Here is a 114618-nt window from a genome sequence, read left to right as displayed (position 1 = left end):
TGTTAATTGTACTGTTCAGTTACAATTATTTAATACTACTGGCCAATTGGGCTGAAGTCCTACTATAGCCCCTGCTGTTCAACTCAATACCTCATAAACACGTATATTATGCACCCACCTCTGGGTTACTATCCGGGATAATATACTTCACTGTGTTTGACTCATCACCCACGTCTGGGTCTTCACCCTGTATAATACCTCAACAGGCTTTAATTATACGGCCAGAATAATACCTCAAAAGGCTTTAATTATAATGCACCAGGTCTGTAACTTCCCCCCCCAGGGAAGGGTTAATTGAATGGGAAAATATTAATACACACACATTGTATCACGCTCAAAGAAAAGGAAATAAAACCAAAGTGTGGGCCCACAATTACCAAAACAAAAGCCCTATGCTAATGCCGGCATGTACTGTTTATGGGGTACCCCTATGCACTGTGGTTAGCAAACACCAGCTTCGCCCGTAGGCTGCGACACACTGTGTAATGTACGATAGGATCCTGGGCGCCGAAGCCCTAATGTTTACTCTACCAAAATGGCGGCCGCGCCGCTCCACCACCGTCCTGGTGGCAAGATGGCGTCGAACACTCGCGCCGCAGGTGCTAGCAGGCGGAGCTATAGCAGAGAGGCAGTGCTGGCTGAGCTGGTGCTGGGCGAACTCTGCTGGTGGTAAAGAACTCCCCGTGTCCTGCAGGCAGCCTGGAGCAGGTGTGCTGCTGCTCTCCGGTGCAGACAGCTGTTGACGCCCGGGCAGACTGCTTGGATGTCCCGTACGTCTCTGGCACGCAGACTATACCGTCACTGTAACTAGGTATAACACGAGCAATGCTACTGTGATCCTTAGCCGCACGCTACCTATACCGCTCACTGTAACTAGGTATAACTCGACTCTTAGTGCCTGACTCTGCACTTAATGTTCATAATATCATAACACTGGTACTGCTAGGATATCGTATCCACTAGCCAGTACTTCCTATCACCCGTCACTGTTCCACGGGGCACTCCGGCATAAAGTCAGCAACGGGGCTATCCAGAGCCCCCCCGTTAGACGTGACTTCTCGTTGTCAAGTTCACTGCCGAAGAGAGCGACTTCCGCTGCACTCCTCCCTTTATCATCTCTCAGCTCTCTCCGCCACTCTCTGCCTGCTACTGCCCCCTGCTGGTCCCGCCTGCCAGTCACACGGGGAGACGCACTGTAAAATATGAATCAATACTGTCATTTATGATCCGTATTCACATGCTCTTTGGACGGGGATGTTTGTGTGATTGTTCGTGTGAATCAATGACACTAGTTAGAATGTCTTTGTGTACAAAAAGGGATATAAACACAGTCAGCAGTTCTGAATAATATACCATATTTTCCAGACTGCTACATACAGAATGGGAATTAATTGATCGCGCTTTTATGGCGAAGAATAGGAGAAAGTCAGTGAGTAGCAAAGTCAGTTGGAATGAATAATTCCTAAGCTGGGTATACTAGACCAAACGCCGCCTGGCGTGGGATGGCACTATAGGGGGCAAACGATGGTACCGCTGAAGACAGGGGGGTATCCTCCCAGAGATGTAAGCTCTGGAGGAAGGAAGAATGTTCGGATACTCAGTCTGTTCACTTGAAGAAAGGGGGTTCTCGTACGGAATCCTGTCCTTATAATCCAAATGCTCAGCAGCAAAGCAATAGCTGTAATCCAATTGCTCGATAGCAATGACGATAGCCAGCTAGCTTCGGTCCTCGAAGCTAGCCCGAGGTAAGATCTTCAAGGTGGTTAAATCCAAACGACAGTGGGTATTAACGAAGCTCTTCTCCACGGTAGTACGTTCCACAATCACTATAATCCAACCAATACTGGTTCTGCAATCGCCGCAGTAGGTTCCCAGTCTGTGATGATGCCTACAAGTCGCCAGGGTGAAATGACAGACAGACACAATACAAAAAAAAAAAAAAAAAAAAAATCGTGTTTTTTTTTTTTTTTTTTTTTTTATATAAATACAGTTCGAGAGTTGAAGAGCATATTTAGTATAACAGCAAACAGATATAATAACTCTAATTGTAAGAATTCTGTGTTTAAAAAAGGCTGGTTTGAAACAGTTTGTCCTCTCTCCACAGAGGAGAGGTGGGGGCTGGGTACATTTTAGCATCTGAATAGAGCTGCGCGTTGGGATTCAGATTCACTGAGCCAGGTAAAGGCATTCACACAGAGAGAGTCATTAACGTTAACAATGGACGCATTCAGGTGAGGGTAGTTGTCCACGCCCCCCCCCCCCCCCCCCCCCCCCAAACTAGCTGAAATGTGAACATCTTTAAGAGGCATTTTCTCCCCTTGAGTAATCTAGACAACAGACTGCTTTACAAGATTTAAATGAATATATGATATTCAAAACATTCTCAGATTTCAAAGTATGACACATCATTTGAAAGCTTACATTCTGTACTTTCACAATCTGGAAAAATCTGGAAAATGAAAATATAGACATGTGGGCTAAAGCACTGGTCGCGGTCACATTATGCACATGTCCAGTAGTTCCACGACTAGGCCCTCCTCGTGTACTGGCACTAATTACTAAGTCCACGCACACTTGCTAAGGTTTTACACTAGTTACTAAACAAACAAACTGCTTGGTAATGCTACATACCGAACGAACTGCTGTAACACGATTCACACTAAATGACGACTCTTTACTTCACATTAAGCTAAGTCGAACTTGACGTTACTGCATTAACTCTGACACTTTTACTATTCACTTCGCACGTTAGGTTCACAACACTCTGTTTAGACGAACTGCTTCACACTACATTAGAATCACACTACTGCTGCTGCGCCTTCCACGATATATATACTTAAGTGGCTTTCTAGTGCCAAGCCTCAGCTCTCGTCTCGAATCAATGCGCCGGCACCAGGCATGTTCCAACATGCCCAGACTCGCCTTTGAACCTGACTTCAGGGGCGCGTTGCCTGGCGCCGAGAACGTCAAGGGCATTATCCAATGAGGAAAGTGAATATTACTAGGATTCAAACGGAGGCTTAAAGGGATATAGCTTATATATATAAATAATATACAAGTTATATAAAACAATAAAACGTAGATTCTCAGCTTTAATCTGGCCCTTCACAACAATTACGTTAGATTAGATTCAACTTTATATATCAGAGAACAACAAAATCTTATGCGCAGCCTATTGGTCTACACTAGGCTGCGTAAAAAAGTCCTCAACTCTTTCAAAATAGCTATTTACTATGTTATAAATATGATTTCTTAGCAGAAAGATCACAGGACCCCATTCAGTGAATGGTTAAATAGTGTAGGATACAGGTTAAAGTTGCCTAGCTAAATATCCTCTTTTAAACAACTTTGAAATGGTTACAACCACAATCACCAACATATATACTTGTTATACTTCCTACTGGCTTCGCGTCTCGCTCTGCCTATTGCACAGCTGGAAAAAAAAACAATCATGCACCTTACATCTACCATAGCCACACCCACCTCCGGTCATATATATGCCTGGGTAGTGACCATACTACTCCCTTCCTTTTCACGCAAAAAGGCCGCTCATAGGCACCTGCAGCAGTGAAAACAGGATTTAGTTTATTTTAGTTAGAGATGGAAGGAAACAGTCTATCTTGGATAGGCCCTCGGCTCGGATAGTGGGGCATATGCTGCGGCTATGTCCCCATATCATAAGCTTCGAGGGCGCAACCTCTATTCCGCCGCCCTCTGGGAAAACGTTTTTTTTCTGGGCACACAGCGTCTCAAGTCTGTTCAAACGTGATTTGTCCCCTAACCGGGACCTCCAATTAGCCCTGGTTAGGCTATTGGGTGTCTTTTAAACCTCTCGAGCGTAAAGCCCTTCCCATAGTCGAGCGGACCGTACACGGAGCAGACTCCCGCGGGCTCAAAGCTGACCCAAAGGGTACTCAAAGCAGACCCATAGTCGAGATCCGCTCGACTATGAAAGCTCAAAGAGTCCAGTGGACCTCCGCAGAGTCCAGTCCGTGTACAGTCCGCTCGACTATGGGAGCACCTTTACAGTGGGCTCTGGTTGTTGCAATCAATAAGCCTTTAATTTGCCTGACACTGAGTAAATAAGAACTGCCCAGAGTGGTGGATCTGGTTGCACTGAAATTAAAATGCAAATTGCAAATGAAGAGGACCAACAGACCCCGCCTCTTCAAAATGAGATCACCCCTCACGTCTGTCTAACAACTCATAATTGTCTGTCTAACTTCACTAATTGCAGAACCAGGAGGTGGTGAAGACAGAGGAGGGGATGAAGACCCAGGAGGAGATGAAGACTGTGGGATATTGTGAATATCCTGAAGAATGTTCTCAGTCAACCGAGGTTCAGTTAATAACAAGGTTTATTAACTAGACAGATAGAAATATACATATTAGTTAGAGAGAATGGCTGAGGGGCTCGCCCCAGGTGATCAGCTGAATGACCCAGTATAGAGACCACGAATGCTGTCGGGAGGAGCCCTTTATAGTGAAAAAGGGGGAGGAGGGGGGACCCATTTGATAGGTCAAATGGGTGGGGGGGGGGACACAGGATAGGAGACAAAGGGGAGGGGAATGTCATTACATGAGAGTTGGGGAATTTATATATTATTCCACAAGACCCAGGAGGAGATGAAGACCCAGGAGGAGATGAAGACCCTGGAGGAAATGGAGTCATAATTTAAGCAAGATAACAAAAACAAACTTCAACCGACAGACTTACAGTAATTTGTTTATTGTTTATCTTGACATTACAAAGATTACTGAATTCCGAAGAGGAGGAGGAGTGGATTTCCCCCCTAGGAGCACAGCAAACCTTAAACGGCACATTGAGAAAAAGCAAACGTCCTGTTTTTGTTTTCATAATAAAGACAATTCAAGCAACGTTTTTCCTCATGTTTTTGAAAATATACTGTAGAGATGAAAGCTGCAGCTGCTACTAGTGTGGACTGAATGGGCGGCAGCAAAGCGTTATGGAAATGCCAGTATTCCGATTGCCGTCTGTGGTTCAATCATTTTTACAAATAATAGCTCGCAGCAACGTATTGAAAAAAGAACTAACGAAATGGGCCGTTCAATATCTCCTTTATGTTCGAAATGTCAAACAGATCTGGGTACCTACTATCACTACTTTTGAGAATGTAAGTGTTTATCCAGGACGATTTGATAAACTTCTACTTTCAGCCCGGAAATGCATTCTGATAAACTGGATTAAGGATAAGCCTCCATCTATACAAATGTGGTACAGAGAGATCTTCGGTGTGCTACCCCATGAAAGACTCTGTGCAATGCATAGAGGCAACGACGCTTCCTTTCAGGAGGTGTGGGTCCCACTATTAGACTATTTTCCTGCTGAAATTTCTCGGATCCTTCTAAAAGCCCAATGCCCCATTGTATGGACAGACCTAGGATAGAAAAAATATATATATGTATGTCTACATGTGAATGGGCTCGAGGCAAGTGCAATACTACAGTGCCTGTCTTGGTTTGCTTTCCTTTTTGCTTGTTTTTTGTTTTGTTTTTGCTTTCTTATGGTGTGGATGATGGCATAGATGAACTGGAGGACCCCCCCCCCCCCCCTTGTCCCAATGTGTGTTTTTGTAATGTAAGTAACTGTACATGAAAAATCTATAAAAAGAAATTCAAAAAAGAAATATAAACTATAAATTAGTTCATTTTTGAAACCATGAACTTTAGTTCAAATATTTGAATTATGAACTATGAACTGAACTAGTTCATTTAAAAAATTGTGAACTGTGAACTGAACTAGTTGATGTAGAAAGTGAACTTTCCCAACACTGCTGATCAGTCGTGATAGCATTGACCACAGCATGGGTATTTGGATAGATGACGTTCGACAGTGGCCCCTCAGTTACTGATGAAGGTAGGCTACTGTATGGATCGCGATCTTAACGTTATTCAAATTGTACATATCAATTAGTGGTATGGTTGTCAATAGCCAAAGAAAATACCACTTAATCAGCTGCATTTCACGTGATGAAGTAACGTTTGTGTAGCTAGCTAATATGCTAACGTGACTAGCTAGCTAGTAAACAAAGGGTTGCATGTAAATCACAGACCAGTTACATTAGTAAAACATTTTACTAATACAAATGTTTTTTTTCTTCTAGGTATTCAAGATTATTTCCTTAATCGCCTGGTTTGTGATGAGCAAGAAAATGGAAACTACAGGTCTCTCATAGAGGGTCAAAATTATCTGAGGTCTGGATGGGTTGGCCAAATACTGGACACTCTGCCAGATAATGTTGAACACATCCTTCTAAAAGGACCTGTCCGGTACTCGCAGACCATAAACAACCATCACAATGTTGTACTAACTCTGCAGAGGAAGGATGGCAAAATTGTTGGTGTTAACTGTGACTGTATGGCCAACAGAGGGAAATGCTGCAGTCATACAGCAGGACTACTTTACAAGGTAAAAGCTGCTGTGACCCAAGGCTTCACAGGAACAGCCTGCACTGACAAAGTGTGTACCTGGAACCAATCCACTTGGAAAAATGTGGTGCCAGACACAGTTGAGAACATTCAAGGGCCAGATCATGGATCTTGGAAAAGTATGAAAGTTAAAGTTAAATGATACCTGGATCCATTTTACATCATGTGTTGACTGCACAGCCACATAAGAAAGCAAAGATGAATGAACTACCCAAAGATCAGGTCTAACAATTGTAACACAAGGTAGAGCGTGGTATGTTTTTGGAGACTGACTTTGTATGTCTTGAGCGGAACCTTTTTGATAATAAACACCATCAACTAGAGAAGTCGTTTGTTTCTTTCTTCTACAGCCAATCATCTTTATCAACGTTTTTGATCTGAATAACCTTTTTCTCCTTTTAAAGTGACCTCAATACTCTATTATAAACTACATTATATACAGAGACACACCAGGGATTGTGTAGAATATAGCAGACCACTGTGACTGATTGTCTTTGATAGATAAATAGTATGCAGCATTCTCAGTCTTCTGTGCAAACACCTTTTTACAATAACACTGATAACTGACAACTAAAAATGTCAATCATCTTGATCTTACACTCAATGTTAGAAATCTAACATTTAACTTGAGTTAGAATTCCTAGTATAGTAAAATATACTAGGTAAATACATAGTAGTAGTAAAATTGGACAGGAATAACTGAAATTCTACTTATAGTGACGGAAGGCTGATATTATCTTTGAAACACCCAGAAGTCACCTATACATGTTAGATTCACTTTATTGTCATTACACAGCACAAGACAGTGCAACGAGATTGTGTACGTTCAACCAGGATGTGACAATCAACAGTCAGTTGCAATATAAGACACATAAATAAAACTGTACAGTAAAGTGCAATGGTTAGCACCATAGTATCTAGTGTTCTATAGATATCTATGGTTAGCACAATGTGCAATGGTGAGAATACAAAATAATAATTAAAATAAAGTCTACATGCTATGGCTATACACGGGTATACAGTTCCTTACTGAGTTAGAGTATTCAGTGTCAACTCAGAGACATTGATCTCTGCTTTATTAGCATGAATTAAGAGTTCCCAAAGATACAGATTAACTTTAAAAAGTCTAATCAGAATATACATTTATTAGATTTTATTTATGAGAGTTTCTCAGGGTGCTCAGATTTGTGACATGCATGTTTTGAGATACATTTGAACGTCCTAACTAAATTGAGACCAAGGACCACAATGGAAATAAGTCTTGACTTTTTTGTGTAGCATCCTTGATGTTTTTCTGGAATCTTGTTGTTGAAGTTAGAGGTTCTATGTAGGATTGTTAGTAACTGCACTAGAGGGCGCTCTAGGCGGAGCCACTCAAGACACCACCAGGTGGCGAGTATAAATAGAGATGTCTTTTCCTACTCTACCTCTTTCCCCCCAGCAATGTACAGTTTCTACGTCAAATGTATATACTCCCTTTTCTTGACTCCTTCTGTATCACAAACAGTACTGTATTTGCAAATCTGGTATGTCATAAATGTATAGATGTAGCAGTACTGACTATCTGTATGTCATGTATGTCATATATGTCTATATGAATTGAAAATGGGGGACCCTGATGGAAACAAGACAAACGTCTTTCTCAGGTCTGCATCCCCTTAACAATTGTATGTATTGAGCCGTACTGTATTGTACCCATTCTGCAATCTGTTAAATAAAGTTTTCATTCATTCATTCATTCATTCATTCATTCATTCATTCATTCATTCATTCATTCATTCTCAGTGAGAGGAGACCTCATGTGCTGCTGCTCATACCATGTGAATGAATAAACCACGCCGCTTAAAGGCTAAAGATAGAAACCATGCCTCTTGACCACATTATTGTCGCCCTATAGCCGGATTCTGTCAACAGGTTATGGGCCCAGATCACGCCGGGGCGGAATAATAAGGGTAGCAAGCTTAGCTAAAGTATAGGCTAGGTTAGCACCGAGAGCACCGCGTGGCTAGACGCTAGGCCAACAAGAGCTAAAGCTACGCCTACCATCAACCAAGAGGATGGCGACCAAGGGAAGGAGCAAATGGCTCTCATTCAATGGAAAAGCAGAGGACTATGAGCTCTGGGAAGAGCGCATGTTATGCTGCATGCACAGTGCGGGCAGTGGCGGCCGGTGGGTGCTTCGCCACTAGGGGCGCTATACCAAACATTTTGCAAACATGTACAGTACCAATTCGACTCACGCTCACGGCAATGAATCGGCTCTTATGAACGAGTCGCTCAGCTGTTACTACAACAACACACAACCAGTCAAATAAAGTATAGTCTAGACTCTAATTCACAACTTGAAACACAATATATAAATAGAAAAGTTAGAAACAAAACTCGCCCCGTCTCCAAACACAGGCAGATCTCTCCCTCTCTCCTTCTCTCTCTCACACACAGCGCGACGTGGAATCGATTCGTTACACAATCAGACCTATTATATACCAAGAATAACTTCAGTATGAGTACAGGGCTGTACACATATTTTGCATATTGTTAAACAAGCCAAGGCTAGCTATTAAACTATCGATATGAATCGAAAAACTGGGACTCTGATGTAAACAAGACAAACGTCTTTCTCTGGTCTGCATCCCCTTAACAATTGTGTGTATTGAGCCGTACTGTATTGTACCCATTCTGCAATCTGTTAATAAAGTTCTCATTCATTCATTCATTCATTCAAACATAGACGATATTGAACAAGCCATAATCCACGTATTTTCAATCCAAGAGAGCTGCAGTAGTTAAATCAATGAGCCATCGACACAGTCAGTGTGGTAACGTTATTATTGCATCCAAGATTGATACACGGCTGGCTAGGCAGTTGGTCATAGTCTTGTGTTATAAAATAAATAAACAATCAGCAATGTCTCGCTTCATGAATGGCCAGCAGTAGCCTAACAGTACTGCTCCTAAAAAAAGAGCGAGAGAGAGAGAGACTCACTGTTTAGTTGACACGTCCAGGGCTTGATGTATTCCAGACCACTGTCCACTGTGTCCAGACTGCATCCGCCATATAGCTTGTTAGCCAAGTGTTAGCTTGTTAGCAGCACCACACAACAGTCACAAGTACTTCATTCCTTTGTCCATTTCCGCTCGAACAGACTGCAAACTACCTGGCGTTCTATCGCCATGCTCTAAGACAAACTCTAACCTTAACCAACTTTGAAAGAGTGCCTAAGCTTAACAGTCTAAAGAACTTGCAGTCACGGCACGCTCTAAGACAAACAACCTAGGACCAACCTAGGAACCAACCTAGCCGGAATAAGCTAGAATTGGAACATTAGAAATTGGATTCGGCCAATCAGAGATCGTCTCTGTGAAATTCTGCTACGGAAAAAAATACTGGCGTCGGCCAATCAGAGAGCGTCTCCGCGAAATGCGGCTACAGAAATTCTTGACGCTACTGGCTAGACCGCTTCAAATCGCGCCCGGATTCCAACATAATAGTCATATTTCAACGCACAACGCGTTATGCACTGATTGGCTGTGACGGATACAGCGATCAAACTGTGACGCGCACTCAGAGCGCTATCGTGTCTAGCCCGGGCCGAGAAATACGAAAAAATAAAAAAAAATTAAAAAAACGTGATGTCACTTCCTGCTCAGGAAAACGAGTGTTTTTTTATTTGAGATAATAACGTTATATTGTGCATTGGAAATACAAACATACTTAAAATGAGTAAATATTATTCATTTTAAACATGTTTATATTATTTATAGGGCTATAAAACAAAAAACTAAAAAGTTTTATTTTCTTCTTCTGTAATTTAACAGCAGCTGGCAGCAGGTGGGTCGGCGCCCTTGCGCCCCTAGTGGCAGAGCCGCCACTGAGTGCGGGACTGAAGGCGACGATCTTGACAGCCCCCACGGGAGACCTGACGGCGGAAGAGCAAGCCCTGGATGACCAGCGTAACGCAGACGCGTACTGTGAGTTAGCGCCACTGCTCGACGACACCAGGTTGGGGCTGATATTCCGCGACACTAAAGACAAAGGCCGAGAAAGCCTGGAGGTGTTGAGAGAGCATTACATCGGGCGAGGAAGACCCCGAGTCGTGGCCCTCTACATAACACTAACGGGACTGAGGAAGGGGCACACCGAGACGGTGACCGAATACGTCATCAGAGCTGAGCAGTCCATGACGGCATTGAAGAGTGCAGGAGAAGCACCAAGTGATGGGCTAATGATGGCGATGGTGATGAGAGGACTACCGGAGCTGTACAAACCGTTCACACTCCTGGTAACACACGGTTCAGCGGACATGACGCTGGGAAAGTTCAAGGCCAAGTTAAGAAACTTCGAGGCCTCAGAAGATACCCACCCAGCCGCCGCGGAGGCGGGAGAGAGGGTGCTAAAGGCCCGAGCGACGCCAAGGGAGAGGACCAGGACCACGGCGGAACTGGCGTGTTGGTGATGCGGAGAGAAAGGCCATCGGAGAGGCGACTGCACAAAGACTGTCTGGTGTAGATTCTCCACGGGGCACACAGACAGAGCGTGCATGAAGAAACACGACCAGAGCGCGCAATACGCGCATGGACAAGATGACGGCCATGGACGAGACGGCGGCCATGGACGAGACGGCGGCTACGGACGAGATGACGGCTGTGGACAAGATGGCGGCAGCGGACACGATGGCAGCGACGGTCGACGTGAGACGGATCGAGACGACGCCCGGAGAATAATGGGACAAGAAGACTTCGCTTTCGGGGCGTGGACAGCGTGCATCGCCAGGCCGGCACAGCTGCAGCGGGCCCAGAGGAGGGGACTGATCGTGGACCCTGATGGAAACAAGACAAACGTCTTTCTCAGGTCTGCATCCCCTTAACAATTGAATGTATTGAGCCGTACTGTATTGTACCCATTCTGCAATCTGTTAAATAAAGTTTTCATTCATTCATTCATTCACACAGGTGCGTCGTCCCATGTCATCAACGACAGGAGTCGGTTCAAGAACTTTGACAACACTTTCCACCCGGAGAGGCACAGCATGGAGCTGTCAGACGGGAAGCGCACCTACAGGTTGGCGCAAGAGAGAGGAGACGCACAGGTATGCCTCACGGACAGTGGGGGGCGCTGGCGTACGGTGACGTTAAAGAACGCTCTCTACATACCATCGTTCCCACAAGGACTATTCTCTGTAATAGCTGCTACTGCAAGCGGTGCCAAGGTATTCTTCGATAAAGGTACAATTTTCTTGTAGAACCTGACGGTACACGGTTTGACATAAAGATGTACCAGAGAATATGTTATCTGCAAACAGAGTGTAATGACAATGACAAGTGTAATGATAATAATGATATGTGTAGTGTGACGGCCAGTCACGATATTCAGACATGGCACGAGATTATGGGTCATTGTAATTACAAGGATTTACTGAAACTGCAAGCAGTGACAGAAGGCATGCACATTGAAGGTGAAAAGCGTAGACCTGACAAAAAATTTGCAGTGTGTGTCACCAGACCCCAATGAAAAGCACCCCAGTCTACAGCTAGGAAGTGCAAGCGCACAGGTGTACTTTCCAAAGAGCTCAGCTGAACTACCACAACAGATTCCCCAGGACCACAGACAGACAAGGAGAGAATGTTTAGCAAAAACAAGCAATACTTTATTACATAATGGTATTTAAGAAAAACAGGCAATACTTTAATACATAAGATACAAATTCATAAACCTACCTAAACACTATTAGACTAGATTAAAATACCCACGCCTCTTAAGCCTAAGGTAGTTTAAAAGGAGGAAGTGCTCCATGCCCCGTAAACCCACCCCCAGACTGTTACTCCCACCCACGCCACCTATCCCCGCCCCTGAGACACTACACACGTGAAGGAAAAAGAGTCTGCCCTGCACACGGGTCTATGACAATCAAACGTCAACTTAGAATCACACTATACCACACGGTTCACTGCAAAATGATTTAGGGAGAATATGGTAAATTAAGGGGGTTTGGATAGGATAGTGGGTGTTGTTCACCGCTAGGGGTTGTGACCAGGCCTAGAATACTCCTCCCATATCCTAACCTAGGTCTGGGGCAGTGGAAGCGCTGAGTTACAAACAATACAAGAAAAGGTTAATGATAACCAGGGCCCGAAACTGAGGGCCGGAAGGACGCCACCTCCTTCCGCTCCCGTAGCCCCTCTCGGCTTCGGGCTAAAAACTGTTCGGTCTGTACTGGGGTGTTTTAGGCCCTCCAAGCACCAGGCGTGCAATAATGTCCTTCCGCCTGTAATGAAAGGCACAGTCAGTAAGCGCAAGGTTCCCCCCGTTCACGGGTTCGTCACAATGCACAATGGATTAGATATCCTCCATATGATTTAGAAAAGAGAGAAAAGGTAGTTCACAGAGGATGGAGAATCCACAATACTAGGTTCCAGTCTTCGACAGTATTACTGGCTTTACTGTATGCCGTTCCGATAATCTTCAGCTTCACGCAGTAACAGACAGTAACTTACCTAAGAGCCTATGGCATTATGCGGTGCAAGAAGCCGCTTACACCAGAAACAGGTGCTTTAATAAGCACTCGGGCACCACCCCGTATACAGCACTGACAGGAAAGAAGTGTAATCTAGCTAGAATGCACCGATTTGGATCAGTGTGTTATGCGTACCTGCAGGACAGGGGAAAGCCCGAGTCCAGATGTGTAAAAGGACTCTTTGTAGGGCACAACAAGGGAAGCCCCGCTTTCCTAGTTTATCATCCCGGTAAAGGGAGAGTGCAGAAACACATGCTAGTCAAGTTTGTCACAAAGACAACATGTGAGAGCGAGACACAGACAGAGGAGCCAGAGCTGGACTCCAGAGTAAGGTGTGTAGAAACAGAGACACATCAGCCCAGTGTACTTAGCATGGTCGTGCAGGCAGACAGTCAGCCACCCGCAGAGGGCGATGACGAGGAGCACCCGAGGGTGACGTCAAGTGCCCCAAGCAGTGGGAGGTATCCCTCAAGGGAACACAAACCCCCAAGGTATCTGACAGACTATGGCCGGAAAGGGAGTGACGAGGAGGACAGTACACTTACCACCGTTGATTACTGCTACAGGGTAGTCAGTGGGGTACCCCCAACCTTTAAAGAGGCAACAGTGTCCCACGAATCAAGTAAATGGGAGAGAGCAAGGGATGAGCAGATGAGGTCCCTAGAGGACAACCACACCTTTGCTCCAGCCAATTTACCAGTGGGAGGGAAATGGGTGTATTCAATCCAGGAGGGTATTGAAGGCCACGACATATACAAATGTATGGTTCGTAGCCAACTGCTTAAATGCAGGAGGAGGATACTCCAGGGCCCTCATTCATCAACGTGGACGTAGAACTTGACCTACTTCCACACGTAAGCACGGAATGTAGAACTAGCGTACGCACAGGGAAGTCGGCATTCATCACACGTGCGTACGCAGGCTCTATGGTCCTCCGTGTTGATGAATACCACTTTGTTCTACCGTAAATGCTCGTGCATGATTATCCATATGGTCATGAAAATGAGGAAACACCCCCCATGGGATGTGAAATAATGGACGGACCCGAGCGGAACCCTGAGAAACTCCACGAAGATTGTTCACTGCTGTCGAACCAAGAAGACACTATCGCGTATTGTGGGATAAATAAAAGGCGGACTCGTAAACGGTGATGTCAGATATCAACGGCTCCCTAAGACCATTGCTGCAATTCTGCCTGGACAGCTCAAAATACTAATAAAGACCGTTCGTTGACCACTGTTTGGCGTTGGTTGTGTGTCATTATAACCGTGCTGTAATATGAATGCCTTTATTAGTTGTGTTCGATTGGCTATATGATTTTTAGATGCATCTATTTTGTTGTCGGCTAATAAAGACCGCGCTGGAATATGACTGCCTTTTCCCGTGTTGTTTGATTAATACCCCAGGGATTAAAGTTCTCCTCAATTTTATTCCAAATCGCGATGGATCTCCCGTCAATCTTCTACCTGCTGCATATGATTTCTAGAGGCATACTACAATCTATTTTGATGTCAGTATTGGGTAGCCTATATAAACAATATAATACGAGAGCATATACAAGAACAATGAATCTCACTGCATGTATGATAGCCTGCCTTTCAATACATGAACTTGAATTCCATCATGTCTGTGTGCGGGTCACTGCGGGAACTCACAAGGCTGTTGTCACAATGTAAATAAGAACGTGCACTGAAAAGTTACAGTATGTAGTTGGTTGATCATTTGTATGACAGTCAGTAAACCCTTGCAAAAAGTATCCGTTTCATTTAATGAATTGAAAACATTCAGCATCGCCTTCCTCCCGGCATCCAGCAATAACATGTATCAGGCAAATGCGCATCGCAACATTGACTGAGTGGAATCCCTTTCTATTCACATAACTGCATTTGTGATGGAGCTTTGACAGCTACAGTAACAGTCTATTGGTCGATCCATCTCCAATATCACGATGGACCGTGCCGCGGTGGCAAAGACGTACCCGAGGGTGGAGAGGATCTTGAATGAATTCCATCATCATATATATATGTTGTGTGTCTGTCCACTATGTTTGTTACTTTGTTATCCCCCCCCCCTATCTATGTAAAGCGACCTTGGGTCTCTTGAAAGGCGCTATATAAAATGAAGCTATTATTATTATTACTATTATTATTATTATCATCACATCTGTACGGGAGCTCACAAATAGACTGTTAGTCTCAGTGAAGTTTCAACGGAGGTCATCTATTCTAACCAACAAATTGAAGTAGAAAGCATTTCGTGACCAATCTTATTTGGAAACATGACACACATAATAATTTGCTTTTTATTTGAAACAATATCTAATCGCGTTTGGAGGTTGGTGTTTTGTGTCTGCCCCCCCGTGCCAAACAAGCAGGCCAACCTCTTGTTCGCGTGTGAGCCCGTTATAATTACACTACTGTCGCTATTTTGCAATGAACTATAATGAATTACGGGTCATACAGAAGTTGAACACTAATGCACGGAAGCTTATTTCCGCCTTGGAACTAATGCAGGACTGAGGAGTGCTTATGCGTAGTAACGATCTTCTACCACTGGGAGCTAGGTACGCCAGGTCTGACCTGTGCGTAGATGTACGCACGAAGTCAAGTTCAAGTTGAAGTTGATGAATCCCACTCTTTGCTTAGAAATGATCGTACGCACAAGGTAAGCACAGATCTGTGCGTAGAACACGTTGATGAATGAGGGCCCAGGTTTAAATACGGGAGGAGTAGAATCCAGGGCCCTCATTCATCAATGCGTGCGTAGAACATGTTCTATTTCCACACGTAAGCACAGAATGTAGAACCAGTGTACGCACAGGGAAGTCGGGATTCATCACACGTGCGTACGCAGGCTCTACGCACACCTGTCATGATGAATCCCACCTTGGCTCTGCGCCGAGGCTCGTGCACACTTTCACGTATTTGCATACCAGAAGCGCCCCGATTAACCATATACGGTAATGGAATACACCCATGAAATGTGGAAAAATGGACTAAGCCGAGGGAAGCGTGTCATGAGACAGGCTGACAGACGTGTACACTTACGGTGATGTCGGATATGATATCTATTAACCATTGCTGCCTGGGCAGCGCAAACACTAATAAATACCGCGCTGGAATATGACTGCCTTTTCCTGTGTTGTTTGATTAATACCCAGGGATTGAAGTTCTCCTCAATTTTATTCCAAATCGCGATGGATCTCCCGTCAATTTTCTACCTGCTGCATATGATTTCTAGAGGCATACTACAATCTATTTTGATGTCAGTATTGGGTAGCCTATATAAACAATAATACGAGAGCATATACAAGAACAATGAATCTCACTGCATGTATGATGTAGCCTGCCTTTCAATACATGAACTTGAATTCCATCATGTTTGTGTGCGGGACTCACAAGGCTGTTGTCACAATGGGTGGTACCGGTACAGTAATAATAACAGTCCACACAATATCACGCGATCCATGCCATAGCCTATGTTCTATTAGGACATGATCTGTGACGACAAATGTTCTAGAATGTTTGATTAAGATATCATACTCTGACAGCATGCCTATGATCAACAAAAACGCGAACTTGAATCCCATCATATACATAGTCTGTCCACTATCTGGTGTCATTGCAATGCGTTTTCTATTCTTTCTTATACAGTAAAAAGGGGGAAGAACACTATATTCATATGACTTGTATTCTGCTTACAGCTTCGAAATTCCACTTGTTTCGTTTAACGTAAAGCCTTTTAAATATAATCAAAACGTTCCCGTGTTTCTGTGGTCTGTGCGCAAAATAATAACGAGTTGAGCTTTATGATTTATGATGAATTGAAAATGGGGGACCCTGATGTAAACAAGACGAAAGTCTTTCTCTGGTCTGCATCCCCTTAACAATTGTATGTACTGAGCTGTACTGTACTGTACCCATTCTGCAATCTGTTAATAAACTTTTCAATCAATCAATCAATCAAGCTACGCGGAGCGCAGTCAGTCAGTAGCCTACACCCCGTATATTCCGATAACGCTATATAAACCATGCTGCATTCATTCTGAGAGAAAGATCTATTATTCCAAATGCTATTTATAGGGTTTTGACCATAATTACACTACTGTTGCTATTTTACAATGAACTATAATGAATTACGGTTCATACAGAAGTTCTGTATGAACCGTAATTCATTATAGTTCATTGTAAAATAGCAACAGTAGTGTAATTATGGTCAACACCCTATAAATAGCATTTGGAATAATAGATCTTTCTCTCAGAATGAATGCAGCATGGTTTATATAGCGTTATCGGAATATACGGGGTGTAGGCTACTGACTGACTGCGCTCCGCCAGTGTTATTATGCACAGAAGCTCATTTCCTTGTTGTAATAATATATTCTACCACTGGGCGTCAGGTAAGTGTGCTCTGACCTGTGCGTAGACGTAAGCACGGAGTCAAGTTCAAATTGAAATTGATGAATCCCACTCTTTGCTTAGAAATGATCGTACGCACAGGGTAAGCACAGATCTGTGCGTAGAACACGTTGATGAATGAGGGCCCAGGTTTAAATACCTGAGTAGAATCCATGTTTAAATACTGAAATGGATCCTATGTTTAATTCCATGTTTAAATACTGAAATGGGTCCCATGTTTAAATACAGAGGTGGATGACTTACCATGTTCTAAATGATTTAATTATGTGGAAAAGATCCTGAGATGTTTTGACTGATGTAAGAGATGTATATGAAAGCTGTGGGTAGCCTCATTTGTTAGACAACCTGTACTCGCCCTGACCTATGTTTTGTAGTGAGTAGAAATTGTCACAGTATTGTGCTGACCCCACAAAGAAGCATTGAACTACGTCAAAAACATGTTTTTCGTTACCCCAGAGGTGCAGCAGACGAACAGCTGTGTTTCAGAAAGGGCAGCAAGGGTTTACAGCTTAAAGCCCACAGTGATACTATCAGCCTGTGAAGCCGAGTATATGTTTCTAGCTATGACAATGCAGAAATGTGTTTATCTAGAACAACTGCTTGAAGTGATGGAGATAACATTATGAATATATTGTCTATTATGTAGTAGGTAGTTGGAATGTATCCTCTATACCGAATATTGTGTTTTTGAAGATGAGGGGCGTTTTGTTAACATCATTTAAAAATGGTGAACACCTATGTATATATGAAGACTTGTTTATGAGGGCAACCAGGGAACCATTGTGATTGCTAGGAACCCAGTGTGCCGACATAGATGTAAACATGTCGATATAAAATATCATCTCATCAGATCTGTCATCAGAGAAGAAAGAATGACACTGATTTATTGTCCAACGGACGACATGGTAGCAGACACTATGAGGAAACCTGTTCCAAATTGAAATTGAAGAGATTTGCAGAGGTCATGTTTAACGTGTAAAATATTGACTGCCATACTCTATTGTACTCTATGTTTTGGATTATATTATTTCCTTTGTAAAATGTTTTTCGGAGAAGTTATCCAGTATGCTAATACAACCCTAAGTGGGAGTGTTGAAGTTAGAGGTTCTATGTAGGATTGTTAGTAACTGTCTAACTGCATATATAACTGTTTCCAATAGAGGGGGCTCTAGGCGGAGCCACTCAAGACACCACCAAGTGGCGAGTATAAATAGAGATGTCTCCTCCTACTCTACCTCTTTCCCCCCAGCCTCTCAGTGAGTGCTGCTGCTCATACCATGTGAATGAATAAACCACGCCGCTTAAAGGCTAAAGATAGAAACCATGCCTCTTGACCACATTATTGTCGCCCTATAGCCGGATTCTGTCAACACTTGTATTTTTTTTAAATGTCTAATAAAATCAATTAAAGGTTAGATTCCTCTCATATATATATTTTTTATCTACTTTTTCTCCCCATTTTCAATTTTTCTCCCAATTTCGTATTATCCAATTCTACCCTCCCCGGTCTCGAACGTTGTTAGACCATGCCTCCCACTGGTCGGCTGCAATGTGGACGAAGCCTTGCATCACGTGTCCCCTCCGGTACACGAGGAGGCAGCCGTCGCATCTTTTCACCTGCACAGCGCGATCTCTCAGTGGCGAGGAGTAACACGTGGGAGGCTCACGCTGCCCCCGATACTTCCTGATTCTGCTGTACAGGTGCACCAACCGACCTGTAGGAGTCGCTGTCCACAACGTCCGATCCCCACCCACGGCTTTCTCACCCCCTAATACTGCCAATTGTATTAGTATGAACGACCAGCCAAGCCGGAAGCAACGCCGAGAGCTGGGCTCGAACCCAGCATATCCTGCGTTAGTGGCGAGCGCCTTGCCTACTGTGCCACTTAGCCGCCCAGATTCCTCTCATATTTTGAGTGTGAGGCTAAGTTGATCTTTTCACATCCTTTTTTCATTCATATTTTCCTAGGGTGCCAATAGTTCTCAAGGGCACTGTATATAAATGACTACAATGGGAATGCTTCTGGGCAAAGAACTCTCAATATAAATGTTGGGTTCTAGTAGCTACGAGTTTCAGTGCCTTTGCACCCAAATCCTCTCACATGTTTCAAATGGGTCTATTTGAATTGTAGTAGAGGTATCAGAGGAGAGAGCCAGTCAGTTCTTTGAAATACTAGTTGTTTTTCTTTGACAAAAACTATTATAGAGTAGGGCTAGACCAATATAGGAATTTGATATTAGGATCAAAGTCCTATAATGGATATTTGGGATCTTAAATTTGCGATACTCAGCGATGCTGATATACTTTATTTTCTTAGACTATATGAATATCCCTTGTTTTTTCATATAGAAAAGTTGGTCAAGATTGAACTTAAAGCACATATATAGCAAAACATTAAATTGGTTATTTCTTTAACTAGCACTTTGTCCTGTGGTCTTAAATGTATATACAGTATGTGACCATTGCACTTTCTGTCCTGTGCTGTCTGTCTTTTTGCACTCATGCTGTATATGCATGTGGTGAATTGAAATTAGCTCTTTTTAGACATGTACTGGAAACCAATTTCACAATCCAATAAAAGACACTTGAAACTTACCATTAAGTAAACAAGAAAACTATTTTTGTCTCACAAATAGATATATCCTTATGCTCAAAATAAGAACAATGTCAGATATATCAGCATGTTCTATTTGATATCCATTGATTGATTGATTGAACATTTTAATTAACAGATTGCAGAATGGGTACAGTACAGTACAGCTCAATACACACAATTGTTAAGGGGATGCAGACCAGAGAAAGACTTTCGTCTTGTTTACATCAGGGTGCCCCATTTTCAATTCAGAATGAATTGAATAGTACATAGTACATTGATTGCCTATGTCAACTGATAGATATAACATATTCATGCCCACCACTACTCGTAATATATATCTGGTGATGTTTTTAAGATTCTTTTTTAACCCTCATGTTGTGTTAGGAATTGGCACCACTGACCGTTGTTAGCGGGTCAATGTTGACCCGGGGTCTAACTCAGTCCTGACCACTAAAAAGAAAGGAGTATCACTCAATATAGTTAATACTACATCCTAACTAACATTATGCATTCATAACCATATAATCCCATTGTAATTTGATTTTATGGCCCCCGAGACACATCATGTCCCTTATTTTTAAGATGAAAATGAGGTTGTTCAATCATAATATACTAAATGTGAAACCCATAGATAATGTTTTCTGACTATAATAGAACAATATTAGAATATAACTAAAAAAAAGTTGAGTATATTTATTATTTTATTTATTTATATTTAGTATTTTTATAGTATAGTTTTACCTTGCCGGGTCAAGAATGACCCTAACACCACAGTTGTACCTTTTTTTCTGCAGATACTTTCAGAGTTTTCACAATGGTGAAACATAGTTTTGCTGTGCTTATATGTGTTGTGGAGGATATCATAAAGCCTTGTTCTAATAAAATCAACTATATGGTAGTTGGTATGGTAGTTGGTAGGTATTACATATTATAACCTTGAAACGGGTCGCTGGAGACCCTAACACCATATAAGGGTTAAACATGTGGATTTATACATGAATATTTCACATAAAAGAGCAATGTGAATGGGGCGGCTACGTGGCATAGTGGGCAAGGCACTCGCCACGAATGCGGAGACGCTGGGCGCTCCACATTGCTTTCAGTTTAGCTGGTCGTTCATACTAATACACATTGGCCGTATTAGGGGGTGGGAAACTGATGGGTGGTGATCGGGCGTTGTGGACAGCGACTCCTACAGGTCGGTTGGTGCGCCTGCGCAGTAGAATCAGGAAGTGTCGGGGGCAGCGTGAGCCTCCCACGCGTTACTCCTCGCCACTGAGAGATCGAGCTGCGCAGGTGAAAAGATGCGACTGCTGTTACCTCAAGTACCGGAGGGGACTTGTGCTATGTATGACTTAGTCCACATTGCAGCCGGCTTGTGGGAGGCAAGAAACAGCGTTCGTGACAGGGGAGGGTTGAATTGGATGATACGAAATTGGGATGGGAGAACATTTTGAAAATGGGAGAAAAAGTGGAAAAAAATAAAAGAGCAATGTGAATGAGAATGTTTGCAGGAATAAACAACACAGCTGGTTTAATCTTTCTTCTTTATAGACTGTAATTGTTAAAAGTCATCATGACATACATTGTGAATTGATAGTCAAATTATGGTATTAAAATGTAGTAACCAATAAAGACAGGTCACTTCAGAGAGTCATAATTTTTCTAGAGCTACACATACAAGAGAGAATTTCCAAGCAGCAAATGCAGTAGTTACCTGAAAAACTCATTAATAATAGAATATTAACACTTTGATTGCCTAAGGCTAAATTCATGATATACCATAGGTTGCCAGCTCTATTTGTCTATGGATAAGTTCCCCTTCTTTGCAGGGCTATAACTTTTTAAATTCTATTGCTAAATTGCCATTATTAGGGCCCATTCAATGTCCTATATGTATTGTTCAGGGTGTATGAACGTTAAACTTTTTCATTCACATATTCATACTAAAATATGATCTAAAGTATAAGTATGTTTTCATCTCTTTCTGCAGCTTTCTCCAGAACGTGATTTATAGCCCCAAATGCATTATATTGATGATCAAATACAGTTTGATAGCAATCGGCGCGATATAAAAAAATCCAACTGGACGGACTTCTGGAAGTTACTACACATCATCTGATGTTGACCGGATGGGCGAGGGGGCGTTTATAATTCCGTGGGCAGCGTTATACCATTCATCTAATGTGGGTCAAATGTTCATCAGATCAGTTAGTATAGAAGACATTGAAAAATAACGCTGAATCTTACCGTATCTTCCTCGCGCCGTTGGGCGATGAGCGTGGAGTATACATTTTCCTATTATGGGATGTTGGAATACCCGTTCCATTTCCAGGTTGTATAATGGTATATACGTCCAAATCATGTTGTTTATCGAGTTATTGGCAACGGATCGCTATGTATTGTGACGAGCTAGAGTGCCGGGACATATACCGAGTGCCCGGAAGTAATATGGGTAAACAGCACATCGTCCAAGTAACTTCCTGTTTGGCGATTGCGCCGATCGGCCACCAGATGGCGCTCTTGAACCGCTAGAGGGTTCAGTGGGGCTTTTTGGTGGGTCTCAGGCCAGCGGATGGGAAATATGAATCCGATCACAGATTTTTGAAATATTGATATCAAAGACGAGTTACGGCGTCTTCGGCAATTTGAGCAATTTGAGCAATTCCGAGGGTGTCCCCCCTCGGAAGGACGCCTAAACTCGTCTTCTGGCAGTTAAAGTAGTGTCAAATATTGTATCCATCAATTCTAATGCAAAATCTGATGATATTTCTGAGGGCATCGATTCAAACACAACATATCCAGGAATGTACTGACGTTTTACAAAGGCCTTGCCCGAGAGGAACAACGGAGTTACTGTTAATATAAAGTTACACAGTTAATGTATAGTGAAGTATTGGTGACCATGGGGCCCTTAAACAGTTCCCTTACACCTTGGGCCGGACCTGGGTTAACAAGGGTTAGGGTCTTTCTTGTTTATATGCTGCCAAACAGTAGGTCTGGCTGCGAGGTCATTTGCTCCTGTCAGATAACAGGTAGTGCAGTCGATCCAGTGTAGCTACTCTAAGCGTTCCTATCGTAACTTCAGGAGGTTTGGGTCTCAGAACACCGTGACAGATAGACTAATCATAATACAGTATTTTCTGAAGTGACGTGTCAGTAATTGCCAGCTACGTAAATAAATGACAACGTTTGATATAAATAGTTTTTGGTACACTAGCATTGATGCCGTATGCATGTGGGCAATGGGTAACATCACAGATAGGCCTACTACCAATGTCATCATATCAGCATCTGATCCAGAGTGAATTGAAGTTAATTGATGGCAGGCTCTGGCCACACAGGGGGAGGTTTGCGCTCAGCTTCAGGCTGCTCTGTTGGGACAGTAGTGAGGAACTAAGCACTGATGAGTGATTGAAACGTTATAGTCTCTTCTGTAGTGGCCCAGTCCAGTCACTGGGATTTCTTAACACTGTCGTTACTGACGGGTGTCCCCCAGGGCTCGGTCCTAGGACCCCTTCTCTTCTCTCTCTACACTAAATCACTGGGTAACATTATCACGTCTCATGGCTTCTCGTATCATTGTTATGCCGATGATACTCAACTCTTCCTCTCCTTCCCTCCCTCAGATATCCACGTCTCTGAGCGGATCTCGGCCTGTCTGTCCGACATCTCCGCCTGGATGACGACCAGCCACCTCAAACTGAACCTAAGCTAAACAGAATTGCTCCACCTGCCGGCCAAATCCTCCCCCCTGACCGACCTTTCCATCACAGTCGAGAATGCAGCTGTGACCGTGTCCCCGACCACCAAGAACCTTGGTGTCGTCCTCGACGACCAGTTGAACTTCTCTGCTCACATCGCAGCGACAACCAGAACCTGCAGATTCCTCCTGAGCAACGTCAGAAGGATGCGCCCCTTCCTGACAAAAGAAGCCACCCAACTCCTCGTCCAATCAACAGTCATCTCCCGCCTCGACTACTGCAACGCACTGCTCGCTGGCCTCCCGGCCACCGCCACCAAGCCTCTTCAACTCGTTCAAAATGCAGCGGCCCGCCTGATCTCAAACCTACCGAAGTCGGCCCATGTCACCCCACTTCTTAGGGACCTAGCATACCGCGCGGCAAAGGGAACCGCTCCCGCCTACCTCCGGTCAATGGTCTCTAACTACACACCCTCAAGACCCCTACGCTCTGCATCTTCTGGCCGCCTCAGACCTACTCCTATCCAAGCTCCGGGAGGGTCATCAAAGAGAAGCCGCCTATTCTCAGTCCTTGCCCCACAATGGTGGAATGAACTACCCACCCCAGTTAGGACAGCCGAATCCCGTCCAATCTTTTGCCGTCGACTAAAGACGCACTTCTTCAACCATTATCTGAAATAATAATAAAAAAAAAAAACTAACCCTAACTAACCTTACTGTCATGCACTTGTCCTAATAAACGAACCTACACTGTAACACGCAACACTTTGATGAGCATTGTTACTCAGCTGATAGAGTTGTACCCTTCCTGATGACTTGTCGTACAGAACTTGTAAGTCGCTTTGGATAAAAGCGTCAGCTAAATGACTAAATGTAAATGAGTGTTTTAGTTGAGATACCGGAAGCCAAGGTCCTCTCACACACTACTTTCATCTGAGCCTGTTCTTAACTCAACAACCAGCAGTCACCCAGTTGAATGAGAATGTGTCCCCAACTATGGTCTAAGTCAAGCACACACACACACACACACAATATAAGCTGCAGTTAGATGGCACACATACCTGACCTAACTGACTTTCATCATCAGGGGCTGCTGTGATGATGCTGTGACGTCCCTTTGACATTTCCAGCGCTGTGTTGTGTGACCTTTCTACCTTTTACACATCACAGGGCCTTTTTAAAGTGCCCTCCGCATGCAGGAATTGACCAGAGAGAGAGGGGGGGGGGGTGAGGGTGGTAGCCTACAGGTCAAAAAGAAAAGGCCGCAGCTCCTCTGAATCAGAAACCCCAAGACAGCCTGAGCAACACGACTCTTTATACTGGGTGAAGATGGATAAATGACGCTAGAACCTATTTAGCTTTTTTGTGGGGTGGTGTGGGGGGCTCCAAAGCTGCAAGACAATATTTAACAATTCCTTTATCTGTGAGGAAGGAAGTGTGTGTGTTGCTGGGTGGTTCTACCGGAGGCCGGCATGGAGAGGAAGGTGTGCAGCAGCAACAGTGTGGTGCAGGCGCGGAGAGTGGTGGAACAGCTGCGGGTGGAGGCCGGCATGGAGAGGATCAAGGTCTGTGCGTTGGAGCCATAAGGGCCACATAGGCTGAAAAAGCATGAAAACCTGCACTAAGGTCAGATGCATTTAACCGCATGCATGCGTGACATAATATGTAGCCTGTGTGTGTTGACTAGACTAGCTGCATGCAAGTAGAAGTCTGCACGGTGCTGAGCCGAAAGAGCTTCAAATAGACAAATAAATAAACAGCTCAGCTCTCAACACTGCCGGGCTCCAATGTCCACTTATTCATTGCACCAACTTAGTGATCGTGACGTTTTTGAGCAACACCTGCTCTTCCTCAGGACTACATGACTTTGCCCGAAACGGTGTTGCTCGAAACGTTTCTATTATTATTTGACTATCTGCATGTAACCATGTGACATAACATTATGCACAACAGGCCCCCTGAAAGCCTCAACAGTTACATTTTGGGGCGGGGGGTCTCTGGAAAAAGTATTCTGAATTATTTGTCCCAAACTAAAATCTTATTTTGACAGAATACCCAGTCACTTGTAGGTGTAGATTATTTTGGTTAGATTAGTTCACTTATTGTGAACGATGCTATTGCTAATGTGTGTGCAATGTGTGTCTTACCTGTCTGTAACCACATCTTACCTGTGTATAACCACACCTTATCTGCATATAACCACGTCTTACCTGTGTATAACCACATCTTACATGCATATAACCACGTCTTACCTGCGTGTAACCACATCTTACATAACCATGTCTTACCTGCTTATAACCACGTCTTACCTGCCTGTAACCACATCTTACTTGTATGTAACCACGTCTTACCTGCGTGTAACCACACCTTATCTGCTTATAACCACATCCTACTTGTATGTAATCACGTCTTACCTGCATGTAACCATGTCTTACTTGTATATAGCCACGTCTTACCTGCCTGTAACCACGTCTTACCTGCATGTAACCTAATCTCATGCATATGTACCTGCGTTATCGTAGAGAATAAAACCATACAGCTAGTTGAAACTTTTAACATTTCAAGAGGTCCAGATCCTGTCCATTTGTTCCAATTCATGTGTGTGTGTGTGTGTGTATAGCTATAATATATATCTCTCTTGGATCCCTTGATCATTATCGCTTTAAACAATTTTTTTTTTTATTATTTCCTTTCGTCTTCAAATGGCGGTGCCTTTGAATCAGTCTCATGATAGGTCCCTTGCTGTCCCAACAGCTCTCCCTGGCAGCAGCAGAGTTGGTCCAGTACTGCCAGGAGCACAGTGACCCACTCCTCACCAGCATCGCCGCCTCCTCCAACCCTTTCAAGGACAAGAAGACCTGCATGGTGCTTTGAGTCTCACAATGGGAGACCGATGACGACCAGTGTTGTGAAAGGGTTAACCTTCTGTAGTGTGGTAGTGAAAGGGTTAACCCTTTGTAGTGTGGTAGTGATAACTCTTTGGTAACTCTTTGTAGTGAAAGAGTTAACCTCCTGTAGTGTGGTAGTGAAAGGGTTAATAGAAACCCAGGTGGGGTCAGACCCCGGCTGGGAGTGAAGCATAGGCTATTATGCTACTGTAGAATGTGGGGAAACGGCACATTTCCCAGGATATATGTACGTTCCCCGTCAGTTCGGTAAATGTGAGATGAAAACGCACCCCAGCCGCGCAAGTTTTAATAATCCTGTTTAATGGCCCGCGGCTGGAGAATGTGAATTCCACCAAATGTTCACTGTATCTCAGCAAGTGATCTCTAGTTGAGGTTAGGGTTAGACATGACGTCTCCAGTGAGGTGAAGGTTTGGGTTAAGGTAAGGGTTAGGTAAAGGTTAGGTGTGACGTCTCCAGTGAGGTGAAGTGTAGGGTTAAGGTAAGGGTTAAGGTACCATATCATACCAGCGGTAATTTTCCTATGCTTTTTTGTTGTTGTTCTTAGCTCTATTTATTAAAACATTTTCAAATGTTATCATGTACTTTAGATACTATTGCTACCATATATGTATGTATGTGTGTTTCATTACATGTATACATACATACCAATTATTCGCCTGTTCTATTCTCCATCCATCTATCATCCATAGCAACACTATATCACAGACATCCCGTTGGGGGATCCCTTTTGAACAGCCCATCTGAGGTTTGTCTCCTCCACACCGCCTGTGGTGGTTTTTTTCCCTATTGCTTGGTTTTTAGTGAGTCGTTCCTTATCTTCATTGGGGAAAGTCTGGGAGTGTCACATATTTGGATTTCATGGTGTGTTTTGTTCTTGATCTATTGTGATGTTTCTTCTTGACTTGTACAGCCCATGGGGGCAATTCCTTGTGATCTCGGGCTATACAAATACATTTGATTTATGATTTAGGTAAGGGTTAGCCATGACGTCTCCAGTGAGGTAAAGTGTAGTGTTAACCTCTTAAGCCTGGAGCCCTATTTTCTGAAAATCCGCCTAAAATACATACCTAAGTAAATGGAATATTGCTCCACTTCTACAAGGGCTATTTGCATATGCTTGGTATCTAGGGACATCTATGGACCTCAGTGAATGTATTCCCAGTGTCAGAAATATTGTGTCTATTACTAGGCTTGCTTAAATTGTGATGAGGAGAATATGAATTATGATTTTTCTTTGCATCTTTGACAGTGAATAACACCATGCTAATAATGACCAAACATTAAATGAATAAAGGGAAGATGATTAAACAGAAGGTTCTGTAGATACAGTACTGAATTCTCCCATCCGAAACAATGCAATTTGAAATATTATTATAGAATATAGAATAGCAGGCTTATAAATTACTTTATTATAGCCAGTTCGCACATTTATATATATACATATATTATCTTTCAAATGGCCGAGTTCAATTTGGATTTAGCATCACCAGGCGTGCATAAGAACAGATAATGAAATCTACTGTAATCTATCTACTGTACTTTTTTATTTTCACCAGGGTGCAACCGTTTTGAAACTAATTTCCGATCTAGTTGTTGCTGCATGCTAACAATAGGGAAACTAACTGCGTTTCAATATTTGTCAATAACGTTACGTTTTGTGGTATATTATCCCGAATAATAAGAGTTATTAAAAAAAATGCATACAGAACTATGAACCTTGAACCCCATAGATCCTTTCAGGAAGTGTAGTTTTGAAAAACAAAATGGCCACAAAAAAACTACAATTCCCTTGATTCAAGGTTTTCCAAAATGGTCACCTCTCACGAAATAAAACAGACATTTCGAAAAGGAAAATCTATCTAATAACACTTTAACCTATTCCTATTTCCTAAACTAACGTATTGATGATAATATACATTATAAATGCTGTTGTGACATGGTTATGGTGTTTATACTTGAATACGTTTGACAAAAAAAACGATACTTTTGTAGAACATTCTGGGGATATTGATTTATGACATGTCATTTGCAGTCCGCCGACTGACCGCACTGGCGGAAGAGGTTAAGGTAAGGGTGGTTTATGAACAGAAATATGTGGCGAATTCAATCAGATTAGGGTATAAACCATCAAGTGTATTAGAGACTTATTAACCGATTACTGATATAGAAAATCTCACATTTATGGACCAAACAGGAAATGTGCAAATAACTATATATATAACTATATAACTATAACATTAAATACACTGGAGAAAACAAAACCTCAACAAGTAATGAAATATTGTATTGAGTCTTCAACATCTTATGGGGGGGGGGGGGGGGGGGTCTCCCAATGGAGTGAAGCAATTTCACTTGTTTTCAGACGACTGTTTCTACAAGTAATAATAACTTGAAATAAATCACTCCAATCATTATCAAGATAATGTGGCTTTTTTGGGGGGGGAAATCCTTGAACTAAGCAGAGCTGCATCCAAACAAGTTATCTCACCAATCAAAAATTGGTTTCACCCAAACACAATTTATCTTATATAATCTTGTTAAAACGAAGAGATTAGCTGGGGGGAAATGGGTTTTACTCCATAGAGCACTAGATGTATCAATTTATAATAGGGGTTTCATGTTAGTATTTCCTGGATGACAGTGTGGCCAGCTGGGCAATAGTGACCATGATCGGTTCCCAGGATTATTTGCATCACACAGGCGGCTCAGATTCTGAGGAAGTACAGAGAATGTGTGATGCATTCACATTAGAGTTCTCAAAAAGCAACAAAGGTCGTCAACATACAAGTGACTACCATAAAGATTAGACTGCATCGACATGTATACAAGAGCCGGCCATTTCCTGCGAGTTCCTGTTTGACACCAATGATAGCAGATAAAAGAGATGATGTTGGTATACTGTGTTAAGCCATTTTGCTCTTCATCCCACTTCTCAGACCGCATGGCTCCACAGCGCAGGACACCAGTCACGGTTCCTTTAGAGGTGATACTGATATCGATCACAATGGTGGAGCGAACTCCTCACCACAGTCAAGACAGTTGAAACCCGACCAATTTTTTGCTGAGCTAGGATAGCTTGCAGGGCCTCCCGAGGGCCAGAAGCAGTGGCCACAGCTTCGCCACCACCTGCTCTATCTGACTACACAATCCAGGAGGCTCCATCCACCTCACCTTCCCAGGATCCAAAGTGCACTCTTATCTGTACCATGGGGCCACCAGAGGACAGAGACTAGCAAGAAAGGCGAACATTGAACCAAATCATTATAACCTGGGTGGTTCCAGAGCTGAAGCTAAAGACACAGTAGTGAAGATCTAATTGATTGAAAACGTTAACAGATTGCAGAATGGGTACAATACAGTACAGCTCAATACACACAATTGTTAAGGGGATGCAGACCAGAGAAAGACTTTCGTCTTGTTTACATCAGGGTCCCCCATTTTCAATTCATCAGGACATATATGACATACAGATAGACAGTACTGCTACATCTATACATTTATGACATACCAGATTTGCAAATACAGTACTGTTTGTGATACAAAAAGAGTCCAGAAAAGGGAGTATATACATTTGACGTAAAAACTGTACATTGAAGGAGGTTGGGTGGGGTGGGTTGGGTAGGAGGGGTTTGGGGGGGAACACTGTACAACTGTACAAGCAAAACTGTACATTGGAATATTGACAACCATACTAGGTAATTGACTGTACATTGGAGGGGGTTGGGGGGGGAGAAACACTGTACAAACAAGCAAAACTGTACATTGGAATATTGACAACCATACTAGGTAATTTACTGTACATTGGAGGGGGTTGGGTTAGGACATTTACAGGGGCCAGTTTCGAATTGCAGTCTCCCGTAGGTGTTCTTTGAGAGTGGTTTTGAAAGTGGGTAGTGATTCACATTCCTTTACAGCTTTAAGTAGGGCGTTCCACATTGATGGGGCATAATTGCTAAATGTGTTTAGTCCCTTGTTTGAGCCGAATCTGGGTTTAACATGCTTTGTGGAGCTCCCTCTGGTGTTGTGATCGTGGTATTCACTGACCTTTGGGAAGTATTTTGACATGGGTACCTTGGTCGTGTAGTGTATCTTGTAGACCAGGCCCATTGCAAGTTGCTGTACTCTGTCGTCTACTCTAAGCCATCCTAGGTTGTCAAAGTGGGCAAGGGTGAGGTGGGTTCTAGGAGTAAGGTCAAGCAGTAGTCTGACCAGTTTGTTTTGAGATGTTTGTAATTTTCTGTAATAATCTCCAATCTATATATATATATATAAAGAAAAGGCCTCTTAATTTTGGAATGGAAAACAAGGACATTGTTATATATATAATATCCTTGTTCAAAATGGGTTTACAAGTATATAATGTATGTAATCTTTTTAAATCAATGAATTCATGTTTTTCCCCGTAATCCTACGTTGTCTTACTCCTTTCCCTCCACAATAAGAGAACTGGGTGGTTTTGATTCAGTGACCTGGGTAACTTTCTGATGCGAGGCCTGGATTCGGCAAAGGTGCTTTGTCCAACCATTCCAAAACCCCACTTTGCCATGATGTACACCTTAGAACTACTCCAGGTTAAAAGACACCAGATTACTAGCTACCCGGCCAGTCACTAACCACCACCCGCTGATGATGAAAGCCAGCTGTTCAGAAGGCAGACGGTTCCAATAGTGCTTTGTCGGCTGGAACATATTTGTTTTGTTACTAAACTGTAAAGTGTTTCCCTAATATTTAGTATCGACAATAACCTAAATGTTTACTTCAAGATCAATAAATGCATAAAACATACAGCTACAAATCTAATTTATTTGTAAGGCCCGACAACACACATTAATGTCCCCATGGGCCGGACACGTCTTCTTTAACACATTAATTGCCAATGACGAGTATACTCGCTATAGCCCGCCAATCGTTGGACGCCAACAACGAGTATACTCGTTATTATGATAGTTATTTATTTTATTCGCTATTTCCATTCATAATTCATCCTGCTGTGCTGTGTGCAATGTGTGGCACTCTACCGCCGCCTAACGCCTTGCAGCCGCTATTGCACTCCATTTGAAACAATGTGGTTTGTTTTCTGGGCCGAGCTGCGGCGTGGGGTCTAAACACTCCGGCAAGACAAGCGCTTATAGGGATGGCATCGACGAGGGTCCCCGCCCCCCCGTTCATGTGCAATGCTGGATAACGTTGGACACACGATCGCGATCAGTATTTGGAATGGCGATCAGATAATTGGATTATTCTTTTTGCAGTACATCATAGACAAGGTAAGGACTATATGTTATCAATCTTGCGTTGATCCGATAATTTCTTCCCCGCGATCGCAGCGTGTCTTTAATGTACTGTGTAATGTATGCCGTTGGTGGCGATCGAAGCATAGAAAAACGACCCCCCCCCCCCCCCCCCCCCCTTTCGTGCATGCATGATGAAACATAATACCGATAATATAGCGTTGATTTCAGATTGATCCAGGTGAGAAATGGCACGATTTATAATGAAATGCACTGTTTCGCAGGGCGGTCAGGTGGCATAGCGGAGATCATGAATCAAATTGTCACTTGCAATACTTGGTTGCAACCCATAGACATCACCAGACGATGGGTTTTGTCCCTGGTGATGCTCTGCCATGCCTCTACTGTAACAGTCTTCAGTTCTTGCTTGTTCTTGGGGCATTTTCCCTTCAGTTTTGTCTCCAGCGAGTGAAATGCATGCTCAATTGGATTCAGGTCAGGTGATTGACTTGTCCATTGCTAGGGATGTCCCGATCCGATCACGTGATCGGGGCCAATCACGTGATTTTCCGAAGATCGGTATTTTTTTTTTCAACAAACATGACCATGTTCACGTCTTAAACTCATACTGAGGCCTTAGTTTTGGTTTTAAATTGCATATCATCATTCATTTATTTATTGTCACCAGTGATGCCACTAACACGTTACTAAGTAACGTGTTACTGTAATCGGATTACTTTTCCCCGAAAATAGTAATCTAACGCGTTAATCTTTACAAGCCAGTAATATGATTGCAGTTACTTGTCCAAGTGGCTGTGCGTTACTATTTCGTTACTATCTCATCATAATGCAGGCGGAATGCAGCATTTTCTTTCGCTTTCGACAGTCAAAAATACGTTTGGAGCTGTTTTCCTTGTATTGGGGAGTGACGTCACAGCACGCAACCTCAAGTGTTGTACCATGCTGGTGGGCGCGGCTGTTATTGTTATTATCAGGCTGACCTAAACATAGCGAGCTAGCAGGGAGACGCTCACGCTGGTAACGCTTTCTTGCACTGGAAGTTCAATCACTAGTCTACTACTTAACGTTTGTGTCAGCTAAGCCGGGTGAAAAAAACATTCACTATGCGGAGGAAACAAAATACTGTTTACCGCATCTGGAATATACAGCACAGCACGATCAAACGCCAAACGGATAGAAAAAAAACCAAAGCCGAAGCATCGACTTCTAAAGGACACCAGCCAAACAGCAAAAGCTGGATTTCTTTACTGGATTTAAACTTTACTACCCACACTTGAAGTGCTGATGCACTCTGAAGGACACCCTGCAGGACACGACTGCAGGCCTTCCAGATGCCATAGTGCAGGTATGTTCCACCTTTGAGTTAAACATCTTTTGCATTGCACTGTTCATGAACATGGAACACCATACTGCAGTATGTAGGTTGTCAGTAGCACACAATAATAAATAATAATAGCATAGGAGGAGCAGTACCGTTTAATAGACTGTTTTTTAAGAGCATGAGCTTCAGATACTGGATAGACCTTCAAACATAAATAACATTTTCTTGAAGTATAACACTCCAACCCATCAAGTGCTCCTGTGGAACGGCTTTTTAGTCTGGGAGGGTTGGTGCTCACGCCTAGAAGGAACAGACTTTCTGACAAGAGGTTTGAGAAGATTCTGTTACTGAGATATAATCACTGGTTTACTCACCCCTCTCCCCTGTTTCGCTAGGAACATTAGAACCATATCTGAATAGGGCAGGCCTCAAAGGTAGGCTACATATCAGCCTACATGTGGTGTTATTGACCATTTATCTTTTGTGAAATCTATAGATCTATAGATAGGCCTACCTGCCCTATTAGTACATTTTACTCAAACTGAGTACATTTTACTAAATATTTTTTTGTCATTCTTATGTTGTGGCAGCAGCAGGGGGGACGACTTCGTAACCTAGTTACTTTCAAAGTAACTAAGTTACTCTGAATGAATGAATGAATGAATGAATGAAAACTTTATTTAACAGATTGCAGAATGGGTACAATACAGTACGGCTCAATACATACAATTGTTAAGGGGATGCAGACCTGAGAAAGACGTTTGTCTTGTTTCCATCAGGGTCCCCCATTTTCAATTCATATAGACATTTATGACATACACAACATACATGACATTTATGGCATAGGGACATATAGGTATTTAGTACTGATACATTTGTGACATAAGCGGTATTCAAATATACAGTACTGTTACCCCTAGATCCTGACAGAGTATATACATATGATGGGGAGGGGACTGTACATTAGGAGGGGGTGGGTGGGTGGGAGGGAAATATACATACGGCGGGGAGGGAATATATACATGCGGTGGGGAGGAGACTGTCTATTAGGAGGTGGTGGGTGGTGGTGGCTGGTGGTGGCTGATAATCAAGTAATCAGTAAAGTAACTAAGATTACTTTTTAAAAGGAGTAATCAGTAATCAGATTACTTTTACAAGTAATCTGTGGCATCACTGATTGTCACACAGAGCAGAAGAATTTTGCCAAAACAAACTAATAGTATCCAGCTGCAGAACGGCAGACCAGCCACACGCTCAGACCCAAACGCATTTCCTTTGATTTAATTATACATCAAATGATTTATGAAGTAAACTTTTCACCTGGATAACGTCAACATTCAGGGTGAATGTAATGTGAGAAATTGGTATTAAAAAAAATTCAATAAAATTGGTTTGTTTTGGCAAAATTCTTCTGCTGTGTGACAATAAATAAATGAATGACGATATGCAATTTAAAACCAAAACGAAGGCCTCAGTATGAGTTTAAGACGTGAACATGGTCATGTTTGTTGGAAAAAAAAAAGTAAAAAAAAATATATATATATATATCTAAATATTTTTTTATTTTTTTTGGATCGGATCGGGAAATATCGGTATCGGTAGATACTCAAAATCACATGATCGGAATCGGATCGGGAGCAAAAAAACGTGATCGGGACATCCCTAGCCATTGCATAACATTACACTTCTTTGCCTTAAAAAACTCTTTGGTTGCTGTGACTGAGCGGCTCCGTCACGGACTCCGAGCAACGCACACACACACACCAACCATTCATTATTTCCCTTCGGATTGTACTGAGAACTGCAAACCCCCCCCTATCATATTATCATACATGCATACCTATAAATATGCAATAAAGCGACACCAACACCTTTTATTCCGACTATGCCATCATTTGTGAGAGTTTGGAGCGAAAAAGGACCCCATCACAGTTGCTTTCACAGTATGCTTCAAGTCATTGTCTATCTGTACTGTGAAGCGCTGTGCAATGAGTTCTGAAGCATTTGGCTGAATATGAGCAGATAATATTGTCCGAATTCATCGTGCTGCTTTGGTCAGCAGTCACGTCAATAAATACACGGAAACCAGTTCCATTGGCATTGGCTACTCTTCTCTTCCCATCATTCTGGTACAAGTTGATCTTTGACTCATCCGTCCATAGGATGTTGTTCCAGAACCGTACAGGCTTTTTGTTTTAGGGGCTCACCAATGGTTTACATCTTGTGGTGATTACTTCTGTATTCACTCTGATGAAGTCTTCTCTTGATTGTTGACTTTGACACAGATACGCCTACCTCCTGGAGTGTTCTTGATCTGGCCAACAGTTGTGAAGGGGTTTTTCTTCACCAGGGAAAGAATTCTTCTGTCATCCACCACAGTTGTTTTCCATGGTCTTCCGGGTCTTTTGGTGTTGCTGATCTCACCAGTGCATTCTTTCTTTTCAACAGTTGATTTGGCCACACCTAATTTTTTTGCTATCTCTCTGATGGATTTTGGCTATTACGATTGCTTGCTTCACTGATAGTGACAGCTCTTTGGACCTCATATTGAGAGTTGACCGCAACAGATTCCAAATGCAAATATCATTACTTCTATACCTTTTATCTGCTCCTTGTAAATTAAATAATGAGATAATACACACCTGGCCATGGAACAGCTGAGCAGCCAATTGTCAAATTACCTTTGGTCCCTTAAAAAGGAGGCGGCACATAGAAATGGTTGCAATTCCTACACCGTTCCCCTGGTTTTGATGTAAATAGCCTCAAATTATAGAGGAAAGTCTGCACTTGTTTAATTCAAATCCAGAGTTCTTACTGGCCAATGCTGCCTGAATTACCCATTTATAGATTCAACATCAGACCAGGGCTGTGCCATTATCTTTTCTTCAAATAGCCATGCCTGTATCTGACTTTAAACTTGTATAAAAAAAAATTATAATAATAATGCTTACCAAAATAAGCAATGACCACCGTTTTAAAATAACATTATGGGGAATTCCACTCCATTTGTAGAAAACTTGCTTCACTACGGAGTAAAATTATCTCACAGCAGAGCCCTAAAGTGTCGCTCATGCTCCGGATTTACGAAGGACTACACAGCAAAAAAGGGCGAGTGTCGAAACAACGCTGGTCAAAGGCTGCCACTCCTACCAAAAACACACACGAGGAGGGTAGGAGGCGAGCATGGACGTCCGGTTACTCCAGTTACCTGGCGAGTGGTATAGTGTGAAGTGTGAAGGTGTGGTCGAGTGTGAAGCTGACCGAGATGATTGAGGTATTAGGAAAGTCCATTGTTGCAGTTCTTCTGAGATCCAAGTGAGGGGAGAGCTAGGCGTCATTATGACATCCGGCTCAACCAAATTCTGCCGTCGGCGGAATGTGCCAACGTTTTTCTGAGCAGAGATCGCTTTGGCAAGCCACACAGAGAGACTTATGCCTCAATCTGGTAAATTAGTTTAATGTCGCTTGGCAGTGGAATTCCCCTTTAGCTTAAACCCCTGCACAAGCGGAATAGACGCTAATCGAGCAGAGGGGGAATATTGACATAGTGTCAACCACAACTTCATCACGTGTGAATCAGACCCAAATGGTGATGAAAAGACCATAAAACCATCTAATTCCAATGTCCATATTAGGTCAAGTCTGTCTCATATCAGCAGCGCAGTGCTTGCACCTATCGCTCGCTGTAACGTCCTCTCACGCCAGTTCAGGAACGTCGTGGCCCTTCATTTCCGGGCCCTCCATACCTCCACACACATGTCCCCTGAGGCTATAGCCAACACTCCAGCCTCCACACTCAGCTGGTAGGAAGAGGGTTAGAGACAGTAAGGTTACAAACAAAGTTATAGTCATCACAAATGTATAAGAATGATCTCAAGTGTCCAAAAAGGTGAGTGTTGGACAGAGCGTGGTACTGACCCCGTTGACCCCAGCCTGGTGGTGTAGTGTGCATAGTGTCCTCGGGGGGGCGCTAGGGAGATGCACCTGCATGACAAATAGATAACAACGAATGTTGTCAACGAAAGCTGTGGACGGAAAGCGGTGAAATAACATCCAAGAGAGAAGAATTGCAGGATTTCGAGCTACATTATCACTAGGTAATTTTCTGTAATAAAACAGGAGTTCGACAAATTCCATGACAAATAGCTCCTTCTCCATAAAGAATATTTGTCAGCATCTATGCCAAACTGTTTAACACTTGAGTGCCAACGACGAGAATTCTCGTTATTTCATGCCAACCATTCAGTGCCAACGACGAGAAATCTCGTTATTAAATCGTAATTTTTTTTATTATCGATTTCCATTCATTTTTCATCAATCTAGCCTCACGTTACCACTGGGACTCTCTCTGAGCTCGAACAGGGAAAATACCGCCCCCTATCGTCTCCCAGATGGTAATGCACCCTTTAGATTGGACTGAATGAAAACGCATGGGGAAAAGAAAATCCGGAATCCACATTTTACTTGTCAGGCATGTAATCCGAGCCGATTGCAGTCTTTGTGGTCCCTCAGAACAGCGTGGAATATGTCTTTCGAGCACCCAGCGTTGGATCAATAAACGCAATCGATATTTGGAATGGCGATCAGAAATTGGAATAATCTTTTTGGAGAACATCTGATCTCAGGTAAGGAATCTATTTTACCAGTCTTGGGATAATCAGAGCTTTTTTCACAGATATATCAACGTGTCCCCTATGTGTGTATGTGTGTGTGTGTGTGTGCTGATCAGGAAATAAGATAATCGATTTTTCAGCCCGCTTCTCTAGCGTGCAGCCCGCTTCTCTAGCGTGCATAAGTACACATACTATCGATAATCTAGCGTTTATTTGAAAACGATTCATAAATAGGCCGAAAAATGACAATTTTTTTTGTGTATTCCAGTAAAGGGTGATTCCTGCAGAATCACTTTTTTTCTGGAAATTTTCAAAAACTAGCGTTTTTCAAAATGGTATAAAACGGAAATTTACAGATGAAAAAACAATCCGTTTCAACAATGTTGACTGGAAGCAAGTCATTGATAAGCGACGGGCGTATTAGACACATAGCCATAATTTAAGATATAGTTTATGCGTTCGCAAATGTGCTCGCCCTCTCATTGAATAGAGCGTTGGCACTCGAAAGCTAAATCGTGCGCCCCCTGCTGGCACTCAAAGTGTTAAGATCTGATCTAAAGTATGTTTTACCAAGCCACTTAATTAGGTCTACCAGCAGCCTAACTCTCCATTAATCACTTGAACATATGAAATTAATATGACAAACAAATATAGATAAGATATAGATAACAATATAAAAAAAAAATGACAAGTTTATAGTTGACAGGAAATACATTTGTGTCCAAACTGTTCCCTAGCAGCATAATTCCAGTGACAGGGTCGGTCTATATACACAACATAAAACTTTTTGTTTTGTTTTTAAACCTTCAGGTACATTTCTTTTTACATAACTCTTTTTCCAAATTCGGTGACTTTTAAAAGGTGTTTCCGTGTCCTACCTTGATGGTCCGATCTGAGGAACAGGTGTAGAGGCTGCCTGGGGACTGGTGGATGCCGGTGACCAGCGAGGTGTGTCCCACGTCGAATTGGGACAGGGCCTTGAAGACGCCCGCCTCTTGCAGGGAGAAGGCATGGAGCATGCCGCGGTTGTCCCCCGCCCACACCTCCCTGCCACTGTAGGTCATGGAGAGCAGATAGGAGCTCAGCTGGGGGGTGGGAGAGAGAGAGAGAGGGGGGGGGGGGTCAATCTAGGTGGACATGAGAGCATGCACGTGCACACTAAGGCAATGTGTGAATGAATTAGTCTTGATGGGTGTATTGATAATAGGGTCTGTGTTGTTAACAAGGTCCTGTCGCGTCATAACTGCTTATTCATCATATGACAAGTTAACAAGTCAAATGACGGTAGTTGTAGACCTGGGAACTGGAAATCGTCAAGGTAATTCTCCAGACTTTTCCAGATCTGTGTAAGAACCCTTTGATGAGAATAACGCACGGTCTGCGTGTCCATCTACCTGGAGTTTCTGCAGAGATTTCCCTGCCCGGCGATCGTAGACAGCCACAGTGTGGTCTTTGCTCCCAGAGATGATGTACTGGTCGTCGGCAGCCAGGCACAGCACGGCATTGCTATGGAGACGAAGGCTCTTCACCAGGGGCTCAGCCGCTGTGGCACAGATACATCATAATCACGAGACAGTACACCCGATGTGATTTTTCGCACATCAATTCATTTCCCAGTCAATTCATTGCATGTCATCTATACATTCATAAAAGGTGTGATGAGACAGAGAGCGGTGGTGTGCATTCTTTGACACCATAGAATTATTAATTGCAACCAGTAAAATCAGAAAAGGGCAGGATGGTAAATGGGGAGGGTTGCAATAATCCCAGATTAAATCAGTAAATCTCACCTGTGTAGTGTGCATCAATAATCAATTAATCAAGCTAGACTTATATGCACAATTTTGTAATTTATTTAGCCTGGCAAGTTACAATTTTAATAACCAATCATAGCTATATCAATTATATTAAAGGAACACTACATAGCTACATAAGTATTTGGATCAGGCTATAATTCGATAAAAAGGAAATGGAAATAATAATAATAAACAGCAAAAAGAAATGCCCTGACCTCTGGTGTCGTAGACGCTGACTTTTTTGTCATACGTCCCTGCCAGCAGCACGTCCGTCTGACAGGACAGACAGAGTACGGCGGCCCGGGCCCTGATCAAGCCCCTCTCCGCCCCGCCCGCCTCCAGGTCCCACAGCCTCACCGTGCTGTCGAAGCTCCCAGAGGCAAGCAGCGAGCCGCGGGACGCCAGGCACCACACCCAGCCCCTGTGAGTACTGAAGTGCCCCTGCCCCCCCAGCGTGCGCAGCAGGGTGCCCCTGGGGCCCCCCCGGAGGTCCCACAGGTTAACGTTCCTGTCCCGGGAGCCCGAGGCGCACACCGCCCCCTCACCCCCCACCAGGAGGACAGAGTTGACCTCTGCAATGTGGCCCGAGGGCAGGGAGATGTGCTCCAGGGCCGGGGGAGGACTCGGGGAACGGGGGGGGTCACCGTGCTCCACCTCCATGTCCACCTCCACCTCACCCTGATCCGCAGCACCTTCTATCTCTTCGATGGCATCCAGCACCCCTCTCATCAAGGCCGCCCCGGCAGCCTCCTCCTCTGGCCTGTCCTCCGACACCGCCCTCGCGGGTGGATCCGCTCCTCTGTCCGGCTGCATCTCTCCATCCTTGCCATCCAACGCCACCTCCCTCACTTCATCCTCGCCGAAGGCCACCTCCTGCGCCGCCACGCCCACCCCCTCTTCTTCGCCCTCCGCTGCACCATTGCCTTCCTTGGCTCCTGGTTCCCTGACGTCCCCTGCCCTCTGGTCCGGACCCTCCCTCTCCCCCTCCTGGGCTTGCCTGGCCACCCAGTCCCCCTGGTCTGCCCAGCAGGTTATCAGCTGCTCCATCTCCAGGCAGGCGGTGGGCCAGTCAAAGTTCTCCCGTGGCCCAGTGGGGAAGCCGGCACGGGAGCCTGTGAGCCGGCGCGCCCGGAGCTGCCACGCCGTGCTGTCCTTACGAACGTTCCCCAGTGCGTGGCACACCTGAACACATGAAGAACAGGTAGGATGGGTCTATAAGAGGATTGTGAACAGGTAAAAAAAGGTAGGATGGGTCTATAAAAGGATTGTGAGCAGGTAAAGAAAGGTAGTATTGGTCTATACCAGGGGTCAGCAACCTTTTTGACATGGAGTGCCTGTTTGAAATATAGTTGTAACTAGTGTGCCTCAACAATATTCCATGCATTGTAATTTTTTTTCTCATAATCAGGTCTTTTTAATGATAATTTTTACATTATTACATCATTATTGTTATTGTTATTATTAACAATATTATTATGATGGTTGTATCAACCCTAAATCTGAGTTGGGGGGGGGGGGAATGCAATGCAGACAAACAGCTGCATACAGTGCGACCATTTCACTCACATTTGCCCATTCATTTTTGGACACATCACACACCATCGGTGTGTGTACTGTACGTGTGCTGTCATAGCTCCACCTACAGGCCTAATGGAGAACACCAGGATGTGAATGGAGGGTGAATGTGAGGTATATCGTGTAAATAAGTTTTGATTGATCGCAAGACTACACTGTAAACAAATAAATAATAATAAGTTACCAGAACTTAAAAATATTGAGTTCAGTTACTGTGCATTAAGGTTTTCAGTTTTCAATCAATAATAAGTTAACAGAAAAATAAGTACACAACCACATTATTTCAACCTAATAAAACTATGTTTATTGTCATTGTTTTAAGAACACAAGTTGACTTGGTAATACTCACATTTTGAGTAAAAAAAAAAGGCTTTTAACATGTGCAATGTTCAATGAAATAGAAAAATAAATAATAAAATGTGTTGATTAATCCCACTGGTCACAATGGTGACCGTAATAATGTTTTTGTTATAAGGCTCTGCAAATGTTACTGAATGATGTAGCAATGTATTTCCAGCTAAATTGAAATAATAAACAAATAAAGGGTCTCAATTAAATATGTGGTAGTAAAAATAACCTGTGGGAGGATTTCAACAAGATAAATGCGACAACAGTGCAAAATATTTCACTATAATATTTCAATATATATATATATTTTTTACTGCTGCCCCCTGTGCCTAGTAGGGTTGCCTACCCCTGGTCCATATGAATATTGTGAACAGGTAAAGAAAGATAGTATGGGTCTCAGTGTTTCCCACAGGATTTTCAGAGACTATGGGGGGTGAACTTCCGACCCTCTAGGGGGGTCCGGGGGCATGCCCCCCCAAACCTTTTTTGTTTGTACATATTAAAGTTAAATGCATCAATCTGGTGCACTTTGAGAGCAAAATAAAGAGGCTAGATCTATGATGAACTTTGTGTTCAAAACACAAAATAGACTAGACTAGTGCTTCCCAATAGTCTCCCAAGGTGTGCTGGTGGTGGAATTTAACAAACACATGGAACGGCTGGGGTGTCTCGAGGAGAGGTTTGGGAACCACTGGACTAGAGCATACTTTTGAGCCATCAAAGAAATGAAGCAAAAGTGGTTACCTGTGTTGAACTGGTTTATTTTTTAGAAAATAAAAAAATATAGTGGATTACTATTACGACTACTACCACTGCCAATACTACTGATACATCCCTATTGGCAAACTTTATATTTAAAAAAAAATTTAAAAATTGGTTCATTATACAACTGTGGGCCGCCACAGTCTAGGTAATTAATGGGAAACACTGGGTCTATAAGAGGATTGTGAACAGGTAAAGAAAGGTAGGATGGGTCTACAGGAGGATCTAAGATCACAAATACCTGGTTGTGGTCATGCAGCACAACCCAATGGGCTGTGTGCAAAATTGCAAATGCTCTACATCTACACGACACTACCTTGAAATTCATTATGTTATATATACATTGATTAGGCTATTCCAAACATGGCTGGTTTTGTTTTTCTAGAATGACCATGACCACTTATTCATGATTGGCCCTTGGATATAGCCATGTGAATGATTGTTTTGGACTTCCCATGGCTGCTTTGACTGTATCTTAGTTGTCAGGCAAAATCCAACTGACAGATGCTTAACAACAGAGGCTGTTGTGTGGCACTGGCCTACAAGGAAGAGACTACCACTTCAGATGGTCAGAATCGAGGGTGACATCGATAATGTCGCTCATCTCAAGCACTGACAGCTGACTCAGACTAACCTGTGGCAGCACAGTGATGACACACTGTGCAGGGAGGTGCGAGGCGATGCGGGCCACCATCTCCCATGGCAACGACAGCAAGCCACTGTCCTCAACAGAGGGGAAGGGGCCTGTTTCTGTAAAGGAGGGCAGTTCGCCTGAGGGAAGACTGGAAGATAGGTGGATCAATGTGAGTAAATAAAATGGTAAATGGACTGCATTTATATAGCGCTTTATAACGTATGCCTCACGCTCACATTCACACAACGACGATGGAGGCAACCAAGCAAGGCGCTAACCTGCTCATCGGGAGCAGTTAGGGGTTAAGTGTCTTGCTCAAGGACACTTTGGGTGAAGTGGGAGAACCGGGAATCTTCCGATTACGAGACGACCGCTCCACCTCCTGAGCCACTAGTTATAAGATGTACAACTGATATGTGGCTGGTGAACTTTTTTTTTTTTATTATCTTTTCCCCCCTCCTTTTTCAGATTTTTCTCCCATCCCACTGTTAGTCGTTATGCCAACAACTCCCAACCCGCTTCCTGGTTGTTGCGCACCCCCCCCCCCCCCCCCCTACTGTTGGTCCGGGAGGCCGGAGACTGTCACATGTTTTCCTCCGACACATGTGCAGCCAGCCAGCAGCCAGCGCAGATTCTCACCGGGAGAGTGTAACGTGCGGAAGGTCACACTACCTTTCTCCAGATCCTACCCTCGCTGTGCAGGCGCCCCGACCGAACTGTAGGGGTCGCTGTCCACAACGCCCAGGACCCACCCACGGCTTCCCTCCCCCTAACTCAGCCAAACGAGTTAGTATAGCGATCAGCCCAAGCCAAGGCAATGCTGACTCTCAGGGAGTCGAGACCGCAGCCTCTTGCATTGGTGACGAGCACAATCTCCGCTACGCCACCTGACCGCAGGCTGGTGAACACTTAATTGAGGCTGAAAGGACAAGTTGTACACAGCTTTACCCTAGCAGGTCAGGTCTGGGGATTTCACTGGTGGGGCTATTCAGTGTGTCAACGGGGGGTCCGTCATGTTCCTTGGCCTCTGTCGTTCCTCTCTCTGCCCCTGCATCCTCTTCCTCCATGTTAACCCGGACCTCTGCCATCTGCTCTCAGGATAGTAAATATTACAATAGGATAGTAAACATTATGAATAATAAGCTAACATATATTAGCGACCAATTGCTTCAACTAGCTAGATTACCTTCATTAATTTACATGCATGAATGAATGAATGAAAACTTTATTTAACAGATCGCACAATGGGTACAAATACAGTATGGCTCAATACACACAATTGTTAAGGGGATGCAGACCAGAGAAAGACGTTTGTCTCGTTTACATCAGGGTCCCCCATTTCAATTAATAGTGATTTATGGCAGACCATGGTAATCTTAAAAAGGAAACGAAAACCGCCTCGAAAAATGAACTGTTAAGTTATTTTCTCATATTTACAATTTTGCTACATGAATTAGCTGATTGATTGATTGATTGAAAAGTTTATTAACAGATTGCAGAATGGGTACAGTACAGTACAGCTCAATACATACAATTGTTAAGGGGATGCAGACCAGAGAAAGACTTTCGACTTGTTTACATCAGGGTCCCCCATTTTCAATTCATCATAACATATATGACATACATGACATACAGATAGACAGTACTGCTACATCTATACATTTATGACATATCAGATTTGTAAATACAGTACTGTTTGTGATACAAAAGTGTCCAGAAAAGGAGTGTATATACATTTGGCATAGAAACTGTACATTGGAGGAGGTTGGTTGGGTGGGGTTGGGTGGGTTGGGTGAGGGCTGTACATTGGAGGTGGGGGGGGGGGGGGGGTTGGGAAGGGGACACACACACATTTTACACTGTACATTGGAATATTGACAAAGCCTTACTTGGTCATTTACTGTACAACTAGGTTAGGACATTTGTAGGGGCCAGTTTCGAATTGCAGTCTCACGTAGGTGTTTTTTGAGAGTGTTTTTGAAGGTGGGTAGTGATTCACATTCCTTTACAGCTTTAGGCAGGGCGTTCCACATTGATGTGGCATAATTGCGAAACGTGTTTAGTCCCTTGTTTGATCCGAATCTGGGTTTTACATGATTTGTGGAGCTCCCTCTGGTGTTGTGATCGTGGTATTCACTGACCTTTGGGAAGTATTTTGACATGTACATGGGTACCTTGGTCGCGTAGTGTATCTTGTAGACCAGGCCCATTGCAAGTTGCTGTACTCTGTCGTCTACTCTAAGCCATCCTAGGTTGTCAAAGTGGGCAGGGGTGAGGTGGGTTCTAGGAGTCAGGTCAAGTAGTAGTCTGACTAGCTTGTTTTGAGATGTTTGTAATTTGTTTTTTAGTGCCTTTGAGGTGCTTTGGTACCATGAGGTGCAAGCATAGTCGTAGTACCCTTGAATGAGTGCTCCTGCTAGAGTCTTCAGGGTATTCTTGTTTACCAGAGCGGAGATCCGGTACAAGAATCGCGTTCGTTGGTTGACTTTTTTTATTACATTGGATGCCATTTTGTCACAGGAAAGATTAGCCTCTAGGATGGAACCCAGGTAGGTAATTTCATCTTTCCTTGTGATAATATTGTCACCCACTGTAACCGAGAAGCCGTCGGTCTTGCTGAGTTTGTTATTTGAACCGAAGAGAATGGACTCTGTTTTGCCCATGTGTAATGATAGTTTGTTGTCGGCGAGCCATATGCAGATTTTGCCTAGTTCCGAGCTGAGGGCTTTTTCAACCTGTAACTTGTTCTTGTCAGAGACCAGCAGGGCTGAGTCGTCCGCAAACAGGAACAAGTTGCAGTCACAAGCTGACGACATGTCATTTGCATAAATTAGGAATAGTAGCGGTCCTAGTATGCTTCCTTGTGGAACACCACAGCTCACTGTGAGGGGGGGGGATAGTGTACCGTTTACTTCCACCATCTGTTCCCTCCCCTCCAGGTAGGATTGTATCCAGCTCACTGATAAACTATCAAAACCAATTGCTTTTAGCTTGTCAATCAGAATGGTGTGATTGACAGTGTCGAAGGCCTTTTGTAGGTCCAGCATGACCATGCCGCAGTATTTGCCCGCGTCCACCTCTTGTTTGATGTGGTCGTTCAAGTAGAGAAGGCATGTGTCAGTGGAGTGGGATGTTCTGAAGCCAGATTGGAATTCGTAGATTAGATTTTTTTCCGCGAGGTACTTTTCGATCTGTTCGTATACTATTTTTTCCATGACTTTCGAGATGGATGTAAGGATAGAAACAGGGCGGTAGTTACCCGGGTCTAATTTGCTGCCCTTTTTGTGCAGGGGTGTTACTCTCGCAATTTTGAAGTCCTTGGGGACGTGTCCCTGTTTTATGGAGAGGTTTATTATGTGTGTGATGACTGGGGTGATGGCTGCTGCTGAGTCTCTGAGGAATTTGGAGGGGATGTTGTCATGGCCAGTGGCCTTGTTTGGTTGGAGGGCGCTCAGTTTTTTGAGTACCTCATCTGTAGTTACTATTTCCAGTTTGAAGTCGTCTTTGTGGACGCCTAGGTTCTTGTAGTATGCTACTATGTGTTCTACCCCATACTGCCCTGAGTGGGAGGGTAGTTTGTTTACCAGTGTTGTGGCTATGTTTGTGAAGAAAGTGTTTAAGTAATTGGCTACATCCAGCTTGTCTGTGATGAGCGTGTTGTCCGTCTTTATGTTTATGTTTGAGAACCTGGTTTTGAGTTTTTTACTGCAGCCTAGTTGATTGTTGAGTAATTTCCAAAGTTCACGTGGTTTATTTTTGTTTTCCTCGGTTTTGTCATTGATGAAATTTTTTTTAGCAGTTTTGATCATGGAGTTTACGTCATTTCTTAGTCTGTTTCTTTCTAGTTTGAGTTCAGTCACGTGGTCTTGGAGTTCACTGCTCGTGCTTTTGGTAAGCTTTGACTGACTTTTACGAAACTCAGAGCATTTTTTGTCTCTGGCTTTCATAGCGGTCAGTATTTCAGTGTGCATCCATGGCTCAGCGCGATTTTTTACCCTGGTGGTTCTTAGGGGGGCCATGTTGTTAACCAGCCACTCTCATTGTCTGGGACCAAATACGGCCACGCCCCACTCCCAGCAAAAAGTGGGAATCTCTAGAATGGGTTTGGGGCGGCGCTGTATACGGAAGTAGCTCTCAAGGTGACGATTAGACAACACTTTTTTTGTTGTCAGTAGATGGCAGCATTGGTTTAAAATTAAAGGCTGAAAATGTTGAGAACTACAACACTGCATTTCCCAAGAGCATTAGCACAGGTCGCAGGTCACTGGGATGGGTCTATATTCTCCGACGTGATCTGAACAGCGTTAAACTATTACTGCAACCTCGGTATAGCGACCGCGAATGGCCAACTAATTATCTTAACAAAAGTGCGCTGGTAGCATTACATATGTTGTCTAAAGGGGGACATATGGTACAATTTAAGATTCTAATGATAATCGGCATATAAAGGACAAGATAAAGCATCGTTAATTTGTAAGAAACCTCAATGAAAACGGCGCAGGGTGCTATTGTTATGAAAATGTGATAGAATCCTATAAAAATGTGGACGCACTTGGCCTACGTTCCGTTAAAGCATTTAGCTAATTAAGTAAAGGTACTTACCTAAAATGCCCTTCTGTTCAGGTCGGCTCTGTGTGACAGTGCATTTAATAGCAGCCCTAGTCCGCCAACGTTATGTCATGTCGTCAGGAAAAATAAACATGGATGAGAGTTAGCAACTAGCCAGCTACCTGGCTAACTAACTTATTATAGCCAAGCCCAGCCTTTGTCTCCCTGACAACACCGGTTCCGTGCCGTCAGATATATAGCAGTAGTATAATATATGTATGGGTGCCGTTGGTTAATCGATTACAGTTGGCGTTGTCTGTTAACGTTTGCTCGCTTGCTTATTTTATGATACAATATATCAACGATGCACCATATGATTCAAGTCCCGCTGATAAAAATATATATATATTTTTTTAAAACGGGTCAGATATGATTCGAATGAAGAACTATGTTCAACTGTTTTTACCTGTACTAGTACATTGATTCACGCAGTAGACCCATTCAAATACACCGTTTCCGGCGCGTGGAAATGTCGTCATCAAGTAGTTCATAGTGTTTTTTTTCCGTAGCCGCATTTCTGGCAGACGCTCTCTGATTGGCCACTGACGCGTTTGCCCAATCGCGTGACGAGTGTGTCTTTGCTCATTACCGCGTCAAACAGCCTGCAAACTACCTGGCATTCGTTCTATCACCATGCTCTAACCTTAACCAACTTCGAAAGAGTGCCTAAGCTTAACCGTCGAAAGAACTTGCCGTAAAGTCTAACCAACTTCGAAAAAGTGCCCCTAAGTTTAACGAGTGTAGAAACAGGCGTCGGCCAATCAGAGAGCGTCTTGCCAGAAATGCGGCTACGGGAAAAAATAACGCAGTTCATAGCAGTAAAGATCTAAAATTCCGAGTGTTGCTCAAAACCAATCCAGAGCTATTATTCTACGTAGCAACCCACGTGTAGCTAGCGGCGCTGCACCGAAATGTCGTCAAAATAAATATAAATTCAGTCGTTTTCAAAAGCATCAGTGCTCCCTGACCCTGCAAACATGTCACAGCAGGATCTCTCTGATAAATTCAATACCTACTTTGCATCCATTGGTGAAGAACTGGCGAATAAAATTAGCCATCCCGGGGGGGTGTCTTTTAAACAGTATTTATCAGGTAACTATATTAACTCTTTTTTCATGAAACCAACTGACCATGATGAACTATTGACATTATCATGAAGATGAAGGACACTCGCACAGCCGGTGCTGATGGAATATGCAGCAAAATCCTAATAGCCATAGCCAATATTATAGTCAGACCACTCGCTCACTGTATTAATTTGTCCTTACTACATGGTGTAGTGCCAAAAAACATCAAAATTGGGAGAATAATACCCATATATAAATCAGGTGACAAAAATAGTATTAATAATTACCGTCCAATATCCGTGTTACCAGCTCTATCCAAAGTCTATGAGAGAGTTGTGTACAATAGATTAAGCGAATACACCACCAAGCTAGATATACTCTCACCAATTCACAATACGGCTTCAGGAAAAAGAGACCTACAAACATGGCAATATTAGACGTCATAGAAAAAATACATGATGCCATTGACCAGGGTGATTGTGGGGTGGGCGTTTTCCTGGATCTATCAAAGGCTTTTGACACCATTGACTTCACCATTCTACTTGGGAAACTACACCATTATGGCATAAGGGGTCTGGCTCTCAACTGGTTCAGTAGCTATTTACATGGTAGGCAACAGTACGTCGATATAAAAAATCACAAATCAATAAAAATGGACATCAAATATGGGGTCCCCCAGGGGTCAATTCTAGGGCCTTTACTATTTATTCTCTATATAAATGACTTTGTCAACTGATCTGTACTACTGCACAAAGTAATATTCGCTGATGACACTAATTTGTTTCTGTCACATAAAAATCCACTCGAGCTACAAGATCTACTCAATACAGAACTACAAAAAGTGGACACCTGGTTCAAATGCAACAAATTATCACTAAATCTCAGCAAAACAAATTTCATCGTCTTCCACTCAAACTGGATGCGCACACATCACATGTGCATAAAAATAAATGGAAAGGAGCTGTCAAGAGTGGTGTCCACAAAATTCCTGGGGGTCATCATCGATGAGTCACTCAACTTCAAATGCCACATAAAATATCTACAAACAAAACTGTCCAAATATGTTGGCTTATTCTGCAAAATACGTCATATTCTTCCCTTGCCTGACCTTCTCACTTTATACAAAACCCTGTTTGAACCCCTCATCAATTACTGTAACGTCATATGGTGCAACACATACCCCAGCCATCTCAAGAAACTAGAAAGCATACAAGAGGGTACTACGAGTGCCGTCATGGTCCGGGTATAGAGCGCCCTCAAAGCCTCTGTTCCATCGCTTTGGTCTCCTGAGGCTCGCTGAATTTAACATTCATCAAAACGCATCAATTATGTATCAAGTTGTCAACAACATGAATCACAGACTGTCTGAGCTTGTCCCAGTCTGCCAACCACTGCACATCCACAAGAAATAAGCATCTTATATCTGGCAAGAGGAGAAGGCTCAATTGTGCTAGCCTAAGCATAGCATGCAGGGGTCCACAGATCTGGAACAAGCTTGACGAAAATCTAAAAATTACTAATACCTTTAAAAAATCACTGAAAGAGGAACTGCTAAAATCATATCTCTAATTAAAATGATAACTTAGGAATAAAATGGTCTGTATTATGTATCTCTATATATCGCTGCTGTCGGGACAAAACCTCATAACTCCAAAAACCCAACTTTTCAGCAGATGAAAAAAACTAACACAGATTTGAGGGTGAATAGAGTTAAGAGGTTTAGACAGATGATCGGTTTAATGCTTTCCCATTGTTTAAACTTTGTAAAACCCACACACACATATGGAGGATGATCTATGGAGTTGATTTATATAATAAAAAAAAATAAAAAAATGGAGTTATAAGGTTTTGTCCCGACAGCAGCGATATGTCAGTTAGTAGGTAGGTGTGTAAACCTACCCACGTTGTATTGTTTTGTTTATATTCCGTTTGTATCTGTGATCAGGCTCCCTCCAAAAGCTTTAAATAGCTTCTTGGGAGACCTGGCACATGCACACAATTTGTGACATTGATATCACATGAGGATACTCGCATGTAAATGTATCGTGTGTGAATACATTTCATTCATTCAGTTGTAGGAGTTAATGACAAAACCTAGCACCATGATGGAATACAAGTAAACCGTAGTTTAATTTACTACAACTCATTGTATTATACAAAACAAACCACACTTCAGTTGATTCCCAGCTTGATAGAAAACCTTTTTATTTCCCCATTCACAGAAGTAAAATAGAAAGGGATACATCCGTTAACATCCCACCTGCACCAGTTGAGAAAAAAAATACCGCTACATCAAATTCACTCGCCAGACTGATTTCAGATTGAAACAAAATTATGAATGAGTTTCACATTCTTCCCTTCTTCCCCAAGGTACGCACCAAGCTCCGTCTCTCCATCTCGTCCTGCCACGTGTTACATTAAATGTGACATAATTCAAATGGTCCGCTATAAAACAACGAAAACAAAAAAAATTCTTTAAATAAAAAGAACATTGCAGGAAAAAAACTTTTAAAGTCTAAAACATTTGTGCACTTGGGCACAAAAAGAAAATATCAAAGAACTGAAATGAAAAGCAAAGAAACATAAATAAAAAAAAATCTAATTAAATAAACAAAAACAAACATCTTTAAACTCAAAATAAAGAAAAAAGTAAAATAAAATGACCTCAACATGTGGAAAACTGTTACATTTTTGAGAATGAGTTTCAACTGTGTAGAGATTAGTTTCGCTACGTTTTGAGAGGCAGTAAGCTTACTTTTCACCAAATCTTCCTGATGTTGAAACCCGTGTCATTCTAGTGTTGTGCAGTGACTGTCCATAGCCCGTTCTCTGGGTACGTCTCTTTAATCATGACCTGAAAGTGGCCACCTGTCCCATCAACGCTTACCTACCGGTTAACCCCTTAAAACATACCATTAGTTTGCACCCTTTAGGGTGTAGCGGTTTACAAGTGTTCTAGGATCCAAGACATTGTTGCATCGACCTCGCATGCAGCAGTGGGTTTGTGCTAAAAAAAAATCCATGTCACATGGTTTAAAAAATCTCAACTAACAAGATTCATAGGTGAGCTGATGCCCAAGAAAAATTTACACTTTTCCTTCACTAGTTTTTGCAGACAATGAGATAAGATCAGCGTTTTTCAATTATCGAAAGGCTAAATCTTAAGATGCTTTTTGAGTGACCTAGGGTCTCGACTGGCAATCACAAACTGAGATGGTAGCTGGCATGCAACGGTTGATACTCCAGGTGGCCAGTTCTCTCAGGTAAAGAGCTAGGCTACGTCTAGGACATTACCTTGGGCAGAGGGCTGGTGCAAAGTTAAATCTAAGCGGCACTTCCGCATATACACCCTTACAGTAAAATACAGACAAGCAAACATCCATACACACATTCAGTTCAACAGAATAGTCCACTATGGACAATGACAAAAAGATACAGCTGATAGACCACGGCTCCCACACATATGCTTATCAATGTCATGGGGAGACGAACAATTAGGATCAAGAGTCAGTGTATTCCCAGGCATATCCTACACAGTATCAACGGGTGTGTATATGGCAAATGGCAACAACAGTCACCAGTTTGATTGTAAGCTGGAAAATGCATACCGTTATTATTCCAGCAGCAAGTTGCATCGCCATTGACAAAGCTTTAATAAAAAAGAAAAAAAAAAAAAAAAAAAGGCTGACCCCTTGAAGGGAAATCTGTTGTAAGAGGATAGTCTTTATATTTATAAAAAAAAAAAAAGCTAACATTACTGAAAAGCATGCAACGTTGTCTCTGACCATTAAGAGATGCCTTAATGGCTGAATTTGAGCCCCCCCCCCCCATAATCCATCTCCACACCTGGCCAATATTTCCTTCTACAAAAAAAGCTCATTATGGAAAAGCACAGAATATCCTCTTAACACCGATATGGACTGGCAGGAACACTGGGATATGGATAGAAAATACTGTTCCCAAGATGGCCCTCCCCTTGAAACCTATGCAATCCATTTTAGGGGGAGCTACCTTAAAGCTAACCCTATACAAGGAGGCCTTAAGTCTTACCTACTCATTTACCATTGCTTAACAATTATCATAATTACGCTGTTTGCTTACCTTAGCAAGCCATTAACAGTCCTAAAATCACTTAACAAAAACGACACCTTAAGATCGGTATATTATTACTGAATGTCTTTTAAGAGTGAGATTCTAAATGTCTTACAAAAAAAGAAAAAGTGCATATATATATATATATATATATATATATATATAATCGATAAGAACAAACTTTGAGCCCTTGCCGATGCCTTAGTGCCCCTTCGTGAAGACCAGTTTGTAAATACTCTAAAAACAAAGCGGTAGCAGCAAACGGATTCTCGTCGTCTACAGTATTAGAGCTCCTGTTAGAGCAAGTGATTCTCCTAACAATGGGATATATAAGTAGAGCCCTGCACTCTATTGACCTATGGTGGATCTAAATACAACGCATAACCCTATTTAACTAAAGGGGGACATATGGGTTGAAGTACGAATGGGTGGGCAGAAGCCAGCGTCTGGTAACCTTCCAATTATGTAAGCTTCCTCCTATCATAACTATATATATTATATATATATATATATATAGAAAGAAAAATCAACTTTCAAATGCGCAACAAGACAGACATTCACTCGATAAACACTCATCGCTTAACAAGAGGTGATCATTTGCCATGCAACAACTCTCATTCCCCTTATCAGAGCTAGTAAAAAGGTAATCGACAAGATTCAGCATTATATAGTTATGATTCCAGGAACGCATTGGTACTGCGGTGCTAAAAACGTAGGGAACAGAATTCATATTTTTTCTTCTCTCCTCACACAAGGGAGAGGGGGAGAGGGAGGGGGGGGGGGGGGGGGGGGGGAAATGAAATAAATGGACAACACAAAGCAACCAAGGGAAGAGGAAGGTAAATTAAAATTCTGCTAAATGGACACGAAAAAAGGGGGAAACCATTGAGTATATAAGAGTATTATGACCCATGTGTATGTGCTGTCTGAATAGTTTGTCATTTTTAGTCAAAAAGGTGCAAATTACTCTTTACATCTCACCGCGTTATTACATAGTAAAAGCATCTCATGCTTTGTGTTTTAAGGTTTACCCTCATCTAGCCTCGAGGTGGCTAGTAAGATTAGCGCTACATCCGTCCCACCCACAGTCTTACAGGTTAGCAATTCATTTCCTATTGTATATGGATGAGTGTGCCTGTGCATAGGACCCCCCTTGCTCAAGGCAGCTACCTGGTCGTCTAAAAACACATGTCTATACACGTGTGCCAGTCTACGTATTATGTGCGTCGTGGTCATTTTAAACTGTGGCTCCCTAGGCTGGTTCGGATCATTCCTTTATATATTTAAATATATATAAACCTATCTCCCTGTCCCCCACCCCCCCAGCCTTCGTCTATCTTAATATAATTATCAAAAACAGGGGCATTGGAGGGGGTTGAAGCCAGCCTTCTACCCATTGCCACCCACCCTCCCCTTTCAAGGATCCCTGCGGTGTCGTTGGCGAAAGTCTTTATCGAGTGTCGGATTTAGCTAGGCGTTTGATCCAAGAGGTATGCATATATCCCTAGTTTACCCACCCACCCACCCACCCACCCTCAGAGACACAGGGCACAGAGGTAAAGGGGGCGGGCCGTCGGCAGAGTGGAGGCGTCAGGCCAGTCGTGTCCCTCCCTCTTCTTTTTCTTCTCCTCTCGCAGTCTCTCTCCCCGCAGTCAGGGCAGTGCAATTACACAGATGGATGAGTTCCCCCAGTAACCCTCCCCATAGATTAACCTGGAGGAAGAGCGAAAACAAAGAAATCACATTATATGGCCTGCTGGGAAATGCAACGATTGTGAAATCTTTATGGAGCATCATTTGATGGCACTACATTCACAAGGATATAAATTATTTTAAGGAAAACTGAACAATTTAAACAGTAATTCAAATTGTTGTACATCAGGGTTGAGTGATGATGGTTCAGTGATGAGATTTACTTTAGGTTCGTGTTAACGTTAGATAATGTACAAAATAAACGTTTTCCGCTGCTATAAACGTCGCACTTTTATTTTGAAAACCCCAGAAAGGAAGTCATTATATTTGCTTTACACATCCCGTTCTGCGTTAGCTCCAGTTAGCTCCGAGCGTCCAGTAGTTAGTAGTATATTATCAATACCAGCCATTGGATTACTGTTTTCTAAATTGGGGAGGCTTTTAATCGTCAAGGTAAGAGGATTTTAAGTCATGGTATCCATAAACTTCAATCGGTTCAGATCCTTTGAAGGAATGAGAATATCAACAAACCTGTAGGGAACGTCAGGGTACTGTCCTGCCTCACTTCCAGTGATGAAGCTAAGCTATGCTAACGGAGCGTCTGTTCCCAAAGCTAAATGCATGCACAGAGACAAAAAAGGTATGCATCTTCTTGTCTAACTCCAGGGAAGATGTTAAATAAGCTAATTTCCCAAAATGTTGGAGTTATCCTTTAAGAACCTCAATATATCGATGGCAGATTACAAATATTTCCTAATTTTAACCACTTATATTCGTGTTTGTTTGATAGTAAGTCCGTTTTTATGGGGGGGAAAAGCAGAAAGGGGCATATTTATCATATCTCTATATGCTAATTTCCCAAAATGTTAGTTATCCTTTAATCTCTTAAGCCCTAGCCATATTTTCAGAAAATTCGCCTAAAAATACATATCTAAGTAAATGGAAGATTGCTCTACTTGTACAAGGTTTGACTGAATAACCATGCTAACATTGACCAGACGTAAAAAAAAAAATAGCCACACTGAGCTCATTCAGCACCTTCTTGAGATCATGTGTACAAAAAAAATCTAAGCAAATTAATAAAGGGCAGATGATTTGCAAGGGTTTTTGTAGATACAGTACAGAATTTTGCCATCCGGACAAATGCAATTTGAAATATGAATATAGAATATCAGGCCTATAAATGACCTTATGGCCAAGTCACATCTATGGCTCGGGCCAAATATTCTTTCCAATGGCAGAGTTCAATCTGGATTTAGTACCACCAGGTGCCCCTGACAGGGCAGCAAAAACCATGAATGGAATCTACTGTAAGTACAGTAACTTTATTATAATGTAAATTGGTCCGCCATTTTTATCAGATTGAAACACGTTTTTTTGCTAGACGTTCACAGAAAGGTAGAGAAACTAACTGTTCTATTTTACGGCAATAACGTTCAGGTCTGTTCCACCCGTGAGATATGAGCCCAAAAAGAATGAGGAAAAAAAAGCTTCATGCTAGAAGTCCGATGAGATCGACAGGGGCTGGCGTGAGCTGGGAAGTGTATTTATTTTATTTTATTATTATTATTTTTTGGAAAGCCCTGGTTTTCTATAAACTCATATTTCACTAGTAACACTTCAAATCATTAAAAAGACGTAGTGCTGAACATACACACTTTGACTGCCGTTTTGACAGGGTTAGGGCTTGTGTCCACCAGGGACCTTTTATGAGTTGTCAGCTCCTTTCTGTCATTCATTTCTATGCTGGAGACGCGACAGGCGCGCTCCTCTTCCCAGCGCTGCGCCTCGCGTTTTATGAGCTCTCGGCGGCAGCGTTTTTGGTCGGAGCGCTCCCAGCTCATAAAAGTTGAAACTACCGTACTTTTCGGACTATAAGCCGCGGCTTTTTCCCCCATTTTTCGACCCTGCGGCTTATATAACGGTGCGGCTTATATGTGAATCGACGTGACCAAACCCGAAAATGTAAAAATCTAAATATTGCTTTTTTGACTGCATTGAAATGTTATTTATCTGTTCCCTTATTTGCTAAACTTAATACAACTTGTAAATGAGTTAATTCTTGATATTTGTCCGACAGTATTGTGTCCCAATGCTAATTACATATGGTAATTAAACATTAAAACACCTGCGGCTTATAGTCCAGTGCGGCTTATATATGTACACATCATTCAATTTAGCTGCTGCGGCTTATAGTCAGGTGCGGCTTATAGTGCGAAAAGTACGGTAGTTCAACTTTTGGAATGGAGCGCGCTCATCAATGTAACTCATCGAGGAAGGGGCGGAGCCGCGGCTGGCGTGAGGCTCAGAAAAACGCTCAGTTTTTTTTATTTTATTTTTTTCAAAGCAGTCCGCCTTGAAAAAAAGGCTTTTAGTGGACACATAGCCATAGGGTCTATACTCTTGGCTACATTTGATAAAGAAAAGCAACATTAATTAATACGTTCTGTATCGATCAATTTATGGCGTGATATCAATCTCTTACAGGTACCGGACCACTCTGGCTTAATGAAAATAGTTAATATATAGCAATTTGTTTTTTGTTGCAATATAATGCAAATCTTCATGCACATTCTGCACAAGGTGCTCCAAGATAACATGGCGTGTCACATTGAGGCCATTGATTGTAATGTTCCAAAAGTCTCAACTTTCACCAAGACCCAGCGCTGCAGTCGACCACACATCTCAGTCTTTAAACATCATCCACATTGAATTCAGGTTTCGAATGTCTGATTAGATCATCACAGTGTGTGGGAGGACGGCGCAGGCAAACTGAATGAATGCTTTACCTAACAGGCCTGTGTCCCGTGTGGAACCAGAGGCAGGGCGGGCTAGACGCCGTAGCAGGCCGACAGGCGCTCCTTCAGCAGAGGGGGGAACTGCTCAGAGAACTGCTGCCAGTTCTCCTCCCCTACCTGGTCCTTGAAGCCATGTAGGATCTGGAGACACACAAGACATACAGATACACACCCATCAGAACGGTCACGATGGAGAGAAGAGATCTGCACATCCATACTCAACACAATGACTGTCATGAGGCACTTGATGGGACTTCTTAAGGAAGGGGTGATTTCTGTGTGGCTCCTTGGACAGAGATGACGTTGGCAGTGAGTGCACAAACACTAATTGCATCAAAGGTTAGATTCCAACTGGGGCCACATGTACCAACAATGTACACATTCAAAGTGAGGCACTTTGGATGAAGGGATATGGCATGTTATGAAAAAGGTATAACCAGCGTTATATACCAAACATATGCAAGGTGCTCTGGCAACAAGCATTTTCTGCGATTGATAACATGGCCAGTGACATTGATCAATTGTAATGATCTAAAAGTCTCAACTTTCAAGATCCAGCGCTGCCGCTTAACACATCTCAGACGCTAAACATTATCCACATTGAATTCAGGTTTCGAATGTCTGATTAGAATAGATCATCACAGTGTGTGGGAGGACAGCGCAGACCTTTAAAACTCTAGTTTGGGGGATTTGGGAGAGTTGTTCATGTTCACGAACATTATTAGACCAGTCCATAAGAATATCATGTATGAATTCCTAAATTAAACATAATTTCCCTTTAATTCCTCTATATACAGGGTCAGCTTGGGAACCTGACTGATAAATGTCTTCATTGTTCTCATTGTTCTCACCTTTTTACGGAGTCAAAAGTCAGACTGATTCATAGGATAATTAATACAATGGAAGGTTCTTCTTACCTTATAAAACATGTCTCTTAGGTCATCCTTGGGATTGACCCAGGAAGCCACAGCATCGCAGAAGAAGATAAAGTCCTGGAGACACGCACAATAAAACACTCACTCAGTCATTTGCTTCATCCTCCTAATACTGGATGACCGTGAAAGCTTGGGCCCTCTGCTTCTCGCCACATCACATCCACACGATTTGTTCAGGTTTCAAGTATCATCATAGGTATGAATGGAGGGGGGAACATTTTATTGGCTCATGAACATCTATAATATTATAAATCGAATATACTGGTATGGAATATCATAAAGATACTCTGCTAAACTAGGATAATGGAGAATTTCAACTATTACACAAGCCACATGGAAAACATAGGGCTGGGCGATTACTGATCTAGGACGATTTTGAAAAATTAGATTCACCTTTTATTTCACAAAAAGTGATGTTTGGTGAAAGTTAGATTTGCACTTTATTAATCCCAATAGGGCAATTCCTTCTTGTTTGATGATCAAGAGGCACGTTTTATGTTTTAAGTGAAGTTTGGTGAAAAAGCAATTATTGCACTATTAATCCCAATAGGGACATTCAGCTGTTTGATCAAGAGTAACCTTTAATATATATAAATGTAAGTGAAGATTGGTGAAAGTTAGGTTTGCACTTCAATCCCAATAGGGAAATTCATCTTGGTTTGATAATTTTTTTTTGTCAAATAAAAACAAAGGTTATTTAACACTTTGATTGCCCAACCCGAGTGTTCTCGGGTTTACCCCCCGCGGGTAGTTTTTTTTTAGCAATCTGAATTCAACAGAGTCTACCGTTGGTAAATCAGCCACCCCAGGCGCTCAGATGTGAAAAAAGCGCCCCCCATCGTCTCCCAGATGGTAATTCACCCTTTTGGATTGGACTCAATGAAAAGGCATGAGAAAAAAAAACCCGACTCCACATTTTACCGTACTTCTCACGCATGTGACCGGAGTCCATCAGCTTCATTCTGGACCCTCAGAGCAGCGGGGATTATGTGTTTTACAGTATATACGCGGTGCATCAATACAAGGATCGATTTTCGGAATGGCGATCTGGAATTGGAATAATCCATTTGGATACCATCTGATCTCAGGTAAGGAATCTATTTTACCAGTATTAGGATAATCAGACCTTTTTTCACGGCGATATAAGCTTTCCCCCTATAATGTGATATGGCTGTTTGACTGTAAAAGCGATCAGGAACTGAGAGAATCGATTTTCAGCACGCGGCACCAGCGTGCACACGTACACATATACTATCGATAATCTAGCGTTTATTTGAAAACGATTCATAAATAGGCCAAAAAATTACAACGTTCTAGAATATTCCAGTACAGGGTGATTATCATGGAATCTCTTCTTTTTTCCGTGAAAACGAGGGCTTTTCAAAATGATATAAAACGGAAAAAAACGATCCGGTTCGACAATGTTGACTGGAAATGGGTCATTGATAATGCGACGGGCAGATTAGACACAGCCATAATTTAAAACATAGATTAGGCGATATTAACGTTAACATTGAAGTGGTGCTGGGCATTCAAGGGGGTAAAAAGGAAAACACGGCCGGCTCTGAAAGTGTTAAGAGAAAAAAAACGATTAAAATCTGAAATCTGATTTTAAAAAGAAAAAGAAAAAGAGATTTTATTTTTAGGCCATACCAGCCCTACTATAACATAATAGAAACCTAAAATAAAGTTCCTTTGTTGAATAAAACCCCTCACCTGCACCACTCCCCCAGGGTTGACTCCGATCATCATGCAAATTCCACGGAATGCAGAGTCCTTCTCCTCATTATCTCGTATATTCCTCAACGACGTACACCTGGGGAGAGAAGGGGTTATAGCACATCAAGCAAAGTTCACACAAGCCACACCGATCAATCAAAGTTCACACAAGCCACACCGATGCCCTTGTTGCCAAAAGCAGTAATCCCACCAATCCCACCAATCCCATCCATGTGCTATACTCTTGACATAATTCACGCGATCTGCGAACGATAATGGGGCCATGGACAGGGAATACAGTACATCTGTGCAATAGATGAGAAGCATTGACAAGGAGAAGCATCACCAGTATTTTCAAATGGCGGCCTCAAAGTTCCATGAACTGGTGGGTTGCATTGCCCTTCATATAGAGTAGAGCTGCCGCGGTATTGCTATTTTCCTTACCGCACAAATCTGTGTAATATTTCATACCGCCGCAATATAACCGTTTTTTAGTAGTCTACTCTTTATAGCATATAGCCTGCCTCTAGTCTAAATGTCTATCTTTAGAGGATGACTTTGCAGCATGAATATTGTTTGGGATTCGGCAAGCACGCATTTGTTATTGAAAGTGAAACACGGTCTCCCCTCTGGTCGTGCACAGTTCACTCTGTGTCGCGGGCAGGGGTGGTAGGCTGGTAGCGACGGGTGGTTACCCCCCCCGACCCTTTCTTCTTCTTCTTATTATAAAGTTACTACTTGATTAACAAAGGCATTCGTTTTGTGGCATTAACGTTATATAGTTACACATTCAATAACATCAGCGTATTTACCAGACCATAGCAAGGCAAGCATTACTCAATTCATATCTCCGTTCCAGACCATAGCAAGGGAAGCATTACTCAATTCATATCTCCGTTCCTTCCTTTGCTCAGAGCGTGTTGAATTGTGCACATTCTGCGGTCTGTTAATAAAGTTTTCAATCAGACAAGTGTATAGAACGAAGGGCTTTTATTATAACATTCGTTGCAGTAAAATCATTATGCCTCGTTTAGTACTCCTGTGGACTGGAGCTCTGGTAGTCCACTCCGGCGGGGAGCTAATTGTTATTAGCCTTGTTGTGATCAATGGCTAACATCCATGAAGTAAAAACCGAATAGGCGCTTGCCGATTGGTGGTAACAGCAGAGGCGGGTGCAAGCGGTGTGACGTAATTGGCAGATTCGACTGTCAATCAAAATGTTTCCCTTGCATTGGTTTGGTTGAGAGTATTATTATAAAAAACAGCGTTGATGCGGTATTCAGTTAAACGCTGCGGTGGGCGTGACGTAACAGCGATACCGCGGTAACCTCGGCAGCTCTAATATAGAGCACAAAAAAGTGCTCCTGTGGATGTAGCTGAAAGGCCGTCTGTGACTTGCGCTTTTTAACTTCATAATCTCTGTAGCAAAGTATAGCGGCAAGATTGGGCTGTAGCACCATGTCACAGATTATTCCTGAGGTGTGCCTCAGGACCAGTGATGGGAATAACGGCGCTATAAGTAACGGCGTTACTAACAGCGTTAGTTTTTTCAGTAACGAGTAATCTGACGGATTACTCTTCTAATCTTAATAACGCTGTTACCATTACTGCAAAAAAAAATGCGGCATGTTACTATGAATGAACCCGTTTCATTCATCAGACAGATCTCTGCGCTGAGAGGCAATATGTTCTTCCTTGTTTAGTGGGCAGTGCGCGAGACAAGCATACATGCTGACGATTGGCTGAGGTTGAGTAAAATGTCATGGTAAGCCAATCAGAGGTAGAGGTGGGCGGGTGCCTCCAGAGTCTGACACAGCCACAACAAGAGCGACTCAGTCAGCGTGAGACCGCGGGTCCGTGTAGTGTACGTTTTGAGCCCAAATAATCCAAAACGAATCCAACGAACACCACGAGCGACTCAGTCAGCGTGAGACCGCGCGTCCATGAGCGTCTTGTTTACTCTTGTTGTGTTGCTTGCAGCACAGGGCACTGGCTGCAGTAGTGGCTCTACTGCTGACAGCCTTAACAGTGCTGCACTTCCTGGTTTAATAGCACAGTCTGGTGCGCAGAGATATATATATATATCTGTATGTCATGCATGTCTTAAAAGTCATGATTAGATTAGTTTAGATGATTTGATTAGATTCTTATCTGTATGTTGTGTGCATCTCCATCACTGAGGCCGATGCAAATCTCGATACGGTGCCAACGATACGATACATTAACGATACATTTGAAGAGCGCGCAAGAGCGAGAGAGCGCGCACGTGTGAGCGTTCTGATTCTCCGTAGCTGAGCAGGATTGCATTTTGTCAACACACAGTTGGAACCTGGCGGAAGCGATATAAGGAAACGAATTGCCAATAAATGTGAAGTTATCTTTGAACCTGTTGTCAAGCGTCTTCAATATACCCCCCCCTCCTCACTAATGGAACTGGTGTTGCAGAGTCACGTTAGTTACACTGCAGTTTAGCGTTAGCTGAACGGCTAACTGGCTAACTGGTTTTGACCGATGCAAAGACGCTACAACAAGATACAACGCGAGTTCAGCCTGAATTGTAGCCGATGCAGACTTATTCCACCGGTGCACAAAACCGATCGAAAAACATGATCCAATTCTTAGCGGAGTTCTCACTCGCTGACTTCTGTCTCAAGCACACAGACCTGCAGCGCACTGCTCCTCCTCCTCCTGCCCCTCCCAAACCCGTGTAAACAGAGGCTATTGCCTCGGGCAGTCTGCTGACTGCTCTAGTCTAGTGGGACCTCCGTGAGCTACCGTTACAAAATGACCCAGTCAACTATTCACTTTTAGTTTAATACATGAGGCATTGTCTAACGTTATCTAGCCGGCTAGCTACTGATATCAACAAATGCTCCAGCAATAGTCTAGTAGTGCATGATACCTCCGTTGGCTAGGTAGCTCACGTTAGCTCACTACGAAATGTCCCAGTAAACTAAATAGTTCACTGAGGCGGTGTCTTAACGTTATCTAGCCGGCTAGCAGTAGCTACAGATAGCTCCTGATATCAATGTCTTATAACATTGATTCGATGCGTATTCGAGCCCCTGGCTTCCATCGCATGAGGGCATGCTGAATGTGATTTGACCAAAGCAGAGTATAGGGTCCAGCTGCAGCGCCGGAGAATCCTTGCTGGAGCTGGAGACTACTCGAGTATACACAGACAGTGGAGCTGTTTGCAGATAGCGAGCATTTTGACTTGTTGCGTGGTGGCGATGTCTCGCAGATAATACAACTACAAGTATGATTATATAATATATATATTTTATAAAAATAAAAAGATTTGGCTGGTAAGAAATATGCTTGGCGGGTAGATTTTTTCCCATCTACCCGACACTGGCCGGTGAGTCAAAAAGTTAATTTCGTGCCCTGTGTGTGTCATAAATGTCATGAATTGAAAATGGGGGACCCTGATGTAAATAAGACGAAAGTCTTAGGTCTGCATCCCCTTAACAAGTGTGTATTGAGCCGTACTGTATTGTACCCATTCTGCAATATGTTAATTAAAATGTTCAATCAATCAGTATATATTTGTTATTTATTTTTGGTATAGTGCTTAACAAGCATAATTTAATGTTGCCCAGTTGTGGCCTGTACATATCAAAAGTTCCAAAACATTTATTGTGTTTGTATTTGTATGATCCACTATATAAACAGTAATAATAATATCTACATACATGGCATTGATTGGAGGCTAGTCTCACTTTGTCCCACAGCAACATTTAGATTTGTTTAAGTTGTTTATGTAAAAAATTAATAATAATCTTGAAAGTAACACAATAGTTACTTTCTGAAGTAACTAGTTACTTTTTCTAATTTGTAACCGAGTAAGTAATTTAGTTACTTTTTGGAAGAAGTAACTAGTAACTGTAACTAGTTACTTTTTAAAAGTAACTTAGGCGGTCAGGTGGCGTAGCGGAGATTGTGCTCGTCACCAATGCAAGAGGCTGCGGTCTCGACTCCCGGAGAGTCAGCATTGCCTTGGCTCGGGCTGATCGCTATACTAACTCGACCTTCCACACGTTACTCTCCCGGTGACAATCTGCGCGGCCAGGCTGGCTGCCGGCTAGCTGCACATGCGTCGGAGGAAAGCATGCGACAGTCTCCGGCCTCTCAGACCAACAGTAGGGGAAAGTGCGCAACAACCAGGAAGGGGGTTGGGAATTGGCATAACGACTAACAGTGGGATGGGAGAAAAATCGGAAAAAGGAGAAAAAGCCCAACACTGCTCAGGACTATGGAGCAGCATGCAGCCGGAGTGTATAGTCTTCCCACATAGCACAAGATGTCTGGATGCTTTGGAACTTTCCACTGCGTTTGGGTGCATCTTTACAGTGATGATTACTCGACTGGGTTGAATTCCTTGTTGCAGCCGTCATGAGGTCAGTGGCTGGCGGTTCAGTGCCTGCTGTGCGTTTTCTTCTGTAATGTTAAATTGCAGTATGCCACACCATTGTGCATCACTCTGACAGTCGATAGGATTTTGTGAGTCTACCTAACGTGTGTGTGTGTTTAATAAGAACTGGGCACCACAAAATGTGAGTTTCATTTTCATCGCCAATGTTAGCAGATTTTCCTTTTCACAACTCTCCTCCAAAATTCATGCCAAAATGCATTTACATCCTCCCTGATCCTATTTTTAAATCAGCCCGGGGACAGGAGGTCCCCTTAAGCTGGAGCCCTGCAGCCGTACTGCAGCCACACTGCCAAGCACCGATGTCATCGACCCACATGCCTTTGTGGGAGATGCTGTTTTCCCACTGCACTCAAACAGGGTATCTGCAGGTTTAGCCCAGTCAGATTTAAGGCTTTAAGACTTTTTAATGCCACTCAGAATTAAATTTAATACCAATTTCACAATAACAAAATGGCAAAAATCATACAACGACACCAATTAGTTTAAGTTTAGGGACACGTTGGTCCAAAGATGTCTATTAAAAAATAACTTGGAAACTTAAAAATCTTGAACTTAAAGGAGTAACTGGATTGGATGAATTTCAACAAAGGGGTGACCAAACATAAATAGCAAATATAGCTATACAAAATATACCAGGGGCCAAGCAGCAAGTGCAACAGCCACATTTCCGTCAGAACACATACTACCATAGGACTGATACCTGTAAGAACACATGATTATCACCAATGGGACTGATACCTGTCAGAACACATAACTATTACCACCCTCCCCAGGGTATCAAAAAAGTCAACCAACAAACTAGATTCTTGTGCCGGATCTCCTCTCTGGTAAACAAGAATACCCTGAAGACTAACAGGAGCACTCATTCAAGGGTACTACGACTATGCTTGCACCTCATGGTACCAAAGCACCTCAAAGGCCCTAAAAACAAGATTACAAACATCACAAAACAAACTGGTCAGACTACTGCTTAACCTCACTCCTAAAACCCACTTTACCCCTGCCCACATTCAAAACCGCTCTTAAAGAGCACCTACGGGAGGCTGCAATTAGAAACTGGGCACCGTAAATGTCCAACGCGCGCCCCCCCCCCCCCCCCCCCCCCAATGTACAGTCTCCTCCCCATCATATGTATATATTTTCTGTTAGGATCTCTGGGTAACAGTACTGTATATTTGCATATGTCACAAATGTAACAGTACAGTTACATTGAATTGAAAATGGGGGACCCTGATGTAAACAAGACGAAAGTCTCTCTGGTCTGCATCCCCTTAACAATTGTGTGTATTGATCTGTTATCTGTTAATAAAGTTTTTCATTTATTCATCCAGTCGTTTTGTTTTTGTGGTTTGGTTGAATGAATGAAAACTTTGTTTAACAGATTGCAGAATGGGTACAATACAGTACGGCTCAATACACACAATTGTTAAGATGATGCAGACCAGAGAAAGACTTTAGTCTTGTTTACATCAGGGTCCCCCATTTTCAATTCATAGTGACATTTATGACACTCAACATACATGACATTTATGGCATAGGGACATACAGGTATATAGTACTGTTACATTTGTGACATATAAGATATGCAAATATACAGTACTGTTACCCATAGATCCTAACATACATATGATGGGAGGATACTGTACATTAGGAGGGGGTGGGTGGGAGGAAAAAATACATAGTGGGTGACTCTCATCGAACATAAACACAAACGTGTCCTTGTTTACATCCGTGAATAGATTATTTTCAAGTTAAGACCTCAGCTTCAAGTGTTGGCGTGGAGCCGCATGTTATCCAGACTTCTGTTGGTGCAGATGTTATAGTCCTACCCGAGATGGCGGGGCCGAAAAGAAATTCGAAATAGTAGTTTGCAGGCGCCGTTTTTGCAGAGGTACGCTTAGCGCTGCTCAGCATGTGCGACTCGACTGCTCTTTTTTTGTTGTTGCAGCAGGCCTCGTAATGGTCTTTGACTGGGACCAACCATGGCGCAAACAGTGGATTGTCGAGCCAGTTCTCGTTGAATTGGCACTTTCCCATATTAACGAGTGCAAATGTTAAACTAAACGTAACGTTATCGCTTCCGCTTCGCCTTGCTAACGTTAGCTAGACTCTACTGAAATTGTTCCCGGCCAACATAAGGACCCGTGTTGGTTCCGCCCCATTCCGGTCTGCGTGATGCTACAACGCGGTCAATAAAAACTCCCGACTTTATCTCCCGTTAACCGTACTTCCCCAGATTTCATAATAAAACATGACATGGCATTTTATCTTTCCTTTCTATGGCATTTTTAAGACCTCTGAAAATGGATTTAAGACATTTTAAGACAAACTAAGGCCTTAATTATTGATAACCAATTTAAGACTTTAAGACTTTTTAAGGATCCGCGGACACCCTGTCAAATCGGACACGTCCAAACTCTGGTAATTATTCTAGTCTGCAGCCGGTGTTTGTCGTCTGGCAACATTTACGCCACGTGGACCAAAGCGGACTCTCACGGACGTGGAAAATATGTATAAGACATCACACACAGAGCTGGTAAAGGGGTCCATGGAGTCTGGATCAGATAACAATATGGAACAAAATGTATCATTGTGAGTCAATGAGCTGGGTGTCTCATCATATCCAGACAATGGGTGGGTTGGATGGGGAGCAGGATGGATACAGATTTGTAAACATACACAACGTGACTCACCATGGTCTGATGAACTGCTGAAGCTGTGGTGCAACCTCCTGAGGACAGACGTAACCCAGCCTGCCGATCGTAATGGCTGCACAGAGAAAGATATGGGCTCACATCAGTGGAATACCATACAATAGGTTGGTGCAAAATATGGGGGGAGGGGGGATTATTCTCCCAAAAAAGAATCTGGACCTTGTGAATGGAAATTTAACCGGTTATCAGTGCAGATACTCAGTCATACCATACAAGTAAAGCTGTGCTGGGTCAGTTTAGAATTCTCCTAGCCAGCCACACGCCCACACTCTTAACTTCAAGACTTTATAGGAAACTCAGATTTAGAATGCCTGCTGAAAGGTGGCGATGCAGGTATGAATATAAGAGGTTGTTACATTTATTAGTTTCAGGATATAATAACTTATGGGTGAGGGGATGAATGTAGTCAATGAGGTGTGTGTACCCGTGTTCTCCAGCAGGGTCTTGGGGGTGTTGGGTCTGTTTATGATCTCCACCAGGGGTGGGAGGACTAGGCCCACGTACGGCTGCATCTCCGCACCTACATACAAGAAAACAGTCAATGTTCTGCCAGCACCAATGACCCCTGCGAGCAGCCCACGCCATGGGTTGGATCATCAACATCACACCCTACAACATAATGTCAGTGACACTTGCCTGGGGGAGATATAATATAGAAGTCACACAAATAGTAAATAACAATAGTCACACAGCGGCCGTTTGGCCTCCGTCACTGTCCTCCTTACATTGTATCGCGCCACCTTGTGGTCATTCATGTTGCCTGCCACTAGGCCGTCGTTGTATGCTTTGGTGCGCTCTCTCAGAGCTTCACGGACGGATTTGTCTACCCAGGGTTTTTGATTTGGGTAAACTCTCATTTTGGTAGTGGGGATTGTTTCTTCCACCAAAGTACAAACAAGTACTTTGCCCGAATTAGCAAGGCTCTCTGCCTGCAGTGCCTGCCACTAGCTGTGTGTGACTCTCAGCGCCCCCTGGTGCCCTGCACCTGTTGTGACGAGATCATTTCGATTACACATGCACGTTATGAACCATTGATTAAAATATCCACGTGCGTGGTGATTGTGTTGGGCAGACAAAATGTTTGATAAAAACGCTAAAACTGGGTCAATTTCAATACTTTTTTTTTCCTTCTTCATGAAAGTCACCGTTGGCCTAGTCCACATTGTTTATTGAACAAAAATACAACATGAAGGTTGGCCTTTAAGGGATCTATAAGATGGAATCTTATTTTGATGCTTTTGGTCTATGTTTAACATGGGGGCTTCTGGTTTCCCCTAAGCTCACCTGGACAATCACCTGCCTCCAGCTTCACACTTGTGCCTGTGGGGATATCACACACTGTCACTATGCTGACTGGGGGATGCACCACTGGCATGGCATGCATACACACACGCACTGCAACGACTAACCCGATTAACACTGGGCAACACAAATCTCACGCCGTGACCAATTTATAGTTAGACCAACAACAAGCTTCATGCTCAGTTTAACAAATCTGTACAAGCCGCGATCAGAGGCGTCATTCTGTCAGACTGAGACCTACCGGCGCACTGCATGCCGTTACATTCAGTTGAGGGATTTAAAAAGCTTGCTAGGCCACACACCCCACAATGAAACACAGGCTGAGCTCTGCTCTTAACACTGGGGATTTCCTGTGTTTCAAAGCGAGAGAAGGAAACGAAATGCCAAAAAACGAACGAAACACGAGACGGTAGCGTTGGAAGAGAAAACGGCAGGTTGTAATAACGACAGATCCGTTAGTATTTGACAGGCACACACACGATCTACACACACAAACAAGGAGAGGTCTATAGCATCTGGATCAGTGGGCATCAATGATCTGTGTGTCATCGTTTCCAACTGACCGAGGCTCAATACGAAAGTGTATTGGCCAAATATGAGGGAGAGAATTAGGAGGTTTTCACACCTGTAGTTTAGTAGACCAGGGGGTGAAGTTTGGCTGGGTTAGCTTTCACACAGTGCACGTCCTCAAGCAACACCAAACAATGGAAGTTTGGCTGGGTTAGCTTTCACACAGTGCACGTCCTCAAGCAACACCAAACAATGGAAACATATGTCATGAGGTCCAAATGACCCTATTGGGACAGAACATCAAGAGTGAAACTCAAGACGCTTCCTGGTCTAGGAAATAATGAAGCAACGCCACATTTATGCAGCCTTGGGGTTTCTGGTTTTGATGTACTGTAGGTTTACTCCGGGTTGCCAGGATGTGCAGGAATGATTAAGCGTAATGTATGACAGTTTCTCAATCTAATCTGGCAACACGTATACAAAGCCCAATTTCATTCACGTCAACTGTGCAACTTAATTAAAAACATTTTAAGTAAATGGGAGATTATATACGAGGACAAAAGAAATCATGTGATCTCCATCTTGGCTTTAAGTGTTTTGAAATACTATATTATACATAAGGAAAAATCTTTTGCAAATATATGGGAAATGTCAACAAAAACGACCCAATTAGCTTAATTAAATGCAATTTTCCTTCTTTTGGTCCGGATTGCTTTCACACCATAAATCCGACTGCGTCAGGGTCCATGTTCAATGCAAAATTAGCTTTTACACCAAACCAAACAGACCCATCAGACGAAACGCTCCAGGGTTCGGTTAAAACGGACCAAACGGCTCAGGTGTGAAGGCACCCTCAATAGAGGACAGAAAAGAGAAAGGGTGATGCTGAGTGAGTGATGCTGAGTGAGTGAGAGTGAGAGTGAGAGAGTGAGACTCACCCATCTGCATGGAGATCTCTCCGATGGCCCAGGTGGCGTTGTTGCAGACCGAGATGAACTCAGGGTTCAGGTTGAGTCCCAGGATGGGCATGAACTCAGCTGGGAGGACAAGACACACTGGTTACTTGCCCGTAGGGCTGGGCGATATGGCCTAAATATGATATCACGATATTTTCTGACCTTTCGGTGATACACATCACAATGTTTTTCTTTTTTTCCCCAAACAATTCATTATGAGGCTTACCAAGACAGTATTTGAGTTTGCAAGCTAAATAAACAAAATAAAATACCCATGCATTTAGCATTTTTATATTATATATTAGATTTAGATGATTGGATTATTAGATTATATATTGCATATATTTAGCAATGAGATATTATATGATTTAGATATGAGATATGATGAATTGAAAATGGGGGACCCTGATGTAAACAAGACGAAAGTCTTTGTCTGGTCTGCATCCCCTTAACAATTGTATGTATTGAGCTGTACTGTACCCATTCTGCAATATGTTAATAAAGTTTTAAATCAATCAATCAATAGCATTTTTATGAAACTACTGTATATTTGTATGTCTCTAAATGTTTTGATGAATTGAAAAAGGATGACCCTTATGTAAAAAAAGCCGAAAGTCTTTGTCTGGTCTTCATCCTCCAGTCCACTGTACTGTACCCATTCTGCAATCTGTTAATAAAGTTCTCATTCATTCATTCATACGGCAAACAGAATAATTTTGATTGACAGTCGAGTCTGCCAATTACGTCACACCGCTTGCACCCGCCCTGCTGTTCTTAGCACCAATCGGCAAGCGTGTTGTGAAGTTGTTTACTTCCAGGGTCCTCCATTGATTTTGACGAGTGCTCACAACGTAGCTACTAACGTTAGCTCCCCGCGGCCGACGACTAGATTACCAGCGCTCCGCAGGATGACTAAAACGAGGCATAATGATTTTACTGCAACGACTGTCATAATAAAAGCCTTGTCATACATCTGTCTGAAAACTTTATTAACAGACCGCAGAATGGGCACAACTCAGTCAGCACGGGCTGAGATATGTAGGTCGTCCGCGGATGTTGCTATGTTCGGGTAAATACGCTGATGTTATTGAACATGTAACTATATAACGTTAATGCCACAAAACGAATGCCTTTGGTAATCATAAGTAGTAACTTTGATGCAGTAGTGTGTGTGTGGGGGCGGCGTTGTTCAAAGGTTTGAACATGTGGACCAGATTGACGCGACACAATCCTCTTGGTCAAAACATCACGATATCCACGATACATTTAATAAGTGTATCGTTAATGAACTGTACCCGATATTTATATAATATCGTCATATCGCCCAGCCCTACTTGCCCGGCTGACACGTTAGAACACACCAACGCCTCATCAGTTTTACTCTCCGGTGAGGCATCTGAAGAGATCCAAGTTGATCGCCGACCCTCAGAACAGCGTGGATTATGTATTTCCAGCACCCAACGCTGAATCAATAAACGCAATCGATATTTGGAATGGCGATCAGGAATTGGAATAATCTTTTTGGATAATATCTGATCCGAGATAAGGAATCTATTTTACCAGTCTTAGGGTAATCGGAGCTTTTTTCACAGATATATCAACGTGTGCCCTATGTGTGTGTCTGTGTGTGCGCTGATCAGGAAATGAGAATCGATATTTCAGCCCGCTTCTATAGCGTGCATAAGTACACATACTATCGATAATCTAGTGTTTATTTGAAAACGATCATAAATAGGCCGAAAAATGACGTTTGTGTATGCCAGAATATTCCAGTAAAGGGTGATTATCACGGAATCTATATATTTTCCTGAAAAACAAGGGCTTTTCAAAATGCTATAAAAAACGGAAATGAACAGATTAATAAACAATCCCGTCTCGACAATGTTGACTGCAAACAAGTCATTGATAAACAACGGGCAGATTAGACACATAAATTAAGACAGAGATTATGCGTTCACAGCGCTATCATTGAAGTGGGTGGCGGCATTCAACCACCAGTGGTAATCAAAGTGTTAAAGGAACACACTAAAATTATGGGAAATTAATTTGTGCTACGCTAGGCTAAGTCTGGATCAGAGTTAGAACAAAATGTATCATTGTGAATCAATGAGCTGGGTGTTTCATCATATCCAGACAGTAATGGAAGGGAATGAGACTTTGACTGTTGCTCCTGATGTTTTAACTATTCTACACAAATCCTTTTATCCATCTTCTTGGCTCGACTCTGTAGAAGACTAAGCGCATTTCCCTTAAGCGTGTACCTTTAAGACTAGGGTACATTGCCCCAACAAGACCCTAATCATACTCACCGATGCAAGGCTTGACGTGGGGGAAGCAGGCCTTGGTGAGGTCACCCAGCAGAGCAAAGGAGCTTTGTCTCACCTCAGGCATGCTGTCCTGTAAACACACTCAAGTTGGTCATCAACATACAAGTTAAAGTTATTATTAGATAACCACATTTACTTGTAGGTCACAGAATCACAGGGGCTTAATCTGTAGGATCTGGATCAGAAAATATAGGAACAAAATGTATCATTGTGAGTCAATGAGCTGGGTGTTTCATCATATCCAGATAATATGCGGGGGGGGGGGGGGGGGGTGTATTCTAAAAAGGTCTGTACCTGCATGCACTGGAAGAGCAGGGTCATGATGTTGGAGCGTGCCACCAGCTGCTCCACGCTGCCTCCCAGACCCTCAGCCAGGCCACTCAGCAGGTCCAGAGCCACGATCATAAAGTCCTTGTCAGGGGCCTCATACTGGTCTGGGTGCTGGTTGTACATCTGTGCATACACGAGATATGACAGACAGACACAGACACACAGACATACGGACATGTGCACGCACATACGTGAGATCACATTCATTTGCAGATATAATGCTATACTGAGAAGGACTTTGCTTCGTTAACACTTTCTTTGCCAGGCTTATGTACATCCTTATACCATCCTCTGCCAGCTCTATTTGTCTATGGAGAAGTTCCCCTTCTTTGCAGGGCTATAACTTTTTAAATTGTATTGCTAAATTGACATTACTATGGCCCATTCAACGTAGGGCTGGGCGATATGGCCTCTAAATGATATCGCGATATTTTTTGGCCATATCGCGATACACGATATATATCGCGATATTTTGACATTTCCTCCAAATCACTTAAAAATGCTTGATTTAACCCTTTGATGCATACAGTCACGCCAATATGATTATAATAAGTCCCTACAACATATGTTTGCATTATTAAACCATGAAGATGCTTTAAAAAAATTATTTAAGACAATTTATATAAAAACTCTTGGGTGCCTAAGACTTTTACACAGTACTGTGTTTTCTATCCACTTTAGCCAAACACGTATATATGTACCGTATGTGTGTGTTATATACACACACACACTACTGTGAGAAAATAATCACACACAAAGGTATGGCTTATAGCAGACTTAATGATTTTAGAATATTTCAGATAATGAAATTAAATGTTTATATCATCAACTATCCAGTTAGTATTTATACTGTCTGTAACGTTTGGCTACTTTAAATCATTGAATGTAGAGAGAGCGAGAGAGAGAGAGGGGGGGCAAGAATGAACAAGAGAGCCAGCCCCCCCCCCCTCGGGTTTTGTTCTAGGTTCGCGTTTTGATCGTCTAAGCTGCCGTAGGTGATGACAACCGCAACATTATATCGCACTGTACAGCCCTGACTACACTAACGTTAGCCTATAGCTCCGCCGTCCCCGCTACACTCGGGACCAGTATACTAACGTTAGCCTATAGCTCCGCCGTCCCTTCTCGAGGAAAGCACTGCAAGTGTCTCTCGGCCGCGGGTGGCGCCATATAAACTAAATACTCAATGTTCGCGATATAGTACAGTACTACATCTCGGGTAGAACAATCCGCGATACATCGAGTATACTCGATATATCGCCCACCCCTAATTCAAGGTCAATTATCCATCGTTCAGGATGTAGGAACGTTATACTTTTTCATTCACATATTCATACTAAAATACGGTCTAAAGTATAAATATGTTTATCGTTTTCTGCAGAGCGTGATTTATAGCCCTAAATGCATTATATTGATGATCAAATAGTTTTGATAGCGATCGGCGAGAGATAAAAAATTTCAAATGGACGTGCTTCTAGAAGTTACTACTTATCATCCGATGTTGACCGGATGGGGGGGGGGGGGTCGTTTATAATTCTGTGGCCAACGTTAGAAGATTCATCTAGTGTGGGTGATAAGATCATTAGAGCAGTTTGTATATTTATATAAAAAAAAAAAAAAAAAAAAAAAACGCTGAAACTTACCCCAGTCTCCTCTGGCCGTTGGGCGATGAGCGTGGAGCTCCTATTATGGGATGTTGAAATATGCGATCCATCTCCAGGTTGTATAATAGTATATACGTCCAAATCATGTTGTTTATAGATTATTGGTAACGGATCGCTATCCATTGTGTCTAGCTCGAGTCCCGGGACCTATAGCGAGTGATCGGACCGAATTTGGATGAGCACCAGTTTCCGTTTCCGGTTTGGGCGATCCGCAGATCGGCCACCAGATGGCGCTCTTGAACCGTTGAGAGGGGATTAAGAGTAGATCTCAAGTCTCCGCGGGAGAAATGTGATTGCAATCAGATTTTTGAAATATTGATCTCAATGACGTTATGGCGTCATTGGCAGAATTAGCATGGCGGGGATTGACGAGGTAAGGCATCCTTGGCTATTAAAGTGTTAAGTTAAAATAATGCAAGTTGCACAAGAACGCACTCCACTGCATAATACACTTCACCTCATAAAGACAATTCAGTGTTTTATTTGTTCATGTTATTTGTAGTGGTGTCAGGCTTGGGCAGATAAGGGAATTTGAGACAGTGAAAAGATCCAGGTGTCACAGGAGATTAATTTGTAGGATCTGGATCAGAAAATATAGGAACAAAATGTATCATTATGAGTCAATGAGCTGGGTGTTTCATCATATCCAGATAATACGCAGGGAGGCGTCTAAAGGTCTGTACCGGCATGCATGTGTGAAATAAAATGAGAACAAGTTACCGTACTTTTCGGACTATAAGCCGCGGCTTTTTCCCCCATTTTTCGACCCTGCGGCTTATATAACGGTGCGGCTTATATGTGACTCGACGTGACCAAACCCGAAAATGTAAAAATCTAAATATTGCTTTTTTGACTGCATTGAAATGTTATTTATCTGTTCCCTTATTTGCTAAACTTAATACAACTTGTAAATGAGTTAATTCTTGTTATTTGTCCGACAGTATTGTGTCCCAATGCTAATTACATATGGTAATTAAACATTAAAACACCTGCGGCTTATAGTCCAGTGCGGCTTATATATGTACACATCATTCAATTTAGCTGCTGCGGCTTATAGTCAGGTGCGGCTTATAGTGCGAAAAGTACGGTATTTCATCAGCTGGGAGAACCAATTTGTGGTGGCCCGTTTTATATTGCGGTGGGGAACCGGAAATAGGTTATACAGGTACAGCTCGATAAATTAGAATATCGTGGAAAAGTTATTTTATTTCAGTAATTCAATTCAAAAAGCGAAACTCTCGTAGATTATAGATTCATTACACACAAGTGAAATATTTCATGCCTTTATTTGTTTACATTTTGATGATTGTCTTACAGCTCATGAAAGCCCAAAATTCTGTATCACCAATCAAATATAAAAAATAGATGTATTTTTCTTTTGTATATAGAAATGTCACCCTTCTGAAAAGTATGTTCATGCATGTTCACTCAGTACTTGCTTTGGGCTCCTTTTGCACAAATGACTGCATCAATACAGCTAAATATACTTTTCCACGATATTCTAATTTATTGAGCTTCACCTGTATATGGGAAATGCTGCAGCAGCACTCGTCTACACTGACTAGAGGTATTGTATGCGTGTGTTCTCACCATGGCCTGGGCCAGTGTCTTCTGGACCAGGGTGACACAGCGCTGGTAGACTGGCTCACAGTAGGGCAGGAAGCCACTCTGCAGGGCTGTAGCTACTGACGACAGACACTGGAAAACACAGGAACAGAGGAAGTGTGGATTAAATTCGACAAAGTGAATAAGTGGACTGATCTGAGAGAGACAGAGCGGTTAGAATTATGTCCAGTTCAAACCGCACACCGCTGTATATAAGCCGATAAGCTGGCAGAGTAAATACGAGTCTGGATCAGAAAATATAGGAACAAAATGTATCATTGTGAATCAATGAGCTGGGTGTTTCATCATATCCAGACAGCAGTGGAAGGGAATGAGATGCGAGAACTGTTGCTCCTGATGTTTTACCTATTCTGCACAAATTATTTTATTCAAACTGCACAATAAGATGGGTTAGACCGCAACATAAATACACCACCATTGAAGAATATCACTCGTTTTCATATGGTTATAACATGTATGTAAAAGTAAATATCTTTATAGATATTTGTTTTACGGACCGTGTGTGTGTAACTAGTCTACACAAATCCTTTTATCCATCTTCTTGGCTCGGAGAAGACTAAGCGCATTTCCCATAAATGTGTAGCTCTACAACAAGCACAGCTCTTTCTACAAGCACAGCTCTTTGTCCAGGATAAGACACTTTTGGTGCTTGATTAGGACAAACCACAGGAGTATAATGAGGCCAGCATGAGGAAATAATTTGAGACAAATCAGAAAATCCACACATCCCAATTGTATGAGGGTTCCTGCACATTTAATCATATTCCATGACCGGGGGCGAAATTAGAGCCCGCCACCCACCATTGGCGGTCAGTTTTTACGTTTGGCGCGTGCCACTGAGAGGTCTGCCCGCCGTGTGGCGTGTAGTTCATAACGATACTCTTATTTTGAAAAACCTGTGCGGGTCTCATTTCCGCCCCAAGCGCAGCTCCAGTCATAATATCGATGGCTCCGGCAGTTAGTAACATTCGGTTCGTATGATACTCTTATTTTGAAAAAAAAACGTGGCAACGAGTCATACCGTTACTGTTTAAACAATGACCCAGTCAACTATTCACTTTTAGTTTAATACATGACGAGGCATTGTCCAACGGTATCTAGCTGGCTAGCTACTGATAGCTAGGGTTGGGCATCGTTTGGATTTGAACGATTCCGGTTCCGATTCTTCATATCGATTCCTGTTCTAAACGATTCTCGATTCCGATTCTTTGAGGTGCAGGTCAAAACAGGTCACAGCTTATTTCGAAGGAGATTTTTTTTTTCTTCAAAGAAAATCATACTATTCACATTTTCAGTTGACTTGATAGTTTAATTTGGTTGCTGTACTGTAACTAGGGTATTAATTAACAAAGTAAAAAAAAAAAAAAAAAAAAAACGAAATTTAGAATAGAAATTCAAATATGTTACTTCCGGTTCCAGAACCGGAAGTTAGGAACCGGTTCCTATTAGAACCGGTTTTCGGTGCCCAACCCTACTGATAGCTGCTGATATCAACAAATGCTCCAGCAATAGTCGACTCGAGTGCATAATACCTCAGTTCCGTCGTTAGCTAGCTCACGTTAGCTAGCTCACGTTAGCTCTATATGTCCCAGTAAACTAAATTGTTATCTAGCGGGCTAGCAGTAGCTACAGATAGCTCCTGATATCAATGTCTTATAACATTGATTCAATGCGTATTCTAGCTGAGGGCTTGCTGAATGTGATTTGACCAAAGAGCCGTAACGTTATACCAATAGGGTCCAGCTGCAGCGCCGGAGAATCCTTGCATGCTGAATGTAGAGTATAGGTTCCAGCTGCAGCGCCGGAGAATCCTTGCTGGAGCTGGAGGCTACTCGAGTATTACACACAAGACAGTGGAGCTGTTCGCAGATAGCGAGCATTTTGATTGTTGCGTGGTGGCGATGTCTCGCAGATAATACAACTACAAGTATGATTATAAAATATATATTTTATTTAAAAAAAATATATATAAAATATATATATATATTTTTTTAATCAAAAAAAATTTGGCAGGTAAGAAATATGCTTGGCGGGTATTCTTCCCATCTACCCGCCACTGGCCGGTGAGTCAAAAAGTTAATTTCGTGCCCTGTCCATGACTATTCCATGGCATGACATCAGTATGTTCAACTGTTGCGTTGAAAAACGTATCTTAATCTCCCAAGAAATTGACAATCTCCAACTCTAATCTCCAATGTAATCCTGAAATATGAGTTATTTTTTATTAAAAAGGTAACTTAATATACCAACGGCATAGCTCTGTATTACATACCCAAGTAAAATAAATAAAGCCATGACTTTTCAAGTACTCCAATATAGATTCTTTCCCACTAACTTTAGACCTGGAAATCAACATTTTATTTAAATTCCATGACTTTTGCAGCTCTTCTAGATAAATAGGAAGCCTTGCAGATGGACTCACCTCCAGCAGTGGGAAGAGATCCTTGTCTTCATCCTTCAACTCATTCCACTTGGCGATGAGGGGAGGCATCAGCTTCTGGATGTACTCCTGAGAAGAGGAAGAGAAAATATCACAAACTAGCTTCTAATCTACACCAATGGAAGGGGCAGCAGGAGCAGAAGTGGCACCACATGCAGTGAAGCCACAACAAGCAGCACTGTGGCTCTGGGCCGAAGCCACAACAAGCAGCAATGTGGCTCTGGGCCTGCTGCCTGGGCATTAACCTTTAACATGCCATTTAAAATAAATCTGATTCCATTCTACAGGAACAATTCAACAAAGTGAATAAGTGGACTGATCTGAGAGAGACAGAGCGGTTAAGATTATGTTTTGTTCAAACCGCACACTGCTGTATATAAGCCTATAAGCTGGCAGTCTGACGAGTCTGGATCAGAAAATATAGGAACAAAATGTATCATTGTGAATCAATGAGCTGGGTGTTTCATCATATCCAGACAGCAGAGGAAGGGAATGAGATGCAAGAACTGTTGCTCCTGATGTTTTACCCATTCTGCACAAATACTTTTATTCAAACTACACAATAAGGCAGGTGTGATGTCACTCTTTTTAATACTAGCATCCTGGCTCCACTGGTCAGTCCTCCTGGCTAATGACACCTATTTCTATATTGGTAAAAGCAAGTAATAGGTGAGATTGGTGCACTGTTTTAGTCTATACTTTTATACAAATGGACGGTCACCTATGAGATTTTTCACTTATTTCCACTGAGACAGTGGGAGGACGTTGAGGGTCAGGTGTAATGGAAGATACGAGAGAGAAGAGTGGAGCTGAATTCAGTCCTCGCTGACCAGCAGGGGCAGAAGTGACACCACATGCAGTTAACCACAGCATGCTGCTCTGGGCCATTCATGGCACGAGTTAACGTTTCATAATTTTTTTGTATCCGATTCTATTCTAGAGGAAGAGGGAAAGTCTGCATTCAATTCAACAAACTGATCTGTGAGGTGGTTTCATGTCCTGGTTCGTGATGTAAGACGGCAGAGCTCAGACCAAATCAGACTATGCCATCGAGCAAATATCTTCATTATCTCCTTGTTTTGAGGAGGTCAAGTGTTCAGGTTTTACAGCATAGAAACAAAACGGAAATAGCCTGCTATGCAGCTCATCTCAGCCGTGATTCAAATTTGCAATCACTTACACACTGAACACTTGGACCATGTTGAGGTTTTTATTTGTAATTGGCACTTCCAGGCTGATTGTTGAGGTGGTATCCCACTGAGTCAGCCAGGGTTGCTATAGGTTAGGGTTTATATGGTTTAGGGCCACGGTTCCTATGGCTTAGGGTTAGCCAACTTACAGGCTGGTTGAGGTGGTGTCCCACAGAGTCAGCCAGGGTTCCTATGGCGTCGTACAGGATGAGCAGGTTCTTGTGCTGGTACTTCCCAAAGGCAAAGACCAGCGTGTCCAGGATGAAGCTCAGGTAGGGAACCAGCTCCGTACACGCCTCCTCCTCCAGGGTGGCAAACGCACTGAGGGACGAGTCAGTGATAAGGGAGAGTCAGTGATAAGGGAGTTAGGACTGTCACTTCTTTGGGAAGCTTATACAAAGAAAGCTGCTACATGTGAGGTTATTGTAGTTACAAATATCTATAATTACATAAGTGTACATTAGTGGGGGGGGGGGGCTCTAAAATAAGTAAACTAGATAAAAGAAAAAAAAAACTAGATGGGTCGATAAGAGACGAGACTAGACAAGAGACTATGGATCACAGGCAGTACCACAGTCTATATAGACCAGTAGAGTAGTCTGCCCAGTCTGGATCAGAAAACATAGGAACAAAATGTATCATTGTGAATCAATGAGCTGGGTGTTTCATCATATCCAGATAAGGGAGTTAGTGATGAGGGAGAGTTGGCAGCGCTGTGACTTGTCATTGTTCGAAGCTGGAAAAAATGTTTGTACTGTAATGAGTTTCAATTATTGGAGGGCAGTTAGTCTCTCTCCATTTTCTCACACCCACTCTCCCTCTCACCCAACACTACCACACTCACACACCAACCACACACTCCCTCACCAACCACACTCTTGCTCTCACCCACCTGCAGGCAGCTTCCTGGACCCTCTTGTTTCCATCCAGGATCCTCTTGAGCAGCTCCGTCATGAGGGGCTTGAGGTGGGAGTCGGGGGGCTGGCCGACCACCCAGTGGGCATAGCGGCTCAGCGTCCAGCAGGCGATAGAGCGCACCAGGGCCTTCTTGTCACACAGACACTGGATGAGGTGGGGGATGAGCTCAGGCAGGTAGGGCACCATGCCCTGCATACAGCCTGGACCCATAGGAAAGGGAACAGGAGAGGATGTGAAAGGGAAGAGGAAATGAGGGAGAGAGAAGGGAGGGGGGTGAGAGACTAGTGAGTTTACATGTACCTCCATGTATATTCCGATATGATATTCTGCAATTCCATGTAAATGCCATTCATAATAGCTGGGATGAGCTCGTATTCAAACGAATGTGAACCTGAAAAAAAATCACAGGGACATGCCCATATTACCCGGGATATTGAGGCATTTAGAGTAACACAAACCATGAACATGGGCTGAGAGACAGTAATGCAAGCTGGATGCCAATTTGGTAGGCTAATACCACATTTTTTGAGGTCTTGTTTTGCATGGTGGTTGGTAGGGCTGCCAGAACGAATTACAAAAGTCGAATTTCATTCAAAGTTATAAAAATATCATCAAGTAAAATGTAAGAATTACAATTTAAGTGTGAAAACAGCTGTAGTTAGCGCAGTCACACCGCTCTTGTACGCAAGGGAGGCATGGGTACATTCCGATTGGTCACCAGTTCTAATATTTAAAATCAGTATACTATGCACAAGCGGACGTCAGTTACCTTCAGAAAGTAGTGGCAGAACTAGGATCTGAACGGATTGAGATAGCAACAGCCACACACTAGGGTGGAACATTAAAACCAGCTGGTCAACATTATCCGTATGTCTGGTAAAGTTAGTCTCTTCCATTAGCCACTTTGGCAATTTCCATTCAGAAATTCTCCTCCATTAACAAAAAAGAAATGGCCTGGAAAAAGAGGGAAAATGGCTGGTGGACTCCGAGTCGACCAGCCACTATGTCCTTCCCTGAAACCCACATACGTACATTGAAAGGGCTGTTGTAGGATCTGGATCAGAACATATAGGAACAAAATGTATCATTGTGAATCAATGAGCTGGGTGTGTCATCATATCCAGAAGTTTAGAGCCCAGACAGAGGACGGCGGGGGTTGTATTGTAGTCCTGCAACAAGCAACTCACCTTCAGCGATGGCCCCCAGTACCAGGATGCCCGACTCCTTGATGACCCAGTCTGGGTGGAAGAGCAGGCCTTTGAGCAGGGGCAGGAGGTGGGGCAGCAGGTCGTCTCGAAACACGTTGGCCAGCACATCCAGAGCCGCAGCCGAACACTTCCCTATGGAAACACAGAACAAAGATCACCATCATCAATTCACCTTTTCGTTAGGTGGATAAATTGTTGTGCTGCTTATATATTGTCAAGTCCATTCTCACATCATCTCTCTTACACATATAGTAAATGGTCTGAATTAATAGTGCTTTACAACTCATGCCTCCCATTCTCACACAACAGTTAAAGTACAACTCGACACGCTGCCAGGAGTCGGAATGGATCCGATTACCAGACGACCGCTCTACCTCCTGAGCCAGTCGCCGCCTCATCTATATCTTTTCCCCTTGACACAGGAAGAGCCCACGTGGTCTCTGCGTGGCACATGGCGGCCACGCGGTCCCTCGCTCCCAGGCGTCCTGTGGTAGACTGCAGGCCCGTCAGAGGCAGCTTCACAGCAGCGTCGACAGTTGACACTTTCCCATTCAAACGTCGCCCGCCGCCCGCCCCTCACTAAAAAGTAGCTTTATTTCTCCCCCTAACCAACAAAGTAGCATGATACCTTCGGTAACAACATACCACTAAATAACTTCATGCCACCTTAAAAACGAGCTCGGTACAGCCTCCGACAGCAGTCAGCAAATTAGACCGACGGGCAAAGAATAGACGTCCAGATACGACTGGGTCACAGGCAGTAACAGTCTATATAAGAGGAGTCTGCATAGTCGGATCAGAAATTAAAACAAACAAAATCATTGTCAATCAACGAACTGTGTTTCATCATATCCAGACAGTAAAGAGGGCAATTGTCCTCTCAACGTGATTTACAAGTAATGGGACGTAGATTCGACAGCCAGCTAAACTGTTAGTTCAATAAACAAATTATTGAAGCGGGTAGAGTAAAATATACAAACAATATATTTGACCCAGCTAGTGCTACTATACAATTATATTAACTGCATGTTATCCATGCTACAACACAACTACATGCTAGCAAACTGAACATTGACAAATACTAAAGTGCCAAACATTATCCATCATAAATATTCTTCAATATAAGAGTCTAAGCATGAAGTGAATAAAATAAACTTACATCCAATGCTTTTTAAATCGTAACATGTTGAGGATTGACATGGATTGCTTCTGTTGTCTGCACATGGCTGGCAAAGTGCAAACCAAAGAGAACGCTACCTAGTACCTACTTCCTGTTTGCAGTTTCCGGTTTACAATACAGCCAAGTGTTACATAAAGAAAGTCCAACAGATGGTGCTGTCGCACGTGAATCACAGCAGAGCGCCAGAAGATGCAGATCAGACATAGGGGTTTTTAAGGGCGTTAAAGAGACTATTGACCGGAGCCGTTCCCCTTGCAGAATGCCAGGTCAAGAATCTTCCCTTGCTTAACAGATTCCACTGGACCCGTTTCTGGTGCACCAGCTGGATCTACCTTCAAATCATCAAATGTAGCCCAACTAATTCCTTCCTTTCAAGACCTAATTTAGGCATTAACATGCACCTTGATATCCCTCTCTTTTCATATTAAACTGAGCTGTATTTAATCCTTCATATGCGACATAATGACATCACACATTCAACCAAATTAATTTGCACTAGATAGTTTAGGGAAATGCGATGGGATTATTTTTTGTGTTGCTTTAAAAAGAGACCAACACAATGAGCTGCAGCGAACCCCGAGCGGTTACACCCAACGTTAACCAAATAAAATAACATGTTAAAATAATGGTCCCGACACCACGTTCCACCTCTTCCCACAGCAGAGCGGCCTACCGGCACACTTACGCAGGTTCCAGTCGGACAGCGTGTCATCATCGTCGTCATCATCGTCGTCGATGTCCTCTCCCTCCTCGCCCTCCCCTCCCTCGTGTTGGAGGGTGACCGTGCGCGACTTATGGAAGCGAGGCTTGATGTCCTGCTCGCTGTCCGGCACCGCCTCGTCCTCCTCCACATCACCCTGCGCGCCACACAAACATGTTGTTCTTGATATTCTGCAAGGACATCGGTTCAGTCCGCTGTCATCAACTATTATTTTCAGAGACAGCAGGAGGACAATGAGGGACAGTAAGGGGAAGACACTAGAGAGAAGAGGGGGCAGCAGAAGTGGCACCACATGCAGTGAAGCTACAACATGCAGCACTGTGGCTCTGGGCCTGCTTTAACATGTAATTTAAAATAAATCTGATTCCATTCTACAGGAACAGGGGAAGTGTGCATTAAATTCAACAAAGTGAATAAGTGGACTGATCCGAGAGGGACAGAGCGGTTAGGATTATGTTTTGTTCAAACAGCACACTGTATATAAGCCTATAAGCTGGCAGTGTGACAAGTCTGGATCAGAAAATATAGGAACAAAATGTATCATTGTGATTCAATGAGCTGGGTGTTTCATCATATCCAGACAGTCGTGGAAGGGAATGAGATGAGAACTGTTGCTCCTGATGTTTTACCTATTCTGCACACATCCTTTTATTCAAACTGCACAATAAGGCAGGTGTGATGTCACTCTTAAGGTGCTCCCATAGTCGAGCAGACCGTACACGGAGCAGACTCCCGCGGGCTCAAAGCTGACCCAAAGGGTACTCAAAGCAGACCAAACGCAGAGTCCAAGTGCGACGCTCCTATTTTCTGACGCGCGGACGTCCGCGGCGCCCACTTGGTGTCACACAAACTGGCGCGAAGTGTAAACTGGCGCGAGACATGTAGGAAATTGGTCCGCGGAGATCCGCTCGACTATGAAAGCTCAAAGAGTCCAGTGGACCTCCGCAGAGTCGAGTCAGTGTACAGTCCGCTCGACTATGGGAGCACCTTCAAGCCCATATTTTCAGAAAATGTGCCTAAAAGTACATACCCAAGTAAATGGATTGATCCACTTCTACAAGGTCCATTTGCATGTTCTCATGTATCTAGGGACAGCTATGGACCTCAGGGAATTTATTTCCAATGTCAAAAATATTGTCCGTTTGTATGCTTGAGTAAATTGTAATGAACCAAAAGGAGAATATAAATTATTACAATAATTGTTCCCATTTTTGCTGGTGAATAACACCATGCTAACATTGACCACAGAGCTCATTCAGCACCTTCTTGAGATCAAGCGTACGATGAATCGCCAGCCGGCTCCAGCTTTCACAGCGGCTGGTGTGAGCTGGGTAGTGTAGTTTTATGAAATTTCTACCTCCATCGAAAGCCCTGGGTCTCCTCTTTCTTAAGACTGCAGCTATTTCATGACCGCGTAATTTCCCTGCGTCTAAAACATCTGGTTTCTGATGCAATGCGGAGATTTTTATAAACTCATTTAGCTAATAACATTTATAAACAAACAGTGCTGAAAATATACACTTTAACTGCCGTTTTGATAGGGTTAGGTTCTTTACTCTTGGCTACATTAGCTTTAATGTCCTTCTATTTTTCTGTTTATTTTCTGGCTTAAACATCTAGCCCAGGGACTACAACTGAAAACTACCAACCCTGCTAATGTTGGCATATTTACAATTTTTAATTTGTATTCATTTATGTAAGGGATAATGTATAGCTACGAGGTCATTGTCGCAAAATAATTGACCTTCACTGCGTTTAGAACACCTCGGATGCGCCTCGGTGGTCCAGAACGCAGTGTCGGTCAATTATTTTGCGACAATGACCGAGTGTATAGCTATACATTATCCCGCTTATTACATGGCTAACTTACTAACAATATACCCAATTCATTTTACACCATCGACAAGACGAGATCAAATGCAGACGCAGTTGTTCTGTGGCTCCTCTGTCATTGCCGGCAGGTGTGTGGACTTGATTGCACTGATGTAGTGCAGCTGTGCATATGCTGAGCTTAGCTTTCGTGACTGCGATCAAAATGCTTGATTGTGATTGGTCAATAGCGCTCTGTTGCCCCCAACAGCGGTCATTATCGCGCGTTGCCCATGACAGCGGTCAGTTATCGAGAAATAATTTACCGCCGTCAGGGGCAACCGACCGCTATTTTGGCGAATGTTAAAACGCCATGTAATAAAAATGTATAACTTGATTGATATGCACCGTCCCATATCAAATAAACTTGAGTAAACATTTTATAATTTTTTTTTAAAACATTTGAAAAAGAAACGCAACATTAATTAATACAGAATGTATTCATCCATTTATACCGGGCCGATCAGGCTTAATAATGGCATTCTGGCTCCACCGGTCAGTCCTCCTGGCTAATCACACCTTCATTCTATATTGGTAAAAGCAAGTAATGGATGAGATTGGTGAACTGTTTTAGTCTATACATGTATACAAACTAGGGGTGTAACGGTACATGTATTCGTCCCGCAAATTAACGGTACAGACGTCATGGTTCGGTACATACAGCCATACGAAGAATACGTCAATCAGTCCGTTCTGATCCACACTCCCAATCCAGAAGGTGGCAATAAAGCACCTAAACGCTATTTGCCAACAGCAGAAGAAGACACCAAAACAAGATGACAGACGCCTTCATTATAGTAGAGGAACCTGGCTTCAAACATGTATTAATTTAAAAGTGCTCAAGCCTCGTTACACTGTCGTATCCCGTGCGCACATAAGCCAGTCCGTGGTGCCAGCCCTTTACAGGTGCACACGAGCAGTGATTGCGCACAAGCGGTCCACTGCAACCGTTGTTGCACTAACAACTGAGGGATGGACCTCCCATGCTACTGAAAGCTACTAAAAACCCAGGCTAGATGATAATAAGTAAGGCTAGATAATAATAAGTGAGGCTAGATGATATGGAACGAGATGATAAGTGAAGTTAGATAATAAGTGAGGCTACTGTAGATTATATGGAAATAGATAAGTGTGGCTAGATGGGAAAGAAATTAGGCTAGATGATGATGAGGTGAGGCTTGATATGGAAATTCTTTATTTATTCTATTTATTTTGTACTTTTATAAACATAAGATATGCTTTTCAGCTCTGTAGCTGATTGTGACCAATTGCCTTTTCTTTTTTTTGCCCTGCATAGAAATATGACCTATGCAAGAGTGTATGTTCACTGTTGTGTTTACTGCTTGATGCACTACAGGGCCAAGCTGTACAAGCTATCTCAGGGCGGACTATATGACACTAGGTGGAACTAGGCACTACCGTCTGTTCAAAATACATTAAAAGAAACCTAGCCTTATGCATTTGGGACTTTTGTTACTTCTTTCCCGTTGTACCGAACTCGTATCGAACAGCCCCAAAACGAGGTATGTACCGAACCGTGGCTTCTGTGTACCGTTACACCCCTAATACAAACGGTTGGTCACCTATGAGACAGTGGGAGGACATTGAGGGAGAGGTGTAAAGGAAGATATGAGAGAGAAGAGTGGAGTTGAATTCAGTCCTCGCTGACCAGCAGGGGCAGAAGTGGCACCACATGCAGTTAACCACAGCATGCTGCTCTGGGCCATTCATGGCATGCGTTAACATTTCATTAACCATTTTTATCTGATTCTATTCTAGAGGAAGAGGGAAAGTCTGCATTAAATTCAACAAAATTATTTAAGTGGACTGATCTGTGAGGTGGTTTCATGTCCTGGTTTGTGATGTAAGACGGTGATGCAACTGGGTTGACAGAGCTTAGACCAAACTAGACTATGCCATTGAGCAAATATCTTCATTATCTCCTTGTTTTGAGGAAGTCAAGACTTTTGAGGTTTTACAGCATAGCAACAAACGGACAGAAATAGCCTGCTATGCAGCTCAACTCAGTCATGATCAAAATGTGCAAATGGCGTGAAAAACCGAAAGGCCACGAGTCATGTGAACAAAGTGTTGTGAAAACGTGTGGTTGGGAGAGGGGGGGGGGTCACAGGTAGACATCAGAGGCTTGGGGGGGGGGTAGAGCAGTATGGAGCGATCACAGTCATGCGTCAAGTGTCGGAGAGAAGCCGCCATCACACCTAAAAGATAGACGTGGACCAATATGGAGGGAGATGGGAGAGACCGATTGTGTTGGACAGATAAAGACTGGAGAGGGAGACACTGCGTGAGAGAAGACATTAGAGAGATGTGTGGATCACAAGGCCGCAACAAACAACAAACAGACGGAACACAGGTCTCACCTTGAGGAGTATGATGTCGATCTCAGAATACTTCATCCCATTCACCAGGATAGGAGTGAGTCTTCATGAAGGAAGGGAGGGGGGGGGGGGGAGGGAGACAGAGGTTAGAATTATGTTTTGTTCAAACGGCACATCGCTGTATGAGCTGGCAGAGGAGTCTGGATCAGAAAATATAGGAACAAAATGTATCATTGTGAATCAATGAGCTGGGTGTTTCATCATATCCAGACAGCAGTGGAAGGGAATGAGATGCGAGAACTGTTGCTCCTGATGTTTTACCTATTCTGCACAAATCCTTTTTATTAAAATATGTTGTTCAAAACAAGTAATGGATGAGATTGGTGCACCGTTTTAGTCTATACTTAAAAGATTTCCAAATCTACATGTAAACAAATGGGTCACCTATGAGATTTTTCCCCATTCTCAAATGTCAAGATGCCAACTGAACTGAGTTTTCCCAAGCATTCGGATGATATGAAAATTACATTTGCAATGTCTGTAAACATTGGCCAAAACATCGATCAGTACTTTGAGCTATGATGAGTGAGCAAAGTAAAGATGGTTACAGATAATTATATTCTATTCTGCTCAACTTAGTTCATATTTAACTTTATCTTACTCCACCTCTTTATTTTATTATCAGTCTGTTAATGTCTGTCCGGTAATGTTGCACCGAAAACGACCAAAGCAAATTCCTTGTATGTAAAAACTACGTGGCAAATAAAGACCTTTCTGATTCTGAGATGTATACGCAATTATGCCAAAATGTACCGTAAATGTTTAAATAAACATATTGGGCCTTGAAGGGCAGTGAGAATTAATTCTAGCATGATGCTAATAAGTCCATGTGCTACTTACTGCACCAGGTGTCCGGACAACACCTCCTTACAGATGGGTTGCTCTGCCAGGGTCAGCCAGAACTCACAGGCCTCCAGAGCCACATTCTCGTCAGGGTCCTGGGTCCGCTGCAGCATGTACTGAAGACATGGTTTAGTAGTTGTTAGTCATTTTTTTGTCACTCGCTAACTGGAGAGATGTAGACTAGAAGAGGTATGATGAGGTATAATTGCTAGTAGCGATGCGCCGAGACAATCTCGCACTGCAGATAAACCAAACCAAGTAAGCAGAATATTGGCTACCAAGTACTGATCCCCATCCATCCTTTACTGAACAGTATAAACTTGGACCAACAGTGTGAGGTCATAGTACTGATCTCTCTTTACTGTAATGGACAAGGGACTGATGAAAATGGGGAGAGACAGGCACAGACTAGATAGATTGCTAAGAGATAAGACAAGAGACGTATGGATCACAGGCAGTACCACAGTCTATATAGACCAGTAGAGTAGTCTGCCCAGTCTGGATCAGAAAACATAGGAACAAAATGTATCATTGTGAATCAATGAGCTGGGTGTTTCATCATATCCAGATGCTAAAGAGAGAAGTACAAGGAACAAGAAACAATAAGGAGCATGAGTCTTCACTCGCTAATAATTGCAGTTGATATTGCAGTTAAAAGTGTGTGTGCGTGTACCTGGATGATGCTGTGCATGTGTGGAATGAGGCGGTCGATGCGGACCTCCAGCAGCATGACCAGTGCCCTGCACACATTCTTCCTCACCTCAGAGTCCTCATCTGCTGCCAGCGCAAACAGACTCTGAGTGTGAGTGAGAGGGAGAGAGAGGGGTTAGAATTATGTTTCCGCTGTATATAAGCCTATAAGCTGGCAGAGTCTGACGAGTCTGGATCAGAAAATATAGGAACAAAATGTATCATTGTGAATCAATGAGCTGGGTGTTTCATCATATCCAGACAGCAGAGGAAGGGAACGAGATGCGAGAACTGTTGCTCCTGATGTTTTACCTATTCTGCACAAATAATTTTATACAAACTGCACAAACCTTTACACAGAAAGGCAGGTGTGATATCACTCCAAACCTCTTAAGCCCTAGCCATATTTAAGTAAACGGAAGATTGCTCCACTTCTACAAGGTCCATTTGCATGTTCTTGGTATCATAGGGACATCTATGGAATGTATTCCCAGTGTCTCAGTTACTAGGCTTGAGTAAATTGTAATGAACCAAAAAGGAGAATATCAATTTTCTTTTTTAATCTTTGACGGTGAATAACACCATGCTAAAATTGACCAGACATGAAAAAAATCTAAGCAAATGAATAAAGGGCAAATGATTTACAGGAGGTTTTGTAGATACAGTACTGAATTCTGCCATCCGGACACATGCAATTTGAAATATGATTATAGAATATCAGGCCTATAAATGACCTTAATTTTATATATATATATATATATATATATATATATACACACACAGGTATATATGATCCCAAAAATAAGAGAAAATATGCTAGAAGTCAGATGATTGACAGGGGCTGGCGTGAGCTGTAGTTATTTTTTATTCGAAAGCCCATCGAAAGCCCCGGTTCTCTCCTCTCAAAAGACTACTCAAGTTAGGTTGCGCCAAGTCCTCACGTCAATATGCGCTTTTTTCCCCCGACTCAATTCGCTGAGATTTCTATAAACCCATATTTCACAAATAATACTTAAAATTAGGGATGCCCGATATTGGCTTTTTTACCGATACCGATATTGTCCAACTCTTAATTTCCGATACCAATATCAACCGATATATGCAGGGTCCCCACCCCCCAAAAATGGAATAATTTCAGGTAATTAACATATCTCTTGTTGTGGAATTAACACAACATTATGGATACTTTTGACAATAAATAAAATCTGAATTTGTTCTTACTTGCTTGCCTGGGTAAATAAAGGTTATAGAAATGTAAAATAAAAAAATATATATATATAATTCTTTTTTTTTTGAAAAATGTATATGTTCTGTATTGATCGATTTATGGTGTGATATCAATCACGTACCGACTGCTCAGGCTTAAAAGTTTAATACTAGCATCCTGGCGGCACCAGTCCTGGCTAATCTCACCTTCATTCTATGTTGCAAGTAATGGATTAGATTGGTGCACCGTTTTAGTCTATACTTAAAAGATTTCCAAATCTACATGTAAACATTGAATTCTCCTCAAATGTATGGAATGAGCTCTTGATACAAGTAACTGCGCTTAAAGTCCTGAGTATTAAGAAAATAAAAAAAGGCAGCAGTGTGTAAACCTGATCACACCGTGTGTTCTGTTAGATGGGTCTGGCCATCTCACCTCTATGAAGGTGTCGATGTTGTCCATCAGGGCCTGGGCTCTGCCTATGATGAACTGGTTCACACAGGCTATGGCATGGGACCTGGAGGGAGACAGGAATGTGATCAGCTACATGGCAGGTTTGAGCTGTGGTGGTGGAGAGTCCTAGGTAAATAATATCACTGGTTCAATTTTCCCCTGGATGTGCTGGCAACAAAAACAAAAAAGATTAAAAAAAAATGTACAAATGAATGAGTTATTAATTAAAAGATGGTCATTCACACACTCTTTACTAGCCCCTTTCGTGACTGATGCACACCAACAGGGTTTGGCCGTTAAAACACTAGGGATGCACCGAATGGGAAATTCTTGGCCGAAACCGATACCGAAAATACTAATAGAAAACAGTTGGCCAAAAACCGAAAGGCCGAAAATTATTCATAGAATAGATTTTTTTTTACCAATGTTGTGGAACATTATGATTATGGAAAAATATATGATTATGGCTAAACTTAACTTAAATAATAAATAATCACTATTATGGGTCCATAAAACATTTATTCAGCATTTCTGAATGCATACAGTACATTAATTCCATCTTTTCTCTAGCTGCGCAGCGGACATCTGTGCTCTACTGAGCGCACCTTTCTAGTCCCCAGCTGAATGTGCTCGCTTGACTCGGCACAGTAGACAGACAGCGTCAATGTGAGAAACACACTCTCGCTCTGAATAATATGCATATTAGATCACTCAGTTTTTAACCGCGGCATATAGTAAATAAGGATATAAAGCATGTTAACACTTTGACTGCCAGGGGGCGTCTTTAGACGTCTTTGCTGGCGATGCTAAAGTTGCCGGGGGACGCTTTACGTCGTCTTTATATCAATATTTCAAAAATCTGCGATCTGATCCATAATGTCCCTCCGCTGGCCTGAGACACAAGTGTGATCTCCTCTCAATCCTCTAGCGGTTCAAGACCGCCATCTGGTGGCCGATCGGCAGATCGAAACCGGATGTCAACCTTTAACCCGGTAGGACTCACTCCATATGGGGTCCGGGCACTCGCTAATGTTAGAGAGACTCCGTCTTCACACAGTGAACATCGATCGCTGCAAATAACTCGAAAAAACAACATGATTTGGACGTATATATTATTATACAACCTGGAAATGGACCGACTATTTCAACATCCCATAATGGAAAACTGTCTACCCCACGCTGATCGCCCAACGGCCCGCGGAGACTGGGGTGAGTTTTAGCGTGTAATATTACCGTGTTCGACACTAACTGCTATGATGAACATTTGACCCACATTAGATGATTGGTATAACGCTGCCCACGGAATTATAAACGCCCCCTCGCCCATCCGGTCAACATCAGATGACGTGTAGTAACTTCTAGAAGTACGTCTAGTTGGAATTTTTTATATCGCCCCGATTGCCATCAAACTGTATTTCATCATCAATATAATGCATTTGGGGCTATATATCACGTTCTGGAGAAAGCTGCAGAAAGAGATGAAAACATACTTATACATTAGACCATACTTTACTATGAATATGTGAATGAAAAAGTTTAACGTTGCTACACAATGAACAATACATATAGGACTTTGAATGGGCCCTAATAATGGCAATGTAGCAATAGAATTTAAAAAGTTATAGCCCTGCAAAGAAGGGGACTTTCTCCATAGACAAATAGCGCTGGCAATCTATGGTATATCATTAATTTAACCTTAGGCAACCAAAGTGTTAAAGACGCATTTATTGGACGCTTTGCGCGCAGAGTTTACATAGAATCAGCGCGACTCCCGACAGCGCGACATCATCACAACAACACGTGAATAATATGCATATTAGATCACTGTGATTAACCGCGGCATATAGTAAATGCATTTATTGGACGCGTTGCGCGCAGAGTTTACATAGAAATTTCAAAGGTACTCACAGTTGCACAAGGGTTTCGGACCAAAATACGGGATGGTTTGAAAGCTCGCCGTTGCTAATACATTTTTTTTTAAATGTATAAACGTGTAAACGTCACCGAGATCAGTGTTGCATCAAAATGGCTTACTCTTTTTCTTCCGCTTTGTGACATGCCGTGATTGGCTTCTTCTCTTCTTCTGCTTTATCACATGCCTGGTGCGCCCAGCAATCACGTTACACATTTATAAAAATTATTTTAAATGTTTATTAGCAACGCCGAGCTTTCAAACCATCCCGTATTTTTGTCCGAAACCCTTGTGCAACTGTGAGTACCTTTGAAATTTCTCTGAGATACGTGTATAATGAACCGTTCGTCCAAAAACAGTCAATCATGGTGAATATTGCTTGCGTTCCTATTGAGGAGCAAGTGACTGTGTTTTAACGGCCAAACCTTGTTGGCGTGCATCACAGTCACGAAAGGGGCTAACTCTTTACAGACTCTGAATGAGGTATTCTAGTATAGATTTATCTGAGGTTTGAATTTTTAAGAAAAAGAAGATTCACAACTGATGATCCTTTCTCACAGGTCGACCAGGGTAAGGGCTGTGATGAAACACCTCCATCTGAACAGTCGTCAGACGACACCTTACAATCCATTAACCTCTTGAGCCCTAGCCCTATTTTCCGAAAATACGCCTAAAATACATACCCAAGTAAATGGACGATTTTTTTCCCATCTTCGACTATGAATAACACCATGCTAAAAATGACCAGACATGAAAAACTGCCACTGAGCTCGTTCAGCACCTTCTTGAGATCACGTGTACATAAAATCTAAGCAAATAAATAAAGGGAAGATGTTTAAACTAGGGATGTCAGATATTATCGGCCGATAGGCATTAAAATGTGATATCGGAAATTATGGGTATCGTTTTTTTTTAAACATTTATTTAACCTTTAGTTACCCAGGCAAGCAAGTAAGAACAAATTCTGATTTTATTTATTGTCAAAAGTATGCATAATGTTGTGTTAATTCCACAACAAGAGATATGTAATGTTAATTACCTGAAATTATTCCGTTTTTGGGGGGGGGGGGGGGGGACCCTGCATATATCGGCATCGGTTGATATCGGTATCGGAAATTAAGAGTTGGACAATATCGGTAAAAAAGCCAATATCGAACATCCCTAGTTTAAACAGAAGGTTTTGTAGATACAGTACTGAATTCTGCCATCCGGACACATGCAATTTGAAATATGATTATAGAATATAGAATATCAGGCCTATAAATGACCTTATTGTCATTCTCTATGGATCGGGCCAAATCTCCTCTTTCCAATGGCAGAGTTCAATCTGGATTTAGTATCACCAGGCATGCAGCAAAAACCGTGAATGAAATCTACTCTAAGTACGGTTACTTTTTTATAATTGAAATTTCTCCGCCATTTTTCATCAGATTGCTAGACGTTCACAGAAAGGTAGAGAAACTAACTGCGCTCTAATTTATGCCAATAACGTTGAGGTTTGTGGTAGATAAGAGGTTAATACAGGCAGTAAACACTGTACAATCCATTTTAAAACAGGCAGTCCACACCCGGTTATTCCCTGGTAACCAGGGAGCGAAATTAACTTTTTGACTCACCGGCCAGTGGCGGGTAGATGGGAAGAATCTACCCGCCAAGCATATTTCTTACCTGCCAACCTTTTTTGATAACATTTTTTTTATTATTATTATTTTATATAAATTTTTTTTTTAATAAAATATATATATTATATAATCATACTTGTGATTGTGTCATCTGCGAGACATCGCCACCTCGCTGTCTGCAAACAGCTCCACTGTCTGTGTGTATACTCGAGTGGCCTCCAGCTCCAGCAAGGATTCTCCGGGGGTGCAGCTGGACCCTAAACGCTACATTCAGCATGCAAAAGAATTCTCCGGCGCTGCACCTGGACCCTAGTCAGCAGCCATCACTCATGCGATGTAAACCAGGGACTCGAATACGCATGTTGTTGTTGTAGGACATTGATGCCAGGAGCTTTCTGTAGCTACTGCTGGATGGCGTTGGGACAATATCAAGTATCGATCAAATGCATTGCTTTTACTGAATATAGAATTTACTCATTAGTTAGAGGTCAGTGTACAAAAAGGAACGAGATATGTGTTTTCCTTCATTAGAGGGATCTAAACTCATGCTAATGTATGTGTGTAAAGGAAAAAATAAGCAATTTTATTTCTAATGCCCAATTTTTGCCTGGTATCGTTCCAATGTCCAGTGCCAGTACCATAGGGCTGGGCAATATATTGATATTTATTGTATATTGTCCATCCATTTTATTGTCTAGTGTTTTCTGTTGTTGACATGATACACAATTTTGTTGTCTAAATTAATGCAAAAAAACGAATAAGCCTACAACAGATTTCTCACATTAAGGCTTCTGCTAGTTTTGACTTTGTCAAGTCAGCTTGATACCGCGTTGTACATCTCATTACCATGCAGTCCAATATAATGAACCTCCACTGGATTATCCAGCACGCAATTTCCCGTACGCAACATGTAGTTTCCCATATGTAGCATGTGATTTCCCACACAATCAGATTGGTTACTACCTGCCTATATTCCACTCCTGTACCTGATCTTGGCGCTGCAGTGCTTGAAGAACTGGAGGAACTTGGGGATCATGATGTTGAGGGGTCTGTTCAGAGCATCGCTGTCCAACAGCTCCGACGAGTCCTCACAGATCTTCTGCAGCGCGCCGAACGAACCCTGGGTGGAGCAACCACACAGACAGACAAGTCAAACCCACAGTAAACAATGAGATAAAAGAAGCTAAAAGATGTGTGTGTGTATTCACTGGATCAGATAATAGTATGCAAACAAAGTGCATCATTGTTTTATCAATGAGCTGGGTGTGAGAGATATCCAGAGAAGATTTTTTGGGGGTGGGCAAGGTAGCAGACAAGTGAATGGGGTGATAGAGATGGTCAATGTAAAATGTTTAATTAATCATTTAATCGTTCTTTTTACAATTATATTTTTCGGGCAAGTAGAACATGACGGAACATGCCGCCGTTTGTAGTACATATTTGTCTGCAATTCATAGTTACATTGTGCAGCCAATGCTGACAGGGGGGGGGGGGGGGGGGGGTACGGATTTTTATTTGTATTACTGTAAAGGACATGGGACTGAGGAAAATGGGGAGAGACGGGCAAAGACTAGATAGATTGATAAGACAAAGACTAGATGACTGATAAGAGACAAGACAAGAGATAAAAGACATATGGATCACAGGCAGTACCACAGTCTATATAGGCCAGTAGAGGAGTCTGCCAAGTCTGGATCAGAAAACATAGGAACAAAATGTATCATTGTGAATCAATGAGCTGGGTGTTTCATCATATCCAGACAGTAAAGAGGGGAAGTATATGTAGTGCATGACTCGTCTGCAATTCATAGCTGCATTGTGCAGCAAATTCTTACAGGGGGAAAAAACACATCAGAATGGAGGAGGAAAGAAAACGAGTGAGAGAGATAAGAGTGATCCTGACCTCACAGGTGTTGTAGTCCTCCGAGTTGAGCAGGTTGCACAGCTGGGGAAGCAGCTCGGGCCACATCTGGAGCTCTCCCTTGGAGGCGATGGTCGTGATCAGTATGCCTGGGAGAGAGACACATGTGGAGAGAGAGAGAACGAGAGTTAAAGAGCACAGTGTTAAAGTCAGTCCCTCCAGGATTGTTTTATAAATGGTCCAGTTAGCAAAACAAAGTCCTCCTGTACAATGTCCTGCACTGTTTAAAAAAATAAAAGGATAAAGTGACTGGTAGACGCCTGGAGGGGAAAACACGTTCATTTTCGCCACACATGAGAAAAAAAAATTTGCCTACAGAAAAGACAGAAGGGGCTAACCCCTCTATCCATTACAACCCAATGTCCCCCGTGTCTCTGGATCAGACAGTATGAATAAAAAGACCATCAATGAAATTCAGAGATGTTGTTATGCATCATTTCCAGAGGGAATCAAAAAGGGAGAAAATGACTGTTAGTTGGTTAAAACTGGTCATCAGTGACATATTTTCACTACTAAGAGTGATAACGTTGTGTGGGAAGAGTTGTGCATGAGAGTGTGAACCAGGAAACAAACAAGTACTGGAGTAACACTTGTCGCATTGGAATAAAGCTACCGGACACTGAAACGGACAGACACTGAAATTGTGGCTAACTAAACAGAGTTGTGCTACATGGAACCAAACAGAGCAGACTGAGTGGAGGTAATGTAACATTAATTATTACTATGGTAACTATTAATACTTATTGTTAATAAATAAAAAACATTAAGTGCAATAAGCTCAATAAACAGATAATATAACGGTGGAAACCCTCATGTGCACCTCTTGAAAATGTCAACAGTCCATTTGTTTCACAAACTATGCATACAAAACTAATGGCCGTCAATCAAAAGAGGTGAAACCGATCGACAAGTCATTCTTCACAACTGAACAGATGTGATGAAGCCCTGCACATTCTGACCAGGGTAAGAAAATAACACCCACCCAATAAAGTTGATTTTGAGCTGTGGTCTGTAGATTTGCTCAACCATACTAGTCAGTTCTGACATATTGGCCGGCTTGGCGGGTGAACAAATGGTTAAAGAAGAAGTTGCAGAGCGTGGTCGTAAGGAAGGTGAAGGACGTATGAAGAACAAGAGACTGAAAGTAAAAGTAATTTCTATGGGAATTCACAACAAACTATACGGCCCCACAGGACACGCGTTGTCTTATTTGAATATCGTCTTGTAACTCAACATCATTATAAATGACAACCTCGACGATCCTTTCCGAGATGTAAATAAAAGTGTTTGAATGAAATCAACTCACCGATGGTGGCGCGGATGAGGGGCGAGGGGTCGCCGATGTTGTTGAGACATTCCTGCTTGATGAAGTCGGCCACAGTAGGGGGGAAGTTCTGGTAGTGGGCCTTCACATTATTCTTCAGTATCAGTCCGCTCAAAGAACGAGTCGGCTCATCTGGTTGAGGGGGGGGGGGGGGGGGGTAAGGAAGGTGGAGAGGTTAGGTTAAAAATAATAATTATGAAATAGCACATGGGGGGGGAATAATGTCCTGCGAAAATAATGAAAGAGAAATCTCGCTCTGAAATTCCATGAGGCACATGGGAGAGCAGTAGGGCTGGCAACGAATATTCTATATTTGAATTAATTAATAACGATTTTGACCATTTATATAATAGATTGTGAAAACTTCTCGTGTGGGCCTGAATGCGCTGCATGACTGATGGGAGACACGCAACATCACCTTCATGGAGCTCAAGAACATGCCAGTAGTAACAACTGTATGGAGTGATGGCACAGTTCAGAACCCAAATGGGTCGCAAAGACAGCGATTTGCACTCTGAGCAATCTAAAAGATTTCAGATTTTGATCAACTTGTGGAACCTCGAGACAAAGTTGTATGCAAGCCATGTAAACTTACAGCTCACCTACCTTCTTTTTTATGCTAATGCTATTTTGGGAGTTCTAGTGTCAAGAATATAAGTAGCCTACTTTTCAGTTTATAGCACTTTATTGTATAATGAAATAGACTGAAGAGTCATGCAGCCCCCCAATGGTTTCACACTATTTCCCATTTTATGCCAAGGAAAATATATAGTTTCATCTTTATCACACCATGCTCGGAGGCATGTTGCTGTGTATGAATGTCCGTTCTATATACCGCAAACTTCATTCATTTGTTCTCGCTCGAGAGATGGCCCCTTCTCAATCTAGCAACAATTTATCCTCACACAGAGAGATGGGGGGGGGGGGGGATATGTAGGTATGTTGATCTTAAATGTCCCGTGTCTTGCTATTCCTTTCACTATTATGTTACACAATTCCTGTGAGTCTATGGAACACATCTGTACGTTTTTATTAAATCATTGTTTTGTATTTCTAATCAAGTACTCTAAAGTAGCATTTTTCCACTTCAAGATTTCAAGCAGTTTTGGGCTGGGCTCCGCCCATAAGCACCCACAGTCTACGCTGGCAGACAGAGAGGGACATTGAGGAATATACTAATTAATTTCGTCGAAGGGGGCATCATCCCACGGGACAATGCGTTAACTTGTTTCAAATGATAATATTTTAATTTTTAATTTTTATTTTTTTTAATATTTTATTTTTTCAGCTTTTTTGGTCAACGCAGGACCTTTTGGCCATGCAGGACCGACAGCGGCCACGCAGGACCGACAGAGGGTGAACGGGAGGAGAAGAGGGGAAGACATGCGGCACATGGCCACCGGGTCGGGGAATCGAACCCGGGGCAACCGCTTCGCGACTCAGCGCACTATGTGGTGTGCTACTGGAGCGCCCCATTGAAACGGGTTTGAACTTGTGTACACGCATTTCTCTTTAGTGGTTGCCAGATTCCCTGTGAATCTTATTGCACGGATCGGAATACGGGCGCGGGCGTGGGAGAGTGCGCAATGATATTTTGCAGCAGGTTGACAGTGATATGCGAGTGCTCCCGACTGCGTGTGTGTTTCCACCTCTGTGCGTTCCACCTCTGTGCGTTCTGAAGTCTGAGCCGCAACAAATATTTGCTCTTCAACTTTCACTTACTTCCTATTAGGGATGCACCGAAGGGAAATTCTTGGCCGAAACAGATACCGAAAATAGGAAACAGATTTTTTTCTTCAGCTACCCGATCCGACATGATTATGGCAAAACTTAACTTAATATTAATAATCACTATTATGGGCCCATAAAACATTTATTCAGCACTTTTGAATGCATACATAATTCCAGACTGACTGCTGAAAGATTTTCTCTTTGCATACAACAAAATGTGCATTAAAGTCAAGTGCATTTTCTTTTCTCTGTAGGATAACTACAACAAAGTGCATTCAGAACAAAGCCATGGTGCTTTAAAACTGCATAACGATCTGCATAAAGACACACACACGACTGTTGTATTTACTGCATCTCCCGTAGCTTACGAGAGACGGGTCAAAGAGGAATGGAAGCGTTAGCCATCTTAACACCAACGTTAGTTCAAAAGGTTTTAACCGCGACGGGCATATAGTAATGGCGAGGATATAAAGCATGTTAAAGACGCATTTATTGGATGCGTTGCTCGCGGAGTTTATAGAAACAGCGCAACTCCCAAGAGGAGTTAGTTATCACAGGCTGCAGACCTCAGGAAGAGCTGCCAAGCTGCTCACGTTACACGTTGCACGTTTTGATTACGTCATCACAACAACACTTTAGGTTACGAACGTTACGTAACCCTGTTCTTTGATATTCTGCGATATATTTTCGGTGCTAAAACCCTTTCGGCCGAAAGCCGAAAGAGCCGTTTTAACCATTTTCGGCCGATAATTTTCGGTGACCGAATTTTCAGTGCATCCCTACTTCCTATATTCGCACCACCCCGCGTGGAAGCGTCGTTGGAAGCGGACTACAACGCTGACAATCATTTTCGCCATCAGTGGTGATTGCTTTGTTCTCAAGCGTATACAGTCAAGACGGTCATTTGACGCTCGCCTGACATATCGTCATGGAACTTGAGAACCAAGGCACGGAATTGGTCGAGTGAGGTGGCGTTCGAAAGGCTGCAAATTCAAGTTTCGAGTGGTATATTACATGATCTGCGGAAAAAAAGGAACCGCCGGGCCGGTAGATGCTCGCAAAGTGCCGCGACACGCGCGCACGGGGCATAACGGCCTGAATTCAGGCCGTTACGTGGTAAGAGGTTAACAACTCACTCATGCAGTAACTCACTGCCGGTTAGCTGCTCTTTGTGTAAAGTGTTTCGCATCTATGACACTGAGGGCTAGATCCACAAAGAATGGATTGCACAGTGCTAGTTGCACCCTTACTTACAATTCATTATGAACTACAATCTGTTAATACAATTCTCATTCAATCAATCACTGTGCAGATTGATTGAACATTTTATTAACGGATTGCAGAATGGGTACAATACAGTACGGCTCAATACACACAATTGTTAAGGGGATGCAGACCAGAGAAAGACTTTCATCTTGTTTACATCAGGGTCCCCCATTTTCAATTCATAATGAATTGTAAGGGTGCAACTTGCACCGTGCAATCCATTCTTTGTGGATCTAGCCCAGAGTCTTTGTTGATCACAATTTATGATGCAGTGTGGAATGTAGAACTCCTAGCGCCCATCTAGCGGGAGGAGTGCATGGCATGCACTCAATTATCTTGCAGTGCACAAAGACAGAAACCCATTAGCTAGCTCTCGACACAAACAGAGGGATTTCTTTTTATGTAATTTCTTGCATATTTAATGCATTTGAAACGTTTTTTTACTTTTGGGAGCATCATATCTAGAAAATAAAAATGAAACGAGGACATGTATATATACACACACATGCACACCCACCTTCAGTTTTCAGTCTTGTGAGAACGAAAATGAGATAGTTGTTGAAGTCAGGGAACTGGTTGAGCTGTTCAAGTTTCTGGCATGGTGGTTAAGGATCAGCATTTCATGTGATCAGAGCTGAGTGGGAAGTCTGGTTCCTCTCACTTTATATGGTGCAGGTGTAGGGTGGGAGAAATAGGAGTGCTTTTCATATGCCTTCCTGGTAAGGAGATATTATACTATTTCATACAAAGATGTAAGCGCTGTATATGAACTAGGTCTCTGGATCAGACAGTATGAATAAAAACACCATCATTGACAGTCAGATATTGTTAATGCATCATCTCCAGAGAGCCATCACATATCCTATACTGAAAACATGTACACAGCAGCTGGTGTGGGAGGTGAGAACACCCAAAGAGAGAATGCCAATTATAATCCCTTTATTTGCGGAGTACATATTTGCATAGTAGTCGGGTCGATAAATATTTGGATATTGACAATTGTTTAAGTTTTGGCTCTGTACACCACGATGGACTTGAAATGAGAATCAAGATGTGCTTTAAGACTTTCAGCTTTAATTTGAGGGTATTTAGATCTGAATTAGGTGAACAGTGTAGGAATTACAACAGTTTCTACATGTGCAGCACCCTTTTTAACACTTTGAATGCCCAAAACGACATAACGTGTTATCAGCCCGCCCCCTGAATGCCCACCACGACAATTAGCGTGATTTTTTTTTATTAGCGATCTGAATTCATATTTCATCAACCGAGTCTACCGTTGGGAAACCAGCACCATCAGGAGCTCAGATGTGGAAAAAAGCACCCCCTATCGTCTCCCAGATGGTAATGCACCCTTTTGGAATAGACTCAATGAAAATGGATGAGAAAAGAAAAATCCGAAATCCACATTTTACTTCGCACGCATGTAACCGGAGATGATCCCAGTCATTGTGGACCATCAGAACAGCGTGTATGCGTTTACAGTATGTAGCGTTGGATCAATAAAAGCGATAGATTTTTGGAATGGCGATCAGGAATTGGAATAATCTTTTTGGATAACATCTGATCTCAGGTAAGGAATCTATTTTACCAGTCTTAGGATAATCAGACCCGTTTTCACGGAGATAAGCTTTTCCCCTATGTGTGATGTGGCTGTTTGGCTGTGCGAGCGATCAGGAAATATATAAGATCAGATATCAGATCACCTATATAGCGTGCATACGTACACATACTATCGATAATCTAGCGTTTATTTGAAAACGATTCATAAATAGGCCGAAGAATTAGAACGTTTGTGTATTCTAGAATATTCCGTTTATTATGGAATATTTTTTATTTTCCTTGAAAACGAGGGCTTTTCAAGATGCTATAAAACGGAAATGAACCGATAAAAAAACAATCCGCTTCGACAATGTTGACTGGAAAATGAGTCATTGATAAGCGACGGGCAGATTAGACACAGCCATCATTTAAAACATAGATTAGGCGATATTAACGCTAACATTTAAGTGGATGGTGGGCATTCAAGCACTAAATCGTGCGCCCCCTGCTGGCACTGAAAGAGTTAAGGGACCAAAAAACGAATTGGACAAAATAACAATCCATAAATAAAATGGTCACTTTTAATACTTTGTTGAAAATCCTTTGCAGTCAATGACAGCCTGAAGTCCTGAACCCATAGACGATGATGACCCTGGTGATGCTCTGCCAGGCCTCTACTGAAATAGTCTTCAGATCCTTCTGGTTCTTGGGGCATTTTCCCATCAGTTGTCTTCAGCAAATGAAATGCATGCGCAATTGGATTCAGGTCAGGTGATTGACTTGGCCATTGCATAACATTACACTTCTTTGCCTTAAAAACTCTGGTTGCTTTCAAAGTATGCTTCGGGTGCAGCTACGTGGCGTAGTGGGCAAGGCGCTCGCCACGAATGCGGAGACGCTGGGCTCGCCTGTTCGAGCCCAGCGCTCCACATTGCTTTCAGTTTAGCTGGTCGTTCATACTAATACACATTGGCCGTATTAGGGGGTGGGAAACTGATGGGTGGGGATCTGGCGTTGTGGACAGTGACTCCTACAGGTCGGTTGGTGTGCCTGCGCAGTAGAATCAGGAAGTGTCGGGGGCAGCATGAGCCTCCCACACGTTACTCCTCGCCACTGAGAGATCGAGCTGCGCAGGTGAAAAGATGAGACTGCTGTTACCTCAAGTACCGGAGGGGACTTGTGCTATGTATGACTTAGTCCACATTGCAGCCGGCTTGTGGGAGGCAAGAAACAGCGTTCGTGACAGGGGAGGGTTGAATTGGATGATACGAAATTGGGATGGGAGAAAAATATAGAAAATGGGAGAAAAAGTGGATAAAAAAAAAAAAGTATGCTTCGGGTCATTGTCTGTCCAATGAGTTCTGAAGTATTTGGCTGAATATGAGCAGATAATATTGTCCGAAACACTTCAGAATTCATCCTGCTGCTTTTCTCAGCAGGCGCACCAATAAATACAAGGGAACAAGATCCATTGGCAGCCATATATGATACTACCACCACCATGCTTCACTGACGAGGTGCTTCACATATTATGCTTTGGATCATGAGCAGTTCCTCTCCTCCATACTATTTTCTTCCCATGGTACAAGTTGATCTTCGTCTTATCCGTCCATAGGATGTTGTTCCCAATAGGGTCCAGCTGCAGACTCGGAGCCTCGGTCCAGATTGGTACTTCCGCCCTGCCACAGGACTATTAGTCCTGTGACAGGGCTATGCGCTGATTGGCGGAAAGTACGGAAGTATCTCGAAGTACGTCTGACGTATCTCGAATTATGTCTGACGTTTCTCTACGTTTAGCGAACATTAAACGTTGTATTCATAAAATAATATAAAATCAGCAGCATGGGGAGGGCCGGGGGGAGGGGAGGTACAGGTAGTAGAAGACATAGAGGTACAGGTCACATAATTATAGTACAGTGGAGAAGTAAAAATAGAATAAAAAGGCAGTGTAAACAATATACAATATTATTAACTCTAATAAGCCGTGGGTCTGCATTGTATAGAGCGGATCCCCCGGCCGTATTCAAGCGCTGGAGCGCTTTGCGATGGATCAAACTGTATTAATATAGTAGTTGGCTAGTTGCGCGCTTCTGGCCACCTCCCGCAGTGCGCGCATACACACATACTGTCTGTAGCTATACAGTACGTGCAAAATTAATTGTCAAGAGCCAATCGCACAGGTTGCCTCATCTCATCTGGCTCTGCAAATAGATCTAGAGTCTGAATATCATATATACTGTAGCCTGCTGATGATCTCTCTCGAGTCAAATCCATTCTGAGAACGGAATGCAGTGCCCGCGACGAGGGTCTTGATTGATTGATTGATTGATTGATTGAAAATTGTATTAACAGATCATGCTGGACCTACAAAAGGCCTTTGACACTGTCAATCACTCCATTCTTGATTGAACATTTTATTAACAGATTGCAGAATGGGTACAGTACAGTACAGCTCAATACACACAATTGTTAAGGGGATGCAGACCAGAGAAAGACTTTCGCCTTGGGGGGGGGTCGGGTAGGAGGGGTGGGGGCAGCGTTTCCGTTAGCCGGTAATTACCGGTATTTGACCGGCAAAATCTGGTGAAGTCCGACATATCTAATCTCTCCGGTCATAATGTCCGGTGAAAATAATTCCCTCTAAACACAATTAGATTATTTGAATTGTATTAAAATAGGCTAAAATTAAATAGCCTATGCGATGAACGAAACAATCATTACATTTGTCGTTGCTTCACCAAGCAGCCGGTCAATGACATCCTGTGTCAGCGAGCTGGCAGCTGATATATTTACGTGAAGCATGGCTTGGCAGGGTGCAGTACTCCAATTCAGCCATTGGCAATTCAGCTGTTGGGTGGGGGCGCTGCTGACACCGCTGCTCTGCTCCGTCTTGCTCCTGCTCCATGCTTCACGTAAATATATCAGCTGCCAGCTCGCTGACACAGGATGTCATTGACCGGCTGCTTGGTGAAGCAACGACAAATGTAATGATTGTTTCGTTCATCGCATAGGCTATTTAATTTTAGCCTATTTTAATACAATTCAAATAATCAAATTGTGCTTAGAGGGAATTATTTTCACCGGACATTATGAGCAGCACCAAGTCGTTGGGAGGTGGAGATATACATCACGGCGCAAACCCACGATAATGTTGCTCATAACGTTAGCTCATAAAAATGTGATTATAACAGACTGCTGTTTATTAAGGTCGGGCAGACTGCCCACCGACACCTCAAGTCGGCAGCAGCACGCAGTCTCGAGGGACTTATTTTATTTGGAATATATTAATGACTGTGTATATACGCAAAAGTAGTCTAGTTTTAAGTTAAAATATTATAAATGCCTTGATGATGTCATTCTTTATATAGGCCTATCAATTGTTTTTAAGCTCAATAAACTCTGACCGGAATTTATCCCATTTGTCCGGTAGATTGAAATCTACCGGACACTCAGACCTGCAAAAAAAAATTCTAACGGAAACCCTGGGTGGGGGACACTGTACAACTGTACAAACAAAACTGTACATTGGAATATTGACAAAACCATACTTGGTCATTTACTGTACATTGGAGGGGGTTGGGTTACAACACAGGAGCAGAGTATAAACAACAGTACAGTACTGTTTCTCATTCCTGTACTGTTGTTTATACTCTGCTCCTGTGTTGTAACCCAACCCCCTCCAATGTACAGTAAATGACCAAGTTGGTTGTCAATATTCCAATGTACAGTTTTGCTTGTACAGTTGTACAGTGTCCCCCCCCCACCCACCACTCCTACCCGACCCCCCCCCCCCCCCAACCACCTCCAATGTACAGTCCCCCCCCCCCCACCTACCCAACCTCCTCCAATGTACAGTTTCTACGTCAAATGTATATACTCTCTTTTCTGGACTCTTTTTGTATCACAAACAATACTGTATTTGCAAATCTGGTATGTCATAAATGTATAGATGTAGCAGTACTGTCTATCTGTATGTCGTGTATGTCATATGTTATGATGAATTGAAAATGGGGGACCCTGATGTAAACAAGACAAAAGTATTTCTCTGGTCTGCATCCCCTTAACAATTGTGTGTATTGAACTGTACTGTACCCATTCTGCAATTTGTTAATAAAATGTTCAATCAAGAATGGAGTGATTGACAGTGTCAAAGGCCTTTTGTAGGTCCAGCATGATCTGTTAATACAATTTTCAATCAATCAATCAATCAATCAATCAATACCCTCGTCGCGGGCACTGCATTCCGTTCTCAGAATGGATTTGACTCGAGAGAGATCAGCAGCAGGCTACAGTATATATGATATTCAGACTCTAGATCTATTTGCAGAGCCAGATGAGATGAGGCAACCTGTGCGATTGGCTCTTGACAATTAATTTTGCACGTACTGTATAGCTACAGACAGTATGTGTGTATGCGCGCACTGCGGGAGGTGGCCAGAAGCGCGCAACTAGCCAACTACTATATTAATACAGTTTGATCCATCGCAAAGCGCTCCAGCGCTTGAATACGGCCGGGGGATCCGCTCTATACAATGCAGACCCACGGCTTATTAGAGTTAATAATATTGTATATTGTTTACACTGCCTTTTTATTCTATTTTTACTTCTCCACTGTACTATAATTATGTGACCTGTACCTCTATGTCTTCTACTACCTGTACCTCCCCTCCCCCCGGCCCTCCCCATGCTGCTGATTTTATATTATTTTATGAATACAACGTTTAATGTTCGCTAAACGTAGAGAAACGTCAGACGTAATTCGAGATACGTCAGACGTACTTCGAGATACTTCCGTACTTTCCGCCAATCAGCGCATAGCCCTGTCACAGGACTAATAGTCCTGTGGCAGGGCGGAAGTACCAATCTGGACCGAGGCTCCGAGGCTGCAGCTCGACCCTACTCGTTGTTCCAGAACTGTACAGAATTTTTTTAGATGTTTTTGGCCAACTCTAATCTGGTCTTCCTGTTTTTGAGGCTCACCAATGCTTTACATCTTGTGGTGAACCCTCTGTATTCACTCTGATGAAGTCTTGTCTTGATTGTTGACTTTGACAAAGATATGCCTACCACCTAGTAGAGTGTTCTTTATCTGGCCAACTGTTGTGAAGGTTTTTTTCTTCTCCAGGGAAAGAATTATTCGTCATCCACCACAATTGTTTTCCATAGTCTTCCGGATCTTTAGGTGTTGCTGAGCTCACCGGTTTGTTCTTTATTTTTAAGAATGTACCAAACAGTTGATTAGGCCACACCTAATGTTTTTTCCATCTCTCCGATTAGTTTGTTTTGGTTGGTTCAGCCCAATGATGGCTTGCTTCACTGATGGCGACAGCTCTTTGGACCTCATATTGAGAGTTGACAGCAACAGATTTCAAATGCAAATACCAGTTGAAATTAACTCAAGACCTTTTATCTGCCAACATACAAATAACACACCTGGCCATGTAACAGCTGACCAGACAATTGTCCAATTACTTTGTCCATTAAAAAGGAGGAGGCACTGATGTTGTATTGATTTGGATGTAAATACCGACCAATTAATTACTGAAAGTCTGCACTTAAAGCACATCTTGATAGTTTCATTTCAAATACATTGTGGTGGTGTACAGAGCAAAATTATAAAAATTGCGTTGATTAGGGTTGGGCGATATGGCTTAAAATGTATATCACGGTACATTTCGAATTTGACTAACGGTATATATCATGGTATTTTTTTCTTACAATAATAAATGGTTTAGCAGCAGTACACGACTTAACTATGAGTTTATTTTACTTCCAAGTAGTCATAATGTCCTATTTTGTGAAAAAGCCTAAATGTAGTACATCTGGTAGTCTCTTCTACCATGGCAGATTTCTAACAGTATACCGGTTCAACTATTATACCACCCACCCCAAGTGTTGGATATTTATGGGCCCGACTGTAGTGTATACCAGGAATTTGTCCTCTGCGGTTAACCAATTATTGACTATTAAGAAGCAGTGTGCGTCCAGTTCAGCAACCGGTGACCAACTCAGTACTTTGGTCAAGGGCCGTGGCAGGCACTAGTGTGGGAAGAATCCCAAGCAAAACGCAGGGAGAAGAGACAAACTCCATAGTCAGGTTCAAACCCAGGACCTTCTTGCTGTGAAGCAACAAGTGCCAACCACTGCGCCGGTACACGCATGATGATACCACCATAGTTGCGATTATATTCCCTTATAGACAAGGTTATTGTGACATAGCATTATAAAGAACACCGTCTTCTAACAGTAATCTCTGAACATGCATCTATTTTTTTTTTTTTTTTTTTTAAATAAATGCGGCAGGGCAGCACCACACAAACAGACATGCAGCAGTAGGATACTTGTTGCACAGCTCTCTGTGTGGCTGTGTTGGGAGACTGGGAGTCCTTGAGGAGTTGGAGGACCTGCTGAAGTCCCTGTTCATCCGGCTGCCACTCCATCCTGGGGAAGACAAACGCACATAGAAAATGACTTCACAAATAAGGGTCATTTTCATCTACATATCCCTTCCTGGTAAGGAGACACCATCTCATAGTAAGATTGAAGCGCTGTATATGAACTAGGTCTCTGGATCACAGTATGAATAAAAAACCACCATTGATGATATCGTTTATGCATCATCTCCAGAGGGCTATCACATAATATATATATATATATCCTATACTAAGATGTACACAAGATTTTAAGTTTAAGTGGAAAGGAGTATACCAGTGTAGGTGCGAATCCTGCTCCTAGAAAACAAATTTAACACATTGTTCTGTATTGACAACTGTTGACCTCTAAAAGAGCTGGAATAATTCATGATGGCAACAACAAGCTGATGGCAACAAGCTGATGTGCTCGTGCTCCTGCTCCTGCTCCCCCCCCCCCCCCCTGGTTCTGCTGGTTACAGAATCAAGCTTTTGACCACAAGGTTACTGGTGGGAAAAATTGGACAGGGGAGCAACAGCAAGCCACTCAACCGATAAAACACTCAGTGTTCAAGTGAAGCTGCAACGTGGTCAACAGGTGTCATCAAATGTTGCAAAAGGTAAACAAACTGAATAGTTCAGGAATTGGACATTTGATAAGATACACACATTTATGAGAGCGCACATGGTGTGTGTGGGGGGGGTCGCAGTGGGCACTGGGCATGGAGGGACTAGATAGGGCCTCTGTAGTAGCAGTGCAGCGTCCTGCTAGCTTGACTAGTCGACTCCACCTGCAAATAGATTTGGCTGTCGGCTAAAAACACAGCAGCAGTTTATCTCGGGATGCTCGCATCATACAACACCTAAATTATCATTGGAAATCGGTACACAAAACGGGGCCATTCTGGAGTGGGGAGACAACACAAGGAGTAAAACCTCTCAGTGACCCGGCTTAACCGCTCTAATCCTCCCCACCCCCACACACCCGGTCCGAGACTTAGAAGTTCCATAACCACGTAGACTAAACATAGCCAGTTACTCCGGGTTCACAAGAGAGACTTACGTGTCAATGTTAGTTGGTCAGCGGTGGCAAATGGATCATCTAATAGGAAAAGGCTCACGGTCCCTGGCGAGCCGCCCATCAGCGTGGTTATACCGTTATGGCTACCACGGCTATTATAAATGCCCCCCGATCATCACACACACCAGTGCTTGTTTGGCTACGTAGTTTAACAAGATTAGTCTTTAATTAAGTTGAATGCCAACCGGTAATGGGCACTTGGGTTGACTTGATGCCGCTCAACGTGCCCGTCTTGTGGGCCAGGCCTGGTCGGCTGGGGGGCAGGCATCAGGCTGGGAGGCCAGAATGTGCGGCGTCGACACAAACCATGTAAAAACTAGGGCAACGTGAGCTAATAACACCCTCCGCCTGCCTAGTTAACGTAAACCGTACACTCCCGTGACCTTATACTAGGAAAATATATGGGTCCAATTGGTTATGTTGCATTACTATACCGTTGGTCGTTGCTGGTTGACTAGCTGCTAGCAGTTTGAAGCACGTTGCGCTCGCTAACGTTAAGCTGCTAAGCTACTGCGAGGCTACAAGTGCAGCTAACGCCAACCGCTACGTGCTAGCCAACACATTCCTACCTGCTAGTAACGTATCACACTACTAGCTAACAAACACAGCAAGTAGCGTTAAGTAGCAAGCCAGCCCGAATGTTCGATCATATATTGTGGAAGAAAATACATTTAGAAACATATTTTACGTACAATGTTGATTTGTAGGTTGAAGTTTCTCAACGGGGCCGCTTCTTTCTCGTGCTCTTTAGCGGATCCTCGAAACTAGTTCAAACGAACCCGAACACGCTGAGACTGCGATTGACTTGTTTCGGCTCCCGTTGCCTTCTTCTTCTTCTTCTTCTTGTAAGCATGAAGGTTTTGTTTGAAATATTTCTTCTTCTTCTTCTTTGTTTAATTTAACAGCGGTTGGCATCAATGATGTCCCATTACTGCCATCTACTGGACCCTAGAACGTTTTGTTAGGTAGTAAGTAGACAGAGCCATAGAAGAGATAGAGAGACAGAGACATTATATATTCTTATTACATGGCGTTTTAACATTCGGCAAAATGCTTGATTGTGATTGGTCAATAGCGCTCGGTTGCCCCTGACAGTGGTGAATTATTTCTCGATGGGCAACGTGCAATAATGACCGCTGATATGGGTAACAGAGCGCTATTGACCAATCACAATCAAGCATTTTGGTCGCAGTCACGAAAGCTAAGCATTACCATTATGCACAGCTGCACTCATCAGTGCAATCAGACCACAGACATGCCGGCTGCCACAGAACAACTGCGTCTGCATTTGATCTCGTCTTGTCGATGGTGTAAAATTAATTAGGTATATTGTTAGTAAGTTAGCCATGTAATAAGCGGGATAATGTATAGCTATACTCGGTCATTGTCGCAAAATAATTTACCTTCACTGCGTTTAGAACACCTCAGCGCAGCGCTTCGGTGTTCTAAACTCCGTGTCGGTCAATTATTTTGCGACAATGACCTCGACATTATCCCTTACTTAATCCTATATCTCTACTACTTAATGTTTCAAAGTGTATATTTTAATTTTTACCGATGTTTTATACGATTTATCGGAAATATGAATTTATCGAAAAATGTTAATTATCGTAAAACCGCAAGGAAATGACTAAATCCAGATTCAACCCTGGCATTGGAAAGTGGAGCATTTTCCCTATCCATAGATGTATGATTTGGCCATAATAAGGTCAAGTTCAAGGTCAAATATGAATTCATAATTAAAATCGATTATCATTTATTACTGTATCTACAAATCCTTCTGTTTAATCATCTTCGCTTTATTCATTTGCTTAGATTTTTTGTACACGTGATCTCAATAAGGTGGTGAATGAGCTCAGTGAGCATTTTCTCATACCCGCAGATTTAACATGGTATTATTCACCGTCAAAGATGCAAAAATAAATTATAATTTATATTCTCCTTTTCTTCATTACAATTTACTCAAGCCTAGTAACAGACACAATATTTCTGACACTGGAAATACATACCCCCCCAGGTCCCTAGATGTTCCTAGATACCAAGAACATGCAAATTGACCTTGCAGAAGTGGAGCAATCTTCCATTTACTTAGGCATGTACCTTTAGGCGAAATATTCCTACAGCAAAGAAAACAATAAAATAAAACATAAAACACAATATATTCAGGCCCAGGGGCCTGAAAGGAGCAGTAAATCCTCTCTTAGTATTTCCTCCAATTGTTGTGCTGAAAAGTCCACTTTCTGATATTTCTGAACTGCAGATATTAGAGGCTCTAATTTAGAGCCCCTTATTACTTATATTGTCTGACTCTCCTTTGCTACTCCCCCAGTGCAGTTGATTACCATAGCAATAAATGCCAAGAACGGTCTTACTCTTTTCCCAAACCAGATTCACCCTCTTGTTCCCCTTTCCAAAAATGTTTAACAAGACAAGGTTCCCTGTCCTCCACCTTCTTCATTGAGCCGTACTGTATTGTTGTACCCATCTGTTAATACAATTTTCAATCAATCAATTCGGGGCGCTCCAGTAGCACACCACATAGCGCGCTGAGTCGCAAAGCGGTCGCCCCCGGGCTCGATTCCCCGACCCGGCAGTGGCGTCGCATCGAGATATGTAATAATCCAGACCTTTCGGCACATTTTTTCCGGTTGGAACCATCGTGATGCTATCAGCTTTTTAGCCACTGTGATACCCGATAAAACCAATCTCTTTAGCTGTGGATGTACTGCACACTCAAAAACATAATTCAGCAGTAATACAGAGGGGTGTACAGGTATATTCAGAGTTAAGAGATTTGATAATTGCTGGGTCACCTCTTTCCAGAATATCTTAACTGGTGGGCAATCCCAGTACATGTGCATAAATGTTCCCTCGTCCCCATTTGTGCATAAGGAGCATTTGGAGTCTTGTTTAAGACCCATTCTGTTCAGTCTTATAGGAGTCAAGTATGTCCTGTGAATATAGTTAAGATTGATTTGTTGATGGTCCGGGTTCCTTGATGTAAATCAAACATTTGCCCAGGCTTCTTGCCAATCAAAATCTTTTTCCAGGTCTGGTATATCCCTCCTCCAGACTGAGTCTAGGTGGAGGGTTTCATACGAGGACGTTAGTAATTGATGATAAAAATCTGAAACAAAACCTCTCGATGTCTCTCTTTCATAGAAGAATTTGTGGTATCTGTGGTGTTCAATTGGTATCTTTAATGGAACACCGTGAGCCTTCAAACATAACAATAACTGTGCGTAAAAATAATATGTGGACTCGGTGAGATTACATTTTTTGCGTATTTCTTCATAACTACAAAAACCCTGTTTGTTGAAAACATCACCTAATCAATGAGTGTATGCCTTGCTTTTCCCATATTGGGAATCTTATAGGTCATTTTCCAATCAAGAGTGCATTGTTATTGAATAAGGGATTATGATTATGCCATTTATGTGGGTTAGAATATTTTTTTACTTTTTTTATATATATTTAAATCAACTTTCCAGTCAACTGTCAATTTATGTCAACTGTCAACCTGAATTTTAACATTCAGTATTCAATATGGTCTGATTCAATAATAACATTCAGTATTCAATAGTGTCTGATTCAATATTAACATTCAGTATTCAAGTAGAACAGCTAGCTAGCCGTTGTGGACACTCACCTTTCCACAGCTAAACCAAGGCTTCTTGTTTGAGAAATGCAGGCTTCAGTCTATGTGTTGTTTAGTCTATCTGTCTGAAAAGGACTGATCAGTCCTGTTTCAAGAAGATGCACAATGAGATCTTCTGAGAGAATTGTTGAATAGATACACAAATGTTCTAGAATGTTCTATTATGACATCTTAATCAGTAGGGATATCCTTTTTCATTGGTCTATGTTGACCAATCCCCCATGGTTTGGCTCCTCCCCCTTCAGGGGATTAATCTTGATACTTAGGCTGCGCCCCCTTTTTGTATCTTTTGAACCGCTTGTTGTAGAGACTTTAGTTAGGGATCGGTAAGGGACGCGTGAATACTTTCGGCAAGCAACAAGCCCTTCCACGTTGCTCTGATTGGCCGAGCGCGCGCATGAGCCGCGACGCGCCCCTCAGCCAGGCAGCAATACTAAGCTCCAGTTAACCTAATTTATACCGTAACGAATCAATAAAAAAATATACCGTTAACTGGACAATATAACGTGATATAGTATATCACGGCATACATTTACATTTAGTCATTTAGCTGATGCTTTTATCCAAAGCAACTTACAAGTTATGTACGACAAGTCATCAGGAAGGGCACAACTCTATCAGCTGAGTAACAATGTTCATCAAAATGTTGAGTGCTACAGTGTAGGTGTTACAATCCTCCTGAACTCTCCCATCAGCTGTACCCCCATCTACCGGACAACTGCCTGTACTGTCTTTGCTTGCCATTCATTTGTGTCAGTTGTGTCTTATCAGTCTGTCTGTATTCCTTAGTGTACTCCCCGTCATGTTGTCCATTCCTGTGTTCCTGTTACCTGCTGTGTTCCCTTGTCTGGTCTAGTATGATGTCTCCAGTGTGTGTGTGTATTTGTTATCAGTCCTGTCTTGTATTTAGTGTCACTGTAGTCTGTCTGTGGTTCCCCCCAGGTGTCCCTCATCCAATCAGTGTGTGTATATGTGTGCTCCCCAAGGGTGCAGTGCTGGGCATACGCGGTCAAACGACGTTTGGGCTTCGTCACTGAGGCCGAAGTGCGCGCATCCTATTATTATGCAAAGTCTAGGTGACTTTGCATAATACGAGACACAAAAATGACTCGTCGTGGCACTCATCACCTAGACTTTGCATAATAATAGGATACCGACAACCAAATACAAGCCCTGTAGTTGGGGGGTTGCTTGATCTCTCGACTGGAAGGATGAGACAAGGTGTGTATGCGCGTGCGCGCGGGAGCGCGCATGCACGGGCGTTTGGCCTTCGCCCATATTACGACTGCACCCCTGGTGCTCCCCCCTGTCTTCCTTGTGGGTTCATTATTCTGTCATTCCCGGTTGCTACTCTGTCTCAGTTC

General features: G+C 42.7%; 3 protein-coding genes across 5 annotated transcripts; 1 reads left to right on the top strand and 2 right to left on the bottom strand.

Annotated features, from left to right (window-relative positions):
- Positions 1–25155: 25155 nt before the first annotated feature.
- gng14 (G protein subunit gamma 14) lies at positions 25156–26557 on the top strand (the record flags this gene model as incomplete). The annotated part of the gene is made up of 2 exons (XM_084329153.1): positions 25156–25248; positions 26438–26557. The coding sequence occupies 2 exons, from the start codon at positions 25156–25158 to the stop codon at positions 26555–26557; spliced, it is 213 nt and encodes a 70-aa protein (XP_084185279.1).
- A 7501-nt stretch (positions 26558–34058) lies between these two features.
- fbxw9 (F-box and WD repeat domain containing 9) lies at positions 34059–47930 on the bottom strand. Its single transcript, XM_084328443.1, has 8 exons — positions 47497–47930; positions 43843–43982; positions 42895–43042; positions 39791–40757; positions 39174–39322; positions 38658–38864; positions 37085–37150; positions 34059–36966 (listed from the first exon to the last, which is right to left on the bottom strand). The coding sequence occupies exons 2-8, from the start codon at positions 43980–43982 to the stop codon at positions 36892–36894; spliced, it is 1752 nt and encodes a 583-aa protein (XP_084184569.1). The 5' UTR covers positions 47497–47930; the 3' UTR covers positions 34059–36891.
- A 6271-nt stretch (positions 47931–54201) lies between these two features.
- On the bottom strand, positions 54202–110411 carry LOC311240301 (transportin-2). 3 transcript variants are annotated; one of them, XM_084328863.1, is made up of 26 exons: positions 110289–110411; positions 108447–108546; positions 101081–101156; positions 97549–97698; positions 96225–96331; positions 95308–95441; positions 90770–90851; positions 89111–89233; positions 88435–88553; positions 87577–87637; positions 83291–83462; positions 81405–81557; positions 80192–80417; positions 79449–79620; positions 78092–78178; positions 75634–75741; positions 72344–72502; positions 72032–72119; positions 69705–69803; positions 68239–68274; positions 67379–67474; positions 66934–67009; positions 59803–59902; positions 58069–58143; positions 57143–57292; positions 54202–54374 (listed from the first exon to the last, which is right to left on the bottom strand). In XM_084328863.1, exons 2-25 carry the CDS (start codon positions 108543–108545, stop codon positions 57185–57187), a joined length of 2706 nt encoding a protein of 901 aa, XP_084184989.1. In that variant the 5' UTR covers position 108546; positions 110289–110411; the 3' UTR covers positions 54202–54374; positions 57143–57184. The 3 variants fall into 3 exon arrangements, with proteins under 3 accessions (XP_084184989.1, XP_084184990.1, XP_084184991.1); XM_084328864.1 differs by having other exon boundaries at positions 72344–72490; XM_084328865.1 differs by lacking the exon at positions 68239–68274.
- Positions 110412–114618: the final 4207 nt, after the last annotated feature.

Source organism: Notolepis coatsorum (genome assembly GCF_963971535.1).
Source record: "Notolepis coatsorum genome assembly, chromosome: 14".
Taxonomy (NCBI): domain Eukaryota; kingdom Metazoa; phylum Chordata; class Actinopteri; order Aulopiformes; family Paralepididae; genus Notolepis; species Notolepis coatsorum.
This window is presented reverse-complemented; position numbering and strand designations above follow the sequence as displayed.

Excerpts from the sequence above, each read along its gene's own strand:
- fbxw9 (XM_084328443.1), bottom strand. The coding sequence starts at position 43,982 with ATGGCAGAGGTCCGGGTTAACATGGAGGAAGAGGATGCAGGGGCAGAG. Across the intron at positions 43,043-43,842 it reads CCCAGACCTGACCTGCTAGG|TCTTCCCTCAGGCGAACTGC; the intron begins GTAAAGCTGTGT and ends CCTATCTTCCAG. Across the intron at positions 40,758-42,894 it reads TCATCACTGTGCTGCCACAG|GTGTGCCACGCACTGGGGAA; the intron begins GTTAGTCTGAGT and ends TCATGTGTTCAG.
- LOC311240301 (XM_084328863.1), bottom strand. The coding sequence starts at position 108,545 with ATGGAGTGGCAGCCGGATGAACAGGGACTTCAGCAGGTCCTCCAACTC. Across the intron at positions 69,804-72,031 it reads CCACGTCAAGCCTTGCATCG|CTGAGTTCATGCCCATCCTG; the intron begins GTGAGTATGATT and ends TTGTCCTCCCAG. Across the intron at positions 67,010-67,378 it reads GACCCTGCTGGAGAACACGG|CCATTACGATCGGCAGGCTG; the intron begins GTACACACACCT and ends TTCTCTGTGCAG.